The sequence below is a fragment of the Adiantum capillus-veneris genome, chromosome 12 (genome assembly GCF_014529385.1).
Source record: "Adiantum capillus-veneris isolate H3 chromosome 12, ASM1452938v2, whole genome shotgun sequence".
Classification (NCBI taxonomy): Eukaryota; Viridiplantae; Streptophyta; class Polypodiopsida; order Polypodiales; family Pteridaceae; genus Adiantum; species Adiantum capillus-veneris.
Genome location: NC_140942.1, coordinates 43,449,363 through 43,593,541, shown reverse-complemented (window position 1 = coordinate 43,593,541; position 144,179 = coordinate 43,449,363). Strand labels below are relative to the sequence as shown.

The 144,179-nt window shown below is 41.3% G+C and overlaps 2 protein-coding genes across 6 annotated transcripts; one reads left to right on the top strand and one right to left on the bottom strand.

Annotated features, from left to right (window-relative positions):
* The first annotated feature begins 53,151 nt into the window (after nt 1–53,151).
* LOC147445658 (mediator of RNA polymerase II transcription subunit 7b-like) lies at nt 53,152–56,748 on the top strand. Its single transcript, XM_086525113.1, has 5 exons — nt 53,152–53,375; nt 53,933–54,002; nt 55,974–56,140; nt 56,293–56,366; nt 56,455–56,748. The coding sequence occupies exons 1-5, from the start codon at nt 53,238–53,240 to the stop codon at nt 56,522–56,524; spliced, it is 519 nt and encodes a 172-aa protein (XP_086381239.1). The 5' UTR covers nt 53,152–53,237; the 3' UTR covers nt 56,525–56,748.
* A 5,904-nt stretch (nt 56,749–62,652) lies between these two features.
* MIA40 (Cox19-like CHCH family protein) lies at nt 62,653–111,242 on the bottom strand. Of its 5 annotated transcripts, XM_086525108.1 has the most exons (5): nt 111,058–111,225; nt 99,501–99,535; nt 65,295–65,420; nt 64,220–64,437; nt 63,763–64,132 (listed from the first exon to the last, which is right to left on the bottom strand). In XM_086525108.1, exons 1-4 carry the CDS (start codon nt 111,104–111,106, stop codon nt 64,285–64,287), a joined length of 363 nt encoding a protein of 120 aa, XP_086381234.1. In that variant the 5' UTR covers nt 111,107–111,225; the 3' UTR covers nt 63,763–64,132; nt 64,220–64,284. The 5 variants fall into 5 exon arrangements, with proteins under 5 accessions (XP_086381237.1, XP_086381234.1, XP_086381235.1 ...); XM_086525111.1 differs by lacking the exons at nt 63,763–64,132; nt 64,220–64,437 and adding an exon at nt 62,653–63,017 and having other exon boundaries at nt 111,058–111,242; XM_086525109.1 differs by lacking the exons at nt 63,763–64,132; nt 64,220–64,437 and adding an exon at nt 64,501–64,990 and having other exon boundaries at nt 111,058–111,242.
* Nucleotides 111,243–144,179: the final 32,937 nt, after the last annotated feature.

Below are 144,179 nucleotides of genomic sequence, written 5' to 3'. Positions count from 1 at the left end.
GAAGTTGAGAGTGCGGTGTGGCACTACCGACTTGGGCATATGAGTGCTAAAGGAATGCAAATCCTTCAAACAAAGAAGCTTCTACCAGGTTTGAAAGAAGTGGACTTAGAGTTCTGTGAAGATTGTGTTTATGGTAAACAAAAGAGGGTAAAATTTCAAAAATCAGGAAATGAAAGAAAAAATAAAAAACTTGAGTTGGTTCATTCTGATGTTTGGGGTCCTGCAAGTACACCATCACTTGGTGGCTCATTGTACTATGTAACATTCATAGACGATGCGACTAGAAAAACATGGGTTTATATCATGAAGAATAAATCCGATGTATTTTCCATATTTCAAAGGTGGAAAGCCTTTGTGGAGAATGAAACAGGTACTAAGGTTAAATGCCTCAGATCCGACAATGGATACGAATATTGCAGCCAAGCTTTTGAAAGCTTTTGTGCTAGCAATGGCATTTGGAGGCAAAGGAAAACCCGAAGGACACCTCAACAAAATGGGATTTCAGAAAGGATGAACAGGACAATCATGGAACGAGCACGAAGCATGCGGCTACATGCAAGCCTACCGCTTGAGCTTTGGTCGGAAGCTGTAAGTACGTCTGTGTACTTAATCAATCGGTCACCCTCAACGGCATTGGATGGGGGAGTTCCAGAAGAGGCATGGATAGGTAAACCGGTGAATTATGCATTTCTCAAAGTGTTTGGGTGTGAGGCTTTCATGCACATAGATAGAAGCCTAAGATCAAAGTTAGATGCAAAGTCCAAAAAGTGTTTCTTCATTGGCTATGGAGAAGGAGACTTTGGGTATCGCTTATGGAATCCTGAAGATGGTAAAATCTTAAGGAGTAGGGATGTAATTTTTAACGAACAAAATATGTACAAAGATTACTTGGAAAGAAAACAAACAAAAGAAACAGGTGATGAGTACATGGAGCTTGAGGACGGTGAAGACTCAAGGACTGCAAACGGTGACAATGTGCAACAACGTCAACCAAATGAGGAGCCTCAACCTATTCCCCGAAGATCTACAAGAGCAAGTAGACCTCCAGAAAGGTTTGTTCCTTCCTTCAACCATCTCTTGATCTCAGATTCTGGAGAGCTGGAATCATATGAAGAAGCTATGCAACATGAATCCAAAGAAGAATGGACGAAGAGCATGCAAGTGGAGATGGACTCAGCACATCGCAACCAAACATGGGAGTTGGTTGAGTTGCCTAAAGGTAAGCGGGCACTTCAAAACAAATGGGTGTACAAGCTAAAGGAAGAAGAAGGTGGGAAGAAAAGGTACAAGTCTAGGCTTGTGGTAAAAGGGTTTTCTCAAAAGAAAGGTATTGACTTCAATGAAATATTTTCTCCTGTTGTAAAAATGAACTCAATTAGGCTTGTCTTAAGCCTTGTGGCTGCTCATGATCTAAATCTCGAGCAAATGGATGTAAATACGGCATTCCCTCACGGTGACTTAGAGGAGGAAATCTACATGCTTCAACCAAAGGGGTATGCAGTAAAAGGTAAGGAGAAAATGGTTTGCAGATTAAAGAAGAGCTTGTATGGTTTAAAGCAAGCATCAAGACAATGGTACTTGAAGTTTGATCGATGGATGTTGGATCATGGATTCACAAGATGCAACTCGGATCACTGCGTCTACACGGAGAATTTGGGAGATGGGAAATTCATCATCCTAATGTTGTATGTTGATGACATGTTGATTGCAAGTGCTAACATGCAGGACATCAAAGACCTAAAAGAGGAGCTGTCCAAATCTTTTTCAATGAAAGATTTAGGTGCTGCAAAGAGGATACTTGGTATGAAAATATCAAGGGACAGGACGAAGAAGACAATAAAGCTATCTCAAGAAGATTACATCAAGAAGGTACTAGAAAGGTTTGCAATGCAAAATGCAAAACCAGTTTCTACACCTTTGGCTGGTCATTTTAAACTAACGAAGGATATGTGCCCAAAGACAAGCACTACTGGCTATGTGTTCACGGTTGGAGGCACAGCAGTAAGCTGGGCTTCAAAGCTGCACAAAGTGGTTTCACTTTCTACCACGGAAGCAGAGTATGTAGCAATGACGGAGGCAAGCAAAGAAATTCTGTGGCTTCACAGATTCTTAGAAGAGCTTGGATTCAATACAAGACAATTGTGTCTTGTACAGTGATAGCCAAAGCGCTATCCATCTTGCGAAGAACTCAGTCTTTCATTCAAGGACAAAGCACCATTGAGGTGAGATATCATTTCATACGCACTCTTTTGGAAGAGGGACAAACTAAAGCTAGGAAAGGTGCATACAAGTGAAAATCCTGCAGACATGTTTACAAAGGTGGTCAACAAGGAGAAGTTGAGCTTTTGCTCATCTTCAATCGGCATTCAAGGATATAGAAGCCAGAATGGAAAGCAGTCAACAGGTTTGGTTTGGAGATCAGTCTCCAAGTGGGAGATTGTTAAGTATGGAGCCTGATTTACCCTTTAAATTTTCTGTGGTAAAAGCGCACATTTGTAAGGCCCCCATTATGAGGAGAAGCTATCGTGCGTGAAGGAAAATCACTCACCGAAAACCAAAATTTTCTCACGGACAGAATCAGGGGCAACTTTAGAGGCCTTGGGGGGCGGAGGCCCCCGAGACTTTTTTTCACCGGAATAATATTCTTTTTCGCCGGAAATATTATGGCGGCACGGCGGCCAGAAAGTGGTCGGTCGAAAAACAACGATCGGTTGGCCGCGTGGCGGTAGTCAATGGCAGGTCGATGGCCGGTGGTCGGAAGTCAATGGCCGGTGGCCGGTGGCCGAATTCAAAAGCGGACTTGTCTTTTCAAGGGCATCCACACATGGGCGGATTATTGGAGGGTCCGATTTGGACTTATTCGCACAAGGGCGGCTACACATGGCTTCTCTCATAAGAGAGGGAAGCCCTTTTGGCTATAAAAGGAGGCCATTTCTACACATATTTCATAGTGTGAAGTTGATGCAACATGGTGAGAGTGAGGTAGGTGAGAGTGAAGCTTAAGCAGGCGGGAGCTCCATTAAGGGTATAATCCCTTTGTAAAACTACTTCTTGTTTTTGAAGTACTAAAGCCATTGAGTGGCTGCTTTCCGTGGGACGTTAGCCCACATTGGGTGAACCACATATATCGTGTGTACTCTCTCTCTCTCTCTACTCTATAATCTCGTGTATATAAATATGTTTCTCTCCATTAAGTAATCTACTCAATTATCTATTTAGCTATGTCTTATTTCCTAACAATAGAGGAGGATTTTTTTAAAAAAAAATAACATGATATTGTAATAATTCCTGTTTTTGAAACATCCTGTGATTGATTGTGGGACTTGATTAATGATATGGGTATAAAGATGGTGGAGTTGCATCACTTGTTGGTATATACTATGTGGAGTTTGAATTCATAGCCAGGATAACTCTCTCTCTCTCTCTCTCTCTCTCTCTCTCTCTCTGTCTCTCTCTCTCTCTCTCTCTCTCTCACACACACACACACACACACACACACACACGGTAACTCACATTAGCCTTGCATCTACAAAGTGGATGATGGAAGTTGACCTCAATCCCTTCACCTTTTTCAATCACAGATGTATTTGAGGCTATTGGGTAGAAAATAAGCACATGAAACAAAGAAAGGAGCATAATCCTACTATGAAAGGGAATCACAAGAAAAAGTTCAAGGAACAACATATGCAAAGCCATGGCTCAGTATTGGCACAAGAAAACCCAAAGATTTTCAGCAAGCAAGCAACAAGAAATAGTGGAGTAGCTCATGCATCATCAACCATTTGCCTAGTTGAGAAATTCAGATGTTGAATCAAGTCTTATGTCTCTCGGTGTTCGTAGTCCTTGTGGCCTTAAGGCCATACATAGAGAGAGAGGGACTTGCCACTTGGTTGTCAATGCACATGTAGGAGAAGTAGGATTCATCTAACTATTATAATGAAGAGTTGATTTTGGAGAAAGTGCCATGCCATACCACATGTATATGGAGGGTGACGGGATTTGAGCAAACACAATGTTCAAATCCCGTCACCCTCCGTGACGTGATCTACGCTCTCTTTATTAGCTGCTAGCAAGACCATTGACAAGCAATTAGGTGGATTTGCTTCCCTCGACCTGCGACTAAATTTCAAGCACTAGTGTCTATGTGGCACTAGCGAAAGCCCTTGATTTCAAAAATCTTGGACTTTTCAATGGCAATGGTTGCTGCCACATAGGCAGCAATGCTCAAAATATATCATCACCACTTCCTCTATCTTCCTCTTGCGTACAAGATGAATGCAGAACCCTGCCTGCGATCGCCAATACGAGGAGAGAGAGAGAGAGAGAGAGAGAGAGAGAGAGAGAGAGAGAGAGAGAGAGAGAGAGAGAGAGAAGAAGAAGAAGAAGAAGAAGAAGAAGAAGAAGAAGCATCCTTTGTGATCAGTCCACTAAAAAATAGAGAAAACAAAAGTACCATCTTTAGCTCTCTCTATCCTACTCTACAACCAAGCACATTGCCATTCCTGTGGTATTATCCACTGTGATACGCAGGAGACTCTGGTATCCCTCCAGACACTGCCCTAAACGATTAAACAATGAAAGAAATGCATGCATCACACACCTTTCTTGCTAGTGAGATGACACTTTTCTATGAACTTTCTTGTTGTTTATGAGGGTTAATTGGGCATGCCGAGTTGAGAATATAAGCAAAAGCAAGTAGCAAGTAAACCTCAAGTTTCGGGCAAGTGGGTGGACAATAGCCAAGATTAGTACCATAGTTTATAGCAGAAAGCAACAACGTGAAAAATCTTTGGCTTGCCACCCTTTCTTTTCATCCCCATCATCATGCCACCCATTATTTTTACTAGTAAAACGGCGCTGCCTTGGGCAGTGGCATGGCCATTCTTACCCTCAAACCCATCGCTCTTGATAAATTCATAAAAGCAGATCAAGAAAAGTTCTCTCTCTCTCTCTCTCTCTCTCTCTCTCTCTCTCTCTCTCTCTCTCTCTCTCTCTCTCTCTCTCTCTCTCTCTCTCTCTCTCTCTCTCGTGTCCCCTCTTGCCATAGGCATAGAGTAACTTTCAATTCACCTTTCTTATAAAGTTGAAGGTGAAAAGGCATACATACATAGTGATACATACATTTATCTCTCTTTTGACTCTATTTTCATCTCTACTATAGTCCAAGAAACCACATTCTAGGTTGGAAGTCTTGAATGCAATCTTCTCTTCATGCCCCCATCTCCCTTAATGCGATGCAAATAGTCACTCTTTTCCAAAGACAACACGCAAACAGTACCTCCAAGGACTCTCATCGCACATTCAAGCACAATAAACCAATACAGTATTGTATGAAGAGATTTATTGGACATGATAGCAAGGGCTAAGGAGGAGAGATGAATTGAATCTTGCAAAATTGTAACTTAGGGAGCATCTTATAGAAAAACCTTTTGGTTTGACAGCAGAGGTGCAGGATAAGAGATTTACATCCATATGAACAACACATGTCTTGAGAGGTGAGCCTTATCTTCGCCTTATCTTTGAGTGATCGCCTTATCCACATGATTGAGATATGGCAAAGCAACCGGTTACAGGACCTTGCAGAGGAAACTATGGCATGGAGCTATAGGATTTGAGGTTATTGGAGAGGGTGAGTTCAAAGGTAGGCATTCAGCTATGGGGGGCAGAACTACAAAGTGCAAGAGGTGCTTATATAGCATGGGGATAGGGCGAGGATAACCTTTGGTGGCCTCTGTGTGTGTGTGTGTGTGTGTGTGTGTGTGTGTGTGTGTGTGTGTGTGTGTGTGTGTGTGTGTGTGTAAACAATCACTATGTCATTGGGGTTGCCGTGAGAACCTTCAGAGGAAGCTCCATCTACAACATGGTTGGAATAAGGACTGAAATTTCTCCTCGTTTTCTAATAGTATAGCTTAGGATTTGCATAGAACACAATTATTTTTTTTGAAATTATATCAACTTAAAAAATATACAATTGCCCTCAAGCACGATTACTTGAAAGTAAAACTTAAAGTGAAGTATTTCAAGCAACTCATGGGCCAAGGCACGTTCAAACTTCACATTTTTCATGAATGCTTCATCTATATGAACTCTTGCAAATTCAAATGGGTACAACATGTACGTAAACTTTGGATTGATGCTCATAATAGATCATGTGACATGATCCCATTGGCTCCTTCAAAGCAGCATCAAGTTTATTGGTAAAATAATAGCCATTTTTAATTTACTATCAATATAATACAATGAAGCGTTTCACATTTTTCATGAATGCTTCATCTATACGAACTCATGCAAATTCAAATGGGTACAACATGTACGTAAACTTTGGATTGATGCTCATAATAGATCATGTGACATATCCCATTGGCTCCTTCAAAGCGGCATCAAGTTTATTGGTAAAATAATAGCCATTTTTAATTTACTATCAATATAATGCTCAGAGAGAAAAACTTAGAGAAATTGTGAGAGAGAGAGAGCTGAGAGAAGAGAGAGAGAGAGAGAGAGCCGGGGGGGGGGGGGGGGGGGGAGCCGCCCTGTTCAATTGAAAGTGAGAAGGCTACATCATTCTCATCAAGCTCTTGCAGGCCTGCTCTTAAATTGGTATTAAACACCCAAAAAAAGGAAAAACCCACCTGCAGGCTGAAACACTTCAGCATCGCGCATAGTAAGTGCTCTCTCTCTCTCTCTCTCTCTCTCTCTCTCTCTCTCTCTCTCTCTCTCTCTCTCTCTCTCTCTCTCTCTCAATGGTACCGTCTCTCTCTCGGGAGGTTTCCTACGACGTTAAAATTCACTTCTTCTTCTTCTCGATTTGCGAGTGGCTCAGCCTCAAGCTCCTGGAAGGGCTCTCTCTCTCTCTCTCTCTCTCTCTCTCTCTCTCTCTCTCTCTCTCTCTCTCTCTTCTCTCTCTCTCTCTCTGTGTGTGTGTGTGTGTGTGTGTGTGTGTGTGTGTGTGTGTGTGTGTGTGTGTGTGTGTGTGTGTGCGTGTGTGTGCGTACATGCGTATGTGTGTGTGTGCATGCGTATGTGTGTGTGTGTGTGTGTGTGCGTGTGCGTGTGCGTGCGTACATGCGTATGTGTGTGTGTGCATGCGTATGTGTGTGTGTGTGTGTGTGTGTGCATTGGTCAAGGGTGAGGAAAGACAATGCCCTTGTAGCACGTTTGTGATAGCTCGGGGGTTGAAGAACGGGAGCACGTCGCAAGAAACAGGTTGAGCAGAGATAGTGCATCATCAACCTATGCAGGGTGCTACAACACACAGAGGCAACAGGGCCCAACATGGGTAGAGGCAAGAGTTGCACTGCCTACTCCTGTATGCAGCTGTGCTCGACGATGGAGATCTATAGCATAGAGCCATTGAGTCTAAGGCAGTGCTGGGATAGAAAATGTCTTACAGAGCCATATGTGTGGGTGAGCCCCTCTCTCTCTCTCTACTCTCTCACATCGATTTTAATGCACAGTTGATGACAAGGGGGAAAAACTAGCCCGCTCCTGCAACGTGATGCTAGCGCTCTTAACTCTGCTCTTGCTTGTTGACCAGAAAAGTTCCAATTTGCAAGCTCGCTGACCATCCACGCACGCGTGGACAACCAGCGAGCTTTGATTGTATTTTTTGTTGGTAAGGAAAAGCCTCATTTTTAAAGCTATTTTGTCACAATTATAAGCAAAAGTTTAAATATTTTATGAAGACTATCATGCACACACTTTGAAAATCAATTTAGAAGCATGCTGACCGTTCGTGCGCCGGCGATAGTAAAGAGCTCTCATTGCGGTTTGGTTTGTAATGAAAAACCTCACTTTTAAGCTAGTTTTGTCAAATTATAAGCCAAAAAAATGAGGACTTTATGAAGTTTATCATGCACACGACTTTGAAAATTGAGGTCAGGAGCTCATAGCCCGTCTACGCATACGCGGACGGTCAGCGAGCTCCTAATCTCTTTCTTTGAACTAAAAATTTAGAGTTAGTTGATGATCTACTTGTGCAAGGACAATTAGCAAGCTCCTAATCCTTTGCTCAAACTCAACATTCAAGAGTTCACTAATTATTTGCACGCACATCACTATTACCAAGCTCCCAATCTCCTTGTTTGGTCTCAATATTCAAGAGTTTGCTGATCATCTATGTGTACGGAATTGTTTTCATACTCCTAATATTTTTGTTTGTACTAAAAATTCAAAAGCTCACTGACCATCTGTGTGCGCGTGGATGATTAGTGAGCTCTTGACTCACTTTTTCCTTGAAGCCGCTAAAAACTTTTTTATAAAAATAAAAAATATTCTATGGTCCTTTGTTGAGCTCCTTACCCCTTTTTTGTTATAAGAAAATGATATTCATGCGTTCCAGGTTCTTGTTGATCTCTTCTTACAAGAACCTTTACTAAGAGCTTGCCTGATACTATTTGGAGTTCAAGGATGTTGGCTTCTCTTAGTGCTTGGTATACTCATAAAGGGAACAATGTGGAAGATGACTCAAGTCCAAGAGCCCCTTCATCATCCCCATATGCATAAATTTTTGGGGACTCTTGAGTCTTATAAGATTTCCTGAGGTTATAGGAGGAATCTCTAAAGGCCAATCCAACAAGCGTGGAATGAGTAATGAGAATGTAACTATAGAGTTCGCTTCAACATGTCCATCCAAATGGAGAACAATGGAAGAAATGCTTTCTGAGTTATAGCAAGTATGTAAGTACACATAAATAGAAAGACTAACTAAGAACCCATGGCTAACTACTAAATTAGGGGAAGATAGCTACCACACATCTTATTTGCGACCAATTTCTGTATAAATGCCTCCAATCAAGGATCGTGTGTTGATGGCAATGACCACTAACATAAAAATTCTTCTCTTCCATGAATCATGAGACTGTCTTACTATAAACTAAGAAATTTAACTACATGCATTTATAGAAAACTATATTGTTGTCACGATGCAAAGTCAAGTTTAAACACACACAAATGGAGATAGGAAGATTTGAAATTCTTACCCTTAGAGACCCTTTGATCAAGCCAGTGTTATCAATGTAGAAACCTTATTATTACAATTGAGGAAAACTTGAATCTCACTTTGAAATATTTTGAAAGCACCCTTCTAGCTCCTCCTCATTCTTATATTAGTTTCCTACTTAAATAATTGGCAACTGCATGGCATTTCCAGTCAACTTCAAATAGTAGATTTAAATATTTTGAAAGCAACCCTCTAGCTCCTCCTCATTCTTATATTAGTTTTTTACTAAAATAATTGGTAGTGTTATCAATGTAGAAACCTTATTATTACAATTGAGGAAAACTTGAATCTCACTTTGAAATATTTTGAAAGCACCCTTCTAGCTCCTCCTCATTCTTATATTAGTTTCCTACTTAAATAATTGGCAACTGCATGGCATTTCCAATCAACTTCAAATAGTAGATTTAAATATTTTGAAAGCAACCCTCTAGCTCCTCCTCATTCTTATATTAGTTTTTTACTAAAATAATTGGCAGTGCATGGCATTCCCATTCAAAGATGCACCAAGAACTCTACTACTATTGGGTTTTTTGTTATTGCATATGTCCCTATAGATTGTAACCCTTCTCTTGTAACAAGTATGTAATCACATAACAACATGCCTTAACCATATTTTTTAAGTAAGCTCTTAGAAATCGTACATATAGACAATTATATCTAGAAGAGCCATTAACTATGCCACATTTCTAGAACACATGCAACATGCCTTAACCGTATTTTTTAAGTAAGCTCTTAGAAATCGTACATATAGACAATTATATCTAGAAGAGCCATTAACTATGACACATTTCTAGAACACATGCAACACAAAGGTTCTTTGTTATTGCATATGTCCCTATAGCTTGTAACCCCTCTCTCATGACAAGGATGTATCTAGAAGAGCCATTAACTATGCCACATTTCTAGAACACATGCAACAAAAAGGTTCTTTGTTATTTCATATGTCCCTATAGCTTGTAACCCCTCTCTCATGACAAGGACGTAATCACTAATAACATGCCTTAACCATATTTTTAATCTAAGATCTTAGAAATCATACATGCACACAATTATGAAGAGCTACTAATTATGGCACATTTCCAAAACACATGCAACACCAATTATAGCACCAAAAGTGATCCATCAGAGTGCTTTAGCTATAGCTATTCTAAGCTTGTACCTTAATCCTAGGAACTTTTTTCCATTGCTTTATCAAGGTTGACTTTAGTTGTTCTTACTATCTAGGCTTGGTTGGATAATGCAATCAAGGTGGAAGCTAGTGGTAATGGGTTTAAATCTCTAGAGTCTCAAACAACAACCATTGGCACACTAGCACCTTGGCCTAGTCATGAGGAAAATTGTCACGGTGTCTAATTGTTGCCCGAATCTTTGCTATCAATGAACTTCCACATATCAGTTCCTAATATCCAAGTCTATGATTGAGGACTTTGGAATGTTGTAGATAGAATATCTTGAATGATCTGCAGAGACATAGAGGAGGGCTATTAACCTCTCCTCTTGATAAATCTATAAAACCCTAGTACCTTGAGTTCCCTAGCTTTTTGAAGAATATGATCTTCTTTGAGGCATGGAGTCTTGAACTCAACACACCCAAAAGCTCATTTAATCTTTCTCTTATTTCTCCATTTGGTCACCCAACAAGAATCAATTATCTTTGGAAATTATATACTTACTTCACCCATTTAGTCCTCCGATCCATTGTCCCAACAAATATATTCCCTTTGATGCTAGATCTATTGCCCAAATGCTCACCGTCACTTTACCACCCACCATAAAAATTATCTTTCTTCACTAAGTTGTACAGCTTGGCTACAAGTCGATTACTTGCAAGGTTGTATCCTCTAAAATAGATATACTAAGGATTCCCCTAGCTAAACTCTACACTAGCTACCCATCTAAAGAGTCACCTTGCCACCTCTATTCAGCCATTGTTTGTTTGTGTTTGTGTGTGTGTGTGTGTGTGTGTGTGTGTGTGTGTGTGTGTGTGTGTGTGTGTGTGTGTGTGTGTGTGTGTGTGTGTGTGTGTGTGTGTGTGTGTGTCTGTGTCTTTGTTCTCATACAAAATGTGACCTTACAAGGTAAGCTATGGCTAGATAACTTCCACAACTAAATCATTCTTCTATGATACATCCACAACCCTTTCTAATGTTTTCCACATGTTCAAATGACGACCGAAGGATATTCTTTTAGGATTTTGTGATTGAATATTTCTACAAAATGACCATTGTTCTCAATAGTGGATATGAATGTGAGGTACATTATTAACATGCATACTTTTATTTAGAAATTTAAGATTCTATAATAAAGTAGACTTTGCTCTAAATGACACCAAATTATATCTCTAAAAAGTAATGAGAATTTGAGAGCCACATCCAACCAAAAGGATCTTGAATTTAAAAATAAAATCTAAGTATATTCCCATTGTTTAATGTAAAACACACCTTTTATACTTAGTGTACGTTTTTGCACCCTTCCCCTCCCCTTTGGTCTTTTGGATACCTCTTCATGCTTGGATAGCTAGTAGTCTTTTACGTATGCTAACCAAAATATTGATTTACCATAAGCATGATAATTTGAAGTCATGTAGACCCTAGCCTTCTTGCTACCATTAAAATATTTTTCAAAAATAGATTACATTAAATTTATTTATTGAGATTTACTAGATTGGCCATCTATAAGTAGGCGCTAGAGATTTCCAAACACACCAAAATAGAAGTGTGAAACTTCAATGGAAATTATTTTCACAATGATGCATGTTTTCATGTAGCTATATCGAACTAAAAATACTAAAATGTCTACATATGAAGCTTAAAACCAAGAAAGACATAAATTTTTGCAAAAAGCTCTAAACAAAAAAAAGGCACTCTTTTAGAGCGTATTTTTCCAAAATATTGTATCTAGGTAACCTATATACCATCTACATCAAGTTGAGTCGACATCATTGTAGTATGGTTGTGGCTAACAAAACTTGTAAAGTGGTTCAAGATTTTGACTTCTTTGAGTCCTTCCATTCACAGCAAAGCAACAGGGTATGTCAAAGCATTCCTTCATTATATCTCATAATTATTGCATTCACAATTGACGAACCAAAAGAGGCTCTCATTGACATGACTTCAAACTCTATCCCATTACTTCAAGCCCAGTTCAAGAAGCTTCATATGCCACCATAACAAGATTTTTGACAACTTCCTCTCCATCTCTCTGCATTAGCTCTTCTAATTTCTGTCACTTGAGCAACATTTGACATTGCTTTGTGCAGCCTCGTAATGATTTTTCTCGCTTGTAATCCCTCATTCTCAAAACTGACAATGGTTACCTGCACCATCGTATTTCTCTTTTGCCTCATATCCCAAAAGCGCAACCTACTCCCTTCACATGTTGATGTCCTGCTCGGTCTTTCCTTCGCAGCCTCAATTATCTTTCTTCCCATTGCCTCTCCTTCGTAGCCTTGTATTTATGGATGTCCATACCAAGGACAAATCATCGATCGTTTCTCACCCTCGTTGTCTAGCATTAGAGAGATCCAATGTAGCAGTTAGAGCACACAGACCGTCTCCCCGCATGGGGATGTTTTGCAAGCTCGTACATAATGGCACAAAATTGCCCTTATTTCAATATAGAAAGGTTGAAGTTGTTTGATGACGATACAAAATAGGATTTGTGTTTATTCTTTAATTATTCATGAGCATGTTGACCGTCCGCATGCGCACAGACGGTCTGCGTGCTTGAAACCACTCTGATTTTGTGCCTACAAATGTAGGGAGAGGGAGAGAGAAACCGTTAAGGCCACTAGCAGGGATGTCACGTTATTCTCATCCTACAGGCTTTTCATGATGCCAATATTTCCGCTGGCAAGGTTGATTTTAAAATGCACGATACTCCGGCTCCCATAGTGGTTTTCTTTGTTTAAAAAATGCGGAACCTTTGAAGATGAAACATATGCATAATTGCATGTGGGAGAGAAGAGTGAATTGTTTGGACTCTCAAGAACTATTACCCTTTGAATCTTTCCCAACACAAGCAACAACACCTATCCATTCAACGTTTTCAAAGTCAAGATTCGAATAACTGTATCGTCGGTGAAAACTCCAAAGTTTTCCAAATTCGTAGGACTTTCTGTAAGAGCTTGCAATCCGTCCGCACGCATACGGACGGAATGTGAGCTCTCCAAGTCATTGAAGTAGGCAATTGCAGCATGGCCCTCCTTGCCATCTAAGCAAGAAATCGTAGTGAACAGTGTCATTGCACCAACTGTGATGAGCAAGCTCTCATGGAATCCTTATGTGATGTGTGATGCTATCATGTATAGTGGCACTCGTTGTTGCAGGATCATGTGAGCAGCTCCTACTCTGAGCTTCCTTCATCTTCTTTGCAGAAAATTGTTAATTAGTAACAACTGGATCTCTGTGTCCAATATGGCACAACGAGGGGGATCTCTTTGGTATGTTGGACTCCTAATTCTCTTGCTATTCATCGTGAAAGGGTATGGAATTTTTGAAGAAGCTGGCATGGGCTTTATAAGAACTCAAATTGCGCTTGTTAGCTAGGAGGCAGTTGGAGAGAGAAAACCTTTCATCGCCATGTTTGCTTATAGACCTTGGGGCCGTTTTCAGCCAATGCGAAGCAAGGAATTAATTCTTGCTCGGGAGTTAGAGAGCATGTTGGATGTGGGCATGTATGATGATACAACCAACAGGATGAGGACTAGGTACGTCTACAGTGCCGGTTCACATCACCCTCTTACAAATTTTACCCCTCTAGTGTTGCAACCTGTAACCCAGCCCCTTCAAGAAATGGCTCCTGCCTTTAAGCTATTTGGCAACTACCTGCTCCTTGCCTTCCTTAATCACCCCCCCTCTCGTCAATTCACCCGCATTGCTTGTAGTTGACCTGCTTCTCCCCCATGCTCCCTTTCTCCCTTCTATCTGCTCTCCCGAAAACTCCTATCTCCAACAAAGGTCACTATATGGCACGGCTCTGGCTCAGAGGAGATCGAGGGCCAAAATTTTGGGGGGGCGAGGTGGATTTAATGTCAACCATCGGATCATGTAGTGAACTTGGGGTGAACTAGGAGTGGGTGAACTGGGGGTGAACTAGGGGTGGGTGAACTAGGGGTGAGCTAAGGGTGAACTAGGGGCGGGTAAACTAGGGTGAGATCATGTGCCATGCCAACATGGGCAACGACGCACTCTAGCATGGTGGTAGGGCATTCGTGCGGCAACCGAGACGTCCCGGGTTTGACCCACACCCCGCGAGGTGGGTGAACTAGGGGGGTGAACTAGGAGTGAACTCGGGCGTCATTTTTGCCCCGAGTTCACCCTTAGTTCACCCCTAGTTTATCGGGAGTTTACCAAGTCAACAAACGGCTGAGATTGCATTGTGATTTTTGCTTCCCTTTCCCACCATAGATCCCGCCTGGTTGGAGCCGTGCCATATAGTGATGAGGCTCTCCAACATGGCATCCCATGTGCAGCCCATGCTTCAACAATGACAGCAACCTGCGGCCCTCAGCCAATTGTCAGAATCATCTTAGTTTTTTTTGAAACAAAGGTGGATTCCCACCTAGAAAAATCTCCAAGATCGAAGCTTTGAAAGCCCACTTTTACGACTCCAGCTATGCATGAGGAATGTTACTTGGTGCATGATCTCTCCTGCAACTTGCCATTCATCACCTTGCTAGACAACAAATTCTCTCCATATTAGCTTGATGATGTTCAAAAATCATCCGCCTGACAACCATCTACATTCAAAGATCGGACCCAAGGGAGCTTACACATATAGGCATCTTGCATCTACTGTAGTTCCAGCATAGATATACCATAAGTGCTTGATGTTAGAGTCATCTGTCTTCGTAATGCATTGGTTGAGAAACATCCGGAACCCATCAACGTCCTCTTGTGAGCTGGACAATAGGAGCAATTCGACCATTTACAACCTTTAACAGCAATGCATGGGTCACACACACACATATTAACCGTCCGCGGTCAAATGAGCTCATAAATAGGATCATCTATGTCCAAAATTTTTTGACGGTTTCATCTTGAGAGCCCACAATACCATATTCTCAACCCTAAATTTTATAGAGTCTAGTCTTTTTTACAGTAGATAGTTATCTTGCAGTGCATTAGACAAAATTAGCTCTATCATCTTCTATCAAAGAAGAACCAGTCTTCCTATAAAGGGTTGTCAAAAAAATAAATATCTTTGGAGATGTTTGCAAGATTAAAGATGAATATTTTGATTATTTTCAAAAAATTCAAATTGCATTATGGGCATTTTTTGTCAAATATATGGGGCATATTATGATTTTTGGAAATTTGAGGATCATTCTTGGAATTTCAAAATATTTTTGAGTTACTTTGGTAGATTTTCCTTAATTTAATGTAACAAACTTATCAAGCTCCAAACAGGAGAGCCAAAGCACATAAAATAGGTTGTTCATATAAATATTTAAAGACTACCAATTAACCTCAGAAACTATTGCAAATTGATCACAAGCAAGCGAGGTAAAATTTGAAAGTCTAAAACTTGGCAGTTAATTTTTTTGATGTTTTTATTTTAATGAAAGATCTTTGAGATCCAATTAGCTTATCATAATATGTTGATCTTGCAAGTTACAAAAAGCATATTTCAAACATCAATGTCTCTTACACGTTTGCGACTAGCCTTAGTAGTTTACAAAGATGTTTTCAACGATTCTTATTGTATTATTCATGAAAAAAGAGGCACGAATTCTATCAAAATGCATTTTATAACCAATAGAGTTCTCTCTATGTTGCTAGAAGGCTAGTAATGAGAATGCCTCTTTTGAAATGCATATCATAAAAGACAAGTAAATTAGAGATATTATTTTCTTAACTGAGCCGACGTCAGTTAATAGGAGCTGCTGAAGATCAAAGCCTTATGAATGCACATCGAAGATGAATATGCAGAAGCAGTGAAGATTGGAGTTACACGCTTTTCACATTTTTCCAAAATGGCCATGTATTGTATTTTCCCGATTCATTTAGCCATTGTGATAATTGTAACATGTTACGGGCTCAATAAGAGTTCCAAGATGTAGAGCATAGGTCACTTAGTGTACATGGGTTGCAGATACAATAAGTATGGAGCCTCAAAGGTCTTGGGCACCAAACATTACACATTTTAAACCTTGGCTAAAGTGTAAGAGCCAACTTTGTAAAGTTTTGGATAATGAAATACACAGCGTGAGCTAACGGCGCTCACTCCTCTCCTTTTCGCGCTTCCTACTCCCTCCCCGTTGTCACATTGTAGTCATGTTTGTTGCATTGCAACCGCAGGTAAGAGCTCTATGCATTGACGTAAGCAGTTCACAGTATTTCGTAGTGTTTGGCATCGCCTACCCGCGGCCTAACTTCATCATAACTAGGAATTTACAATTTCAAATAAAAAACTAAGCATATGCGGGGTATTGGGACATCATTGCTAAGCATTTAGATGCATTCTGGGTCGAAAACGACTAGGTTAAAAATCCACTGCTGTTAATAATCACGATTTTGGAACTTGACCTAAAGTGGGGTTTGAGACCATAAGCATGTGTGCTTAGGTCTTATAAACATGTCCTAGAAGTTTCGTTACGTTTGGATGTCATTTGATGCTGTAACGGATGTGATTTGTTTGTCGATGAGTGATTGGCTTTTGGTGATTTCAGTCACTTGAGTGTAGCTTGAGTTAGATGTGAGTTGTTAGTTGTTTTTTGAGAGATTGACAACCTCTTGTAGCCTCTATGCACTAGTTGAGTCAGCTTCGTCCCATGGATTGACAATTTAATCATGGTTCTTGCTAATACTGCAATAAGATAGGATGGTAAGGTTAGACATGCGTCCCACATTTGGTGCCGTTCCGGGGACGAATAGACCTAAACAAGGAAAAACATGAGCGTCTTGTGTAGTTGTTCATTAACTTCCTCTAGGTTCACCTAGAGTAAAACTTTCTTTTTAGAAACCGCATGGCTTAAGATTGTCCTCTTTTGCTGTGTAGAGGTAGCTTGGAAGTAATCGTACTTGTCGAGTGCCTTTAGAATTGTAGGATTGTAGAGATAGATTAGGATTTTGAGAATGATTGATAGACGAGACAAGTCTTAAATTCAATGCTCAAGAAACCATAAAAAACAAGAAAACTAGTGTTTGTGGACACTTTCCACAACTCCATTGCATGAGAATCTAGGAGTAGGGTAAGTACGATTCGAGGTGGATTTCAAAACATTGCTCTCTCTAAAAGAATCATTGTGAGTTGTTATTGGAAGTTACAGAATTTCAAGTATACGGCTAGAAATAGCACGAAAAGACTCCAAACCACTCAATCCGACTAGAGAATAAGCTTAAAAGTTGTCTGAACCAATTGGTAAGCTCAAGGACACTTCGAGGTAAAAATTTCAAGAGTTGGCCAAAACTCAGATTATTTACTTTTTCTTGACATTTTAGGCCAAATTAAGTTTTGACTTGATTCATAGGCTTAAAATAGCTCACAAAAAGACTGTCCTCTGAAAAGTTGAAAAAAGTGTTCGTTTTGGGCCAAAAATAAATAATCACGATTATTTACTTTCAGCTCAAATTTGGCGAAGGTTCATACAGTGACTCATTACATGTGTACAAACAACTTTTGTAAAGGCACAAAAGATTTGGATCACCAAACTGGCAAAAAACTGGGTAAAAACTAAAGTTTATACTGACTTTTTGAAACTTAAGTGTAAATTCGTGAAAAATTTATCCAAACTTGGTGAAATTTGATTCATAAGCTTATATTGATGTGATAAACATGTGTACATGATCACTTGACCAAAACGATGCAAAAAGTTGCCAGTTGTACATAATCGCGATTATTTACGTCTGCCCATTTTGCAACTTTTTTGACTAAGTTAGCATACCACTAATTTTACCATGTTGTAATAAGCCAACATACCAAATTTGGTAAGATTTGGATCATTGGATTGAAAATTGTGACCAAATTTGCAAAGTCAGTCTACGGACAAAAAACTGATGACCATTTGACCAAAAATAGTCCAAACTTGATGAAACTTGTCTAGAGACCTTAAGTTGAGGTGCTTAACAGATTTGTGTCAAGATTGGGACAAAAACTTGCAAAAAAATAGCCAGAGTAAATAATCGCGATTATTTACATATGCTCCAAAAATTGACAATCTTGCATATTTGGGCATACCACAAGGTCAAGCATAGCAAGTAGACCTCACAAATCAAATTTGGTGAGATTTGGATCACAAAAGTGAAACTTAAGCCAGATTCGTGAAAACTGAGTCTGCGGATAAAAAACTGTTGATAACTTGAACAAATCTTGTTCAAATTAAGTTTTAACTTGACTCAGAGGCTCAAAATAGATCATAAAAAGACTGTCCACTGAAAAAGTTGAAAATTTTGTCCATTTTAGGTCAAAAGTAAATAATCGTGATTATTTACTTTTGGCTCAAAACTGATCAAGGTTGATACCAGAGACTCTATGCATGATTACAAACATCTTTTGTGAAGGCTCATAGAGTTTGGATCACAAAACATGCCAAAAACTTGACAAAAACTGAAATCTGTACTGATTATCGAGAAATTGTGTCTGATTTGATGAATCTTGTTCAAATTAAGTTTTAACTTGACTCAGAGGCTCAAAATAGATCATAAAAAGACTATCCAATGAAAAATTTGAAAAAATATCCATTTTAGGTCAAAAATAAATAATCGTGATTATTTACTTTTTGCTCAAAACTGATCAAGGTTGATACCAGAGACTCTATGCATGATTACAAACATCTTTTGTGAAGGCTCATAGAGTTTGGATCATAAAACACGCCAAAAACTTGACAAAAACTAAAATTTGTATTGATTGTCGAGAAATTGAGTGTGACTTGGTAAATCTTGTTCAAGATTCAGTGGAACTTGACTCATAGGCTTATATTGATGTGTTAAACAAGTGTACATGCTCAATTGACCAAAATTATGCAAAAATTTACCAAAAGTAAATAATCGTGATTATTTATTTTTGAGGAAAAAAATACAAAAAACCATGTAGTAAATAATCGCAATTATTTACATTTGCTCCAGAATTGGGAAATTTTACACAATTGAGTATACCACAGGGTCAAGCACATCAAGTAGACTCCACAAATCAAATTTGGTGAAATTTGGATCACAAAATTGAGACTTAAGCCAGATTCTAATTCGAATCAAAGTCTGCGGACACTAAACAGTTGATAACTTGGACAAATCTTGATCAAACTCAACCAAACTTGTCCAGAGACCACAAAAAGGTAATTACTTGCCAGAACAAGCTTAAAAAGTGCAGAAATTGAGAAAAATAAATAATCGATATTATTTACTTTTGAGCCCCAGAAACAAGATTTTGGACTTTCGAGCTTGTATAGTGTTAGAACAACATAATACAAGGCCACTGGCCAAGTTTGGGTTCCATCGGATCAAAATTAATACATGATAACTCAGTTTTCAAGTTGCACATTAGTCCTTTAGCTCCTTGCAAGGATAGAATTTGGAAATCTCAATTGCTGAGTCAGTTAGCTCAGATTAAAGAACCAGGTTGCATGCAAGAATTGGGAACAACTGAATTCAAGTTAAGTGGAAAAAACAATCTAATATGCAGATTAAGTTATTCAAGGCCTAGATTTTCATCATTTCAAAGGCTGCAATCAATTCTGACACGTTTGAGCTAGAGTTAATCAACTCTTGTGAGTCTAAGAGAAATCAACTGCCAAAAGTACTTTGGCAAAAGCAGTCTTATCAAACCCGAGCAAAAAAAAATTTGCTAATCAATACCAAAATCTGCTAGGAGACAGTTTTTATAGAACCAGTCGACATGAACTCATCTCGAGCTGAGAGTTCAAGTAGAGTAGAGCAAGCCAGTAGCAGTGGTAACACAGGTACAAGTGCAACAGAGAATATTTTACAACTATATGGCTACAATGGAGATAAAGTCTTATATGCGATTCAGAAGGCCATAGATATCTAATGAGCAGCAAAAGCAGCACAGGAGCCAAGATCTTGTTGATCAGAGTAAAGCCAGGTTTAGAGAGCTCCCAGATGTTAACAGACTTCAGTGGAGCCAAGTATTGCAAGCTCAAAGATGAAGTGCAGATAGAAGTTCAGATAGTCAACCCAAGTGTTTATCCAAAAATCTGCACAAGCCAGCAAAACATACAGTCGGTGCATATGCAATCAGGGTCATTGTACATGGACTACAGTGGTCAGATCTATAATCAAGAACCAGAAATGAAAGATCCAATAGATCAACCAATTGAAGCCAGTCTAATTGGAGAATCGAACCAAAGACGGTACAAAGGTCAAGATGGAGCATTCTACAACTTGATGCATAGTGTTTTAAAAGAAGATGGCGACAACGTGGTCAACATAGAAGCAGAAACTTCTCAACTAGAGCTTGACATGACAGAACCAAATGAAATACCACCATTCATGGCATATTGCCCAGATTGTGGACAAAAAGGTGGACATTTTTCTGAAGATTGTCCAAGAAACCCAGACAACAAGGACACATCAACCACCAAGCAAGGTACAGAGCAAATTGGAAATGCGAATCTCAATGTAAGTGCATTTAACTCGTCACTTTTGATGCAATTAGATGATTCTGCATTACCATTAGAAGCACCAATAAAAGCACTACAAGTTCAAAATCATCATACAGATGCATAAGCACCTGGAAAGCTTATAATTGATTCTTTGAACAACAAATTCCTGCATGAACTTTAGTAAAGGTGTCGAGATATTACCAAAGGTTGAAAAGACTGTTAAATTTGCAAATGATTTTGCATCCACTGCCACAAGTCTGCAATCATTCATGAGTCTAAAGGACACATCAAACAGAATGATGTTAGCTTTGCATGGCACACATCATTCATATGCACATATGTAGACCAAATAGGAAAACTGTACAAAAAGGATCAACCAGTGTTTAAACGACCTACATACCAGCTCATAGAAGTGCATCCAGTGATAGATCAAAAAGAACGGTTCATTTCAGAGGAAAGAATCTATTATAGCCCATCCTCTCTAGATCTGAAGGATATTACCCGAGTGAATCCAAAAATCTGTTCAGAGCCAAACTCTCCTCCATTGGAAATCAAGCTTCAATGTTGTGACCAAACGAGCATATACTTTGATCAAAACAATCGTAGATATAGACGAGAGTCTAGCATCTATGATGCCTTGGGTCTTGAAACCACAAAAGCTCATATCATAGGAGACCCATGGGATAGACAATATCAGGGCAAAGATAATGCTATCTACAGCTTGACTTGGGGAAATAATTTGTCATGTTTCACGGAGATACATAGGAAACTATGCAGAAGGTTTACAGATGCCAAACATCAACGGTGCTACCCAAAGTGTACCTTCACAATCCCAAAAGGTGAGACTCAACCAGAGCCAAACAGTTTTGAGCTCTCACAATGAAGGAGGCTATAATGATCACCCTAGGAAGGGGGGAGCTACAAATTCATCAAGCTAAACTCTAGTACCAGAAAATGCTACACTAGTTAGAAGCCCATGAACTTCTAGCCAGCAGACCCCTTCAAAGCAAAAACCATTAGATCATATGGTTGTGGAAGTTTTGCACTGACCCAGAAACCATCAAAATCTACACAAAAAATTTTCTATGAAGATCATCAAGGACAAAAGTTTCAATTGATCCCCACGAGTCAAAGTCAAAAGCCAAAAAAATTCATATATATATATATATATATATAGTTGCATGAGACCAAGTTCGCATATGCATATAAAGATGCACATGGTAACAAAGATCAGCAAGATCATGACCTTGTACAAACCCATAAGGATGGCCCGACTGAAGTCAAGGACTATCTGAAGATGATGCAAAGCCTCAAGCGACTAGAACAGGTGATAGAAAAGTCAAAATCAATGAGAGATAAAGTCCAAAAGGCTACAGAAAGGTCACCACCAAAATCTCCTCCGAAGAGACAGATTTTGCCAGAAAGTACAGTGGATCTTCTAAGATAAAAAGTTACTCAAATGCTGGCACACAATGCTCAACAATTGCAAGGAAAAGGTGCGATATTACAACAAAACGAGCCAACATCAACGGAAGCAAGTGATCAAGGCAAAGTCAATGTAGAAAAAGTTCAACCCACGGACATCGCCACCACAAAAGCACTCAATACAGAAAGAAATCCTGAGAAGATCAAGTGCAACATCACCAGTGAGAACGAAGAAACACTATCAAGCAAAGTAAAGCTAGATTTTCAGCTAAACAAGAACCTCATGTCCTTTCGCACTTGGAAAAAATGTGGCCAACCACAATTGGAAGATGCTCCTGAATTTGTGAGCATATCTAGAGACAAACGACTTTGTGAGCATATCTGGAGACAAACGACCAGAATGCTGGGGAATCATTTCCACCACCATTGAAGTAAGTTCACATATCATCATAGCTCAATTTCATGTGATCACAGCAAAGGATATGCCAGACGACATTATAATAGGAATACCAATGGCTCAGAAGATGTTAGAGATACAAAATGCAAACATGACGGAGTCATCACAGAAAACAAAGAATAAAGACCAAGACTGGTCACCCACGGACGACAGCACAAAGTCCTCAAGCACATTTCAAATGGAGAACGATGCCAAAGCAAAGCTCATTGAAGATGATTCATTTCCATCGAACAAAACATCAAAAGATCTTAAAGCAAATCAGGCAATAGCAAGTTCAAATCAAACAGAGCAAAGAACAGCCACGGAAGCTATTGAGTAGAGAATACCATCAAAGCCAGAAGTTAAGAAGAATGAGGTTGCAAACAACCAAGAAGCAATTAAAAGTACAAAGATCAATCAGATGTTGCCAACTAAATCAGCTGAAGAAAGTTAGATTGGAAAGCAGAGTCTCAAGCCACCCTCCATAGAGACACAGCAAGATCAAGATGAGACCATGACAAAAGCAGGACAAAAATCTTCAATAGAACCAACAATGAAAATAGTTGTAGTCCTCAACAATACAAAAGGAGCAAGTGTCGGATGCAATGCTCTACTAGATAAAGAAGCAAAGTGAAATATGGTTGCAGAAAACATCCAGAGCATTCTAAAGATTACTCAAGGCAAGCCAAACAACAAAGAAATCATGTGTAAGGCTAGAATTCAAAAAGAAATGGTTGCTACCCTTACCATCCAGAATCATGAAGAGCAGGTAAAGTTTCAGGTGAAGCCTTCAAAGGAAATGCTTGCAGATGTCATCATTGGACATCAATGGTTAGACCAACACAAGGCCTAACGGTTACAGGTACCATTAATGCTAGATTCAAAGTTGCAAAAGTCACAAGAATCAAAGACAAATCTTGCAGACAAAGGTAAAGCTAAAGTGGACTCTCCACCGATTAGCAAAGAAGATGTGCATATGCCTCTACATTAAAAAACCCTCATGGATCAGTTTCTTCAAGCAAGTCAAGCTTTCAAAACTTCAAATCAATTGCTGACCAAACTAAAACCTCTAAGGAGACACCCAAAAAAGCAAAGATATACCAACCAAAGTACTCAAGAAAGCAAAGGAAAGTCAAGCAAGTGTTTGTTCTGAGCAGTTTAGTTAAAGTCAATGATCCGGTTTGGATTGAAGACGGGAAATCGACACAAAAAGACAAACACATGGGATGGATAGCATCACAATGGAGCTTAAAAGAACAAGAGTACTGTAGAGGTAACAAACAGATATGGGTACCGAAACCACAGGTTAGAGCATATGAAGTAACATCAAGTCCCTCCCAAGAAAGAAGGCCCACAAGGTATCAACCTTGCCAATATCCTAGGATACCTAAGAAGCAGGTATACAACAAAAGAGCATCGCGAGATGCTAAATTCTATCACAACTCTCAAGAGGATACAGAACAAAGATGGATCTCAAAGAATGTTCCTCTTGGACAAGGATTCTACATAGGGTATACAAAGATTTGGCTACCAGTCAACCACAAGCGAAATACAACTACACCAGACCTGCATAGAGATCTCACGAGCTCAACAATACCTAGAGCAAAGCAAAGTCAACAATGGAGCTACAAAGGTCATCAAGAGGTTTGGATTCCTAAGTCTTCCAATGCTCCTAGTCAAAAGCCAGAAGCCGAAAATGAGCAGAGGCCTACAACAACATCAAAGACTCCTATCAACATGCCCAATTGGATAATCAAATGGATAATGGAGTCTTCACAGTCAAAGAAGGACAACCCAACCAACATGAATGCAGATTCAAAGATGATGAAACATGTATGGCAAAAGAAACCTTCAATGCCAACTTGGTACTTCACTAATCCTCTTTTTGAGGATTCAAGCTTACTTTTACCTGAAGACATGTTTGTAGTAAGCACAAGAATGTAAAAATTCAAGTCGCCAAGATGCAAAAAACACTCTTTGGCATAGTCAGCGTCGGGCTGCTGAGCCATGAAATGAGCAAAGCATTAGTCCGAAAGCTTCAAGTCATATTTATTTTATGCTAAGAGTCATAGTTATTAGCCTTACGCTCAAGCTGGAAGAGTTGAGCATATCTAAAGTCATGTTGCTCATGATGGATGAGATGAGCATAAGAGTTGAAGTCTAATTGGTGGAGTGTCGTAGAGTCCAACACTCACGCACAATGCACAGTTAGATGAGAGCACATATCCTCGTCAACGAAAACCATTCTTAAAGGGGTGCCAGCTTGCAAAGCCATGTCATATGCTTTTATAGCTACACCATCTTTGTGAGGAACCCCTCAAAATCTTTCTTGCATAGCATATTAATTCCCATGCATTTCTGTGTATGCATAAATAGGATGTTCCATTATTGGACATATGCACTAGACACTCTTTCTTGCTTCCACCTATGCACCTTAAGTGGACTACAATAGGCAACAAATGCTCCATCATGCTACCCTTTCATATTTGTTCTCTTTATTTCCATATCTATTAGCAAATAATCCTTTGAGTACCTAATTAATATTTCCTATGCTAATAAGTACCCCAATAATGCGCGTATCCCAAAGGTACTTTTTTCCCAATGGGTTTTTTCCCTTTGGTCATCCAGGTATTATACCCTAATTTAGAACCTCATCATTCTATTTCCCTTGTACATACTTTTCATAAATAAATAGAAGCCTCCTCATTATGCTATTACAACAGACAAATGCAACATCATCTCTCACATCAGACATATTCGAACCAATGAATATGTTGCAGCAAATTGAACCTCATCAACAAATTCAAAGACAAATGCAGACGATCAGCCCATCAACAACCAATCCAAACCTTCCACAGTCTCCACGGGCACTTTTCAACAGTGCTTGAGGACGGGCACTAAAATCGGAAGGGGGGAATGTTATTGAGCTAACATCATTTAACAGGAGATGCTAAAGATCAAAGCCTTATGAATGCACATCGAAGATGAATATGAAGAAGCGGTGAAGATTGGAGTTACACACTTTTCACATTTTTCCAAAATGGCCATGTATTGTAATTTCTCGATTTATTTAGCCATTGTGATAATTGTAACATGTTACGGGCTCAATAAGAGTTCCAAGATGTAGAGCATAGGTCACTTAGCGTACCTAGGTTGCAAATATAATAAGTGTGGAGCCTTAAAGGTCTTGGGCGCCGGACATTACACATTTTAGACCTTGGCTAAAGTATAGAAGCCAACTTTGTAAAGTTTTAATCAAGTTTTGGATAATGAAATACACAGCGTGAGCTAACGGCGCTCACTCTTCTCCTTTTCGTTCCTACTCCCTCCCCGGTTGTCACATTGCAATCGCGTTTGTTGCATTGCAACCGCAGATAAGAGCTCTACGCATTGACGTAAGCAGTTCACAGTATTTCGTAGTGTTTGGCGTTGCCGACCCGCGGCCTAATTTCATCATAACTAGGAATTTACACTTTCAAATCAAAAACTGAGCATAGGCGGGGTATTGGGGCATCATTGCTAAGCATTTAAATGCATTCTGGGTAAAAAAACAACTAGGGTAAAAATCCACTACTGTTAATAATTGCGATTTTGGAACTTAACCTAAAGTTGGGTTTGAGACCATAAGCATGTGTGCTTAGGTCTTATAAACATGTCCTAGAAGTTTCATTACGTTTGGATGTCATTTGATGCTGTAAAGGATGTGATTTGTTTGCCGATGAGCGATTGTCTTTTGGTGATTTCAGTCACTTAAGTGTAGCTTGAGTTAGATGCGAGTTGTTAGTTGCTTTCCGAGAGATTGAAAACCTCTTGTAGCCTCTGTGTACTAGTTGAGTCAGCTTCGTTCCATAGATTGACAATTTAATCGTGGTTATCGCTAATACTGCAATAAAATAGGATGGTGAGGTTAGACATGCGTCCCACATATTTTCACTTAAAGAGGAAGGCTTGATCCCATCTTCCATACTCACAAGTGGCAACATTTGTACTTCTTCCAAGTAAAATCTTTTTTTTCTTACTTCTAATGCAATAATTACATTTTTAGTATTTATTTTCTTCCCTCTATGTTGAGTATGTCTCCACTTTTTTTAGATATTGCTATGTTATAAAGTACCAAATTTGGTGCTCCATAGTACCAATCTGCATACATACAACTTGCATGCCAATCTCCACAACACCCACCGCATATATACAACTTGTATACTGATCTCCACAGTTCCAATTGCATAGACACAACTTGCGTACGTACAAGAAACAACACCAAGTTCTAAAAACAATAGTCCTACGTTAGACCAATACTACCAAATATTAGTACCAAAGCTGGTACTTCATAGTACCAATGTTTACTACTATTAAAGCAGTATTGGAAATTGTATACAAACACAAAGTTAAAAGTGCACAGAGACCAATGTACACCAAAAGTAGTATTCCATCATATGTGTATGGCAATGTTACAAAAATACATGAGGGTAGAGGGGTTCTGGTTACAAAGTTTACTACATGCCAGGGGGTCAAACCTATAGGGATACCCCTCCATTGAAATCAGTTACAAGAGCATATCAGCCTCAATGTAAAAAGGGTGTGTCCTTTGAGATTACACAATGGGGAAGTTCTCTTGTATCACCCACATAGCCACAAAAAAAATTACATCCATAAGGTAGAGTGGGTTCTTCTCATCGTAGTACTTGGGCTCGTATGATGGGATAGGAATACACCACTCAAAGTTGTTCTTCAATTATTTTTTGCACGAGTCATCCACCATAATGATATTTGCTTCATTGAATTGTTGATGCTTCTACCGTACTTTCTTCAGGAGCTTTAGAAATACAGGTTTGTTACCATACCCTCTTTGATATATGGAACATCAAGGAGGCTTTTGGCCCAAACTTTGCAATCATGCTGGTCAAAAATATATGTAAATGCAAAGTAAGAGGTTAGTATATAGTAATACAATAAATTGGTATGAACTACAAATGTTCAATACCATTTGTACATTCTCATTTGGTACAAACTGTTTGAAACCCTGCTACAAGAAAATACAAAAGTTTGTACAAACTAGTACAAAAGTTTGGTTTGTATCAAAACAGTACTAAACTTGCTTTTAAGCATTGTAACCTATATACCCGAAGTTAAGGAAACCGATGCCTAAAAACAATTTCTTCATCCTCATCAACCGAGGAAAGCAGGTATACATGATCTTCATCAGATTTTTCCTTTTGGTGCATGACCATAGAATCACATTGCGTTTTTTTGTGAGGTTGAGGATGAAGTCCTCCACATCAGGTCTAACCACATAGTAGGTCTAGCTAGACACATGCACACCTAGGGGTTGGATGCCCTCCAGGAATGGCAACTCCCATACATCCTTTGGTTCTTTATGATACCCCGTCAACAACATTCCGCTCTTGTTGAGTATTACAAGGTGGCTATCAATAGTCATGACATCTTTGGGCAATGATGTGTCCATCTATGCACCAGGGCTGCCTTGTTTCAATACCTAAACCAAATGAGTATGAGAAGATACATAATTAAGAACCAATACGATGAGGAGCAAAGAACACTACAACTAAATTATAGAAATGACATGATACCAAAGTTGGGACCCTACTCATCACCAAAATGATACAAGACATTAAAAGTATGAATTCTAACTTCAATTGCAAAACATTAATGAACAAACATACACAAGGCAATGACATAACCAAAAGAACATACTAATGATTCATACTAAGCATTATAGCTATCGTTATAGCTAATTCTTGCAGGTACTCGACTTCAAACCACAACCTAAAGGGTGCTTTCTAGGTTTCATTAGGAAGAGCTAGGAGAGAGTGGTTGAATTAAGGAAATAACCCAAATCCATGCCCGTCGCATTGTTGTCTTCCCTGTTGGGGTTGAGGCTATGGGGGATGCCGCTTGAGGCAACAAGCCATGGCTATGAGCGAGATGCAGCAGAAACGAGATCGAGAGAGGAGAGAGAGCTCGATACACAGAGAAGCAACAAAAGAACACGCTTCTTCTTAATTGATAGATTGCTTGTAAAATTAACCCTACATATAAAGGCAAAAAATTGCCATGCATGACTTAACTTGCAACTGGACTTGTAACTGCATGGCTATAAAAGCCGTTTCCCATGGGTGTCAACAATATGGGCTTGAAACCCAACAATCCCCCCCTCAAGCCCAAACTAGACACACCACTCTCATGATACCTTGAGTTTTTGGTGTACTCATCAACCGTGAGTTTTAGGTTCTCTCACAACCAAGGGTTTTGGTTTCCTCATAACCTGGTGCTACTGTTAGGCTACCAACAAATGGAGTTTTTGGTTCACTTACAAACCTTGGGTTTTGGTTTACCCAATAACCTCATGAGAAGTGGGACAATAGGCTGAGAACATATGTTTTGGGAGGTCTTACCACTTATGTGTGGCAGTGTCTATATCACGTACAGATTTTTGACATGACAATAACCAACAACGGATAAGCTGAAAGAAGGCTTTGATTGAAAAAGGTAATTTTGTTGACAATAGACAAGCCATAAGTCTATGACACTGAACAAAGAAAAAATAGCTTTTTGAACTATGCATGTATTGATTGGCCATCTCGTTGTCACAAACGTTTGTTCTCGATGTTGTTCAACCATCAGATCACCTTTTGAGAGATCAACTTGTACCATCGAATCAATCTCTGTTGTTATCACCTCTTGGCAAACCTTTTTGAAGCCATTAAGCACAAGAAAATTTGCCATCATATGGAAGTTGCAAAATTGGAAGTTTATTTGTGCCAAATTTTGACATGCTCTCATAGGCATAGATGACTCCATTAGGCAAGAAGACCTTTGATGCTTGATGTGAGTACATCTTGATGCCTCTTCTAACAACTCTTCCACCATGTGCAATTCCTTTGGTGATAGCATTTTGAAATGCTTTGGAATTGCCTCCACCGTTGCTATGTTGCTATTGGATACTAACACCGTAGACGACGTTTTGTAATATGTAGTATGTAGGAAGGCTTCGAGAAACTTGATGAAGTTTTGCAACTCAAGAGCTGCTCAAATACTGTCTTAAATCTTTTGAGCTTCGACCTTATGTGCCAACAGATGAAGCCCTCTACTACTGCAAAAAATTGGAATTGATAGCTTTTGAGCTTGCAAATAAGTCGTCAAAACTATTGAGCACCAAGGGTGTGAATACCCACTTGGATAAGGACCAAATTCGGTGGTCACGGGCAGGCAGTGTGAATATTCAACAAAAAAAAGCACACACTCTGTGTGCGCAGACGACAACGTCGACGACGTCTTGGATGAAAACTGCTCGTAGCAAGCTGAGGAGGCCGAACCAGGAAACCTTGTAGGGTCGGAATAGCGTCAGCATGCCAGGGCGAAGCTTCTGCTTCTGGTTATGATCGAAACCATGCAGGTCAATAGCCTTCTCTCTCCTCTACTGGCAGCCGCTCCCGCGCGTTGATTCGAGGCTAAGCACCGAATCTCTGATACCATATGTTGGGGTCGAGGCTATGGGGGATGCCGCCTGAGGCAAGCCATGGCTATGAGCAAGATGCAGCAAAAATGAGAGCGAGAGAGGAGAGAGAGCTCGATACACAGAGAAGCAACAAAAGAACACGCTTCTTCTTAATTGATAGATTGCTTGTAAAATTAATCCTACATATAAAGACAAAAAATTGTCATGCATGACTTAACTTGCAACTGGACTTGTAACTGCATGTCTATAAAAGTCGTTTCCCATGGGTGTCAACAATCTGGGCTTGAAACCCAACATTCCCTACACTTCAAAATGATTAGGGTTAAGGTGGCATGATTAGTGTAGCATTGATAATGATGACAAATTAGAGAGAGCAATTGGACAATGCAAAAAGTAGAAAACTAGTCACACTACTTGATTATGAAATAATTTAAGAACAATGCTAGTGAGTGTGGCTACTTATAGAAGTAGCAGATGATTAGGTACAATTGGACAATGCACAAAGTATAAAAATAATAACAATACTGGATTATGAAATGATCTAGCAACAATTCTAGTGTTGTTAGAAGTAGCAAATGATTATGAAATGATCTAACAACAATGATAGTGTGTACCAAGTGTGGCTACTTATAGAAGTAACAGATGGCCAGGTGCACCTCTCAAGGGCCAATAGGCATCTCCCAAAGGGCAAGAGTGAATCTTCCCAAATGGAAAGGGTAAACATACCAATGTAGACTCCGAAGGCCACTCTTTTGTCTCCTTTTTTTGCTTCCTTGTTTAACTCAACTAAGCCCACATGCTACCACATGGTTTCTTGTTGATTGGATTTTGATTAGACTAGAGATGGTACACACCAACATGTTGCAGCATAGGCACAAGGCCACATACCCAATAGCCCTCCCCTTGGACTTTAAACTAATTGCCAATTGCAATGAGGCTACACTGCCATGAAAGCTAATTGATCCATGCAGACTACGTTGTATCTCAAAGGACTATGGTGCCACAGACGCTAAAGACTCCTCCCCTCAAAAAAAGAATCTCCTAAAGCCAAGTTGTCCCCAAAGATGACTTCAATGATGAGGCCAAGGTTCACCCATATTGTTTACAAGCTTTCATTGTCAGTGCTAAGTTATTATCTTCTGTCTTTGTCCGTCACTCATATTGTGATGCTTCCTCGATGCTACTATCTCCTTGGCATTTTGGAAGAGGAATGCTTCTTTCCATAATGTTTCCAACAATCATTGGCTATGTGCATTGGTTTTCTACACTCATAGCACTTCCTAATGCCTTTATGCTTGTTTTTTCTGCTACTACTATGATTTTCACGCTTGTAACACTTATTTGATCTAGATGATGGTGATGATGCTACAAAGCATGATCCTCCATTTGATTACTCATTGGAATTTTCCAATTCCCTTATCCCCCATAATAAAAATAGAGGGGTCTTAGCTATTAGTGGTATGTCAATGCCAGTATCTGCCTCTTCACGGTAACGCTAGTATGAGATTATCTCCATAGGTGAGAAATAATTACACGCATTACAATGTTGTGTCTTTGAATGCAAATATTTTGTTAATTTTTAGCTCTTAGGGAGAGTGAAAATATTAAGAGAGAGGTATTTTTTCTCCTTTACTTGAAGAGTCCAACAAAAGCTTGAATCCCTTTTGAACTCTCCATGAAGTCAAAAGTCCTCAAAGAAGCTTTTAAATGCTTGAACCTCTTGAAGCCTAAGCTTGAAGTTTTGTTTTAGTGGGAATGGGCTCCTGAGGGCTTCCTTTTTTTTCCTTTTGGAATGAGACTCTTCTTGGGAATTTGGCTCTTTGGGGCTTGAATTTGTGCTTGCAAGAAGTAGTGCTTAGGTCAAAAAAAGGGTCTTGTGGCCTTGGAAAGTAAGAAACCACGTGTGAAGGTCTCCTATGCAACCAAAAACTTGCCAAAAAGGGGATTTACTGGTGCTATTTTCTATCTGAGTGCAAGAAAATGTGTATTGGCATGTGAACGGAGCCCTACGGACCCACCAATGGCTTAACAACAATTTGGCACCATGTTAGAAGGCACTTCCTCCACACACAAGTATTGCAAGCAATGGGTTTACAAGGTGTAAACAATCGGAGGATCAAAGTATGCAAAATCACCAAAACAGGCATACTAAAATACATGGAGTTTGATTCAATTGATTGGAGATGGAATGAGAGAATTCTTCCAATCAATCTAGCTTGGGAGAATTGTTAATGCAAACATTTAAATACACATGACACCTACAATATCCTTAATCAATCTTAATTGATCTATGGAGGGTAGTGGCTCATTAGACTTCACCAAGAACATGCCCACACATAGAAGATTAGGGTGTTGATTAGGGATTAATTAAACTAAATGATTTAGGTGTGATTAGAAAATGCCAACCACTATGTGTCTCTGATACTAGTTGAAAGGTTTAGGGTTAAAGTGGCAAAATTAGTGTAGCATTCATAATGACAAGTTAGAGAGAGCAATCGGAAAACGCACAAAGTAGAAAACTAGTAACAATACTTGATTATGAAATGAACTTGCAACAATACTCATACAGTACTTGAGTTTTTATCAATACATTTTGTGTCCACTCAAGGCTCTTATTTTAAGTTTATGAGCATTATCAGGTGATTAGAATGTGTCCAAAACAATCGGTTTAAAATTGAACATTTTATGACGATAATTAATTTAATTCTATGTTTTAAATATTAGGGGAAAAGGAAGGTCCTAGAAGCCCCTACTTTTAGGAACATGTGTGTTGAGTATATTGTGGTCCTTGGATAACTAGGAGAAAAGGACTCCAAAAAGAGAGGCCAATGTGAACACATAAACTAGAAGCGGAGGACGGTCATAGTTGACTATGTGAAAAGAATGACATGAGGATGTATAGCCAAAAATAATGATACACGAGGGAAGGAGCCAAAAAGCATACACCCAAAATGATGCACCCATATAAAGGAGCAAAGACTGAGCAAAATTCACACACAGAGTAAGAGAACCCTACAGAAAAACCTTTGTGCAATGGTGAGAGCACACCATCCCCTTCACCTCCCCCTCCTTGGTTCCCTCAAAGGCAACCGACCAAGGTGGAAACCAAGGCATAGTCCCTGGCATACTTGGCAATGAGGCTATGAAGGCTTGGTTGGCTACATGCAAAGTTACTTGGGCTCAAAAAAAATTGGGAGGTCACCCATCCCAGTACTATTTCAATGAAGAGCGCTTAACTACAAGGTAATTGATCATTGATTTAAACCTCCTTGTTGTCTATATTCTCAAAATAATATGGTATTAAGCTTGAAATTTTTGTCTAACTAAGCTAAACCATGTGAAAAATAAGCATATGAAGGAATATCTAGGCGTGGTTAAGTATGCATCTATGTGGGAGTACCCTACATGTTGTTATTATAAATCCTTCCTAGATACCCTTTTTTCGATCACTTGAAAATGGAATATGAAGTATGGTTTCCTTCCTACGTATGGTTATGCAGTAGATGGGTTCCTAGGTAGATAGATGCATAAACCTTGCACTAGAGTCATATCCTTGTGTAGTTTATGAATGGTTTATGGAGGAATATGTATGGTTTCCTTCCTACATATGGTTATGTGGTAGATGGGTTCCTAGGTAAGATGCATAAACCTCGCACTTGAGTCATATTCTTATGTATTTTACGATTGGTTTATAAGTATATCTCCTTGTTGCAACTAACATCCATATGGTTTTGATTGATTCTAATAGTACACCTTTTAAATTTTGTGTGTATTGCATGAGAGATGGATCCACCAAGCAAGAGAACACAAAGCTCCAATGCCATGCCTAAACCTCCAGCACACCCAAACCTGTGGTACCAAAGAATGAATTTGTTGATGATTATCCTCAATTGCACATTGTTGTCGCACCCGCTTGTATTTTTGTAAGTCAATTTCAATTTTTGCATTGTTCATACATAAATTAATCTTAGTACGGGAAGCTTGGGATGTTTCAAAATGATAGAGAATGTGAATATCATCACGAGAGACAAGCATGTGTTTTTTGAAATTAAGTTGAAAGAATCATTTGGCATAAGAATTCGTTGTTCTAAGATAAAAAAATTTTATGACTATTGAAAGTTTTGATGAAACTTGTGGTTAGTGAGAAAATATTGCGGTTATTAGCAAGCATTAAGCTATGGAGGCTAGCAACACTTGCATCTCGCTATGAGCGAGTATCCCTAGAGGTTAGGAATATGAAAAGTTTTACTTACTGGCTTTGAGGTTAGAGAAGAGTTTGTGGGTAGTGGCAAACTCAAAATATTGGATGAGTTTTTTTGTTAAAATATAGGACTATCTTCATTAGACCTTGTTTGAGAAAGAATTGTTTGAGTGCTATTTAAAAATCTATATGAAAGACACCATGCTCAAAATTAATGAAGGAACCCTGATGTACATGTAATACAATGTGGTAGTAACTAAAAAACAAGAGGAACGGTTGAGTGCGATGTGGAAAGTAAGAGACTAGTATCCAAATGGAACTATGCCTATGGATGGGTGGACCCAATTTTTTCACAAGTCTAGTTGTTAGCTAAGGATAAGTCTGATACCATCTATGATTTATGGATGGCAATCATGCGGCCTCTTAAACATGGGAAAAAAGGCCTTGTTTATAGATCCTAAGTATGTTAAGTTTTTAGTCCAATGGAAATAGAATCTAGCTCTCATCAGAACCTTTGGGCTATCAACCTGGCATGTGGTATAGGACCCTTACATCCACGACATGCCTTCCTCACTTCTATTTATTGTATCCTTCCTTCTTTGGATTGGAGGAAGGCATCATCAATGAAACTTGAGAATAAAGAAAGACCAACTATCAAGTCTCTCCAATCTCTAGGTTGTGGACCTCACAATGCTAGTGTTTGTACAAAGTGTGACTACCTATAGGAGTAGCAGATGGCTAGTTGTACCTCTCAAGGGTCAAGAGTCAATCTTTTCAAAGGTCCATGGTTAACCTCCCAACATAGACTCCAAAGGTCACTATTTTGGCTCCTTGTGTGACTCGCCTAAGCCCACATGCTATAACATGGTCTTGCTAACTAGATTGGAGATGATATTGCACTTGTACCTTCCTTGTCCCTCCAATATCATGAGTGTCAAGGATAGAAACTTTCCCCTTACTGGCATCCCTCTTGCTCTAGGCCTTTTTGTACATATGTGATTTTCTTCCTTAATATTCTCTCTGTCATCCCCCTTCTCATCTTTAGCATCTCCTTCATAAGCACTGGCTATTGCCTCCACCGCCTTGGGACTAGCGTCTATTGCCTCTTAAAAACAAACACTCAAGATCTCTTCATCAAGGTCTACTTTTTGTTTAATCATGTCCTAAATATAAACATTTCCTTCTCCTTATCCATTTAGCATGTCCTCTAGATTAGTATCCATTAGTGAATCCACCATATTCTCATAGTTTTTACCATGGGTTCAGTACCATTCCCTTCCACAACACTGGCACCCAAGTGTAGCGGGATATACTAAAAATCCTTGTATGGATTTTCCTACCAAAACTAGTTACAACTGGCTTGTTATGAGAGAAGAATTTCTTCATGCATTGTTGGATAGTCTCAATAGCACTTTCTCTAGCTTCACATGCCCAAAAACAAAACTTGAGATTAGATCAACAACAACACAACCAAGTTAAAAAATCAATGTCCAACAAAACATTGCCCACAGACTCTTCAAAGTCGAGTGCCTAGATATCCATTGTCTCCATACGGATTACATTATTGCAAATAAACTTGACATAGGTTAGTCTGGTTTGCAAAAGTATAGTAAAGCATAGTGGATGGTATTGCAAATAAACTTGACATGCGTTAGTTTGGTTACATTATTGCAAATAAGACATAGGTTAGTCTCGCTTGCAAAAGTATAGTAAAGCATAGTGGATGGTATTGATGCCTGTAGGATAGCATGAAGCTATCGGCAACACAGGATGCCTCCAAAGCCTCCCCACAAGCAACACCGACGCAAAAAGATGAATTGTATTTTGAGTATCTCCAACATGAAACCTTGGCAAGAAGGAGAACATTGTCCCCTTATTCTCATCAACAATGAGATTTCTCATCAAAAATTGAAACTGAAATTGGCCTTCCAAGCATGTTCTTATAAGCTTGTTATACCCTATCTACAAAAACACATCAAAGAATAAGGCATGTAAACCTTAACATCAAAAGTTCCACACATCCCAATTAGACAATACCACAAGAAGTAGCAACACAAAAAACATAAATCAAAATGGTACCATAACAAGCGAAGTCAAATAGGTGAAAGAAGCAGTAGAAGTACTATAAACAATACCAAGAAGCACTCAATAGTACCTCAAGGATTCCAAAAGAAAGTAACAATTAGAACCAAATGTTTTACCACAAAACAAATATACAAGTGGGGTACCAAAAGGTATCCAACAATAGAGGTTTAGTACCCAAATATAACCAAACAAGTAAGCCTTAGTACCAAGATTATCACAAAATCAACAATCAATACAAAAATATCAAATAGAGTACCAAAAGTAGCAAAGCACATCAAAGAGAACCAAATATTACCAAAAACATTCAAAAGGACCAGCTAGAACCAAATAAGTACCATAAACCAAATGGATAGGTGACCTGTACCAAAAAATACCAAATAGTATAAGCTTGGTGTCCAAAGTACCCAAATAGAACCAAACATGTAGGCTTTAGAATAAAAAATGTTGGGGTAAAGGCAGCATGTGGACATCCAGCGACTTACTGGCCACTAACCTTCTTGTTTCTACATAAAAGAATAAGGGGTCTCACTCATCAGTAGCTCATCCACTATGTGCTCTCTCTCTCTCTCTCTCTCTCTCTCTCTCTCTCTCTCTCTCTCTCTCTCTCTCTCTCTCTCTCTCTCTCTCTCTCTCTCTCTCTCTCGCCAAGTGAGTTTATGCTTGCGGTTTCTCGAATCTATGATAAGGTGATTTGTCAATTGCGCATGGGAAGAGAAATTTCAAAAAAAATTGTAAGCACTATTGAGGTTAAACAAGGATGTCCGTTGTCACCAACTCTCTTTGGTCTATGCATCGATTAATTGGAACAAATGGTACTTGATTTTATGCAAGAAGAAGGCATTGAAGAGGTCACTATTTGCAATGCGGTAATCATGCTTTTGTTGTATGCGGATGATGTAGTGCTTCTAGCACACACTTTAGAAGATTCACGAAAGCTTATGGTTGTCCTTGAGAACTTTCGCTTGCCTAGTGTGCTGATTGTGAATGAATCCAAAGTAAAGGTTATGCTTGTGAAAACCAACCATAAGGAGAAGCCATGCATTGTGTACAACAATGAGACACTTGAAGTTGTTGAGAGCTTTAAGTACCTTGGCCTTGAGGTTCCGCCCGATCGCAAGTGGCATGAATGTGCTATGTGTCGTTTGGAAGCAGGAAAGAGAGCATATTATGCATTTGAGAACATGTGTAATGCAGGAAACATCAAGTGTTGGGTTCTCAAGAAGTATCTTTTTTGTCTTAGCTCCCATTTCCTTCGATGCGAGACAGGGCGTTGGGGCAATGGAGAAGTGTCAAATTGAATGTGCACATTATGCTCACTGCAAGTTCGAGAGTCTAAGTACCACACTCTACTAAAATGCTCAGCTTTTGGTCACATCCGAACTTGCTTCTCTCACATTTTCAGCCATGATGTAGACCTACACACTTTCCTCTCCCAGCCAAAGTGTGGGCTCTCCATTGCAACTCTCATCACCACAATTTTGAAGCATCGAGAGTCACTCATCAGCCATACACATACTACATCACATGTAGCTTTGGTCCCATAGGTCATATTTGACCTCCAAGGATGATAATACAATCTCTCTCTCTCTCTCTCTCTCTCTCTCTCTCTCTCTCTCTCTCTCTCTCTCTCTCTCTCTCTCTCTCTCTCTCTCTCTCTCTCTCTCCGCACAAGCAATGCATTCGTGCACCCTTCAACAAGTATCAAAGCGCACTGCGATGGCAGGGAGCATGGTGGCATTGAGAGCTCCAAGAAAATAGCTTGCTCTCTCTTGGTAGTTGAGAGATCAAGAAATCTTGAAAGCTTTGTGAGAATGCAGTGGGAGATTGTGAGCTCAATTGAGAGTGATTTATGAAAGCTTAGAAGAGAGTGTGGAAGATAGTGTGTAGGTGAAGGTGTCCTAAAAACTGTGTGTATGCAACAACAATGTTTTCTATATTGATTTTCTCCTTGTAGATTGTAGATCTGAAAATCATATCCATTGATCCACTCCATTTTGACATGGTCTACAACTTTTCAAAAGAAACTTTTTGCAAATTCCTCATTGTTTTTTTTATATTCAGGTCAAATTGAATGTATACTAGAAACTTCAAGTATTTTGTTTCACGCAGTGTGCAAGTTGGATGGACTTTTGACAGCACAACAATGGTTCAAAGTTGGGTGCATAAATTTTGAGATTGAATATGGAATTTAAACTTGTGATTCAATTTACAAAAAGGCAACAACCCAGCCTTTGGAGTATTGCAAAGCTACGTGAAGACGTGCCATAAAGAGTTTACTCCAACCTTGGGAATGATCAACTTGAATATCTATGTGCATGGATTTCCCTATCCACATACGTTTATCTACATTCCAGATGAGTACATGAATGAAGATATGGTACTAGGAATTCCATGGATGTGAACAAACAAATTTGTCCAAGATTGGGATGCAAAAGTTCTAGAACTGACACTCAAGGAAAACAATTAAAACTGCCATTTTCTTATAGCAAAGAAGAGTGGAAGGCAGACCTACAAGCTTCGAAGTCTGCAAAACAAAGTCCAAGCATTGCACCTATGTCAGCGAGCTCAACACAAGATCTATCCTCGTAGATCAGGCATGCAAGGAACCACGCAATATTAGGTACCAAAGACTCAACTGTAAGCCAATCCCAATAATAGTACATGCAAAATCACCACAACCAGCTCCACCACCCAAAAGCAGAAAGAAAGTGCAACCACCAAAGACCATGTGGATGTGGATGCCAAAGAAGAGGTACCCAAATTGGTTTACAAGTGGATACTAAAGGCCAAGCTAGAGTCAAAAAAAATTGAGCAAAACAGTCTACAAATGGGTGCCAAAGCTTCAACAGCCACCAAAGCAACAACCAATCTCTTCACATACCGATTTAGCAACAAAAGATGGTTGTTCACCACAATGAATATCAAAGAGCGTGCTCAATTACTCCAAGATCTTCTTTTCAAGAGAATTAACCAGTAGAAAGCCTCGACATTGAAAACCGTTGAGCAAACCACTCAAGAATCTCCTCTTGCACAACATAATGTTTTGGAATGCGTTGACCTCACCAAAATGGTAGAGCCAATTAGGACTATGCATAGACATGAATTATCAACTCATGCACTGCACTACCCGAGCTACACATTGTCATATCTGAAAGGACTCAAACTAGGAGGGGGGAGGCATTCTGAATGCGGATGCAAACAGATAAAATTGCGTAGGGAAAGGGCAATATTTGAAGTGGTTGTATGTTAATGTGTGATTTTTTTTGCAAAATCTAGTCAAAATTCTCTTATAAGTGAAGAGAATGGAAAACATGTAATATGATAGCCCCCCAAGGTGTGTATAAATAATGTAAATATCAACTAGAAAGCCAAAAATAATGTACTTTTTACTCTTTTTGCGTGTTTTTTGCCCAAAAATGTGATCAAAATGGAAAAATCTACAAAAATATGGCCAAGTATAGTATAATTGTGTGTTTTGGTGTTTTTTGGATTGGATTTGTATTTTTAAAATTGATTTTATAATTTTCTTTTGAATTTTCTAATAAAAAGGTCAAAACTAATAAATAAAGGGTAAACAAGCGCAGATGGAAAAAAGAAAGGTACCCTAATGATCAAGAAGAAGAGACGCACAAGCATGTCAATTCTTGTTCAATTCTCACAATGACGACGAGAGGCCTAAATTAGGCTCACAAGAATTGATTCTACAAAATCTTTGGAAACGGGGCAATCGGAGTCCAAACAAGAAAATTTTGAAAGGGAAGTATACCTAATGATCTATTAGGACTAACTTGGGGATTCAATAGAAAGTGAGTAGGGAAGCCCAGGTATGTATAGTTCTAGTAGGCCAAAACTAGCCTCATTTCCACTTGTCATCTTTGGCGAGAGCTCTTAGAGGCTTCTTTGTACGTGCATTCAGCAACTCCTAGCGGATTCTATGGTGCATGAGGGGTAAGTTCCTAACCTACTAATGAGCTTGTTTAGATGCACATACGAGGTCGAGGTAGCTAAAAAAACCCCTAGGTTAGCAAAACCTACAATTACAAAAAATGATTGTAGCGATCGGCCAAGTACACAAAACTTGATCAAACTAAGAGGGGTCCATAGCATAGGCATATAGAACAATCCCACAAGCTTAGATTACGATTCCAACGTGGTCTGGGGTCTATAAATAATAAGTCCAAATTTTTCCTGGTGTCAGAATCAAGTTCTGACTTCACAGGAGACTTCCCCATAGGTTTTATAAATAATGTACCTAGGTGGGAATAAAAGAAAATACCATTTGGGGGGCTATGGCATTAAAAATCAGCTCAGAGGGCTACAAAATGTCATTTTGGACCAAAGGTAACAAATCAACTCAAAACTGACCCACCGTCAACATGGGAGTTCTATTCGACATACGGAACAAGCCCAAATGCTTCAAGGTGGCAAAAAATCATATCGACTAGAGTTAGGGGCAAAACCATGAATGTCAAAGAGCAAAGTGGAGAAGACAACTTCAAGACAATTATTTCTCCCGTTTCATGCTCAAAATGGCTAAAGTTTGTGTACTAGGCCTAGTGAGCATGCATGCGATAAAAAAAATTCAGTTTTGCTGAGAATTTGCAGGGGGAGATAAAGCATGATAATTATTTAGCAGCCCAAAATGACCCAATTTTGCCAAATTTTCTTTGCACCTTGCTTCCACGTGTCATAATGAGCCCATTTATGCTCTAAAACTAGAAAACCTTTACACTAGACTTTCTCATTTCCAAAATTGGGCCTAAGTGGCACTTAGAGAAACCAAAATTCACCAAAACCACATTCAGATCTTCATCCCATTAAGGACAACAAGTGTGTATAGCCAAAATGTTAAAAAGTTAGAAAAATAGGAGGTAGATAATACGCTTATTATCTTCTTGCTCAGAATTAGCCCAACTTAACAAATTCTTGATACAACTTGTTAAAACATGTGATCACAAGACCACCCACCAAGTTTGAGTGACTTTGAACATATAGTGTGTTTCCCTCCACAGTTAGCCAGTTTCAAAAGCATTTTGTTCCAAAAATCACCCTATCTCTCACTTCAATGATCCAAGTTCTTCTAAAAGCTAAAGAATGCCTATTTATGATGCCCTTAATCCATACATGCAATCAAAGTCAAAAAATCATGCAAAAATCGAGTTCTAGATAATAATCGTGCTTATTATCTTGCTTGAAAATTTTTGTCCGAATTGGCATTTTTTGAGTTGCATCATGTTTACGTAGCTAAGTAACAGACTTTAAGCATCAGAATAGAAATTGGAAATTTCAAACTTCAATTAAAGGGTTGCATAGATATTTCCACTAATGAAGAGTACCTAACATGCATAACTGTGTTTCCAACGTACAGGTTCAATGCACACATCCCCAGGGCTAGCCCAAAAGAAGAAGACTTTGAATCAAAGGCTACTAGAGCTACCAATCTTGGAAGAAAGATCGGTCACAGTGGCAAAGAAGTCTAAATCGAAGAGCACCATGTCTCTATCTTCCATGGAAGATTCAAGAATGTTGAAAACAAGTCAATAGAGCTCCAACTCCTACGAAGGAGATATATGATATGGCCAAAGATCCAGGCACAAGGGAAGCCAATTGACAATTAGGATTGTTGTCATTCTATGAAATGGGGCCATGTGGTGTAGATCTAAAAAGATCTTATGAGCTCTTGAACTCCATTCAAGAGGATGGGACAACCTGCATCACAGATCCATTAGGGCAAGCTATAGAAGTAAACATCACTAAAAAGACATTGTTGTTGAGGAATGTGAATGAGATCCAAGGAAAATAAATGCATAGGAGTCTTCACCAAGAATTCAATTGCTGCAATATTTGCTGATATGATACATAAACAAGTTGAAGACCCTACCAAATTATATCATCAACACTTCCATTTCACGACAAAGAGATCCCCAAGATACACTACACCCAACCATGCGGTGACATCTGCTTTTGCAATAGTGTTAAAGTCAAAGCAGCCCATGCCAATGGATCATGCCCAGTATGTGCTCAACACTTTGAAGAGCACAAAGAAGAAGATCATGAATCTGATGGAATTGACCAAGATAAGAAGGAAGAAGAACAAATCCCTTCAAAGACAAAAGAAGAGAAGGAAAGAGTTGCAAAGGGTAAGCGAAAAATGGATGAGAGGAAAAGCTACCGGGCAAGAGTGTCACCCGTGTGCGAATTGAGAAACCCTCTCAAAGGGCAGCTCAACTCGAAAGAGAAAGAGAAGCTTTTGAGTTGGAAAGAGGATTACAAAAGTGGCTCACTAAAGAGATTAGACATCGATCTCTCGATAGTGGTGGTCATGGAGATGCATGTGGTTATGGTTTGAGAATTTGGTTATGGTTATGGTTTTGCAATATGCTTAAGGTTATGGTTATGGTTTGAGAAAAATGGCAAGTGGTCATAATCGCCATAGGCAAAGAGGTGGACATAGTCGTAGCCGCAGTCGTTCACAGGATCGTAAGGATCGCCAAAATTGTAGCAAGTTGAGGTCGTGATTTGAGAAATGTAGAATGCTATCACTACGGTAAGAAAGGCCGTTTAAAGAAAGATCTCCGTGTTTTGCAACATGAAAAGGGCAAAGATATTGTGAAGTCTGACACTCCAAAGAGCATTGTAAGGATAGAGGAGATCAATGTTGTGGAGATTCTCCACCTCTAGAGGTTGTTTTTGACATGCAACAACCATCAAATGTTCTTGTTTTCACTTCCGATTTGAGTTCAGATACGTTATTGGTTCTTGATGAGTGTTATGCACATAATTGGATCATTGATTCAGGTGCCAGTGTCCATGTTACTCCCCATAGGGAATGGTTCTCCACATATATGTATATGCATGGTTCAGTCAAGCTTGGATATTCCTATCAGCTTGATATATGCGGTTTGGGAGATGTCAAGTTGTGCATGATGAATGGCACTAAATTTATGCTTCGGGGAGTCATATATGTTTCTAAACTAACTAAGAGTTTGGTGTCTGCTGGTCAGCTTGATGCTCTAGGCTATACTACTATTGTTGGCAATGGTTCTTGGATGGTGCGCAAGGAAAATTTGGTTGTCAAAAAAGGTCACAAATTTGGTTCATTGTACTCTTTATATGTCTCTTCAATCAAAGAGAGTTCTATTTATGTAGCCAAGCAGCCTTCTACTAAGCTGTAGCGTAGCCCGCTAAGCCATATGAGCCAGAAAGGAATGAAAATCCTTCAATGTTTGGGCTACTTACCTGTGTTAAACTATTTTGATTTCAATTTATGTGAGCATTATATCTATAGCAAAAAAACTAAGCAAACTTCCTCGCCATTACATTGAGATTTGGGAAACCCTCTAGATCTGGTTCATAGCGATTTTATGTGGGCTTATTCCACACAAATCTCTAGGGGGAGCATTGTATTTCCTCACATTCATAGACGACTCTATCAAAAGTTGTGGATCTACCTCTTGAAGGGGAAAGACGAAGTGTTTACTACATTCCAAAAATTCTTAGGCATGGTTGAGAACCACTCTGGTAGAAAGCTAAAAGCTTTACGAACTGACAATGGTGGAGAGTATGTCTCCAAAGAGTTCAAGAATTTCTTTAGTAAACGAGGGAATTGGCAATAATTTACTATGTCGTACACATCTACTCAGAATGGCATTGTTGAGCATATTAATTGCACGATTCAAGAAAGAGTCATAGCCATGCTATCTATAGCAAGTTTACCTCCTGAGTTTTGGGGAGAGGCTGTTATGACAGTTGTACACATCATAAATAGATCGCCCAGTACTATGTTGAATTTCAAGATTCTTCAGGAGATGTGGACTAGCAAGAAGCCAACTTATGATAGATTATGTGTGCTTGGGTGTGAAGCATTCTCACACATTCCCAAAGAATTTTGCAAGAAGCTAGATCCCAAGTCACACAAGTGCATCTTCATTGGTTATGGTGCAGATGGAGAGATGGGATATCATCTCTGGCACCCGGAATCTAGAAAGGTAATTTGCAGCTCCCAAGTGATATTCAATTAGTCTAAAATGCATAGACAAGTTGTTAAAGAGGCCAAATATTGGAAAGTTCGTTTTGAGGATGTAGCCTCCACAAATTTGGGAAAACCAACTCAATCTCCTAACGATGTTCCTACCACTGGTAGTGCTCCAGAGAGTTGAATCTAGCAAGTAGGCAGTGAGGAGATCTACACACGTGTAACTCATGCACCTTTTGAGCCAGGATTGGACTATGTGTTAGTCATTGATTGCGAGCGCTGAGCCCACTTGTTACAAAGAAGCTATTCAAATGGAAGATAGCACAAAGTGGGAGCAAGCTATGAAATTTGAGTACAACTCAATTTTAGCCAATGAAACTTGGGAATGGACAGAGTTACCAAAGGGTAAAGAAGAATTGCCTTAAAAATGGGTGTTGACTCAAACATTGTCCTCCCGCTTGCACAATTGGACGACACCCGTACACGATTATCAGGTTGGTAGTGCAGTTTAATTTTTATAGTCTGTTTGATGCTTTTTGTTTTAGTTTGTCAATGCTTTCTTAAGTTTAGTTTAGCTACATGTTTTCGTCAGTAGTACATGCTCAATCTCGATCATCATATCTATATATCAAATAGACCGTATGTACTTCTTTTCTCATAGCTGGACAATTCAATTTATGTACTGCAATACTCGATGCACACTATATATGTTTACTTTTTTCCTAGGTTGTTGAGGTCAATCTACATATGTCCTTGTTTGGCAATGCATCTTATATATTGTAAGCGCATAACCGTTCAGTAGCATGAAAACAATTCTTTATTCCAGTGTTTTCATCCTTATATATGTTTTGCACCAGGTTCTGTGATCAACGCCACCAAGACCCTCCAACTATGACAACACGTAACTCTCTCTCTCTCTCTCTCTCTCTCTCTCTCTCTCTCTCTCTCTCTCTCTCTCTCTCTCTCTCTCTCTCTCTCTCTCTCTCTCTCTCTCTCTCTCTCTCTCTACGAGAAATAAGAGAAAGTTGACTATGCTTGATTCAGAGTAAGACTATGGGTGCCTCAAAAATGGGTCTCCGATCTAGAGACTAAACAACCCACGATATTTCCAGGCTGAATGGCAATCTACAAATAAACTACCAAAGTAGCTTAAGGAGTAAAGTTTAAGCATAATGATTACGTTTCCCTCTGTCGTATAGTGAGCCCTATGGGACACAACTTGCTTCTTCCCAATGGTCATCAAGTCCCAATCTAAGCCATTTTTGTTGCCTATCAATTGCTTCTTGTTCCACAACAAAAGCCGAGGAGACAACAATAATAACCAACCAAGTAGTCAATTGTGCTCCAAAACCTATCGAAACATGTACTCCAAAGAGCCATTGCCTTGGTCTCACTACTCAAACAATTGCAGAGAAAGCCGTGAAATTGGATTGCATTCTTTACTTCGTTAGCGTAGTGTCCAGTTTCGGCTCCTTGGCCCCTCAACAGCCCACGTGGCTCTGGGCCCTCAAAAGCTAAAAACGTGGTTTATTTTAGAGCTTTACAGCGCCGTCAAAAGCCCCGAAGCTCTAAAAAAAATAGCGTCGTCAAAAGCCCCGAAGCAGAATAAAAGTAAAAACAGTTCCGTCAAACGCAGAAACGCAGCAACAAGCAGAATTCGCCGCGCTGCCTCTTGTTGAACTACACCGCCAAAGCCCTGTGCCCAACACAATTCGCCTATTGCATTCTCCTCTCCCAACTCACGGAAACTCAGAGAGCAACGGCAACACTGAGAGCAGGACGAAGAACAGTGAGCATCAGGTTCTCTCTCTCTCTCTCTCTCTCTCTCTCTCTCTCTCTCTCTCTCTCTCTCTCTCTCTCTCTCTCTCTCTCTCTCTCTCTCTCTCTCTCCACCGACCTTGGCTTGATTAAATAATTTATATATACAGCTTAGACCTGGTTTGACCCATGCAAGTAGAAATTTGAACTTGTTAAATGCCTCATCTTTAAGCCGGCCCTTCTATGCGACTTCTTGGTCCCAAAAAAACTGCTTGTGAGACACACACACACAAGCACCTCATGGCACAACTCATCTACACCAGTGTTTGGGAAAATTCATTTTCACAAACATACAAAAATCCCTCCAAGACAAATCTGAACTGGAAATTTTACAATACTAGCGAGTATTTTCACAACATTAAACTATTTTCCATGTATTTCCTTGGTCCGAGCCTGCAACTCGACAGAGAGCGGTGCTCTCGTGGGATGCAAAAGCGATGTGGTTGCATTCAAGGCTTTCCAATCAATTGTTCACAAATATTTTCCAATCAGCTCTTCTGCAATTTGCTCTCCCACTTTGCACTATACATCTATCGAAAATTCATTGCTCCAAGGTTTGTGGCGATGATGCAAGGTAGGAGTAGTTGGAGGACCTCGAGGGCCATGGAGTACACAGATGGCATTAGCATACCAAGGCTAGTCATTGCGCACAACACTACTAGCAATTCCCTCTTATCAGCTCTAATTGTTTGCTTGGTGATTACTTGTTTCTGTAGATCTTCATTGCTTGCTAGTGCATCTTGCTTGGATAACTTATTTGATGTTTTGAGACAATGTCACTGTTTGTCTTGTCGCCATATTCGAATTGACCTTCATATGCAATAAAGCCTCTGCACCTTCCCGGCGTAGCAATCATAGCAGCTTTGTGTGTATGTCCACCTTCAACTACCTTACTCAGCTCGTTCCTGCAGGCACAACTACTTATGGCCTAACTGTACTGTGTTTCACTGCAGACAGATCAAGAGAAACTTGGACACATCTCCTCTACATTTGCAACAGCGACATATTCCAACGTGCGGTGAGTAAGAAGTGCCACATTTTAATCTTGAACGCTGAGGACACAATAAAAAGGAACACACTGAAAATTGTATGCTGCTGTGGGAATGGCACGTTCCCTCGTATTATAAAAATTGGGGAGGACTATGCAAACTCCCCCATGCAGGGACACCAACACGTTTTCTTTTTTTTTTTTCTATAACATAAGAGGTGAAGAACACATACAAATAATGAGATTACTCTTAGAACCTTCAACATTCTGGTATCATTTTTCTAACTCTTCGTACTTATTCTTTGCAAGGTACATTCAGGAAATCAGCTATCGCTTGCCTCTTCTCATTTCAAAATCCCACAACATCACAATCCAGCACCAGGTACATGGTTGTTTCAAACGCGAACTGTTCGTTGCTTAGACGTGACTAGTAAGTAAATATCACAAGGTTCTCATCGCATTGAACCATTAAGATTGAGTCCGACTTAAGCCTTCAATGGACCATCACCGAAATCATAGGATACACCTCAACAGAGCGAAAGCGAGACATCGCACTTCAATCAAGAAGAAGGCTAGATTTCTACCATGCTCACAATCATGGATTGATATTGTCAATCTAGTACACCGATGGAGTTCAGACGTAGCAGCGACATTCAGACCTTTAAGCATATGCTTTGTTTGTGGTGTAGTTTTCATCCAAAGAAGTGCCTCTTTTTATTGTACTCGAGCTCCATACAAGACATCGATTGCAATGTTTGCTAGCAGTCTATTGGTATCCAGCTTAGAGGCTACACAAATAGAAACGCAATGGGTGCAGTGCTCCACTTGTGAGAACTCAAGCGCACGTCGCAGATATTGTGTGCCCTTACTTCCAGACTACACCAGAAGAATATTGAACGGAAATCAGCTTCACATACATCTACTGAGCGTCATCGACATATCTGTCAATGCCATCTCAACAGTGACAACAATTGCACGAGGTACACTAGAAAGATGATCAATATTAGATAACCCTCTGCTATCATGGAGTAAAGAGCATAGAATAACCTTCACATAGCAAGATCTAGCTACATCACAAGTGGCAGACATACTTGCATTCAATCTTGAGAACAACTTCGTACTACAGAAGTACATGTCGATGGCTGAACGACCGAATAAGAAGCTTGGCCTTGTTAGGAAATAAGACGTAGCTAAATAGATAATTGAGTAGATTACTTAATGGAGAGAGACAGATTTATATACACGAGATTATAGAGTAGAGAGAGAGAGAGTACACACGATATACGTGGTTCACCCAATGTGGGCTACGTCCATGGGAAAGCAGCCACTCAATGGCTTTAGTACTTCAAAACAAGAAGTAGTTTACAAAGGGATTATACCCTTAATGGAGCTCCCGCCTTGCTTCACTCTCACCACCTCACACTCACCTTGTTGCATCAACTTCACACTATGAAATGTGTGTAGAAATGGCCTCCTTTTATAGGCCAAAAGGGCTGCCCTCTCTTATGAGAGACAGCCATGTGGTAGCCGCCCTTGTGCGAATAAGTCCAAATCGGACCCTCCAATCCGCCCATGTGTGGCCGCCCTTGAGAAGACAAGTCCGCTTTTGAATTTGGCCACCGGCCATTGAATTCGGCCACCGGCCACCGGCCATTGACTTCCGACCACCGGCCATTGGCCATTGACTACCGGCCACAGGCCAACCGACCGGTTGTTTTCCGACCACTTTCCGGCCGCCGTCCGGCCATAATATTCCGGCGAAAAAGAATATTCCGGCGAAAAAAAGTCTCAAGGGTCTCCGCCCCCGAGGCCTTTAAAGTTGCCCCTGATTCTTGTCCGTGAAAATTTTGGTTTCCGGTGAGTGATTTTCCTTCATGCACGATGGCTTCTTCTCATAATGGGGGCCTTACAAATGTGCGCTTTTACCACAGAAAATTACAAGGGTAAATCAGGCTCCATACTTAACAGGCCTATGTATACTAAGTCAAGATAGTGTGAGCAAGATCATTCAACAACAACAAGACAACGCACCGTTTGCACTGATGGCGCAACTGGACACAAGTTTGATGTTTGGTATCATTGAAAACATCATTGAACTAGCCAGGAGAAGAGCATTCACCGCTAGCGATACTTACAAATTTGCTTCTCTGCAACTCCGTGGCCGTCAACAATTGCTAGAGAGAACAGTTACTTTCAAGCCCAACGGCATGCCTGCCGCATCAAGCTCCGTGAACGACATCACAATAGAGACAACAGTGTTTCCATTCCTGTTCCCTTTTGGGAAAGGCCAGTATGATGGTAAAATCAACTTCAGTATATATGTAAAGATACGTGCATCGACTCTGTTCTCCGTTTACACCCTGTACAAGCCATACCTCCTCATAATGTACCAACTAAGCAGGCACTTATGTTGGCTAACAATACACACACGAGCTTGTTGCAAAGGGACATTGACAGGTACAAGAGGGCCAATCGTACAGCAACTAACGAAGATACTGTGAGACATGTGGTTCGGTACAACACCCCTTCTAGCATGCCAGGTTCCTGCTCGTGGCACCGCAAGAACCTAAAGGACTTGATAGCAATGGTGGACGAATGGGGAATGCTTGCTTTCTTCTTGACTTTCACTGCCGATGAGGTCACAGACACAAGATGGCCTGAGATTGACACGATCGAGCTAATTGCACGTCAGTTGAACGCCTCCTTCACTTGGACAGACTGCCCAGTCAAATGCGCCCTCACCTTCCACACTAAGTTCCAAGTGCTTATGTCCAAATATATACTTGCGAAAGGTGTGTTGGGCCGTGTGAAACACCACTTGGTTAGATATGAGGTCCAAAATAGAGGATCACTGCATGCTCATGTCATACTATGGATGCATGAAGAAGACAGAGAGCAACTATCTGCTGAGATAACTGCATACATCCCACCAAAAACTAGCTCTGTGGTTTTGCCAGAAGTAAGCCGCCTCCGAGAACTCATACTCAAGAAACAACTTCACAAGTGCCGTACAAGTTGTTACCACGGTCAAAGAGATGGAGTATGTAAACACGGGTTTCCATTTCATGCGTAGCCAAATCCAACCCCAGTCTTCAACGAACAAAATCACAGATGACAATACTTCAGGCCCCGACATGAAGACATAAGTGTCGTACCATACCACCCTACACTGCTTCTGCTATGGGGTGCACATATGAATATACAGCGGGTCACCAATTCATCGTTGTCCTACTACCTCTTGAAGTATGCACTCAAAACTGAACCAATGGGCCATCTCAACATCCGCTCAGAAGATGCAGAACGCTTAGGCCTAGGTGGCCTTGACACTGTAAAATTGAAGCTGATCTCAACCTCTTTACTGTCGAAACCTATCTCCGCAACAGAAGTGGCATTAAATTGTTTACAAATCCCAATCATTTCAAAGAGTGATACCGTCCAATATGTCGACTCATCACCCTCGGCACTACGACAACGAATCATTTCTCACAACAATGATGTCGTGTTGCACCCTATCGATCTGTACTGCGCACGACCACAAACTCTGGAGAACCTTACGTTCTACGACTTCCACAAGAATTACACAGTGACGAAGGGAAAAGAAAGGAAAAAAAGTATTTCAAAGGCGAATACCTACGGCCAATCACTGCAACAGCAACACGGACTGGTCCGTTTCACACACTTCCACCCAGGGCATCATCCGGAGGCTTTCTTTTACAACGTGCTGCTAAAGAGCATCACCTTTAGAAATGAATCCCAGCTGCTCTCATCGGAGAACACGTCCAGGTCATACTATCTTGAGTGCAAACTTAGAAATTTGATACTGACAGATGAGGACCTTGAGATGTACATCATAGAGTACACACAACGAAATATGCTCACAACAGATCAAACACACCAATTTCACAACATGATACTACAGAAGACATCCTCAACAAAGGCTGCCTCATTTCAATCTCCAGATGTGCAAACAGACTACGAGCAATAGGACAAGTCTTCTCGTATCTCTGCCCTTCTAAACAAGCTTCAAAACGTCCAAAACACGTCACTGACATCTGAACAAGCCGAGATCTACAAGAAGCTCACAGCAGCAAAGGGTGGACTGCATGTGATCACAGGCACTCCTGGGAGTGACAAAAGCTTCCTCATAAATATATCACAAGCCAACTCATAATGCAAGGGAAAACTGTCACACTCGCTGCTTCGACTGGTGCAGCAACCACCAGGTTAAGCAGCATCGCAACAGCTGTCCATTACCAATTCAAGATACCAGTGCGCACACAACAATATCCCCTGTCAATCTCCGAAACTGATGACAGATACGTCAGCATCAAAGAAGTAGACACGATTATCATAGACGAGATTTCTATGTTGACAAAGCAAACTTTTGATCTCATAGTACAACAAATTGTGAATGTCACAAACGGCACACTGCTAGACCCATTCAAAGATAAAAAGGTCTTCTTGTTTGGTGATTTGGCACAGTTGCCGCCGGTATGCAGGCATCAAAGTGATCAGTATTACTCATGCCACATCACAAGCTCCACTTATTGGTCCACTGCTACTACGTACATTATGTCTTGCTTAGTGCGCCATGCAAAAGATATCTCTTTCATAGAGTTCCTCAATACAATAAGAGTCAAGCTCCCCACAAAGAAAGAGATCCACGATGCGCTCTGTGACCGAATCATAAAGCAGAATCAAATAGAGCAACACATGGATAGGAATATGGCAATCATTTGCACACACAAGAGTGACGTTCGATATTATAATAACCTTCTTCCATCAGCATAGTCACATCATCCAAATCGGCCTCAAGACAAATGCACACAACGTCCCTGAGCTCCAAGCATGGCTTGAAGATCCCGACTTCCATGTAATTGACAGAATAGCAGAAGGAGCAAAGGCACTGATAACAGAGAACATAGACTTAACAATTGGAGCAGCTAATGGATCACTATGTCGTGTAGAAGAAATCCTCCAAGATGAAGAAGGAGGCGTCAAAGCAATCAAAGTCACACTCGACACATCCAAACAGGAACTTACACTTCGACGGTTAAAGCATAGCAGGCGGACATTCAATGGGCACTAGTACCATAAATCCACATTCCCAATAGCTCTTGCCTACGCTATGATTGGACACAAGTCCCAAGGCGCAACAATCAACACCAACGTCTTGCTCATTGTAAAAGAAGTTTTCACCCCTGGTCTTCTATATGTGATGCTATCACGCGTCACTGAGCGAACCCGACTACATTTACTACAGCTCCCTATGTCAGAGATGTTCACACCATCTAGATTTTTGACCTTCTAACCGTGAATGTTTCCTACGCCCTCTTCAGTCTCAATTCCTCTTTCTATTAAACTGATGAAATCGCCTTGTAACTGCCTTGTATATAAAGCAGGAATTTCTGTTCAACTACTTATCTTCTCTTCTGCGGACTTGTCATGTTCAATATGTTGCATTGCTGAGACATCTTCCCTATCACCCTCCTCACTCTGATCCACCTTTTGTAAATTTACTGCTCTTCCCTTTTTCACTTCATTCATTTGAGTTTGAACATTTGTTGGATCTTATGCTTCAGAAATACTGTAAGAGATCATCAAAATAATTATTTTTACGTGGAGAAAACTGAATCGAACAATGGATCACAACACGGTACATTTTGCACGCTTGTCTAATCTTGCATCTGCCTATGTATATATATGCGAATCAATCACTCACGTTACTATGCAGCTCTTCAAGCAATACACGAACAATGCAAAGGAAACGCAACCAGCGATACAACCTAAGAGATTTCACCTCATGACTAAGCAGATGAGACTGGCTAACTCAGCAGGAGAGAAACCCCATGCGTATATTGAGGGGTTCCATACTTTTCAAGAGCGTCGCAACTTCATGAATAAGTGTGACGCAAGATATAAAGCTCTAAACCAAACGATGGCCACACCAAACACAGACAGGATGACAACAGATACTGTTAGAAAAGAAAAATATAATGCCCTCTGTCTGTCACACTAACCAGCTTGCTCCTACATCCTGCAGATCTCATGAAGCAAACACTTGAAGAGGTTGATATCGTACTAGTAGGAGGATGTCCGTCTCTTAGCTTTCACTTCTATGTTCTTTTTACTAATATATACTCTTTTTCAATGCCTCGATGCTTCTACCACTTCCGATTATGCGGGCTGACGAAGCACTCTAGTTTATTATGTGCACTTTTGGTATTTCTCAACCCATATAGAGCTCTGTCTCCTCCTTTGTCTTGGCGCGATGGCAACGTCGTCCGCGTATCCTCCTCCGCCTCCCTACTACAGGCTTTACAAGGATTTTCTAGACGATCCAGACTCCGCGCCGTCTCCTCCACCTCCAATCGATGGCACGTACACCATGTTCGGAGCCACTTACACAGTAAGACAGCTACTCTATTTCACATGTTTCAGCATGTTCAAAACCCCAGTTTATCTTGATTGTGCATAGCGGAGCGTTTGCTCAACAACAGACGAGTAATTGCATTTCTTAAACAGCAGCCGAGTGCCTCGAATGTGGAAATGCCCAGCATGGCCTGAGACTTACTATGTTCGTGTTATGTATGCCCTTTTGTTGTATAATTTTTTCGCTTTTTTTAGTGCATTATGGTAAAGTCTGCCAGTGCCTCGCCATCTCTATACCCTTGACAGAGACTCAGACGCCGATCTTCATATTAAGTTATGCTCATTGTTATGTTCTGGAGCATGTTCAGTACCTAGTTATGGTATATATGCTCTTGTGGCTGATCACTACCGGGAGTCTCTAACTTGCACTTTCTTTACGAAGTAAATCTGGGTTCATCTAGGTTTAGTAGCACACAATTTTACTTTATATCGGTAATTAAAACACCATCAGATTATTGTTTTGTTTGCTATGCTCTTCCTTTCTCATTCAGCTCATTTTCTGACCTCTCATGAAAATAAATTTTTTACTTGCAGACAAATGATATGCTTCCAGACTTGGAAGAGCAAGGCCTACGCCAGTTGTACTCTAAAGGACCTAACGTAGGTGTGCCTTTGCATTTATGTTTTCTGCATGTGGTCAAAATAGTCTGGCATTTATATGTGAAGGATGGGTGATCAATGAAATGATTTCGGCAATGTTTGCAGTTCTTCTTATGCTTTCCAGTGATGGATGACCAGATGTGTAAATAACCTTTTCAGTCTTAGTGGACTTAACTGGTCCATGTTTTGTGCATCGGTAATATCAAACTCATCTGTGCAATAAATTTATTTGGTGTAATATACATTATGGAGACATTCATTTGAAAATGAGCCCATGGGCCTTATCAGTAACCCAGCAGGCTAGGTTGTTGGGGAGGACCGGAGCTGGCCGTGTGGATACTTATATGAAGTAAATGGGTCGCTTCAAGATGGTGTGCATCGATGGTCGCCATCTCAAGCAACCAAATCTCATTGGAAGGCTGCTGCGTTTGTCAACAATTCGATGATATAAATCACTCCTGTTTGTCTGGATGGCCTAAAATCTAGACAAAAAACGTAATATTCAACTAGTTTTGCGTAATGCCTCGACCAATCGCATGCCTACTGCTTTGTGAATACTGCATGTGCAGAGGGTGTTGATTTACTGCATTTTAGGGCTGAAATTGCCGATGTATGGTGGGCTGTCTAGTCTACTTAAGGGCTGTTTTTAGGGTGCCGATTGGAAGTGAGCATGGAAGAGGGCGAAGAAATGTTGTAGGAGGCTGAAGATAGCGTTATATTTTTGCAACTTAAGAGTGTTGGCTCTCTCCTTTGGTTAGCTTTTCATAAGTTTCAAGATCTTTAGTATGGGCTGCAGTTGTCAGAAGGACATCACATTTTCCTAGAGCTCCCATGATCAGATTCAGCATGCGAGGTTTACATGAGGATATCTTTTGGATGAGGGAGGCTTTCTGTGATGTTATATAGGAGCAAGCAATGGTCGAGGCTAGCTATTACATGGATATTAGACAATTTGCAGATTTGTTTGAGAGACAGTTTAGTCACACCTTGGGGAAGCTGGTGTGGTCAGAGAGATGTGCATCTTGGTACCTTCCGGTACCTTCTCTTGGCTTTAGTGAGAGAGAGCTCCCATGATCAGATTCGGCATGCGGGGTTCACATGAGAATATCTTTTGGACAAGAAATGCTTCTATGATATTATATAGGAGCAGACAATGGTCGAGGCTAACTATTACATGGATATCAGATGGTTTGCAGATTTGTTTGAGAGACAGTTTAGTCACACCTTGGGGAAGCTGGTGTGGTCAGAGAGATGTGCATCTTGGTAGCTTCCAGTGGCGGGCGACAAATGGATCCTTTTTGCCTCTTACAATATCGTTGTGCTGTAGATCTGCTTCCTTTTTCAGGGATACAACATCCAGACATGCTAGAGTGGATTCAAATGATTTTGGAGGCACAGCCTAGGGATTTAATCCCTTGCTCCTATGAGCTGCTACAGGAGATTTGTTACAACGGATACTCTATGTCAGTCATGTAGCTAGCACTCATGTCGCTAGCACTAGACATTGCGGTTTCACTGCATCGCCTGAGGCCGACAAAGCTTTTGGCAGATTTTTTTAAGGTTTCTTACACCCAGAGAGCTTCGTTACCACTTCCTGAAAAGAGTATCTAATTTCTTGATGTATCCTCTGGTTTTGTATTTTCTCAGACAGAAAAATTCACAATTAGGCGTTTTTGTGTAGCTCACTGTGCCATAAAAGATCGTTTGTAATGATGGAGAACCAATTTTCTTACATAGCATTGCAAAACATAAGATGTTTGCTAGATTCCCAAAGGGTATTTTGGGAATGTTTACAAAGTTTGTGAAATGTGAGGGTTATTTTAGGGATTTTGGAAATTTGAGGGGTATTTTGGGAGTTCCAAAAATTCTAGGGGCATTTTGGTAATTTTCCCAATTTAGTATAAGCAAGCAGTTTCTGAATTTCTGTAATTGAAAATTATGTATTGAGGTCTGAGTTGTTATTTCTCGCTTGCAGACTATAAGAAGGAGCTTAAAACTTTGAACAGAGAGTTAATGTTTCAGATGCTGGAGCTAGCAGATGTGCTGGTGGAGAGGCCATCACAATATGCTCGGAGAGTGGAGGATATCTCTCTAGTTCTACGGAATATGCACCACCTTTTGAATTCAATAAGGCCTCATCAGGTGATGTTGACAGTGCAGGGTCTGGTTCCCTTTATTATGGTACTCAAGCTGGTAGTCTTGAGATATACATACATGTATATACATATGTAATGTATAGATGTGTGGGCTCAATGCGTACGAACCGGTAACCTGAGCATTGATCTGTGTTTCAGGCTAGAGCAACTCTAATTCATATTCTGCAGATGCAAATTGAGAGAAGAAAGCAAGCTATTATCGACATAAGAAGGTGCTTGTTCTTGCTATTATTGACATATAAGAAGGTGCTTGTAGAGCATGTTGGGTTTCTGTGCTAATGTATGTTTCTCGGTATTCAGGAGGAGGGAAGAAGCTCAGGTTTTGTTAAAAGACTCTCAGAATTATCTTCAAACTCATCAGCCCATGTAAAATGTATAGGAGCGGAGGGACCTTACCTCTCTTACGACCTGAAACTTTTGTATCTTAGAGTTCTTGAGGCTTGTGGGGTCTAATTTGCATCTTGACGAAGTATGATATGAAACCTAGAAAAGTTTACTCCAGTTGATGAGCATTGGGATGTGCTCTGATTCAATCAGAAAAACTAACTAATGTTTTCTATATAATTAAGGTCTTTAGTGGTGCATATGCCATAATGACGACTCTTTTTCTGTGTTAAATTTTTCTTTTCATCAATGCTTTGTTTAGTGCAAGGCTCCTTTAGCGATTAATCGCCATGGCAGAGACTCATCACTCAAACCTAGTCTTACTGTATGCTCATGTGTGTGTGTGTGTGTGTGTGTGTGTGTGTGTGTGTGTGTTTGTTTTGAGGTCTTCTAGGACTGTTTCTAGCCTTCTTGCTTGGCTTTATCCATTATGGGCGGCTATATGTTTATACATTATTGTAACTAATGGAAATTTTGTTCCCACCAAAAAAGAGCGCGCTTGCATTAGTATTTTGTTAATGCCATGCATGACGGAGCCCTTGATATATTGCCGTATGGATATAGCATGCACTTACCTTTATTTGCGAACTCGGGGAATTTTTTTGGATACATGTTGGTAAATACTGTCCACACTTTTGTGCTGTTGTTCGTTGATAATTATCTGACCAAATTTATTGTTTTATTTTCTTTATGAATGCATGAATGATTGCTAACCTTAGCTTCGTGTAACTAGTCATGCCTCCATACACACACGAGAGAGAGAGAGAGAGAGAGAACATTACCCTCCGTGCTGCTGTTGCGGGCTATTATCACCAGCGGATCGTAACATAGGTAAGTCTCATCAAAGCACTATAAGAATTGTGCATGGTGAGTTTCAGTCTTAGAAACACACCATGCAAGGAAAAAAGGTTAATTTCAGACATCCGAAATTCGAAATTGCGCTCGCCCAGTTGAAGGCGCTCCATCCGGTCTTTGTGCTTCATATTGCCACCTTGGGTGCAAGTTGAGTCTTGCCATTTAGTCACTCTTCCTGTGCTTCTGCAGTCCACGACATGGCTCCTCCTTATCTCCCTCTTTGTCCTTTCTAGTTTGTTTTGGGGTTTGGTGTTGTTTGTTATTTTCAGTTCTCCTTTTTCGATTTTTCTCTTTCATTCATGCCGTTTTCTTTGTCTTTGTGTGAGCAAAGTTGTTCTCGTGTGTTGGTGGGAAGGTGTGTGAGTTGTTTGGGTTACTAGACCATGTTTGCTTTGTTTCTTTTCTTCGTTCTTTTATCTATGCTTTTGAAACTCGTCTTCGGGTGTGTGGTTGGGGGTGCGTGCAGGTGAGCGAAGCCTCTCGTTAGCATAGATGGTCTTTTTTTTTCTGTTTTTTTTTTTGGGTTTAAACAGCACACCAAAGGGCCCACATGGGAAGGTGCTTATTCCTTCCAAATATTAGCCATGAAACATGGTCGGGTGAGGGCGTACCATAGGGCAAGAGCCATGTGTAGGCATCACCATGGCCACCTAATTGATGCACCATTGTACTGGGAACAACTGAGAACTCCTAGCAACAAGCTAGAACTTTCTCGGCTATTCTTTCCGTTTTTTTGCTAAAACATATGGGAGGCATGTATTAATGTTTGTTATGTGAATGGTCTTACTATCAATGATAATAGTATCAAAAACATCATTCATATATAAAATGCTTTAGGCATAAATTCTGAGATAATGGATCTTAAGATTTATGGAATATTGTTTGGGAATGAAAATTGCAAAAGTTAGATCAATTTTTAACTTGCAGCATGCTATCAAAGTTTTCAAAGCATTTGGTATGTCCATATATAAAGGAATGAGCACTCCTTGTAAGGTACAAGCTGGGAGACCTTTCCACTGATCCGACAGACTAATGTAGAAGACATGGTAAAAGTCATCCTGACATTTGTGCATGTTGAGGATGTTTCTTACAATTCTTTTGAAAATCCATTCAAAATAGATCAGTGTGGCCCGAGGAAGGCCTTGGAGTATGGCATCAACTACAAGAGGGGTGTTGAAAGTATGTTCAAGTGGATTTTGTGACTTGAGTTGGGCATGAATGAAAGAGAGAGAGAGAGAGAGAGAGAGAGAGAGAGAGAGAGAGAGAGCTATCGTTTTCAATTTAGACCAGAGTTATCTCCTAGATGGGCAAGATCTCTCTATTTTCTACAAGATTTTACAAAGTTGCATGCACACCATATGTTCGCCCTTAAGGGAGAGAGGTGTTTATGATCCCTTACTTATCTTGAGTTGTTAGATAAAGTGTTTGCCAAGAATTTAATGACCTCATGGCTCTTGGTTGTAGAGGTCCTCTGAACAATGTAAGGAGGTGCCTCAATGAAGGATGAGCAATGTGTGTGTGTGTGTGTGTGTGTGTGTGTGTGTGAGAGAGAGAGAGAGAGAGAGAGAGAGAGAGAGAGAGAGATCCATCTTATGCTCCATTACATAATAAACCAGTTCAAAAGACAGCTAGCTTAAGACAAAGGACAAAGATTAACACAAAAATGACTTAGTTTTAAATTCATTTTTGTACATAATAATGAGAATGAAGTATCATTCTAATGTTTTTGTATAAGAGATAGTCAAACTACAATGGTCCTACAGTAGCGGAAGCAAGGTTCTTATGTGACGGACAACAGTTAAGCCAAAAAATTTGTAAGTAAAGATAGAATTCTCATTTGCATCCATATAAACAAAACAACATATTCGTTAGCTTTGAATACATATTGCAGGTGTGTCAATGAACCTATCAATTGTTATCCATGTCTTACTTAAAAACTTTTCAACTTAAACCTATTATTATTTAAATAATTTTAGAGTATCAAATAGTGCAAAGTATTTAGGAGACCAATATCTTTTCAAAAGTAAAAGATATATATTTTCAAATGTTTTTATTGTGATCAGAAGGCCATCACCCCTCTGATCCAAAAATCAATTGAAATGAATTTAATATCCCTTTAATATATATATATATATATATATATATATAGTGAAGTGTGAGGTATCCAAAACATGAAGTATCTTTTTAAATTATAAACTGACCATAAGGGCATCAAAAGGCCATTACCCCTTTTGGTGCAAGTGTCTTGACAAATATTCAATCAAAGTAGTCAATTTAAGTTTTGTACATTCAACCCTATTAATTGAGCCATTACCAGGCCCGAGAGTGGTTGGCATCGTGTTTTTGAAGTAGAATTCCAAATAAGGTTTTTAGCAATGCTCAAGAATTTGAAAGATGACCTATAAGTTTCAAAATCAATCCATTTTATCGACAAGAATATCAAGCTTAAAACAGTTAAGAGTCATCCCCAATGACCATACCATTTTTTAGAAAAAGGAAAGCATTATATCAGACTCAAAACACCCAAATTTTATAGTAATTTCAATAATTTCGTGGACGATCAAAGCGTATATATATATATATATATATATATATATATATATATATATATATATATATATATATATATATATATATATATATATATATATATATATATATATATATATATATATATATATATATATATATATATATATATATATATATATATATATATATATATATATATATATATATATATATATATAAAATACCCATTACAGATTCAGTCAAAGAAGCATTTGGTTACCCACCACTAACTAACTTACAGTAATGAGAGGCAGGTAAGCAGGTTGAATGGATTAGAACCACTATCCACGAGTTTGGTCATACAGCTTTGTCATAAGAGAACAATATCCAACAATTATTACATCTTTCAAGCAAAAAAAGCCGGTGTAGCAAGGATCCATCAATTAGTATCTCCGTGTATTTTTTAACCCTTCTGTTGTTTCAATATTTTCCATAATGCTATATTCAAGACAACAAACAACGCCACGACCCCCACTCTCTATTGCATTGGTAACACAGTAAGTCAAGGTTAAGTGAGGGAAAAAACTCACTTGTTTAAATAGGCGCAAAGTGAGCTAGTAATCCACCAATATCCTTGAAGTTTGCACATCATTCAACACAACCATTGAAAGGATCTCAATGCAATCCAAGGCTACAAGGGGCTAGAGCTTTAGATGATCTGCAGAGCTGCAACAAAGGCCAATACCCAAGAAGGTATAGGGGAGAGAAAAGGAGAGAAGAAATATGTGTGTGCGCGAATGCCGCAAGGGGGGGGGGGGGGATTAAATTAAGAGGACTACAGATTTGCAAAATTGGTCAACAAGCAAAAGGGAGCAACAGTCGAAGCCACAGTCGCCAAAAATTAGCGAATGAAAAAGGGCAAGAGTTAATGCAACACCATAGAGTATCACACCAGATAGGGCAACTTTATCATTAATGGGTTTAGGCCCTGGGGTAAATCACACTAAGCCCAAATTAATTCCAGAGAATTGGTGTAATGTAAGTGCTAGTATATGGAATTTTCTATAACAGAACAAAAAATCCAAGTAGCAAGCAGAGAGTTTCAGAAGATTAATCCTGCCAACAATCCTTAAGGAGAGAGAAGAGGGGGCAGAAGGGGGGGGGGGGTTTGTAGATCCATTAGAGAATAAGCCATCAAGAGAATAGGGCCATATAATCACAAAACTTCTCCTGCAATTGTGACACGGACAAGGACATCTTTGAGATATTGTCTCCAATATGTATTTCTAATGGATTAGCAACGAGGAGCAACATCTACATGTCATTTTGACTATGAGGAAGGCTTCAAAGGAAACTACAACTATAAACGAGTGTGTTTGACCTAGATCTCACATAACACGTCTAAAAGGAAGACGATGGCCTTGCCTATTATTTAAAATGTATTTGCAATTGCAACGAAACCTATTGTGCCAAGAACATTGAAATGCATTGGAAATAGGTCATGATAAGGCTTTCAACTATTTGTAGCTTGGTCTACTTAAAAGTTGCATGAGAAAACTTAGGAGCTGCTTTTAAACGCTCTACCTTGTAAAAAGCCAAAAGCATTGTTCTTTTGTTCCTTGAATATGGCTGATCTTCTTCACAAACTACTCCATTCATTGATTCAAGCACACTTGGCGTGTTAACTCTTTGTTCACATCACTTACAAGAAAATTTGTGAGTGTGCATATAACGTTAATGTATGTACAACTTGCTAGGGTCTTTCCTCCCATTCTTACAAAAGACAACAGTTGTGTCATCACATAATACTACAACTACTTCAAACATAGACTAGAAAAGGAACATCATAAGTGTTTAGAACTATACATATGGGGAGCCTAAGAGATGGGTCCATGACTATATTTCGACTCTTATGATATAGATCTCCCCCGCTTTTATGGCAAACGGCATTAAGGGGATAAACTCACAATTCCCTTTGTCAAACACACACATTATTCTCTGTGAAAAGCTGATGCACTACATGTCATTGGTTGAATGCAAAAAGATCGATTGGTTCAATTCAAATATTGAAAGGGTCACCTTGAACCCTAGAAACTTAAACATGAAATGGCTAGGTGCTATGAACCAAGGGTGCATGCAAGAGCTTGCAAATGAAATTGGGCTCTTACGTCTTACCTACTTAAACTCCTACTGTGGGCTTGCTTGAAAAGAAATAATACATTAACTAGATGCCCATGCTAGCGGATGAAAGTCATTGAAATCCCTTAAAGACTTTAAACTGTTCATTGCCCATACAATTTCTTAAAGATGAGATAAGCAAAGTGGCCTTTTACTTTTCAAATCCTTTGCACCTTGCTACATTCAACCTTCACTTTTCATCTTAGAAGTCTTTTCTCTTGATAAAATGAACTTGGAGCCCTAATATGAGGGCCTACAAAGAACAAATTTGTGGCCTAGATAGATGGGTCAAGAACAAAAGGCGAGGAGAAGATATCTCGATAGGCTTTCCTAACGATTACTTGCCAAAGGATCTTCATTCAACCACAAAATTTCAATCTAGCAACATATTTCCTAAGGTGATTGCATGCACACATGGAGAGGTTGTGTGCTTGGATTAAAGGAGAAAAGGAGTAGCTGTTCTATGTGATCAAAGAAGAATATCATACCAATTCTATCACATGTAGTGTGCATTTTTCAAAAAGATCTCTTGAGAATGAAAATAGATATTCAAATTGAAAATCTAACATGAAGACAAAAAGAAAATACAATTATTGAAATGGTCATACAGGCAACCTTGCCAACTAAAGAGACATCCTTGCACCTGTCAATCACATCAATTTCTAGAATTTCAGCAATTATCCCACACAATTAGTGTCACTCTCTTGTTTATAGCTTAGTAATGATACCATACATACTGAACAATGTTGTAATTACATGTGGTAAAGAATGGATGAATAGAACAAAGCTTGAATGCCAATGACTATCAGCACCTAGAATTCTTAGTGTTGTCTCACCTCCATTGTAACTTAAAGGCAAGCCAACAGGTCCACAAAACTCATCCGTGACGCAAATTTTCCAATGAGCAAGGCATTTGCTTCACTGATCCTTCTTATCTATACATGTGCTCACCATTTAAAAATGTCATCTCTCTACCACCAATGTAACACATCCACCTATAAATTCGAACAAACATTGGAAGTACTTGCTTGCATAAAAATTACAAAACATCGAACATATCATTTTTCCAAAGGAACTTGGATTGCAAGAGATATGGTGAACAGTTTTATAACTCTTCTAGCATAAGCATCACAATTATTTCTAAAAACATTTCCTAAGATACTTTGATGTTTCCTTGCACCTTTGCTTGATCTACCTATTGACCCATTACTTTCCTTTGCTCAATACCTTACTCTACCTTAAAGGCTCCTCGCACAAGCACACATGTTGATACCTAGCTTTTTTCTAGAAAAACCATTCACTCACTCACTCACTTGGGTCCCATCAAGCCAGGTAAGGCGGTGAAAATTTGCATCACACTATTAATTGGATAAGCCCATAATCACTTAAAAACATTTGTATGCTATCAAGGAAACAAGGGCATGCTTTGAACATCACACTGCATGATAGCCTTACCCTGAGGACGGGTAGCCAGAAAACTTCTTTAGGAAATGCAAGACCTCCACTTTCCTATCAAAGGCACCTTCTGGTCGCAAAACCAAAACTGCAGGAGCTTAAACACTTGGCTCATCATTGGGCAATAGCTCAGTAAATAAGGTGCTTGAATAGTATTCTCAAGGTTGAGGGGTTCAAGCACCACTAAATCTATCCCTATGGTTGCCACTCTTGTAAATACCAGTGTTACTCGAAATAATGTGTTGATTCAGAAAACATCAACTGGCTGTATATGTAACAATGTGTCAATTATATGTCACAATGGCCTACATAAGATGATGCCTAATTAATGCCCCTCTTACAAGGAAAAAAAAGAGTGTGCCATTATTTACTTGCCATGCGGCACTAATCGGCAAGCTTTATCCAATGGTTCACAATTGCTCCCAAGAGTTCCATGCTTTACTAACGCCCAACGTAAGCCAAAAGGCAATGGTACACTTACATCTAGGTGAACCACCAAGTGCATTACCCAGAACCCCATTCTTTAACAGGCCAGGGGTAAGCATACAGATGTCATTTGCTCTGCTCATTTGTTTCGTTGAAAGCGAATGCATACCTATTTACCACATCCCAAAAAAGCAGGAGCTCTAATGAGTATCAACTCTCTGCAATTAATGTTGAGTTAGTGACATCTAACAGTTACCTTCTAGCTCCGCTCAAACAAGAAAGTAAATTCGCTTGTGCAAGGTGTTGCAGACCAAGAAACAATTACTGGCACGACGAGGCTAGCTTTTCAGGTGAATCAATATCTTCCGTTTGCTCTTCTTCTGGTATATCCCCACTCTTGTGCCTGGAAAATGCATCCGGATAATCCAGCATGCATGATTGCATGTTCAGGAAAGACTCCACACAATCAGAGCCCTGTGAAGTTCAAAAGAGAGAGCTGATTCCCACAACAGTAGCTGTTCTTACGAGGGCATGAACTGAAGAGGAAATTGAGGGACTTAAAATTATTTGAAGTAAAATTCACGCACTCTTCAAATAATATCTACTTGATATTAGCTGCAATGTGTAGGGAATGGTCTGCTTGGGAACATTCCTGCCCATCACAGTCGGGGGGACGGGGGGGGGGGGGGGGGGGGAGGACCTGCAGATACGTCAGCTTCTCACACATTAGCACGCGGAAAGTCTGGCTGCTGAGCTGGCCTGCTCTCATTGCAGCAGGGTGCAGGAAATTCCAGTTTCTGATGTGGCGATACTTTACTGGCTGGATGGAAAAATTCCACCCGTTGACTTGTGACGATGCCGTTGGAGGAGGTTCGGTCCCATTACGACTGCTGATGTGTCCGACATCTGTCGGCTGCATCCGTTAATTCCGCTGTGGGAAGTTGGACGGCCCAGAGCCTGCCCCCTGACTGTGACGGCTATGGTCGAAAACAAGTAGACGCAAAACCATGGGCAGAAAATGCATTACCTTCAGAGATCAGATTTTATCAGAAACGACTACTTCAAATATAGGTACTGAGAAACCTTCTATAAAAAGAACTACTAAATCATTGTCTGGCAGTATTAGTGGCTTGATATAGATTAATTCTAGGTCAAATAGCTGCATGACTGATCCATTCCCCTACTTGCTATGAGCTCAGTGCAGTGAATAGTAGACTAAGCAACACCTTTCAGCAGATTTCCCCTCGTTTCCTATTTGTAAAATGAGTGAGGATCACTGCCTATATCATGAAACTCCAAAGCAAAATACATTGGGCATGCCCCATTCTCACCTTGGGTTCAGCAGTACTTTTGATAAAGCATACAAATGCCTCCGAAAATTCTTTCCCACATGGGCCCTCTCGTAAGCCAGCCACGCAAGGACAAGCCAATGCCCTCTCCGCTTTAAGTTGCAAGTCCTAAAAACCATGTATTTAATAAGCTTGTGAGTAGTTTCTAGCATAACTGCAGCTGCTGCCTTCTATTACAGTTCTGTTTAAGCTAAACATAGACACTACATTCCTTGAAGCTTTACCATGATGCATTTCAGTCTAGAAAAAGAATGAACCACAGTTCTTAACAGATTAAAAATACCCATGGAGTCGGAGGTTTCATAGCACAGCTATAAAAGCGGGTCGATCATGACAATGCTAAATTACCAATAACAATGAGCAATACCTTTCGTGGGGAGTCATCATTTGTTATCTACATGAAGCATCTGTACAAAAGTAGCTAAACAGACGACAATAGAAAGCATTCACCAACGAGATAGTCACAAAACGATGGCATGGCTGTCATAGCTTTACCTCCTGGCCAGCGCTGGCTTGGGTATCTCCAAGGAGCGGATTAGAGAGTGAGGGCTGTTTTGTTGCTGTGCCCGGTCGTATGTGAGGTAGATGTATCTGCACGAGGCCCATGAGCCAGGTATGACCCCCCCCCCCCCCCCCCCCCCCAAAAAAAAAAAAAAAATAAAGAAAAAATAAAATCCCCCTCTCCAGTAGGCTGGCTAGAAGCAAGATCTCTTTTCCCCTCTTCTGAATTTCCAGTCTAGCTAGAGGATTTCTATGTGTCTGTGCCGAGCCTTTGTGAGGCTATGCTAGAGTCTAGGTGACATAGCAGTTCTCCAGTTTTGGTCTGGTGTGGCCATTGGTAAGCCATTTATTAGAGGGGCGTCCTTTTCTAGCAATTATCTCTTCGTTATCTAGAATGGGAACGGGGAATGGCAATGGGCATGGAATGCCATTCCCTCTTATAGAGACTCGTGTCTGAAACACAAAACGGGGATTTGGAACGGGAAGTTGGAATGGGAATTGGGAACAGAGACTTGAAAATGACCATTCCCTGTAACTATGCTTCACATCCCCCATTTTATGGGTCATGGGGTGTTAGTGGGGAGTTGCACAGCTTGGGTTCATCCCTACATAAAGAAGAGGGGCACCCCTTTCTCTGGAAAAATGGTGATAGCCTTGTATCTATCTCTTGTTCAAAGTTTTCCCCAAAGGGCTTGTTCCATTTCTCTCTCTCTTCTCTCTCGCCCTCTCTCTCTCTCTCTCTCTCTCTCTCTCTCTCTCTCTCTCTCTCTCTCTCTTCCCCCGATGATGGATCTCCTATGATTTAGCTCTTTTGAGGATTGTAGATCCTGCTCATCTTGTATCAGCCTTTGTATCAACTCTCACCCATTATATGTTGTATTAGCCCCCAGTCACTACTTTCACCCCCCCTACTCATATCCTACACAATTCCAGCTAGCTACTTAGTTCACATCTAGCAGCTAAGATTTTAGTTTTTCACTTTACTTCATTTTCTTTTTGTACCCAGACATTGTATTAGATCCACCAAGATTGTATCAGTTTGGTCTCATAGGTCATTTTGGCCTTTTGAAGACGTTTAATATAACATTTCATTCTCTCTCTCTCTCTCTCTCTCTCTCTCTCTCTCTCTCTCTCTCTCTCTCTCTCTCTCTCTCTCTCTCTCTCTCTCTCTCTCTCTCTCTCAGCTAGATCTTTAAGGTCTCTTGGGATAGTTCCTACGACGTTAAAACTCTCTTCTTCTTCTTCTTCTCTCTCTCTCTCCCATGTTACCACATCTGCCACTACACTCTGACACTATGGGGTCTCAGTCTGCACACTTTTTATGCCATGTGCTTGTCAAGAGTATAGAGAGAACATAACAATATTCATGAAAGTCAAAAGAACTTCTATGAATATCACTTAAAAATTTCAGCTTACTTAATAGGAGGGCACCATGTGCCAACTGAAAGAACAGACTTTTAGCACTTCAATACAACTAAACTGAAAGAGAGGGAGAGAATCCACACAACACAGAGTGGTGGAGTTCCACTCCCAGACGGCACTAGCCCCAAACCCTGGCACCCCTTTCAACATTTTTTTATGTTGTTTCAACAAGGTACAACTTTGTGGCTCTGCTTTGCTTCTCATCTAATCTACTACTACCGAAGGGGGTAAAATAAAATGTTTAGATACTCTAAAGATCCCCCTCCCTTATTTGCCTTTGCCTTCGATTCCCTCCTACTTCCTACCTTAACAACTCTCGACGTGCCCCTCCCTCCTGCAACTCCTCCTTCCTTGCGAGCCTGCACCTCAGCTCCCCCTACCACTCACGGAGCTACACCTACAAAGTAGCCCTCGAGCGTCATCTCCAATACGCACGTCTTGAGTTAGGACGAGAGAGAGAGAGAGAGAGAGAGAGAGAGAGAGAGAGATTTTCTATTTGCCTGTGCCCACTTCTCTCTAACGTGCACGAGAGAGAGAGAGAGAGAGAGAGAGAGAGAGAGAGAGAGAGAGAGAGAGAGAGAGCTTTATTAACGTCTTCTAGAGGCCTATGAGACAAAACCATGTCCATGTGTGTATCCTCTATATATCCAAAAAAGGATAGAAGTGCTTGAAAAAGTGCCGAAAAAGAACTGAACTAAAGTGATATAAGACTAGAGGTGATGAGGGGATGGAGCTCTATCTCTAGTATAGAGAGAGAGAGAGAGAGAGAGAGAGAGAGAGAGATCAAATTGGGAAGGGAGTAGCATGGCCTCCACGTGGCCTGCCTCCCCCTTCTCACTCTAAACCTCCTTAAGAATCTTCTTATGATTCTCACTATTAAAGCATTAACAATCAGCTGGTACCCCCTACCTAAAAACAAAACAAACTTAAATTTATTCTCGGGCAGTCAAGCTCGAAAGACAATTGGCTTTCCATCTTGCACCCAACTTAGGGTGAGGTTCCCTTCATAAAGTTGTAGCCAACCGCAGCGGTTTGGATAGATAGTATTCCCATAGCAGTGATGGCAATCCAATGATATAGTGGTCACACTGGGCCTCCAAGGTTATCAGCTTGAAGAGAGATGCCCCACTCTTCCAGAAGCTGCACTTCAACAAGGATGTTGTGTCGGGCAAAATTTTTCTTGAAAGCTTGCCAAGTCCTTGGAGTGTGCCACTTGATAGTTATAGACATCCACCAATGGAAGGCACTATCTCTGATAACGGTGGCTCCAAAGATCTTTGATTCTTTTGTGTAGTTCCCCATGGCATCGATGTAAAACTGCTATAGGAACTGTAAAGCTTTCCTTGTATCTCTCTCCCAAAAAAGGAAGAAAAATTTTCGTGAAATCTAGAAGCACCATCTTGCTCTGTCTGCCCTTGGAAGGACCCTTTCAGAAAAGCACACGACTGAAGCTCTGATACCACTGTAACGGGACGGCACCAAATGCCAACTGAAAGAACAAACTTTTAGCACTACAATTCAACTAAACTGAGAGAGAGAGAGAGAGAGAGAGAGAGAGAGAGAGAGAGAGAGAGAGAGAGAGAGAGAGAGAGAAATGAAATGAAATGATATATTAACGTCTACAAAAGGCCAAAATGACCTATGAGACCAACTGATTACAATGATGAGTCTAGTACCAAGTCTGGATACAAACAAAGAAAACTACAAACAAAGAACTGAGATAGGAGTGCTACCGACTCCTATGGGTGTCTGGTAGGCTGAGCAATGGTATCATGCCACAAAGGTACAAAGTGGGGATAAGTGTCACCATGATATAATATAGTAGTAGCATGAGGCCTATCCTGATCGACTCTTTGGGTGTCGTGCTAGAATCCTGTGGATCCTCTGCTCCGTCGGTGCTGCGTGGCTCCCCTCCTCGGTCTATGTGAGGCCGAAGTCGGTCTATGAGACAAATCAAGTATACATGTGTCTGGTTTTCCCAAGATTCACTGTGAGTCCCCTGTGTGTACAAAACTCATCCAAAGCTCTGGGGCCATGGGGGTACCCACTTCCACATCTCTCATCTCACAAAGATCATATGATTGTATTGGGTCTTCTGCTCATGGTAGTCATGGGGGGACTGATTGCCCCCTCTTCACCATATCCAGCGTTTGTGTCTACTCACTCTCTCTCTCTCTCTCTCTCTCTCTCTCTCTCTCTCTCTCTCTCTCTCTCTCTTCCGCACACGCGCGCACTCACATGGTATCATTCGCCAAGGCAATGGTATCAATAGCTTAAGGCTATGCCGTGTTCCAAGGCGCATTTCAACATGAGGTTCCTCTTCCCAAGCGATCACAACAGCCAGCGTTTTCTGCAAAACAGCCAACGATCTCTGCAAGAGGGGGTGGCGCCATCATATGATATCGTTTCTCACGAAGGAATGCCCTGCTACTTGCGTTTTTGCAAGACCTCTTCACCATGGTTTGCGTTTTTGCTGCTGGCTGCCAGCGCTGGCCTTCATAGCCACTTTCGGACATTTTTGTCGCAAAGAGTTCCCCCAACCCCATCTGCGTTTTTCGGCCCAGTCAGGAGCTTGCGTTTTTTTGGTGGTCCTGCCTGCGTTTTTCAGCTAGGCATGGGGGGAGCGCGTGACACCTCACCTCCTTGGTCTTGCATCTACCCTCCGGCCTTGCATCCGGTGCATCGCCGGCACAATCCTCATCATTTAGATCAGATTTCAGTTTTGTGTTGCTTGCTGTTTTCTCTGTTTTCAGCCCATCTGGGGCAGCTACTTTCATTGCCCACCCTCCCTACAGCCTCTGCACCGCTCTGGACCCTGCCGGGAGCGTACGAGCACGCTGAAATTCACTGGACAGCAGTGTTTTCATCACCTTGCAGTTGCGTTTTTGGGTGGACAGCAGACACTTGGCTTGCGTTTTTCACAGAGGATGGAGTTGCCTCCTGTCCGGACACGGTGGTGGTCCTTGCGGTCTATCAGTGACTGCTGCAGCACACGGTAGCTTTGACATAAGCTTGATCATACACGGGCGTCAGATCCTTGGGAGATCCATTCATTCCGGTCTCTCATCGGTGGTTGCGCACTCCAGAGGGGGTGGTGACTTGTGGTTTGCTATGGACACACCTATGCACTCATTAGAGGAGTTCACACGAGATATGACCATGCTCATGGCATATGGGATTCCGACATTCCCAGAGAAGACACCACCATCTTGGGTGGACAGACACTTGCCACTTGAGCTCGACACGTCAGATCACTTGCTTACACAGGAGCATCTACATGGACTCAAGGAGAGGATCTTGGATCTCTTCTAGGACAGGTTCATTGCTTGGATCTACAAACTGGGGTGGGACTTCAGAGATAAGGCATCCCGCGACTACATCGGGAGTCACCCGGAGCTTGGCTTGGATGGTAGTGTAGTTGCTCTTCTACACTCCTGATCATTTGGATTGCTACCTTCAGAGTTGCTTACACTCACCCTCAGTAACCTTACAACAGACTTATCCCCCGACGTGGGCAGCATGCCACTCCCAACTCATTCACATTGAGAGCCACACCGAGTTGCGGTTTGGTGGCGTTGTTGGCACGGATTCTGTTTTGGTTGACACTAGAGGATTGGAGGCAGGAGATACAGGCAAGACGGTGCAGACATATTGGTCTAGTCTTTCCTCTTCTCAGAGGATCTTCATAGCGCAGACTGCTCAGTCTGGCTTCCCTTCTTCATACAGGATGATCACGATGCAGACACCTTGGTCTGACCACACCTCTTCTCAGAGGTCCTTCACAGCGCAGACTATTGAGTCTCGCTTTCCCTTCATCTTGGATTACCCTACCTGCTGACATGACACCATCCGATGGTGGTCGTCCGTGCAGTCTATTGGTGATTGCTGCAGCTTACAGTAGCTTCTATAGTCCAGATTGTTTAGTCTGGCTTTCCTTGATTCGGAGGGAGTTTATGGCGCAGATTGCCACATCTGGTCTTCCTGGAGTTTTACACAGCTTAGCCACCTGGCCACGTTGGGTTATAGGTTCATGCATTGACAAGCTTTCGGTCATTCTCATGACGGTTCCTGGGCTTCTCTATTTTCTCCAAACGGTTTGACTACAGATACCACAGATCCTATTGGGCAGGACATTTGCAAGTCTATTGGCACTTCTTTTACGACAAGGAGTTGTTTTCACACTCAGTTTGGGACCTTCATGCTATACTGCTCGTGACGACATCTTTCCACGGAGATTTCTTGGCGGTCGGGACACCCCAGACTGCTGCTACACTAATGGAGTATTGTCCTTCAGTGGACATTGCAACACACATCTTCATCATTTGCCTCACATCTTCGGCTTCATGCGGTTCGTTCAACATCCGGTGTTGAGAGGGGTGTTAGACTTACACCACTCTGTTGCTTCACAGGTAGTATCTCTCCGGCCATAGTCTAGGTTGTACGGCTAGTACGTCTCCGGGCTGGCCACCCATAGTCTAGGTGGTACTACTAGTATGTCTTTGGGATGGCCACCCATACTCTAGGTTGTACCTGGTCCGGCCGCCCGAGTTTGGGACCGGCCATCCACTTTTGTCCGCATATATTTCCATATATCATTTTTCTGTTGGGTCGTGGGGATTTTTATCAAGCCTTGCGCTACCTCCCCTTGGGCACCTATTTATGGGGGTAGGGAGGTACCCACTTCCACATCTCTCATCTCACAGAGATCATATGATTGTATTGGGTCTTCTGCTCATGGTAGTCACGGGGGGACTGATCGCCCCCTCTTCACCATATCCAGCATTTGTGTCTACTCTCTCTCTCTCTCTCTCTCTCTCTCTCTCTCTCTCTCTCTCTCTCTCTCTCTCTCTCTCACGCTTCCGCACACGCGAACTCTCACATCAATTAGTGGTCTCTCCAAGAGTCCGTTGTGCACCCAGCTGGCAATAGAGGTCTCTGCACTCATCATCGATACCAGTGGTCCTGTGGCATGGTCCCCGGGGGGGAGTGTGGCCTGTATGGGTGGTGTGCGGGAAAGAATTGATCGCTGATTTCTGAAGAACAAATGTGATGTGGGAGGCAAGCATAGGTAGTTGTGTAGAGGGGGGTAGCAAGAGTCGTCCCTTCTCGACCTCTATCAAGTATAGGGGGGCTGGCTCACGTGTGAAATGGACCGTGGTGTGTGGGGTGCGTGTCATGGGTGTGTGAGGTGTGGCGTCGCCAGTGGAGGAGAGTGGAAGATAGGTGTGGTCGGCTCCAATCGGTATGGGTGGGATGGTGAAGGAGCTAAGTAGGTGGGTGGCCTCTCTCGGTCCCATGATGTAATCCACAGTACTCCCCCTCCTGAAGTAGGCCATTCTACCATCCCGTTATAAATAACGAGGCGGTGCTGAGAGCCTAATCTAAGCAAATGATGGCCGTACTCTGTGGTGCGAGCTATGTCCGTTGACAGTCTCATGGTGGTCTCCTCCTGTATGGCGAATAGTGACACCGGGTCCTCTGTGTCGTATGTCTCACATTGATTCCTGCCTATCCTGGCCTTCAAGTCTCCCATAAGGAAGACTTCCCCTAGTGTGGAGTACTCCAGAATCTCATTTGACAGGCATGTGTATGGAGATGATCTCTCCTCCCTCTTATTTGTTGTCTCTGTGGTAGCAAATTTGGAGCCTAAGAGGGCAATGTAGATAGTCCTGGCCTACGATAGCTCAAAACGGATCTAGAGGTAACCGGCCTGTGGGTCTCGTGCAACAATTCGTATCCTGCTTCGGAGTCACTATCTGAAGAGCATAGCCACCCCTCTTGACCCTCATGTGGTGTGTTGGCAGGTGATCTCTCGATGTGAGGACTTGTAACAAACTACTAACGTGTCAAAGCCTAAAGAATGGAGCCAACTTATAGATGTGGCAGAGGGGCCTAAATTGTCACAAAGTGATGACGTGGCTGCCCCAGAGCAAAACCCCTAACCCTAATTCTGGAAACCCTAACCCTAAAACCTGCAAACCCTAATTCTGGAACCCCTAACCCTAAGGGCAGCATGGAGATTTCCGAAAATTGCGCTGGCTGATGACGTGGCAAGCTGTACGGATTTCCGTGCTTTACGCTGGCAGATTTTCGGCTTTGCTTTTGGACCAGATGCTTTTAAGTTTGAAGGCTTTTCACTGTAATTGCTTTTTAGGCCAAGGGCATTTAAATATGAGGTTAGGGCTCATTCTCTGGCATGCCTCCTGGAGAAGGTGCAGAGTCTCGAGTACCGGCTTGTACTTGCTGATACAATATAAAGAAATACCGAAAGGGGCGCCAAGGTTTGGGGCCAATACTCTCTGGGGTGGAATTCCACCACTCCGTGTCGCGTGTCGTCTCTCTCTCAATTCAGTTGTTATTGAAGTGCTAAAAGTCTGTTTAAGTCTGTTCTTTTCTATTGGCACGTGGTGCCTGTCTTGTGACAGGACTCCCACTGAAAGCCATGAATCTTTGGTAGACTCCGCTCTGGACTGTCATGTGTCTCTGTCAGAAGAATGATGTCCCGTCCTCTCATCACCTCCTCAAGCCTTTCTGGGTGTGTACATAGATCCTCGTTGCAGTTCCAGACCGCGAGGTGAATCTCTTCATGTGTCCCATAGGCCGCGAGTCCCTAGGTGATGGTCTTGACCTTACCATCTCGGTATACTACTTTCTTCCCTTCTTTAAGAGCTTTCTTGACTCTAGGCATGCATGCTTGGTGGTGGTCTTGTTGCATCTTTGTGAGGTCATCGTCAAGGTAAATAGGGGGGCCCTTGAGCCCTCTCAAGATAACCCTCTTTCGGATGAAGGATGTTCGAGACTCCTCGGAGGTGAATTGGAGGATGAGGGCTCTTTTTTGTGGGTCTTTGCCGGCTCTCAAGCTTTGGAGAAGGGTGGCTCATCGTCTTCTTTGTACCCAAGCTTCATGCATAGGCCTTTCCCATCATTATCGGGTGTGGACCCTCCTCTTCTTTGATGCCGATCACTCGTACGTTGAGGCAGCGGGATTGTCGCATCTTCTCTTCCTCAATGGTTGTGTGTGTGATGAGCGCTTCATCTATTTGAGCTTCCGCTTTTGCCTCCTTTTTTATGTTCTTCTTGACTACTTCAACCCATCCTTCATTGGCAGCCTCCAATTTGTCATCGATGCTTGCCGTGAGAGCTTTGGTGATCTCCTCTTTGAGGGCTTCCTTGGCTTCCGCTTTGATCTCCTTCTTCGGGGGTGAGGGATGCGATAAAAGCACGAAGGAGGTTGATTTGCTCCTTAAGCTCTTCCTTTTCTTTCTTCCATTCTTCTTTCTCCTTCTCTCTCTTCTCTTCCCACTTCTCCTTCTCCTTCTTCCATGCTTCCTTCTCCTTGGTCAACCCTTCGACCTCTTTCTCAAGCTTGTGTAGCCGATTGGTGAAGACATCGAGGGTATCCGCGATGTATGACGTCATCTTATCATCCAGCTTGGTCATCTCTGGCGGCTTGGTCCCCTCCTCCTTAGAGGTGTTCTTTGGCATGTCGACACTTTTGGGGGGGGGGGGGGGGGGGGATGCAGCCTGCAGGATGGCAGGAAGTGCACAGTAAGGGTTTAGGGCAGGCAAGCTCAGTTGCTCGCGCATGTGAGACAACTCGGCAGCGCGCAAGCAAGACTCAGGTGAGGAAGCTCATAGGTGGACATACAGCCAGCACACAGGTGGACAAAACAGTGGCACAGGTGAGGCACAGAGAGAGAGAGAGAGAGAGAGAGAGAGAGAGAGAGAGAGAGAGAGAGAGAGAGAGAGTTCCACTCCTAGATGGCACTGGCCCCAAACCCTGGCACCCCTTTCGGTATTGCTTTAACAAGGTACAACTTTGTGGCTTTGCTTTGCTTCTCCCGCGGATAGAATGCTAGAGAGAGAGCCCAACACACTTATTTAAATCCCTAGGCCTTACCAAAAGCAATTACATGAAAAGCGTTATTTCCACAAAACACAGGCTACTACCACGTCATCATCCTCCATGCATGTGTGTGTGTGTGTGTGTGTGTGTGTGTGATCTTGCTTTATTCATGGTTTAGCCCTCGACCAAGGTTCTGCTTTGTCTTTTAGGCCTCTCAACCTTCTTTGATAACTTGGTAAGGTCTTCTGCTTCTTTTGCTAGGGTTTAGGCCCCTTGACCGAGATCTGCAGGTTGGCTACGGTTAGGATCAAAGAGTCCTAAGTCCCTTCGTCTTCAGTGGTCCACACGTCAGCAGTTTGTGATGGCTTAATTTGTAGAGAGCATGATCTTGAAACCAAGAAGACTTTAGGTACCATTAATTGAGCCAAAACATAGCCACAGCCCACACTATGTTGTTATCAAATCCATAAATTAAAGGTTGTATATAATCATGATAGGAAAAACCAGTTTCATTTCAGAGTGCCAGCTACCATGATTTGCCTGATAAACTGTTCCATCAAGAACACCCATACTCTACAGTACCCCGACAACTCAAGAGTTATATAAGTCCCTGCATAAATCAGTAGAGGCTGTAAGCCCTGGCTTGAATAAGTCTAGCACAATCCAAGGCAAAAACCAGAGGGAGCAGGATCAGAAAAGCCATGGCTTAGACAAACCAAAAAAGGTAATGGTAGCCAGCATAAGGTGTTGACCACTTTTACCTGCTAAGCAAGTATCATCAGGACCAAGATATAGAGCCAGAATTTTAGCCTCAAAACCAAATCCACCTTGGTCAAGCATTCGAACCAATGATAGTGCCAACTCATGTAACAATGTCAGACTTTGTAAATAATTAATTTATTTACAAATAATTTATGTACAATGTCAGACTTTGTAAATAATTAATTTATTTACAAGAAAATAGTTATCTAATTAGTTGTGTGCACATCAAAATAGAACTAGTAGTTCTAGGGCCTCAGGTGCACCCAAACTTGGGCTAGAGCACCTCAGGGAGACTCTAGCAGAAAATACCCTGAAGCCCTTGTCACAAGGCGGGCACCGCGTGCCAATAGAAAAGAACAGACTGAACAGACTTTTAGCACTTCAGTAACAACTGAACTGAAAGCGAGAGTGACGACACACAACACAGAGTGGCGGAATTCCACCCCAAAGAGTATTGGCCCCAAACCTTGGCGCCCCTTTCGGTATTTCTTTATATTGCATCAATACAGTACAAGCCGGTACTCCAGACTCTCTGCTCCTTCTCCAGGAAGCATGCCAAACAATGAGCCCTTAGCACATATTTAAAGGCCCTTGACTATAAAAAGCAATTTACATGAAAAGCCTTCAAACTCAAAAGCTCCTGGTCCAAAAGCAATGCCAAAAAGCTGTCAGCGTAATTTACGAAAATCTGTACAGCTGCCACATCAACAGTCAACGCAAAACACGGAAATCTGTACAGCCTACCACGTCCTCAGCCAGCATAAATTCCGAAACTTCCGTACAGCTGCCACATCATCAGCTTTGAATTGTGAGTAGGATGGAAACACACTGAACGCCTCTATACTAACCCAACACACACTCTTGGAATGATATACACACACACACTATGGGGCACCACTCGGCTTACACAATCCACCTGGCCGAGACAAGGAACACACCAATAGAGTGAGAAAAGAGAGACTACCCATTTACCCACTCCACACAGAGAGAGACACACACACACCCCCAAAAAAATCAGCTCAAAAGAGAAGAATTTCTGATGATTAGATACAATAGAGCTTGGGCCAACACCAATGGGGCAAATAGCTCACACAATATGGGTAAAATAAGCCAGATACAATCACAAATTGGAGCAAAAGTTTCGCTCATAGGAGAAACTCACAACCAAAACAACAGAAAAACAGTGAGGAATTTAGCAAAATGGACAGCGCCATCGCGTCCGGAACGGCCCAAAACCCCAGTCTACAATGTCAAAGTGCTCAAATCCGACCTCGGATGAGCAGTTTACGACCAAAACAGACTCCAAAATGAGCAAAAACACAGTTGCGGCTACTCCTCCTCTTCTCTCCACTCTTTTTCTGGTCTTCTCTCTGTTTTTTCAGTTCCCACGCTTAGCTTTATTAGTTGGGCACCCTTGGCCTTTTAGTCGACCTCAAACGGACCCCGAACAAGCCAAAAACTGACCTCGCAGTGCATAGTTGTCACCTTTTTTTGCATCATCCGCACACCTAGCACTCCACTTTTTCCAATAATGCATCCCCCAACCACATGAAGTGGCCCCAAAAGATGGTCCTCATGATGACCTTTCTGCATAATTATCACAAGAAAACACCCACGTTGCGTCTGTACTTATCCACGTGCAAGTATTGACCTCATTCGACCTCCTGACGCCACTAGATGCCATCTGACGCAACTGCTTACCTCATGTCGTCGGCCCGCGGATAGCTTCCTCGAGAAGTTTTACGCGCTACCAACTCCTCGTTATTGTAGAAAAAACACACTGGTACTGGTAATAGTGAAAATCGATGCACTATGTACACCCTGTCCTACCTGTACACATGTGGGCCCCACATAACCACCTGGCTCTGGAAAATGGGCAATCCTTTATTCGATGCACCATGCATGTATATCTACATATGCACAATCCCTTGCTCCAAAAAACTCCTGACATAATTTGCCCATCACCTAGCCTGCTAGATCATTCATGATCAGCAGCAGCAAAAAGAGATATGAGACTCGCAGCGTCACAAGTCTCCTCATCCTTCACCAACACTGCTTGATCCACAGACAGCTCATCTTGCTCCACCATCATTAACCTGGCATGATATAATTTAAGACGCAATCCATTTATCCTTGACTTATGTAGAATCCCATCCAGGTTAGCCAACTGATATGTACCATTTGGAAAACAATCCACTACCTTGAAAGGGCCTTCCCACAACTTCTTTTGGAAGGTATTGTCCAGCTTACTATTGTAGCGCAAAACCAAGTCATGCTTCTTGATACCCTTACTTTTGATCTTTTCATTTATCTTTGCCAAAGGCCTATCCTGCATCTGCCCATAATGCTCTAATGCGCTCATCCTATCCAACTGAACCTCTTGTAACTGCAAGAGCCTCTCTTTGAATGCATCACTAGGCGGCCCGAGCAACTTCTCTAACATCTTGACAGCAGGCAACTCTACTTCCACAGGCAATAGTACTTCCTTTCCATACACCAAATGAAATGGAGTAAATCTTGTACCTGTCTTCACCGAAGTACGGTAAGCCCATAATGCACTAGACAATTCCAAATCCCAATTCTTTCCTTGGTGCTCTGTCACTTTTGAAAGAATTTGCACCAACTCACCATTGAATCTTTCATTCAAGCCATTTTACTGTGGGTAATAAGGAGGGGTATGCTGGTGCCTAATCTTCATCTTCGCGCATAAAAAATCTAGCAGTTTAGCTCTAAATCCTGGCCCCTTATCTAAAAGTAGATCTAGTGACACCCCAAACTTGCAACATATTTCATCATACACAAATTTTGCCACATCCTTTGCAGTGATCTGTTTTACTGCTATAGCCTCTGCCCATCTAGAGAGATAGTCCACTGCAGTCAAAATATAGCTTTTGCCCCTGCTTGTGATAGGTAATGGGCCTATTGCATAAATCCCCCACTTTTCAAACACATCAAATGCCATAATGGTTTTTCGTAGCTCTAGCTTCAACACTCTCTTCCCAAATGCTTGACACCTATTGCAAGACCTACACCAATGGTGAACATCCTTGTGCAAACTAGGCCATACATACCCCTCTTGCAAGATCTTATGCAAGGTGATCTTTAGAGCAAAATGTCTGCCACATGCACCTTCCAACACTCTATAAAGCTCTTCCCGCCAAGGTACACGTCTCAACACGAGATCAACCCCTTTCATGTACAAGACATCACCAATCAATTTGTACCAGTATGCTCTACGCACAAAGCCATACTTCTTAGACTTCTGAGTGTCCTTTGGAATGATTCCTGTTAGCAAAAACTCCTCTTCTTGAGCCAAACTTTCCCGGCCATGATAAAGAGATAAATTGGTCCTCAACACAAATAGCTCCCCAATCATGCTTTGAGCTGCTTCATGTGCCTCTCCATTTAGAGAACGTTCATGTGTCTGATGCTCCATGCTTCAAACTTTTTTAATAGGCCTTTAATTCTGAAACACATTTCCTTCAATGAGGTGTTCTTGCTCTTCCACACACCCAACACTTGCTTCACAACTAACAAGGCATCACCTTTTATGCTCAATCTTCTAATCCCATGCTTCAAACAAATCTGTAATCCAGCTTCCAACGTAGCATATTCAGCCTCATTGTTACTATGCGCATCCAATTTGAAACCTCTCTTGCATACTAGCTTCCCCTCTGGATCATAAAGTGCTATACCCCCTGAAGCCGCATCATGGCTCTTTCTGTATGAACCATCAAAGAACAACACATGTGCATTGCTGATCTGTGGCACTTCTTCAACTACCTTTCTCACCACCTCTTCCTTAACATTCTCCTTGTAAGTCAACAAATCAGCTAGTGTAGCTCTTGTACTGTCTTCCACTAGAAAAGAGAACTCAAACTCTTGCAGCTCAATTACCCACTTCTTCACCACATTTGACATGTTAGTGTCATTAATTAACTATGGCAAAAAGGCATAACTCGTCAAGAAAACAAAGGGTCGTGGTAGCAAGTAATGACGAAATCGTCGACAAGCAAATATTACACTGGCCATCACTAGCTCTACTTCCGAGAACTTTCTCTCCGCTACCAACTTTACTCGGCTTGCACAATACACTGGCCTCATATAATGGCTGCCCTTCTCCTTTTGCAATAGCATGGCTCCAATGGCATCATCCGCTACTGATGGATTTACATAAAATACTTTCTCCCAATCAGGAGCTTGCATGACTGACAACCCCCCTAACACCTCTTGAAACACTTCTTCACACTTGTCATCCCATTGCAATGGATCATGCTTTGCCACTTGCTGTAATGGATAAAGAAGCTGAGAAGACAATGGAATAAACCACGCCATGTACTTCACTTTGTGTATAAAAGTTGCCAATTGCTTCGTACTCGTAGGTGATGGAAGAAGAATAATAGACTTAACCTTATCTGGATCAGCCTCAATGCCATTTTCTGACACTGTATGGCCCAATAACTTCACCCTTGGCTGTGCTAGATGACATTTCTTGGGATTTAGTTGTCCTCCACATTCATCATATCGAGCCAATACCATCTGCAGCTTCTCATGGTGTTCAGCCCTACTTCTGTAGACACAGAAGTCGTCCATAAAAGCTTTAACACAACTACCAATGAATGGTGCCAATACCCAATTTGCTCTCTCTTGATAAAAGAATGGTCCATTTGTCAACCCAAATGGCAATACCGTGTAACAATAGCAACCCCATTGCGTAATAAAAGCTGTCTTTGTGCGGTCTTTAAGAGCAATCTTCAATTGAAAATAGCCTGAAAAACCATCACACACACTGTACCTCTCATAACCTGCCACTGAATCCAAGATCTGATCGACAAATGGAAGAGGATATGGGTTCTTCTTAGTGGCTACATTTAAGGGCTTAAAACCTACACAAATCCTCCACTTTCCATCCTTCTTTGGACTGACTACTACCGGACTCACCCATTCCGTGGTCTCCAGAGGGACTATGAACCCTGCCTTCAATAACTTGTCCACCTCTTCTCGCAAAGCTTCCATTTGCTCTTGACCCATCCTTCTTAGCCTTTGCCGCACTGGCTTAGCACCTTCTTTCAGCTCTATGTGCATCTCTTCGCCCTTGAACCCTCTGATCTCTTCATATGAAGTAATGAACAAATCAGGAAAACTAGCCAGCATATGCAAATATATCTTCTTCTCCATAGTTGAGAGGTCTCCACTAATCATTTGTGTCATCAATTCCTACTTCTTTGACAGCTCAACCTTGGTTTGCATCAGCCCTTCAATCACTTCATAAGGCCCTTCACTTTCATCTTCAACCTCATTTGCAAATGCAACTAAACCAGACTCCTCGATTCCTTTGTCCATCAAAAGAAATGCAACATGAGCATCCTCATCACTGCTGGTAGTGGTATCACTGTCCTCATCAGACACTGTGGAATAGCCTTCATCACTAGACTCATCCTCATCTTCATAAAGCTCCTCCAATCGTTTCCTTGTGTCCATATTATAAAGCTTCTTGGAACCCGTCTTTCCATAGAGGCTAATCGTACCACGTCTCCAATCTTGAACAGTTCCCACTGCAAATAACCATGGTCTACCCAGTATAATAGGATATGCTCCCAACCTTGCTGCAATCATATAAAAATCAACCACTGCCTTTGCATCATATGCCTCCACTTCTAAGCTCTTTACAACACCCAAACATTTTACTTTCTAATGGTTTGCCAATCTGATCCGGAAGCCTGACACCCCAGTGACTGTGAGACCCATCTTCTCAACGCATGAGTGTGTTATGACGCATATTTGGGCTCCACCATCCACATAACCTTGTCCCAAATTTTTTCTTTTGTGCCACACATCTACTATTGGGCAAATGTCTGGTAGCTCGTCCATCGCCAACACCTTCCCTGAGCCTCTCTCTGGCTCTTTCTCCATTGGGTTAACCATCCTCTTCCACTGTCGCTTTAGCTTAGGAACCATCTCTATGAGCTGCCCAAAAGAAACATCTGCCTTCCTGCTTGTCAGATCCTCCTTCAAGTCATAGCTTAATTGCCCATCTCCTAGTGGAAAATCTGAAACATGAAACTTGCCACACATCTACTATTGGGCAAATGTCTGGTAGCTCGTCCATCGCCAACACCTTCCCTGAGCCTCTCTCTGGCTCTTTCTCCATTGGGTTAACCATCCTCTTCCACTGTCGCTTTAGCTTAGGAACCATCTCTATGAGCTGCCCAAAAGAAACATCTGCCTTCCTGCTTGTCAGATCCTCCTTCAAGTCATAGCTTAACTGCCCATCTCCTAGTGGAAAATCTGAAACATGAAACTTGCGACAAGCTCTCCTTTTCCTCTTGGCCTTGACATCCTCGCCTTCATGGCTCTTTCCCTTCTTCTTACTAGGACCTGGTGCACTTCTTCCTTCCTTTTCCTCTGTGATCCTCTTTCCAATAGGCATCACTAATGTATCCTCTAGCTTTGATGCCTTCTCCAAGGTGACTACACTTATCACTTTTGTCTTTCCCTTTTCCTCCTGGGTTAATCCACTGGTTCCTTCTTCTCCCTTAATTTCGATGCCATAATCATTAGACCTAGTTAGCACCTGTCTTGGCAATGGATACATGTCTTTCCCCCATCCTTGGTGGTTTATCACATTACGGGCTGATATGTCCCAACTCTCCACAATTATAACATGTGGGCGTCTGCCTCCAGAACCTACCATTACTTTGTCCAACACCATTCCTGGTCCTTTCTTCACCTCCTGGCTGATTTGCAAACCTCTCTCGACCTCGATTATTTCCCACTTGCCCTAGCATGTTTAGGCTGAGATTCTTCATTAAATCTACCACTTGCCTCATGTCTTGCCTTAATCCATCATCTTGCACTGTTGTAGTGACCATTGATGGCATAACCTAAGGAGTAACAGGAACCACTGGTTCATGACGAAACCCTGCCATGCGACCTTGCAAAGAATGTATAGGCTGAAATTCAGACCTCATGGGCAAAGACTCTATTCCCAGCTGGCTCATTTTCCTCAGCTTCCACTCTTTATTCCTTGCTACCTCCAATGTATCTTCATATGTCCTAGGCTTCTTTAGCTCCACTCTCCAACGTATATTCTCACAAAGACCAACCAAGAACCTGTCCTTCTTCATCATGTCATGCGGGGGTACTTGTGGTGCTAAGGCCTTTCACATTCACTCCCATGCCAATGAGAACTTACGTATGTACGCATCTACTGGCTCACCTTCCTTCTGCACCAAACCCTGTACTTCTTGCCACACCTTGTCAAGATCTTCTATCTTCACAAACTCCACTTCCAATCCATGCCTTAGATTGTCCCAACTCAATCTTACAGGTGGATCAGCCACACCCAACTCCTCTTCAAATGCTTTGGACCAAACTCGTGCATCACTCTTCAAACAAATTTGGAGAAGACGTAACATCTGCGCCGGGTCATGAATCTGATTGCTAATGCAGGCAACCTCCATCTTTTCCAAAAAGTCTTCCACATCTTCATCACTTCTTCCATGAAACTCCGGATAAGAGAAAGCCATGGCTACACAAGTTACGATGCTTTGAGAATTCCTTCGAACACACGTGCAAGAACCCAAAACTTTTGACTGACTCAATTCCCAAAAACTTCAATGGAGCTCAACTTTAGATAAGGACAAACACATGCACATCAAATGAGTTTTCATAGTTAATCATCGGAATTACAACAGGCAAAAGACATTCCAGGATCTCTCTTAATCTTCTTGGCCCGAACATAAAGACTATGCGTTGCTGGAAAAAAATCTTCCTGGACACATGAACATTTATCTGGATTCTCTGAGTTAAATGAAAACGAGTGAATTGAGGGCCATTTTGATCATCCATTAAAGTCAACCATGCAGCTCCCAAGAAAGCACACATGTCTTATCCTCTGATTTTGCCAAAATTTCAATAGCATAACAGCATAAATGGCTCAAAAGACCAAAAACTCAGCCATCATAACTTGAAAAAATTTTGGTAGAGTTTCCCCAAAAGTAGAGCAATAAGAACCCAAAATATAGACTGTATATGTCTGCATAAATTGCCAACAATAGAACCCGAGCATCAAGTAGGAATCACTAGTACATAGCCTATGGGCGAGGTCACGAAAAGGGTGCTCCAGCTACTTGTATCACCAAAAGGATCTCCAAATTTGAGAATCCCCCAACTCAATAAAACCTCACGCTATCGACCCTCACACGAAGGCTAATGCAAATCGAGTATAGTCAAGTCTCAAAAATGACTATCTTCCAGACCAAGTCTCAGAAATGGCTGGGACTGCTAAAATAAAACCAAGTATGGCTCCTCAAAGGCGTACAATGGCAGTTTCCACAAGTAACGTATAATACCAACAGACAATGCGCTCAAATAGGCGCCAAATGATGCATACCCACAACAACTACAAGTGACACCACTGCTAGTATATCACTGTACTCCAGCTACCTGTACCTGTGTGAATCACCTATACCTGTACCTGTCCCTGTAACCTGTAACCTGTAATCTGCAATCTGTAATCCCGAATCTCGAAGCTTGAAGCTCGAAGCAGAAGGTACTCCAAGAAGATCCTCCGTGGGGGCGCCAAATGAATGTGAGCGGGATGGAAACACACACAACGCCTCTATATTGACCCGACACACACTCTTGGAATGATATACACACACACTATGGGACATCACTCGGCTTACACAATCCACCTGGCCGAGACAGCGAACACACCAATGGAGTGAGAGAAGAGAGACTACCCATTTACCCACTCCACACAGAGAGACACACACACACCCCCAAAAAACTCAGCTCAAAAGAGAAGAATTTCTGATGATTAGATACAACAGAGCTTGGGTCAACACCAATGGGACAAATAGCTCACACAATATGGGTAAAATAAGCCAGATACAATCACAAATTGGAGCAGAAGTTTCGCTCATAGGAGAAACTCACAACCAAAACAGCAAAAAAACAGTGAGGAATTTAACAAAATGGACAGCGCTATCGCGTCCGGAACGGCCCAAAACCCCAATCTACAATGTCAAAGTGCTCAAATCCGACTTCAGATGAGCAGTTTACGGCCAAAACAGGCTCCAAAATGAGCAAAAACACAATTGCGGTTGTTCCTCCTCTTCTCTCCACTCTTTTTCTGGTCTTCTCTCTGTTTTTTCAGTTTCCACACTTAGCTTTATTAGTTGGGCACCCTTGGCCTTTTATTTGACCTCAAACGGACCCCGAACAGGCCAAAAACTGACCTCGCAGTGCACAGTTGTCACCTTTTTGCATCATCCGCACACCTGACACTCCACTTTTTCCAATAATGCATCCCCCAACCACGTGAAGTGGCCCCAAAAGATGGTCCTCATGATGACCTTTCTGCATAATTATCACAAGAAAACACCCACGTTGCGTCTGTACTTATCCACGTGCAAGTATTGACCTCATTCGACCTCCTGGCGCCACTAGATGTCATCTGACGCACCTGCTTACCTCATGTCGTCGGCCCGCAGATAGCTTCCTTGAGAAGTTTTACGCGCTACAAACTCCTCGTTATTGTAGAAAAAACACACTAGTACTGGTAATAGTGAAAATCGATGCACTATGTACACCCTGTCCTACATGTACACATGTGGGGCCCACGTAACCACCTGGCTCTGGAAAATGGGCAATCCTTTATTCGATGCACCATGCATGTATATGTACATATGCACAATCCCTTGCTCCAAAAAACTCTTGACAGCGTGAGTGTGTGTGTGAGTCTTGCTTTATTTTAATCCCATTATGTCATTGGGGCCCTATCGAACGGGATCCCCATAAGTTGGTAGGACTTCTTCTTCTTAGGGTTTAGGCCCCTCGGCAAGTTGGCTCCATTCTTCAAGGCTTTGACACGTCAGCAGTTTGTTACATCTCCCCTTCTTGAAAGAGAGTAATCGTCCGCGATTACAGCATATCTGCAAAACAACTCAAGTTAGCTCAAAAATTTCTGAGGGACATTCCGAGGGACAATCAGTTTGCTCTTTTTGTTAAGGAGTTAGCTTCTCCTTTCGGCTCTTTTGATCAAGGAGTTAGCTTCTCCTTTCGTCTAGATCGGAACTCTTTATATTCCGGCATAGTAAAATTAGCCATCACACCCAGACCGTACTGATCTTCCACGTGTGTCTTGACGCACTAAAATTACATACCCAAGCAATCTCATCAATTAGGAATATTCAATAGTTGACACATCACAATGCAACACAAATGCTTACATATGCATGTTACAAGACACAACAAACTACACCGCTGAGCACTCTCCCGAGACAAACGGTCTGCGGTATGAAACTACTCAACGACTACCTCGTCACTCTCCCCGCAAATAACCTAAAAACGTTCGGGCCATGAGTTCACAGGACTGTACAACCAAACACTCCCCAAACCGCAGTCTGCGTCGCTTGGAGGTTCAAGCATACAACCAAGCGCTCCCCCAGGCTTGCGTCGTTCAAAGGTTTTCTAGCATACAATGAAACGCTCCCAAGGCATCGGCCTACGTCGTTCGGAGGTTTTCTAGCATACAACGAAACGCTCCCCAAGCATCGGCCTGCGTCGTTCCAAGGTTCAAACGATACCAAAACAGTAATTCTCACTTCTCTACCCGGGAGTAAAATCACCAATCATTGAAACCAGTATTTAAAACTAGAGTCAAACAATTCAAATCGAGACCAAGACAAGTTCAAAACAGATACCATCTATTTCAAACAAATTCCAAACAGGATCACCAAACAAGTTCTCAAACAGAAGTCAAAAAGCAATCTCGACATCAGTCGAGCTCGAAAAGTCGACTGACTTTCCATCTTGAAACCTGCACCAAAAAAATTACGGTTACGTTCATTCCATAGGGTCGTAGCCGAGCATAGCATGGTTCATCAACTCTTTGACAAACAGTGTTTCTTTGGCAACGATGGTAGTCCCAAGATAACAATCGCATTGGACCTCCAAGGTCATCTGCTCGTGAAGAGACATCTACTAAGAGATGTCGAGAAATTTCAAGATATAATCTGCTAGGGTTTCCATCGCAAGCATTTCAAGATTCCCCACTCTGGCACAAGTTGCACTCCAAGGGAAGATGTCAGAAACCATATAACTTCGGGCAAAAGTTTTCTTGAGAGCTTGCCAAGTCCTTGGAAGTGTGCGGCTTGGTAGCTATAGACATCAACATCTGCATGGCACTGCCTCTGAGAAAAACAGTGACTCGAAACAAATCTTGGATCCTTCTTTGCAAGGGATCTTTTTGGCTTATGCCCTGTAAGACATGAGCGGTGAAGACAGAAGCGCGCCAGATGCGCGACGAAGTAAGGGTGGGAGTGGCTAATAAGTCCGGGGTCGGAGCACGAACCTAAAATTTCCACTGAACTTTTGAAAGTAAAATCTTGCTCTGTCTGCTCCTTGGTAAGACCGGTATGGTTTCAAAAAAGCACGCGCTGGATGCTTTGATACCACTGTCACAAGACGGGCACCACGTGCCAATAGAAAAGAACAGACTAAACAGATTTTTAGCACTTCAATAACAACAACTGAACTGAAAGAGAGAGAGAGAAATACGACACGCGACAAGGAGTGGCGGAATTCCACCCCAAAGAGTATTGGCCCCAAACCGTGGCGCCCCTTTCGGTATATTTCTTTATATTGCATCAACACAGTACAAGCCGGTACTCCAGACTCTACACCTTCTCCACGAAGCATGCCAAAGAATGAGCCCTTAACACATATTTAAAGGCCCTTGGCCTATGAAAAGCAGTGTACATGAAAAGCCTTCAAACTCAAAAGCTCCTTGTCCAAAAGCAATGCCAAAAAGCTGCCACGTCAGCAGTTAGCGCAAAATGCGGAAATCCGTATAGCCTGCCACGTCATCAGTCAGTGTAATTTCCGGAACTTCCGTACAGCAGCCACGTCATCAGCTTTGCGTGAGTGTGTGTATGTGTGTGAGTCTTGTTTTATTTTAATCCCATTATGTCACTAGGACCCCATCGAACAGGGTCCCCATAAGTTGGTATGACTTCTTCTATTACTTGTTCTTCTTAGGGTTTAGGCCCCTCGGCCGGCATCTGCAAGTTGGCTCCATTCTTCAGGGCTTTGACACATCAGCAGTTTGTTACAGCCCTAGTGATTGGGAAATCGGGTCTTCAATAAGGGGTAGATAGTAGCCTCAGATTTCAGGCTCAGAAAATTAAGCGTGTCAATGCAAGCATATGAATGAAATGGGATCCTTAGAACAGTAATCCTAAGGCCTGGATTATTTTTAAGGCCTTAGGATAAGTCAGTTAAGCTAATTTAAATTGTTTGTGCCAGACCAAATGACCGGACAAGTGTGAACAGGTAATGCTAGAGCAGTGCCGGTACGGCATTATGGTGGGAGTAGCTAACGTTTCATTAATAGCATCCATGTGTGCAGTTGTGAGTTAATTTGCACATTTCATTAATAGCCTAGGAAGTTTTAAATGTGAAAGTTGAATGGTTTTTAAGTTATTAAGTGTGAATGCAAAGTGACTCTCTCACTCTCACTCTCACTCTCACCCTCCCTCATCCTCTAGCATCCCCTCTTCTGGCTGGCTATATAGCAGCACCCCCTCCCCCTCTTCTCAGGTTGGCAGTGCACCTACCCCCCCAAAGTGAGCGTGCTCTACACACCAGAGCTCTCCATTGAAGCTTGAGAATCAGCCCTTGTGGTGTATGTGGAGTCTTGGAGCTCCCATCACCTAGAACAAGGTTTCTCTTGATCATAGGTTGTTGTGGGGAAAGATTCATCGCGAAAAGAAGAAGAAAACTCTCTTTCTCTCACGCCTAGCTATTGCAAATTCTCTATTTTCAGCCCCTAATCACCTCTGCTAGGGTGAATTTCAGCAAAGTACTCATTAAATCTAGTTCTTCTCTACCTACACTACGCGTACACAAAGTTTAGTGCGATTCCATCACGAAAAAGGTCTCTATTTCGGCATTGGAACGTGCTCAAGTAACATTTTCAGGTTATGTGCAGAAAATTACAGCAAGCATGTGTGCATGTATTTTGCATGTTTCTCCCTTGTTTTTATTGCAGGAAACAAGGGAGAAACACGCAAAATACACGCACACATGCTTGCTGTAATTTTCTGCACATAACCTAAAAATGTTACATGAGCACGTTTCAATGCCGAAAAAGAGACCTTTTTCGTGATGGAATCAAACAAAACTGTGTACGCGTAGTGTAGGTAGAGAAGAACTAGATTCCATGAGTACTTTGTTGAAATTCACCCCAATAGAGGTGATTAGGATCTGAAAACAGAGAATTTGCACCAGCTAGGCGTGAGAGAAAGAGAGATTTCTTCTACTTTTCGTGATGAATCTTCCCCCACAGCAACCTATGATCAAGAGAAACCTTGTTCTAGGTGATGGGTCCAAGACTCCACATGCACCACAAGGGCTGATTTTCAACCTTCAATGAAGAGCTCTGTTGCACAGAGCACGCTCACTTTAGGGGAGGTAGGTGCATTGCCAACCTGAGAAGAGGGGGAGGGGGTGCTCCTATATAGCCAGCCAAAAGAGGGGATGCTAGAGGATGAGGGAGGGTGAGAGTGAGTGAGAGAGTCACTTTGCATTGATAAGTTTGCCAAGACCATTCAACTTTCACATTTAAAAGTTCCTAGGCTTTTAATGGAATGTGCAAATTAACTCACAATTGCACACATGGATGCCACTAATGAAAACGTCAGCTGCTCTCCAGCACAATGCCGTACCGGCACTCCTTTGGCATTAACTGTTGGCACTTGTCCGGCCATTTGGTCCGGCACAAACAATTTAAATTAGTTTAACTGACTTATCCTAAGGCCTTCAAAATAATCCAGGCCTTAGGATTACTATTCTAAGAACCCCATCTCGTTCATGTGCTTGCACTGACGCACATAATTTTCTGAGCCTGAAATCTGAGGCTACTATCTACCCCTTATTGAAGACCCGATTTCCCAATCACTAGGGCTTCAGGGTATTTTCTGCTAGGGTCTCCTTGAGGTGCTCTGGCCCAAGTTTGAATGCACCTCAGGCCCTAGAACTGCTAGTTCTATTCTGATGTGCACACAACTAATTAGATAGCTATTTTCTCGTAAATAAATTAAATATTTACAAAGTCTCACATACTCCGCAGGTGATGGGCATACTCAGTTTCTATCACCCTCCGGAGGTGATGGGCATACTCAACCCTGATAAAGGCTAGCATTTGTCAAGTAAGAGCTAAAAACTAAAAGCACTAAAGATCTAAACAACAAAATAGTGTGTTACTAAATCGAGCAATAACTTCTCCCATTGAGTCTTCTGATCCGAGATATAAGACTTCAATAAATCTAAAACCACTGAATTGGCAATCTCAGATGGCCCGTCAGTCTGCGGGTGGAACGATGACTAGAACTGCAACCGCACGCCAATGTTCTCCCAAATTGCCTTCCAAAACAAACTCGTAAATCTAGGGACTCTGTCGGAGACAATCGTCTTAGGCATGCCATGTAATCTGAAAATCTAGGCCACAAACAGTCTAGCTAAGTGATCCGGCTTGACTGTTTTCTTCACTGGAATGAAATGAGTCTGTTTGCTAAATCTGTCAATAACAGTCCAGATACCATCATGACGACTCTGTGTTCTCGGGAGATCAAAAATGAAATCCATTCCAATACTTTCTTAGGGGCGGGTGGGTATGGGCAAAGGCTGTAACAATCCCTGTGCTTTATGCCTGTCAAACTTGACCTTCTGGCATACCAAGCAACTGCGCACAGACTCTTCCACATCCTTCTTGAGTCTCGGCCAAAAGAAGTATCTCTCTACCCCTTTCATGGTGGTAGCGATGCCGCGGTGACTTGTAAAAGGTGGACAGTGGCATTCAGTCATAACCTTTCCCTCAACGACTGTGTAATACACAACATATTTTTTCTCATCAAGTAGCCATCCCAAATGGAATATCCCGCTACTGTTTCCCCATCCCGTATCCGTGTGAAAACATGTGCAAAATCTGTATCTGTGGCATACTCGTCGACCATATCCTCGAAGCTCCTATGATGTATCGAGGAAATAGCCAGAACCAACGGCTTCCGAGACAAAGCATCTGCCACCACATTCTTCAGTCCCTAAACATGGACGATCTGGAAGTGAAACTGTGACAAGATGTTCGCCCACCGCATCTGCTTTTTCGATAGCTGCTTCTGTGACAAGAAGTAGCACAAACTCTGATGGTCTGTAAAGACAGTAAAATCCACTCCGAGTAGGTAATGCCGCCATTGAGTAAGAGCATGGATAACCGCCAAAAGCTCTTTCTCATAAATTTGTGCTGTCATTTCCGGCCTTGAGAACAATCGGCTCTCGTAAGCAATGACATGGCCTTCTTGCATTAAGACCGCACCCAGACTACGACCACAAGCATCACAATATACTTCAAAAGACTTCTACAAGTCCGACAGAGTCAAAATTGGTCCCGTAGTCAGTTTCTCTTTCAATGTCTGAAAGGCAGTCACCTCTGTGGGTCCCCACGAGAAAGGGACTCCTTTCTATGTCAAGATATGCAAAGGGGAAGCAACCTCTGCAAACTTTCGAATGAACCGCCTGAAGTACAAACATAGTCCCAAGAAGCTTCTAACTTCATGGACATTCTTCAAATCGGGCCAATCACAGATAGTCTCTATCTTGGCCAGATCCATTTGCACTCCTGCTGCTGACACAATGTGTCCCAAAAAGTGTATCTCTGGTAGGAAAAATTCACTTTTCTTTGCATTAATCACTAACTTGTGATCTCGTAATGCCTAAAAGACCTGAAGCAGTTGATCTCTCTGTTCTGCCTCATTCTTGGAGAAAACAATGATATCGTCAAAGAAAGTGCCAACAAATAGCCTGTACTCTCGAAAAATCCTGTCCATCATCTGGTTAAATGTCGCAGGAGCATTGGTTAAGCCAAAAGGCATCACCAAAAACTCAAATAACCCAAAAGTCGTCCGAAAAGCTGTCTTGTAGACGTCTCTTGGCGCGATTCTGATCTGATGATATCCACTCTTCATGTAACAGACTTGGACACTCCAAGTCAAGAATCTACTCCGACAACACCAAATAACCACTTCAAAACAGTTCACAGTTCATGATAGATTTACACTGGCCAGACGGAGTTCCGTGCCTAGAGATATTGGCCCCAAAGACTGGCGCCCCTTTCGGTATTTCTTTATGTATTAATCTGAGTTCAAAGTACAAGAGTAGTTGGGTCTCACTCTGGAACTCTGCGTCCAGATGCTCTGCAGAGTGGGAGCCCGCGACTCACATATTTAATTTACAAGGGATGCCAAAAGCAGAGCCCCAAAAGCTTCAGATAAAAAGCCTAAAAATAAAAGCAAAGGCTTTCTTTTTTCTCACAAACTCTCTCTTGAGTTTCAAGAATAAAGCAAAAGATTTTCTCTCACTCTTTCTCTGAGATTGCGTAGCATAAAAAGATAGCCACGCAAATTTCCAGAAATCTCTCTTTTTTGGCGTCGCAAAAAGCGGAATCCTGCCACGTCATCATGTCTATGCTTTTTCTGGGAGTTCAACCTTGCTGCCCTTTTAGGGTTAGGGTTAGGGTTAGGGTTAGGGCTGTTTTAGGGTTTCTGGCAGATTTTAGGGTTTGCAGGTTTTAGGGTTAGGGTTTTCAAATTTAGGGTTTAGCAACAGTCAGGGTTAGGGTTTCCTCTCGGGCAGAAACGTCATCACTTTGTGACATACCCCCCTCTTGAAAGTACTGTAATCGCCTCGATTACGCCTGCAAAACAGACAGAGGCCATAAACCGTCTTAGCAGACACTGACTGTTAGTACTTACGTACTAGGAACACACATCTAGCACATATACCAATCGACAGTCACATCACAGGACATCACAAGACATCAGTAGACATCACAGGACATCACATGACATTCAACATTCATTCGGATCTTAGACCATGATTTATCGGCAATGTAGCTAGCAATCACATCTAGATCCAATCGGGACCTCATCGATGTCGGATTGACTAACCCCTATCGCAACCATGTCTATTCAAGATCAATCAGACCAAAATGTTGCAGTCATTTCGTCTATGAGTTCCTGCACTTCAAAGAAATCAAGAACAAATCAGTATCATAATCAAGAATACCATTTCATAAAGTCATACAGCAGAATACTGTCAGCTGTCAGTATCCCTGAAGCTCAAAGAGACATCAGTGACTCTAGTATCAAAATCGAGGCATCTGTTGACAAAGGAGCGGAGTGACTGCCCTCTTGTGCATCCCATTGCACCTGATCTCCGGCCAAGCTGAATTCTGGATTCCATTTGGAGTAGACTATGCTAAACCAAAAGCCTCGAGGTAAAGTTTCACAATCTGAGGAGTATCTGCTAGGTCATCCACTTCGCATCCAATGCAGGATAGTTCTTGAACTTAACCAAGAACCGCCTTCGAACTTTACCTTTATTCCTTGTATCCTTATGTGCCAAAATCTGTTCAGGAACAAGGATCTCCTCGTTTTCTTCCACATCGGGTTGCTCATCAGGCTCCCCATCATCACGCACATCACCTTTGAAAGGTTTCAAGAGATTCACATGAAATGCATTGTGAATCCTCCAAGTGTCAGGCAGTTTCATTCGGAAGGAGACATCATTTATCTTTTCAGAGATCTGGAAAGGTCCGTAGTATTGCATACTAAGCTTTGGAAAAAGCTTCTCCTTTACCTTTTTCTTTCTCAAGCATGCCTTCTCAAAACGTAACAGCACCCAATCATCCTCCTTCAATTTCAAGTTGCGACGATGGCGATCCGCTGCATTTTTCTGTCGTTCTTAAGATTTCTACAAAGTCTCGCGAACCTTGGCAAAACCCGTATCTAAGTCTCAAGTATATTCATTCGCTTCAAAAATCTTATCTTTCGTGCTCAGGAAGGGTGGAACCTTCGCAGCACCTTCAACAATCTCAAATGGCGCCTTCCCCGTCGAAGAGCGTATCGTGTTATTGTAGGCAAATTCCACCAAAGGTAGGTACTTTTCCCATTGAGTCTTCTGATCCAAGATATGAGACTTCATAAAATCTAAAACCACTGAGTTGGCAATCTCAGATTGCCCGTCAGTCTGCGGGTGGAACGATGACGAGAACTGCAACCGCGTGCCAATGTTCTCCCAAATTGCCTTCCAAAACAAACTTGTAAATCTAGGTCCCTGTCGGAGACAATCGTCTCAGGCATGCCATGTAATCTGAAAATCTGGGCCACAAAAAGTCTCGCTAAGTGATCCGGCTTGACTGTTTTCTTCACTGGAACGAAAATTGAGCCTGTTTGCTAAATCTGTCATTAACAGTCTAGATACCATCGTGACCACTCTATGTTCTCGGGAGATCAAAAATGAAATCCATTGCAATACTTTCCCAGGGGCGGGTGGGTATGGGTAAAGGCTGTAACAATCCATGTGCTTTATGCCTGGCAAACTTGACCTTCTGGCATACTAAGCAACTGCGCACAAACTCTCTCACGTCCTTCTTGGGTCTCGGCCAAAAGAAGTATGTCTCTACCCCTTTCATGGTGGTAGCAATGCCGAGGTGACCCGTAAAAGGTGGACAATGGCATTCAGTTATAACCTTTTCCCTCAACGGCTGTGTAACGCACAACATGGTTTTTCTCATCAAGTAGCCATCCCGAATGGAATATCCCACTACTGTCTCCCCATCCCGTATCCGTATGAAAACGTCTGCAAAATCTGTATCTATGGCATACTGGTCAACCATATCCTCGAAGCTCCTATGATGTATCGCGGAAATAGCCAGAACCAACGGCTTCCGAAACAAAGCATCTGCCACCACATTCTTCTATCCCTGCACATGGACAATCTGGAAGTGAAACTGTGACAAGATGTTCGCCCACCACGTCTGCTTTTCCGAAAGCTGCTTCTGTGACAAGAAGTAGCGCAAACTCTGATGGTCTGTACAGACAGTAAATCCGCTTCGAGTAGGTAATGCCGCCACTGAGTAAGAGCATGGATAACCGCCGAAAGCTCTTTCTCATAAATCTGTGCTGTCATCTCCGGCCTTGAGAACAATCGGCTCTCGTAAGCAATGACATGGCCTTCTTACATTAAGACCGCACCCAGTCTACGACCACAAGCATCACAATATACTTCAAATGACTTCTGCAAGTCCGGTAAAGTCAAAACTAGTCCCGTAGTCAATTTCTCTTTCCATATCTGAAAGGCAGTCACCTATGTGGGTCCCCACAAGAAAGGGACTCCTTTTTGTGTCAAGATATGCAAAGGGGAAGCAACCTCTGCAAACTTTATAATGAACTGCCTGTAGTACGAACACAGTCCCAAGAAGCTTCTAAATTCATGGATATTCTTCAAATCGGGCCAATCACAAATAGTCTCTATCTTGGCCCGATCCATTTGCACTCCTACTGCTGACACAATGTGTCCCAAAAAGTGTGTCTCTGGTAGGAAAAATTTACTTTTCTTTGCATTAATCACCAACTTGTGATCTCGTAATGCCTGAAAGACCTGAAGCAGATGATCTTTGTGTTCTGCCTCATTCTTGGAGAAAACAATGATATCGTCAAAGAAAATGCCAACAAATAGCTTGTACTCTCGAAAAATCTTGTCCATCATCCGATTAAATGTCGCAGGAGCATTGGTTAAGCCAAAAGGCATCACCAAAAACTCAAATGACCCAAAAGCCGTCCGCAAAGCTGTCTTGTAGATGTCTCTCGGCGCGATTCTGATCCGATGATATCCACTCTTCAAATCAATCCTGCTAAAGCACGAGGATCCCTAAAGTCGGTCAAGTATATCATCGATTCTAGGAATCGGAAATCTGTTCTTGATGGTGATTTTGTTGAGAGCTCTATAATCGATGCACATTGTCCAAGATCCGTCTTTCTTCAAAACCAACAACATTGGAGAGCAACACGGTGAAGTACTAGTCTGGACAAGACCCTTTTCCAAGAGGTCTTTCACTTGGTTCATAATCTCTTCGTTCAGGGCTCTACTCACACAATAAGGTGGCCAGTTCGGTGGTGTGCTTCCCTGTATCAGATCAATGGTATTATCTTTAAGACGAGCGGATGGTAACTCGCTTGGCAGGCCCTCTGAAAAGCAATCGGCATGAGTGTGGAGAAAATCTTGGCGTTCTTTTGTTCAGGTCAAAACATATTCGACCTTCATTCATCGTTCAGTTCTCTCCCAAAAAAAAAGTGAGTAAAGAAACTGAAGTTCATTAAGTACAATCTCTGAGCCCTTCATTTGTCAAAGTCGCATTCTCGGCCCGATAGTCAACCACGGTATTGTTCTTGTGGTACAAGGAATTTTGAGTAGAACGTCATAACCTTCCAAGGCAATTGCGTAAAACATGGGGTTGAGTTGTTGATTGGGAACAGCTAAGTATAACATTGCGAATCTCGTGCTTGAGGACCCCTCGGCAGGATTGGGGGTAGTCATACTACTGTACATGGGACTAAGTTGGCTGATTGGGAACAACTATGTATGAAATTCGGGGGGATTTAAGCATACTTGAGGACCCCTCGGACACGATTGGGGGCAGTCATGCTACTGTACACGGGGCTGAGTTGTCTGATTGGGAACAGCTATGTATGACATTGTGGATCTCGGATGTATGGCAGCATGCTAGCTTCGCAGGATCATCAGACAGCCTCTCTTTTTCCCGATCTGACTGCAGAGTAGGTGGAGTGAATCTATCCAGTCAGAGCATCCAGCTGCGCGGCGTGAGGGGGGTAAAGAGCATGTGCCAGGACATCGTCGAGGCTATACCAACAGAGTGGCACACGCCTCTGGAGCCGACGAAAAGAGAGTCACCAATAGTTATATATAAATTATCCAAAAGAAAATATGATGTCAATGCCATCTACAATCCTTGTGAATCTCATTCTCCCTTTGTCTACGTTCGGATTCTTACTTTTCAACCATAGAAAGTCAAAGTTCAAGGCTGACTTTTCTACAAGTAATATCCTTCTCAAACTTGTATGCAAAAACTTTTGAGATAAGAGACTTGACTCTGAATTTAAGGTCCTCCAAATTCACAGCGTTGTAAAGTCAAAAGTTCGGAGACATAAAGGAGAAGATTTCTTATTAATGCGTCTTGAAGAGTTCAAAAACTTTATGACAAGGATTATACCTACTAAATCATTTAAAATACAACTAGAGTCAAAAGATACGTCTACTTCCTTTAGAAGATTTTTCCAAAGCTCATTTACACTAGGTAAAATGGCTATGAAACAATAAAAAGCCATTCGGAAACCTTTGTTAGAGAGGTGTTACAAGATGGAGCTACAAAATCTAGGTTTGATAGGATTTCTGTGGAACTTCCAAACGGATACAAAAATGGTAATTTAGGATGGCACTTGAAACCAAAAGATGTTTCGAGATAACCTCTTGCATCAAAAGATCACAACCATTGTAAGTTTGGGAGTTTACTTCACCTAACAAGCATTCTAAACAAAACTTTTTGCACGTAACAACAAAATTATTAGAGCACTTCTCTATGTAAGAGATTACAAAATCACGATAAAATTTCCTAAAGAGCATGACAATCACAAGAAGATGAGCTATTCCTTCCTGAAGAAACGTTCCTAGAGCAAGATGCTAATTTCAAAGAAGCTGACTTGAGGACTACAAACTTGCAATGCATAAAAACACCTTGATCTCCTAAAGACTCCTCAAACTTTACTACAAAACTAGAAATACTTTTCTCTATGGCTTTGAGAAGATAAGAGTCATCCAAGGAAGGGAGCTTATATTTAGTACCTCTAGGAAAGAGGTCTTTCAAGGAATCAGAAGGAGAGAACAATCAATACCCCAGGTTGCTAACCTCTCTTGCTCTTTAAGATTACATCTGATGTCACTGTAGTAAAAAGTTTTTTACTACGGTGACATCAGTTTTTACTACCGTAGTAAAAACTTTTTACTACGGTAAAAAGTTTTTGTCCTAAAGTTTTCACATATTTGAAAGCTACGATGGGATATTTCCATAGCTTTCTCACACAAGGAGATGTCTCAAAATAGAGCTTAATCCAAATTTATCCAAGTCAGGGAGGTAAAGATAGTTATCAACGAAAATTTCTTTTTAAGTAAATTGTCTTGTTTTTACATAAAAAGACTTTCCTTCCCAGTTAGTACCTTCAAGGAAAAAGGTATGCAAAGTTCTCATCCAAAACAGCTTTAAAGGCCACACTGATGTAGAAAACTCTTTAAAGTTTCTAAAATTACCCTCTATGTGCTCAATTGGAAAACAACAGAAAGACTCAAAGCCATTTTTGTTTCACACTTTCGCGAAGGTGCTTCTACTTTGAACTTTTCTCACTTCTCTTACATGTTCTTGGAAACGAACGAAAGCTATTCAAAAGGTCATAGAATAAATCGCATAAATAACTTGAGAGGTATCAGCCGGACTTCAAGGAAGATCTACCATAAGATGTTTTTTCCTTAAACGTTCATACGATTGAGAGCTTTTATGGAAGAGCTTATGTAATGAGTACTAAATAAGACATTCTTGAAAGAAACCCAACGAATAGGACCATCACCAAAATCATGCAAATTCATAAAATTAGACTTAGCTAAAAACTTAAATCTTTCTAGAAAAGACATACCATAACCATTGACTAACTTAATATAACCAAGAGTCAGCTACATCAACAGTAAATGATCTTTGTTAATAACATAGACAAATGATCGGTCATGAAAACAACCAGGTACAGAAACCGCAAGGTTCCCAACCGACGATAGTTTTTTATTGTAGCCATGTCAACCCCTGCCCCTAGATAGAAGCCTCAGCACTCAGCCTTGTATCTTCAAGGCCAGCACAACAAATAGATATGCCATCGCAAAAGACAAAGTAGACATTTTTTAATCAAGAACTTGAAAGCCCATTCCTACCTTTATGTTGAACTACAAGGTGGTTATTATACAGGTTTTCGAGGCTAGATATATACTATAGGCCAAACCAGAGTCACCTTATCCAAGTACGAGTAGTAGAAAAAAATAGACATTTTTTAATCAAGAAACTGAAAGTCCATTCCTACCTTGGTGGTTACTATACAGGTTTTCGAGGCTAGATATATATTGTAGTCCAAACCAGAATCACCTTATTCAAGTACGAGTCATAGAAAAAATATAAAAAAGGTAGAAAGGTCAAAAATCATTAATATAAGGATCTAGTTTGAATCATAGATGTATACATTCAAACATTTGACAGCAGAAATGTATAACTCCAGTTCTCAACCCTGTGAAGTAAAAATCTCAGTAGAAGATAAGGCCTAGGCAAATAAACCGAGTTACCAGAAAAACATTTGAGTGCCTAGAAGAAGGATCCCAACTTTTGCTTACTAATTGGATTTTAGAATCATATACTTGGTTAATCTTCCCTCCTGCTACTAAAGAACAAGAACTTCATAAACAGTGCTATACAAAATTTATGAGGCTAACTCTATAAGGAATTTAGGGATAGGTAACAATGACCAAAGTGCAACTTGAAACAAGCTACTAAATCGAATGCATTCATATTTTCTAGCAATTGCCTTCACAAGATACGAGAAAGAAAAGAAAATCACTGATACAAAATACTGTCTTCTAGTAGATCAGATCAACCTCAGTTCAAAGGCAATAAAGAAGCGGTCAATCAATAATTACTGGTAACTAACCTCGTTGGTACCGGCTGCAGTGTCACCCAGTGTCTCTGTTCACAAAAACCAAAAATCAAAGTCAATAAAGAGACTACTTATTTCCAACAAAACTTTAAAACTATGAAATACTGCATGTGAGCCCTGATCCCTCACTGCCCATTAAATTGCCCATTCTAAGACATGCAGGCTGTAATGTGCTGATTATTGTGTACACAAGAAGTTAAAGACACCTACTTCAGACTAAGTATAAAAGGTGCAAGAAAAGTCGACTAACAAACTTAGAAGAAGACTGCAATTTGCCAATGATCCAATAAAATATGACCTCTCTGGTATGCACACTATTTTTGTGAGTTGTCATTAAGCTCAGTTCTCTCAAAGCCTGCTGTGTGCAGCTAGCCTTTCACACATGTAACTAACAAGTTAACAACCCTTTAAAGTTTGCAGTTGAGAAATTGGAGCTAGCAAAAAAACAACAAAACAGAAAGAAAAATTTGTTTCATTACAAACTTTAAGATCAACCATCCATTAAAGCACACCCAGAGAGGTGGTACAAACTGCGGAAAATTAACTTGCTACAATTGCCTGTCCCGATGAGGCGTCCACGAAAGTAGACCCCTAGAAAGTAAAAAATAAGCTTGTATGTCGAAACAAGCATACTCATATAAATAAGCATGGCTAAACTATCCAACACATATCTTCTATTTTACTAACAATCACATAGACCTCTTGATTGCTTCAGGGGACATGGTGCTCCATACAAGGATAGATACTGTCACAAGAGGGCACCACGTGCCAATAGAAAAGAACAGACTTTTAGCGCTTTAATAACAACTGAACTCAAAGAGAGAGAGAGAGAGAGAGACGACACGCAACACGGAGTGGCGGAATTCTACCCCAGAGAGTATTGGCCCCAAACCCCGGCGCCCCTTTCGGTATTTCTTTATATTGCGTCAATATAGTACAAGCCGGTACTCCACGCTCTGCACCTTCTCCAAGAAGCATGCCAGAGAATGAGCCCTTAGCACATGTTTAAAGGCCCTAGGCCCCAAAAGCAGTTTACAGTGAAAAGCCTTCAAACTCAAAAGCATATGGTCCAAAAGTAATGCCAAAAAGCTGCCAGCGTAAATCACGGAATTCCGTACAATTGCCACGTCAACATGTCAGCGCAAAACGCGGAAATCCGTACAGCCTGCATTGTCAGTGTAATTTTCGAAAATCTGCACGTCATCAGTTTGCGCCAGTCTTTTGTGTGTGTGTGTGTGAGAGTCCAGCTTTATTTGAATCCTTTATGTCACTTGAGGCCCCATCGGACGGGTTCCCCATAAGTTGGTAGGACTTCTTCTTCTGTTACTTGTTCTTCTTAGGGTTTAGGCCCCTCGGCCGGCATCTGTAAGTTGGCCCCATTCTTCAGGGCTTTGACACGTTAGCAGGTTGTGACATCTCCCGACATCTCCCCTTCTTGAAAGAGAGTAATCGTCCGCAATTACAGCATATCTGCAAAACAACTCAAGTTAGCTCAAAAATTTCCAAGGGACATTCCGAGGGACAATCAGTTTGCTCTTTTTGTTAAGGAGTTAGCTTCTCCTTTCAGCTCTTTTGATCAAGGAGTTGGCTTCTCCTTTCGACTCTTTTGATCTAGGAGTTGGCTTCTCCTTTCGTCCAAATCGGAACTCTTGATATTCTAGCGTAGTAAAATTAGCCATCACACCCAGACCGCACTAATCTTCCACGGGTGTCTTGATATACTAAAATTACATACCCAAGTAATCTCATCCAATTAGGAATATTCAGTGGTTGGCACATCACAATGCAACACAAATGCTCACATATGCATGTTACAAGACATAGAAACATAAAGTCGCCGATGAACACTCCTCCCGCATAATCTAACAAGGTCCGGGCTGGGATATATTCAACGATTCCCTCATCACTCCTCCCGCATAACCTAAAAAGGTCCGGGCCGGGAGATATAGAGGCCTTTTACAACCAAACGCCCCCCAGACCGCAACCTGCATTGTTTGGAGGTGCTAAGAGTAACCATTGCTCAGACTTCTTAATACTCCTCCCGCATAACCATCCAGGTCAGGGCCGGGAGTCACAACAACAATTATTTTACAAGCATACAACCAAACGCTCCCCAGACATCGGCCTGCATCGTTCGGAGGTTTTCAAACATACAACGAAACGCTCCCCAGGCATTGGTCTGCGTCGTTCCGAGGTCCAAACAATACCAAAACAGTATTTCTCACTTCTCCACCCAAGAGTAAAATCACCAATCATTGAAACCAGTATTTGAAACCAGAGTCAAACAGTTCAAATCGGCACCAAAACAAGTTCAAAACAGATACCATCTATTTCAAACAATACTTTCTAGCTATAAAGAAAAACAAGTAGAGAGAGTTCATTTGAGGTTTTGTTCGGACAACCAAACTTTGAGGACGACTGGCTTGTCCTTCTGCATCACGGTGATGGTTCGGTTCCGAACCTGGAGAGTCGTATCATTCTTGTCGTGCCAAGGCATGCCCAAGAGAACGTCGCAATTGCCCAACTTCATGATGTGGAAATTAGCTTTTCCATGATAATCTTGAATAGTCACTGGAAGAGCACCAATGAGCGGTACCACTTTCTGAGTTTGTCCCGTGGCTAGCTCAGCTTCAATTTCTCCACCCTCTGCATCATAATCAAAGTGCATCTGCTTTAAAAATTCTGGATGGATGAAGTTCTCTGTAGCTCCGGGGTCAAAGAAAATAAGGGCTTTGAAGCCATTGACTTTGCCATTCGCTCAACACAATTCAGTTGTACTCTCAAGGTGTATGCCATAAATATCAAGAACTAGTCCAATAACGGGTCTAGCTCTCTTAGCATAAGGTGGCATTGGGGTTTGGTTGACCGTTGGTGCGGGCGTCGGCTCCTCTGGTCTATCAGTGCGTTTGGGACAATTAGAATGATTATGCCCTGTTTGAAAGCATCCAAAGCATCAGCCTTCTTGTAGTAAGGTGTCTCGTTGTCGAGGCGTCAAACGAAGCCTTTGCGGTTGATTTTCACAAGACTCTTGAGAATTTGTTCGTTGTTGCCGAGAGTTGTGGTTAGTGGCCGGAGATTCTTATGTGGTAAACTCTAGCTTTCCCTTCATCAGTTTGTAGCCGACCGCGGCATGGTCCATAAGTTCTTGCATGGTAGAGACTTGCTTCGATAGACAATATTCCTGCAATGGTGATGGTAGTTCAATGGTGTATCACTCGCATCGGGCCTCCAAGGGAACAGATCTAAAGAAGGACACCAGAAGGTACACGTCGAGAAACCTTTGGTTATATTCGTCCATGGTTTCGGTGGCAAGCATTTTCAAGTTGCCCCACTCTGCCAAAATCCTGACTTCAAACATAGTAGTCATGTAACTATGTGCAAAAACTGTCTTGAAAGCTTGCCAGGTCCTTGGAGCTTGCGGTTGTGTCGCAATTAAACTCCACCATTGCATAGCATTATCTTTAAGAAATCCCGCTGCTCGAGAAATCTTGGATTCTTTTGTATAGTTCCCTAAAGCATAGATGTTGTCGAATTGTTGTAGGAACTGCAATGCTTTCTTGCGGTCTTTCACCCCGGAAAAAGTGAAAAATTTGACTGTCGTACCGCCATCTTTGAAATCTTTAGGTTGGTTAGGCGCATATCCCGGGTATGGATAATAAGGGTATCCATATGGGCTCCAACCATTGTAGCCTGGTGGCAGTGGTGGTGGTGGAGGAGGTGGGGGCAAAGGCGGTTGCACTGGATCAAGGTCAGATGGCTACTCTTCTATTAAACAAGACCACTAGTTAAATGGCTGAAATTCAGGAGGCTTTTTATTTCTTCTTGGCTGATCGAGAGTATGAACGCGATATCCGAACTGCTTGGAACCATCTTTGGATGACCAAGAAGGATACAGTAGACGATTATTGCGAGAGATTCTGGAGCTCTTTTCTACCCGCCTCTTCATTTAAGAAGATCTCGTTCAAGGAACAGATTGAGCGGTTTACCTTGGGTCTTCCTACAGAGATCCGAGATCACTGCTTGGAACAAAAGTCAGCTTCCATTCAGGAGTTGATGAATCATGCGAAACAGGGTTTTGCCATTCACTCTAGCAGTCTGACCTACCCCACATATGAGATCATGACGCAAAGAGCCGAACAGAGTTCGAAAAATAAAAGTAGAAAGAGAAAGAGCAACCCAGAACAGAAAGACAAGGATGCACGACCCAAGCTTACTCCTCAAGAGAGGGCTCGCTACATAAAGGAGGGGAAGTGCTTTGGATGCAGGGAAACTTGGCATATCTCCGCAAAGTGCCCTAAAAAGGCACAGAAAGAACAAAACGACAAGGACGATGAAAGGCCTGAGAGTTCGAGAGCAGCTGAGGACCGTGGAAGAAAAGGCAAGACAAAAACAGGATTGGTTCCAGATTGCGTGGGTACCGATCCCAGCACGATGGACGAGAGTACAGAAGTTTGCCGAGCTTAGGGCTAAGTGAAAGACCAAGAAGCCCTGATCTTCTTCGATGGAGGAGCCAAGGCCAACTTCATTTCACCGGAATTGGCGGCACGGCTTGAGATCACTTCCGATCGGATGAGACCACTTGCAAAGGCAGTTCTATCGGCACCCAGCAAGGACGTAGCCATTACACCTGTCATTGGCAAACTTCTGTTGCATTGTCAGGGGTATTTGGGGCATGAGGACTTTAACATAATGCCTTTGGAAGGTTGTGATGTCCTCTTGGGAATTCCCTGGTACCACAAGAACAACGCCGTGGTCGACTATAGGGCGAGGAAAGCGACATTGACCACAAAGAAGGGCAGAACCATTGTACTCGATATAAAGCTTAAGGGCGATCTGTCCCTATTGTATCGGCTTCGGCCATTTCTAAATTAATGAAATCCAATCTGTTTGTTTACTCGATCTTTTTGAAAGAGTTGAGTGATGAGGATAGGACAAGTATGTCTGAACTTGATAAAGAACGCCAAGATTTTCTCCACGCTCATGCCAATTGGTTCTCAGAGGGCCTGCCAGGCGAGTTACCACCTGCTCATCCTGAAGATCATACCATTGATCTGATACCTGGGAGTACACCACCGAACCGGCCACCTTACCGTGTGAGTCGAGCCCAGAACGAAGAAATTATGAACCAAGTGAAAGACCTCTTTGAAAAGGGTCTTGTCCAACCTAGTACTTCAACGTATTGCTCTCCAGTGTTGTTGGTTTTGAAGAAAGACGGATCTTGGAGAATGTGCATCGATTATAGAGCTCAATAAAATCACCATCAAGAACAAATTTTCGATTCCTAGGATCGATGATATAAGCGACAGATTACAGGGATCCTTGTGTTTTAGCAGAATTGATTTGAAGAGTGGATATCATCAAATCCGAATTGCGTCGAGAGACGTCTACAAGACAGCCTTTCGGACGACTTTTGGGTTATTTGAGTTTTTGGTGATGCTGTTTGGCCTAACCAATGCTCCTGCGACATTTAACCGGATGATGGACAGGATTTTTAAAGAGTACAGGCTATTCGTTGGCACTTTCTTTGGCGACATCATTGTTTTCTCCAAGGATGAGGCAAAACATAGAGAACATCTGCTTCAAGTCTTTCAGGCATTACGAGATCACAAGTTGGTGATTAATGCAAAGAAAAGTGAATTTTTCCTACCAGAGATAACACTTTTTGGGACACATTGTGTCAACAGCAGGAGTGCAGATGGATCCGGCCAAGATAGAGACTATCCGTGATTGGCCCGATTTGAAGTGTCCATGAAGTTGGAAGCTTCTTGAGATTGCGTTCGTACTACAGACGGTTCATTAGAAAGTTTGCAGAGGTTGCTTCCCCTTTGCATGTTTTGACACAGAAAGGAGTCCCTTTCTCGTGGGGACCCACAAAGGTTACTGCCTTTTAGACATTGAAAGAAAAATTGACTACAGGACCAGTTTTGACTTTGCCCGGACTTGCAGAGATCATTTGAAGTGTATTGTGATGTTTGTGGTCGTAGTCTAGGTCTGGTCTTAATGCAAGAAGGCCATGTCATTGCTTACGAGAGCTGATTGTTCTCAAGGCCGGAATTGACAGCACAGATTTATGAGAAAGAGCTTTTGGCAGTTATACATGCTCTTACTCAGTGGCGGCACTACCTACTCGGAGCGGACTTTACTGTCTTCACAGACCATCAGAGTTTACGCTACTTCTTGTCACAGAAGCAGCTATCGCAAAAGCAGATGCGGTGGACGAACACATCGTCACAATTTCACTTCCAGATTCTCCATGTGCAGGGACAGAAGAATTTGGTGGCAGATGCTTTGTCTTGGAAGCCGTTGGTTCTGGCTATTACCGCGATACACCATAGGAGCTTCAAGGATATAATCGACCAGTATGCCACGGATACGGGATGGGGAGACAGTAGCGGGATATTCCATCCGGGATGGCTACTTGATGGGGAAAACTATGTTGTGTGTACACAGCCGTTGAGGGAAAAGGTTATGACATAATGCCACTCTCCACCTTTTACGGGTCACCGCGGCATTGCTACCACCTTGAAAGGGGTAGAGAGATACTTCTTTTGGCCGAGACTCAAGAAGGATGTGGACGAGTTTGTGCGTAGTTGCTTGGTATGCCAGAAGGTCAAGTTTGACAGGCATAAAACCACATGGATTGTTACAGCCTTTGCCCATACCCACCCGCCCATGGGAAAGTATTGCAATGGATTTCATTTTTTATCCCCCGAGAACACAGAGTGGTCACGATGGTATTTGGACTGTTATTGACAGATTTAGCAAGCACGCTCATTTCATTCCAGTGAAGAAAACAGTCAACCGGATCACTTAGCGAGACTGTTTGTGGCCCAGATTTTCATATTACATGGCATGCCCGAGACGATTGTCTCCGACAAGGACCCCAGATTCACGAGTTTGTTTTGGAAGGCGATTTGGGAGAACATTGACGAGCAACATTGGCACGCGGTTGCAGTTCTCATCATCTTTCCACCCGCAGACTGACGGGCAATCTAAGATTGCCAATTCAATGGTTTTAGATTTATTGAAGTCTTATATCTCGGATCAGAAGACTCAATGGGAAAAGTATCTACCTTTGGTGGAATTTGCCTACAATAACACGATACACTCTTCGACGGGGAAGGCGCCATTTGAGATTATTGAAGGTGTTGTGAAGGTTCCACCCTTCCTAAGCACGAAAGATAAGATTTTCGAAGCTGATGAGGACACACGCCACTTAGACACGGCTTTTGCCAATGTCCGCGAGGCTTTGCAGAAATCTCAGGAAAAACAGAAAAAGGCAAGAGATCGCCATCGTCGCGATTTGAAATTGAAGGAGGATTGTTGGGTGCTCTTACATTTTGAGAAGGAACGCCTGAGAAAGAAAAAGGGAAAGGAGAGGCTTTTTCCAAAGCTTAGTATGAGATACTACGGACCTTTCCAAATCTTCGAAAAGATCAATGATGTCTCCTTCCGACAGAAACTGCCTGACGCTTGGAGGATTCATAATGCATTTCATGTGAGGCTCTTGAAACCTTATAAAGGTGATGTGCCCAAAGATGGGGAGCCTGATGAGCAATTCGAAGAAGACAACGAGGAGATCCTTGTTCCTGAACAGATATTTACACATAAGGACAGAAAGAATAAGGATAAAGTGAGAAGGCGGTTCTTGGTTAAATTCAAGAACTATCCTGCATTGGATGCGAAGTGGATGGAGGAGGAGGACCTAGCAGATACTCCTCAGATTGTAAAACTTTACCTTGAAGCTTTTGCTTTAGCATAGTCTACTCCAAATGAAACCCCGAATTCAACTTGGCCGGAGATCTAGTGCAGTGGGTTGAGGGGAGTTACTCCGCTCCTTTGTCACATGCCTTGATTTTAGAATACTAGAGTCACTGATGTCTCTTTGAGCTTCAGGGATACTGAGAGCTGACAGTATTCTGTTGTATGACTTTATGAAATGGAATTCCAGATAATATGAAACTGATTTGTTCTTGACTTGTTAAAGTGCAGAATTGATAGACAAAATGCCTGCAACATTTTGGTATGAATGATCTCGAATAGACATGGTTGCAATAGGAGTTAGTCAATCGGGTATCTATTAGGTCCTGAGTGGATCTAGATGCGATTGCTAACCGCATTGCCGATAAGTCATGGTCTAATATCCGAATGAATGTGAATGTGATTTGTCATGTGATGTCCTTTGATGTCCTGTGATGTGACTGTCGATTGGTACATGTGCTAGATGTGTGTTCCTAGTGCGTCGGTACTAACTGTCAGTGTTTGCTAAGGCAGTTTATGGCTTCTTTGTTTTGCAGGCGTAATCGAGGGCGATTACAATGCTTTCAATAGGGGGGTATGTCAGAAACTGGGGACATGGCTGCCCAATACACACACACACACACACACCCCGGGCTAGGACCCCTTTGGCGGGCTGAAATGGTGATGTGGCTGCTGACCGGGCTGGCTACGGCGTAAATTGCAGAAAAAGCTTCCATGTGGCACTGCGTACGGACGTCCGCGTTTTACAGAAAGCTGGGGGCAGCTTTTGCGTGGAAAATCTACGCCAGCTTTTGGACATTGCTTTTGCTGCTTTATTGGCTAACTAGGAGAAGCTCTTGCTTTATTTTATTAAAGCCTAAGAGAGAGCAAGAGCCTTTGCTTTATTTTTATGAAGACTTTTAGAAACCCAAGCTTTTGACTTTTCCCAGCTTTTGGGGCTTGCTTTTAGCATCCCTTGTAATCTTTAAATATGTAGGCACGGCCTCACAACTCAGAGCATCTGGACGCAAAGTCTAAGTGTGAGCGCCTGCCCGCACTCTTGTACTTTGAACACAGATTAATACAAAAAGAAATACCGAAAGGGGCACCAGTCTTTGGGGCCAATATCTCTAGGCACGGAACTCCGCCGGGCCAGTGTCGAATCAATTGTGAACTATGAACTGTATGAAGTGATTATTTGTGGTGTCGTGGTAGATTCTCGACTTGGAGTGTCCAAGTCTGTTACACCTTGACGCCCCTTTCATTATTTCATTATATTGCTTGAGCTCAGTACAACGCCATTACTCCATCCTTTGCACCTCTACGCCAGTGTTAGACTTACACCACTCTACTGCTTCACAGGTCTAGGGCATACATGTACAGCTAGTATGTCTCCGGGCTAGCCACCCATAGTCTAGGTTGTACTAGGGCCGGCCGCCCGAGTTTGGGGCCGCCCGTCCACTTTGTCCGAGTGCCCTCATATATTTCCATATATCATTTTTCTATTGGGTCGTGGAGATTTTTATCAAGCCTTGCCCTACCTCTCCTTGGGCACCTATTTATAGGGCCAAGGGGGTACCCACTTCCATCACATATTGATTGTACTGAGAGTCTTCTGCTCATGGTAGTCATGGGGGGCTGATCACCCCCTCTTCCTACACATAGCATTTTGGTGCCTTCTCTCTCTCTCTCTCTCCCTCTCTCTCTCTCTCTCTCTCTCTCTCTCTCTCTCACGCGCACTCTCACATGGTATCAGCAGTTTCAGGCTCTCCATGGGACCAATGTTTCACCATCGGCATGAGGTTTTCCTCCCAAGGGATTAGATCAGCCACCAATCTAGCTTTTGAGGCCTAGCGCTGGCCTGTTGGCAACTTTCCGTCGCGGGAAACTCCTTCTACGGGCCTAGCGTTTTTCAGCCTTCTAGCGTTTTTGGATCTGGCTGCCATTTTGCTACTTCAAGACATGATCAACATCTCCCCTTGCAGGCGCCACCCCCCTTGCAGCAAAAACGCCCCAGATCAGCACCAGATCTTCCTATCGTTTTTAGGCCAGATCTGCGGTTTTGGGACAGCTTGCATTTTTTGGACCTTGCTGCGTTTACAACAGAGGAGGGGAGCGTTGGGCCTTGCCCTCTATATATCTTGGCTTGGCAGCCGGTGCCTTGCCGGCCCGTATCCTCTCCATTTCCACCAGATTTCAGCCATATACCACTGCTATTTTCTCTGTTTCCAGCGCACTTGGGGTTGTGCTAGGGATTCACCATCCTCCTCGTACCGTCTGCACCGCTCCGGACCATGCTGGGAGCATACGAGCACGCTGAAAATCGTTGGACGGCAACGTTTTCATCACCTCACAATTGTGTTTTTGAGTGGGCAACCTCTTCGCTTGTTTTTTTCATAGAGGATGAAGTCACCTCCTGCCAGACACCATCGGTGGTGGTCCGTGCAGTCTCTCAACGATTGTTGCAGTACACGGTATCTTCAACATCGACTTGATCATCTACAGACGTACGATCCTTGGGAGATCCATTCATTCCAGCCATCATTTGGCGGTTGCACACTCCAGAGGGGGTGGTGACTTGTGGTTTGCTACGGACACAATTATGCACTCATCAGAGGAGTTCACACAAGATATGGCCATGCTCAATGCATATGGGATTCAGACATTCCCAGAGAAGACACCACCATCTTGGGTGGACAGTCACATGCCACTTGACCTCAACACGTTAGATCACTTGCTTACACAGGAACATCTACATGGACTTAGGGAGAGGATCTTGGATCTCTTCTTGGACAGGCTCATTGCTTGGATCTTTAAACTGGAGTGGGACTTCAGTCTTTGGACTCTCTTGGAGAGTTTACCCACGAGATGCGGGAGATCAAGCATCCCGCGACTACATCCGGAGTCACCCGGAGCTTGGCTTGGACGGTAGTGCAGTTGCTCTTCTACATTCCTATATCCGCAGTCACCCGGAGCTTGGCTTGGATGGTAGTGCAGTTGCTCTTCTACACTCCTGATCACCCGAGATCGGCACCTGCAAGTCCTCATGGAACTTGATCTGTCCAAGGATCTTCTGAAGAAGATTCTCATTCAACTCGATGATGCATCCAATTTTCTCCAACCGGTGTGCTACAAGCACAAACCTGATTCTTGCTTTCATTGTGGGCTCGAAGATCGCGTAATCAAGGATTGTCCCAGCAAGAAAGGCATGAAGGCAACCACTGAGTCTCAACTCCCCCCCCAAGATCGTCAAGATGGTAAGCCTCCAACAAACACTCGAAACCCACTCAACTGACAAGGTGCCCGGGCCCGTCCTCCCAAGAGCTCCTCTTCCAAAAAACATAAGGAGGAGGTTAACTCTTTTTCCCTTCTTGCCTCATTGAATAAAGAAGATAATGGCATCAAGAATTGGAGGTGCAAGTCAATGCATTGGACAAAGTGGACAAACCTTTTGAATATCCCTCCAATCGCCCTTAGAGCCCATGGTGGAGTAGCTATACCTATAGAAGCTTCTAGACATAACACCAAGTCTACCAAATAGGATTTTCTCATTGTATCCAAGGCTTTCACGCCTTTCATATGGATGTTCTTTTTCTTTGATACAGTTTCGCCCGGGGGGGGGGGGGGGGGTTTCAGCCAATCCTTTTGCCACGTTACAGATTCATGGGTGCGTAATAAAATACAGCGTATATTTGCAGAGCTTTGGCAAAATTTGTTTCCCTGGTTTACCCTGTACTCAGTCATGGTTGCGCGCGCTCAAAGGATCTCTCTCTCTCTCTCTCTCTCTCTCTCTCTCTCTCTCTCTCTCTACCTTGAGCCGAGCTGTGGACGGTCGGAGACACCGGATCCGCTCGTTCCATGACCTTCGCGCGCTTTTCAGGCAGGAAGTGGATCGGTGAATCTGTGTGAGTGGTTTCTATTATGTTGAGTTCTTAGATTTGGAACTCGACCTCAGGCGGGGGAAATTGAACAAAGCGTGAGCGACGTGAGAAAAGCGAGACACCAAAATCGAAACCGTCATGTGTCCGAGTTTACTTTTCAACATTTTGGTTTAGTTTCTATGTTTTTCTATTCCCCCTTTAGACAACCAAATGCTTGCATGCATTGGATAGTGTAAGCCTCTCACTATACCTGTTTGGGTTCAAATCCCACTTGCATCCCCTCGGGATTGAGCCAAATGCCATCTTCCTTGTGAACGTAGCCCTGTGCAAGCCTAATCAGCCATTTTTGGCATAGTTGTCTTTGAAGGGTAGCATTTAGAGAGAGAAGACAAGGGATAATTTGGACAAGGGTAGTTATCTTAACAACTTCAAGAAGCGTGCGAAAGCGCTCGTAACAAAAGTGGAGTGATTGTGTACCTTTTGCATCACAATAGTGTGCAACATCTCTTCTTGAAGTTTTTCCCAAACCCCTTAAGCAATGTGTTAGTGTATCTTTCCTTTATTGGCTTTATCTCCTTTTAAAGTGGCTTCAAAAGTCGTATGAGCCTTGCAAAAGCACAATAGTTTTATATTAGGTGTTGTTCATTATTGTGCATGGGATGCATCAAAAAAATAAAAATCCATACCGCATATGATGTGGAGTTCGCATGGCTTCCTCCACTTTTAAGGAATCACGTAGTAGAGAACGTGTCCCCCCCCCCCCCCCCCCCCCCTTTTATCGTGCCTAGTGTTGGAGCCAAACTTATGCTTCTCCTCCATTCTTGGAGGAATTCTTTTAAAAAGGACGACTACAATTGCACAAGGAGGATTTGATTACCTCAAAGTGTGCAAAGCCTCCTAATGGTTCTCATTTGTCACGGATGACATGCCGTAGGAAAGCTATTGGATGTACTTCAAAACGTTATCCACAAGTTTACCCAGCATAATATCTTGTTCAAGCAACCCATGTCTCAAAATCTCATCATGGATTTTCTTTCAGTTGTTGAAGGTTCCAATAATAGCAGAGACTTTGAGGATGCACATTAGGTTAGAGGGCTTCAAGTGCGGGTGAACAGGGTTCGGCTTTTTGCTCCAAATCTCCCAACCACTTAGATAAATGATCCCTAAAGATCTCCTTCTATCGACACTCCAAGTCATCCCTTGCAAATTATTGGTAATCCAACACTCAATTGTTGATACATGCATGTATATTGTTGCATATGCCGACAATGTCCACATGTGTGTGGGTTAAGGTCCTTGCTTTGCATCATAGGGATGGCCATATATTCAAGACAAGAGGAAGGACACCTCTTTGTGAGGAAAACAAGTGTGTCACTAATTTTAAGTGTATTTACACACATCACTACCATAATATGATAATAAATCCCCCCTAGGAGTAATGTGGTGAACATGAGCTAACATTCACGTATAGGGAACTACCAGATCCTATACGATCAATCCACAAAGCAGAGTGAGCCCAAAGCTTTGCGAAAGTCTTCAAACTTCTAATGAGGTGGATCCTTTGCAAAAAGATCAGCAAGGTTGTCGTGCATAAGCACATAAGCCAAGTTGACCTTTCTTATAGAGAGTCTCTCCCTGACATTCTCTTATATACCTTGATGTGCTTTATGTAAGCATGGAGTAGCAGGTTCCTTACAACTATCAAAGCACTCAAACTGTCAGTGAAGATCGTGGTGGTAGAGTGATGACCACCACCCAAGTTAGTAAATGGCATTTGAGTCAAACGTAATGAACAATAGCTGTGGAAGGTGTATGTACTCAATGAGTTGGTCCTGCAACTAGACGTGACCATTGTAGGTTGCTTCTTGCTCAGCAAAGGTATGCATGAGCTACCGAGCATGAAACAAAAACCACTAGTAGACACTAGTGTCTAATAGCGACTAGCCCAGCTCGAGTTTAAAAAAGCATGTAGATTTGGCAGCAATGATCCCCCTTTCAAGATAAAACAACCCAAGATATATAATTCCACTCAAGTAGCAAAAGGTCCACTTCACTACCTTCAAATGCGTAGACCCCTTGGGCTATGTATAAAGATAATCACTTGTAAGACTACATGTTAATATATCTGACTTTGTATCATAAGTCAGGCAACTAACAACGTGTTGATAAAGAATGACCTCAGAATAGTCTCAAGCGTCATCAAGATTAAGCTCCAAACCTATCTCCAGGAGTAGGCTTCCAATTTTCAAGGCCAAATATCAATGTAATTTGTTTGCTACAAAGAAATACCTCCATCAACATTTATGCAATGTGCCTCAATTGAACGATTTAAAAACCACGTGCAGCCAAGGAAGCATGAATATGCGCATACCAAGTATTTGAAGCTTGCTTCCTACCATACAAAGTCTTCTTAAGCCAGCACGCCTTGTTTTTGTTCTCTTTTTGAATAAAACCACGAGGTCACACTATATATGCATCCTCATGCAAATAACCATTCAAATATGGAGTCTTTATGTCCAAGTAGTATACATTCCAACCATTATGAGTTGCCAATGTACAAATGTTATGAATGGTTGTCATGCCAAGGGTAGGACTATAGGAGGGCACAACCCAGCTGATACACATGCAATACAGGGGCTATATATAGCTAAGAGCCAGAGGACCAAGGGCCTATATATAGGTATGGTTGGGTGGTTATTGGCATGTCTATCTTCCCTCTGGCCTTTCACTGGTATCAAAGCTCAGGGATGGAGGGGGGAAGGAGAAGGCTTGCATGTTTTTGCATGGCAAGTGCATGATCTCTCTCTCTCTCTCTCTCTCTCTCTCTCTCTCTCTCTCTCTCTCTCTCTCTCTCTCTCTCTCATTCAAGCTTGGCTGCCATGGCGTGGGCAAGGTCCTGGAAGGAGGAAGAGGATAGGGCTGCAGGAGCAGTCCCTTCCATGGCAGACTCAAGCTTGCATGATCGAGCACATGGGCAAGGTTCCTTAGGTGGAAGACAAAGGCAAGCTCTGAGCGTGGGTAAGCACCCTTACACACAAGGGATGGTCGAAATCGACCTCTGCGAGACTGCGAGCTCTTAAGCTCGGCCATATCATGGCGGCCTGCTGAGAAAAATCCGTCAAAGGCTCGATGAGCAGTAAGGACCGTCGCGTGGATTTTGTGCCCTGCGCAGTCGTCTGCAGATTACCGCCATCGCTGGTGTGTTTTTTCCGTTCATTTCTTTTCACATTGGGCACCCTAAGGGTGCCCCAAGGCCACCCTTGGGGATCGCTCCCACAGAATCGGCCACACACGTCCGCAGCCAGCAGTCCGGGTCGCATGCATGGCCAGTGCAAGTCGTACATATGCAGAGCTAAGCAAGTTATGGTATGACCAAGCTTTGGACGGCGTAGTAAACTTGTACAAGGCGTCATACATGGGCATGTCAGGCAAACCTTGGCAATTTTTGAAGATCGATGTACTTGGCACGATAGCACGGCTATATTGGCCAATCTACAGGTGATTAGAGGACCGCGAGAAGGCGGCATGCACAACATGCACTCAACTGTGGCCATGAAAAGACCTGCACATCCAGATTAGCTTAAACACGAAGTGCAAGGCATTTAACAAAGGCGTCCAAGATGTCCAAGATGTGCTCAACTTGAACCAAACCAGTACAGCACGGCTGTTGATCTATTGGCTTCAACCTAACAATGGATTTAAGGGAAGCAAGGCTTCCGGTTATCCGCCATCGCCAACGAGGTGAAGCTATGACTTTCAAGACAATCGCTTCATGTCTGACAGAATTTTTCAATATAGACGTCTTTGATGGCCAGTAAGTACCATGAATTGGAGATTAATGTTAATCATTCATTAAGGGGAGCTTGTTCCAAGGGATATTTGTTAAGGATAACTATCATGGTTTTCAAGCAAGGAATGTGGCATATTAGTCCAGGAAAGGCCCGTGGCATGTAAGGCAAAGCTATTTGGCAAGGCCAACCCTTAACTATAATTGCATGCCGCTTTCAAGAAAGTTTTCTCGGGCATGGCTCCTATGCAAGTTGTTTGCTATTGATGCGGTCAGGCAAGGACAACACCTCGTGTTACCTAGCAAAGAGGGGAAGCAAGGCTTTCAGGAGCACGGATCTAAGCATTGGATATATAATCACTTCAACGGTGTTGTAGCTTGCTAGGGAGCAGGCAACATAAGTATACAAAGCAATGGTAAACACATTGACATCCACAGTTATGAGTTGAATCCAATGCAATCACCAAACATATAGCATAGCAGTTTTTGATGTTCAAAATATGCTATCAGCATACAAACTTGGGAGTCTTTGCAATGTTTGCATGTTTTCTCACTTGAGATCGGATTAAACCAAGCCAAGAAGGCATGTGCAGGACATCCGACAGCTCTACAGTCCTTCGCATATATGGCTATGAGCCGGATTCAAGCGCATTATCAGAAAGTGGGCGACAAAGTTATCCCATTTCATTTTTTGTTTATGTTTACTTTTCATTTTGGACAAGATCTCTCTGCTGTGCAAAGCAAAGTTTGGGCAGACTCCATACGAAGCCACTGTACAAAGCAAAGTGCTTTGCATGTCTTCATGTGAAGCACAGCTTCTCTTATGTGCCCATGTATTATCGATTGACTATAGATCAATGATCATGGCACACATCTTTAGCACTCCATGGATATAAGCTCACAGGTAACGTTGCACAATGATCCATTCCTATTGGAATTAGGATTGCAGAGAAACGCACACAGCTTGGAGAAGGCAAAGGAAGCTCAAGGCACAGAATTGAGAGTATGTTACTTAGTGTGCAATGAAAAATAGATAGCCCTAGAGTGATGGGCGTATATACAATGCACGAGGGAAAAAACCTCCTAAAGAGGGAAAAAATGCCCCAGCGGTCCTAGTGTGTTCACACACATCACTACCACATGTATATGGTAACAAATCCCCCCTGGAGTGATGTGGTGAACGAGAGCTGGCACATGAGTAAAGGGAAGTGCCATGCTCTGAGGACACGATTAGTCCACAAAGGGGAGTAAGCCCAAATCTTTGTGGAAAGCTTTGAGCTTCTCACGAGACAATACCTTTGTGAAAAGTCTGCAAGGTTGTCCTGTGTTGGCACATAAGCCAAGCTGATCGCTCCTGCTGAGAGCCTCTCCCTGAATGCACCTCAATGTGCTTTGTGCGAGCATCAAAAACTGGGTTCCTTGCAACTGCCAATGCGCTCTGAATGTCAGTGTAGATAGTGTTGGCAGTGTCCTATCCAACACCCAAATCAGCCATAAGGCGTATGAGCCATACACACTCAACCGTAGCTGTGAAGATTGCCCTGTACTCAACCTCACAACTAGAAGTGGCCACAGTAGGTTGCTTCTTGCTCAACCATGATATACATGAACTGCCAAGCATGAAACAAAAACCACTTGTGGACACTCGCGTGTTGAAACAACTAGCCCAATCTGAGTCCGAAAAAGCATGTAAGTCTGGCAGCAATGATCCCCCCTTGGGAGAAAACAAGCCAAGCTGTAAAGTGTGCCACTAAGGTAGTGGAAAATCCTCTTGACAACCTGCCAATGCTTAGACCCTGGGCTATGCATAAATTTGTTGACCTGTGAGATTGCAAACTGAATATCCGATCTCGTGTTGCATACGTAAATGAGGCATCCAACAGCAATTTGGTAAAGAGTGACATCTGCAGGATCACCAGCATCATGAATACTCAATTTTAAACCTATTTCCATGGGAGTGGCAATAGGTTTGCAATCCTCAAGTCCAAACTTACATAGAAATGTCTCTATGTAACTTTTCTGACACAAGTCAATACCACCATCACACTGCTTAAATTGTATGCCCAAGTAATGATGCAACAGCCCCAAATCTTTCATCTTGAAAGTAGCATTCAAATCAGCCTTAAATTCAGCAATATGTCTTTCATTTGGTCCAGTGATCAGCAAATCATCTACATAAAGAACCACAATGAAAAGTACATCACCCTCACGCTTTACATACAATGTGCTTTCTGTTAGACTGTTACGAAGGGGTTTGGACAAATGAGTGTCAGCTTTCTCATACCAAGCACGAGGAGATTGCTTCAACCCATACAAAGCCTTCTTACATCTGCACACTTTTTCCTCTTGTCCTTTCTTGACAAAACCGCGAGGCTGCGTTACATAAACTTCCTCAAATATGTCACCATTCAAAAAAGCAGTAAGAATGTCTGATTGATGTACATCCCAACCAAAATGAGATGCCAATGCACATAGAAAACACACAGCAGTCATACGATAAGTGGGAGCAAAAGTCTCTTCATAATCTATGCCTTTTTGATGTGCATAACCCTTTGCAACAAGTCGAGTTTTATTGCGTTTCAACTTGTAAACCCACTTCATACCAATGGCCTTTTTGCCAGGAGGTCACATAAAGTCCATGTGTCATTTTCTATAAGTGCATCATATTTTGATTGCATGGCAGCCATCCAGTTTTCTGAATTCTATGCTTCATCAAAAGACAGAGGTTCCTCAACATCATGTAAGCTAGACACAGCCAAAGCATAACAATTTGATGCATAAGATGCATGGCCAGAGCCTGAACGAGTATGACTAGACAAAGGTGCATCCAATTTACTGTCACGCAATGTATGCACCAACCATTTTGGCATACCTCTAGCCTGCTCATTTTCAGCCCTTCCTCATCAAGTACATCATGTACATTTGTAATATTTTTGGAAACCCCCATAGGATGTATATTTGCCTCATTGGAATTTACATTCGAACTTCCACCCACTGAAAAGAGGCAACAAAGTGTCATAAATGTCTTGTGAGCTTACATTATTGTCTCTAGCACATGATAGCAAGGGCTGAACAGAATCTTCCACAAACACTACATCTCGTGAAACCAAAATACGCTTTGTTTGCGGATGATACAACCGGTGACCTTTTCTTTCAGCACTATAACCAACAAAAATACATTTGACAGCCTTATCATCCAATTTTCTGTGTTGTGTTTGTGGCACCAAAGCATATGACAAACAACCAAAAACATGCATGTGCTCAATAGAAGGCTTTCTATCATGCCATGCTTCATATGGAGTAATAGACTACAAAGATTTCGTAGGACACCTGTTAACTACATAGGTGGCACACATGATGGCCTCAAGCCAAAAAGAATGCGGCAAAGCTTGACTTTTGACCATACATCGTGCCATTTCCGTAAGTGACCCGTTTTTCCTCTTAGCTACACCATAGCCAGAAATTGTTTGAAGCACATAAAAACTTCGGACTTCGCTTTAAGCGGACATACCCATGCATGCCTGGAGTAATCATCAATGAAAGTCACAAAGTACAGGTACTTGCCCGAGGACGGAGTTTGCATGGGCCCACAAACATCATTATGCACAAGCTGCAACCTGCATGTGACCCTAACTGAACCATCCTTTGGAAACTTAAAATGCTACATTTTACCCAAAATACAGCCTTCACAAACATGTTTGACAAGTGCTTCAAGAGACGGCAAAGAAGAAACCATATCAGATTTCTGCAAACGCAGCAAAATGGCAAAATTCAGATGCCCAAAACGTGCATGCCACAATTTTGCATCTAAAACAACCCTTGAATCTGCAATTGCATTTGCAAAATTTTGTCCACACTTGTCATACAAAATGAGCTTATATAGCCTACGACACAAAAGGCCAGATGCAACAATTTCATCACGAAAACTGAGATCGTGAATTGTACATCTATCATCCACAAATTTGACTACAAGTCCAAGTCTAGCAAGTGTAGATACAGACAAAAGATTCTTCTTGATCCCAGGTACACAAAGTGCATCAACAAGTGTGAAAGAACTGCCATTTGCAGCAATAAGCACAATCTTTCCAACGCCTTGAACAAGATAAGAGGTATTGTTGGCACAAGTGATTGAATTCCCATGAGGGACAGAGTCAAGAGAGGTGAACAATTTACGATGTGAGTTAATGTGCTTTGTAGCACCACTGTCGAAATACCACACATGTGAATCTGCAGCAAGCAACATGCATGCATCATGGAGAACAAGATTGTAAGTGCACTCTGCACTAATAGCCCATTCTGCATCAATATCAGCATCACAGTCTGCTTTCATAGAAGACTCAACAATGGCTGCATTTGTAGTGGAACCAGCATTTGCAGTGAAACCACCCTCTTTCTTCTTAGCCTCTCTAGCCTTCAACTTAGGACACTGCTTGATCAAGTGATCATTAGCTTTACGATAATGGCAATGCATCTCCCTTTTGCTCTTATCACCAGAATTTCCAGACGAAATGCTGCCAACAGAAGCATTAGGAACAAAATTTTTGCCACTTGCAGCAGAACCATAAGAAGTGGCTGCATTGTTGTTACCACCCTTTCTTTGAGAAGCAATAAAAGCCTGTTCAACTGCACGCTTTCTAGTCTTGTTTTTTCTGGAAAGTGACTCTTGCAACAGCAATGTGCACAATGCATCAAACTTGACAACTTTAGGATTTCCTTGGGTCATAAGTCTCCAAGTACTAACAAAAGTCTGGTAAGAATCTGGTAAGGCATCAAGAACAATCTGCACAAGGGAACTATCTGAAATGACTTCACCTGCAAAAATAAGTCGCGCATTGATATCCTTGACACCAGCAAGGAAAGTGTCCATATCATCTTCCTCATGCATAATCTTTGATTCCAGCTCTTTACGCAGTAAAGCGATTTTAGCCTCATTGCGGCTTGCATAGACCTGCTAGAATATCCGAAGCCTATTTTGTAGATTTTGATGAATGAATGTGAGGAGTAATGGTGCGCTTCTTAAACAACACAATCAACGCATGAGGCTGTGCATCCTTTACATCCCAACGAGCTTGTTCTACCGTAGGCAAAACAACTCTCATAGCAACAATCCTTGCACCAAGACCTTAAACATCCTCGACATCGCCTACATCCTCAGAAGCATGACATACATCAATGCCCAACACAATATTCCATACGCCCTTTGACACAAAAACATGTTGCATCATGTAAGCCCACATAGGGTAATTGTCCCCATCCAACCTGTCCTCAGTAGCAAACATCTTGAACACATCTGTGTTGTTGTCAGCCATGGAAAATGTCTGCACCTGATGTGAAAACTGCCCAAAATGAGGAGAAACTGAGTGAGACTAGCACCTGCTATATAGCACAACCCACAGTAGACTGTATAGGACCTGTTATGCAAAAAATGGCTCTTACAAAAATTTTGCACAAAATGACAAAATTGCCTGTGCAGACCTGCTTGTAGTGGAAACGGAGGCCGAAATGAGCTCGAATCAGAAATCTGAGAAGATTGAACTCTACGAGCTCTCCCAAAAATTTTGTCAACCTGCAAACACTCGCCAAAGCTCACAGAAATAGAGAAAAGTGAGCAGGCGTGTGCTAGAGCTGCTAGCGACTAAGCTCGGGAGGATGCAACCTGCTCTGATAACAATTGTTGGAATTAGGATTGCAGAGAAACACACACAGCTTGGAGAAGACAAAGGAAGCTCAAGGCACACAACTGAGAGTGTGTTACTTAGTGTGAAATGAAAAGATAGATATCCTTAGAGTGATGGGCGTATATACAATGCACGAGGGAAAAAACCTCCTAAAGAGGGAAAAAATGCCCTTGTGGTCCTAGTGTGTTCACACACATCACTACCACATGTATATGGTAACAATTCCAATGTAATTGTGCACAGCATGCATACCAACGAGTCACATGGTTGAGTCTATCATGGATGCCAAGGGCTTATTATTCTATTTTTTGCTTTGTATGCATGGCATACTAGTACGATTGCCATACAACAACCATCATTGCATACGCTTCCGCTATAACATTAAATACTCTGTCAAGAACAAAGTACGTCACTGATATCTTAAAACATTTTTTATGTTATTCACACGCAAAGTGCCGTATTTACAGTTACCCTAATACATTCACAATCACATACAAGGTCAATGGGACAGGATGTGACTTATGGTACCTCTCCCTACAAGGGTGTGGTACAAGTACACAATTGTACGCTTATAGGATAAGCTCAACCTCTCTCTACAAGGGCGTGTGGTTGTACGCTTCTAAACTTAGCTCAGACACAGACATGGTCTGCATGGGATCATATGCAAGGGGCATACATCCCATTCAAATAAGGGGTTTTCCTCAGCCCAGCCTTCTCTCTCTCTCTCTCTCTCTCTCTCTCTCTCTCTCTCTCTCTCTCTCTCTCTCTCTCTCTCTCACCAACTTCTATCCGGGAAAAGTGAAACTGGGCATGATTTTCTTGAAATCTTTCTTTGTCAATACAGTAACAGGAAGGGCTAAGAGCCATCTATTGCCACCTATTTTGGAAAGGCTAAGAGCCATCTGTTTGTAATCCATAAGTGATTGCTTACACGATTGAACAATTCTATCCAGTTGAGTACCCATCAATTTTAATGGACAAGCAAGCGTCTTGCCATTCCTGATTTTTTGGGCATTACATTAACACTACCTATGGTACGTGTGGCGATCAAGTTGAGTTTTTGAACGTGTTAAACTCGTAAGGGCTTATCTCTACTATGGTGTATAGGTGAAGCCATCGTTTCCACCAGCATGGATGTTCACAAGCAACCCAAGATTATGGATTTCTGGTTATAGAGAGGATTTTTGGTTACAGAGAAGATCCAGTTGTGAATACAATTCAAACTTGAGTGGATCTCCTCTTTCTATAGCACTAAGAGTGCCTATATGAGTATAGTTTTGGGGTAAACCCCAGCTTATGATTACTAGATCACTTTGTAAGGGTTGATGGTCAATTCTTGGAACCTTCACACTTGCATTTTCAAAGAAATGAATCCACCGACTTCCACCGGGTAGTGGAAAAGATTCCACTTCCAAAGGAATGTCAAGCCATGGGTAAGCCCAAAAGGGGTCACGGACATAGGCCAAGGGCCGGTTGCTAGTTGAGAAGTTTTTCTGCAAAGTTTAACCAAGGGGTTTGACAATGTTGATTTTAACCAAGGGGTTTGGATTGCAAAGGCAACACCTAAGGTTACATGTGCAATACTACTTGCATTTCACTACTTTTAAATTAATGTTCCTAGGCCTTTGCAGGCGAGAAATTTCGGCAGGTACTTTTTCCTTACGGATTAGTGAACACTATGTTCAACCTTCAGGTACGCATTCGATTTCGTTTTGTTTCTTTTTATTTGCTTTTTCCACATAGGAGGCACACACTATGTTATCCTCCATTTTTGCTCTTAAGAGAAATGACAAGGTCATGTAGGAACCAAGAAATTTGGGTTGTAGTCTCCAACATAAGTTTTTGCATTATGTAGTGCTAGATCCACTTATAGGGTTTATTTGGTACATGTTGTCACATGGGATGCAACATGGTCTAGGAACTCAAGGAGTTCAGCTTAGCGAGTGTGGAGCAAGGCTAATGAGGGTCCCTCTCACTCTCGTCGTAGAGTGTTTACAGTTACCTCCACACACAAGTATATCTTGTACTTCAAGGATGTTCTTTTTTTTAGACATCCTTACATGAGACATATTCCACATGTGGAGAATATGAGTCTGGGACTGACACTGGCGCCCACTATTTCAAGTATGTGTCACAACAAAGTCCCTAGGTGCTGGTCAAATCTGTTTTCTAGACCATTTTTAGCACGACGTATAAGGAGCAATTTTGGTGGCCAGACATTGTCAGATACTTAGAATGACTTGTTAAGATACAAGTGCAGCTAAACAAGATTACAAATGGTTGCTTATGCATATAGCATGGCTATGAGTTATTAATGAAAAGGTTTCATTGTTTGTACATAGAAGTGATTACTATTTCCCCTTCTATTATGGTTCAAACGTTTCACCACGGCTTGCAAATGATAGCAACTGAAAGTATTTAGTTTCTTTTCAGAACTATTTACATTCCTCTTTAATGTGTGCTAGGAGCATCACATTTCCCATCAGTATTGGCAAGGATGATCATGGATATACATGTTTGGATTTGTTTTTTGCTAAATGCATGCACACTAGGTGTTATGGGCCCTAGTGTTTAGCAAAGTCTAATTTGGAGCGGCATGCATATTCATCACATTACTTGCTTATGAAGCATTTTGGACTCTGCGTGCAGCATCTCTATGAGATTTCTTTTGGGGTATACCAATCACCAATAGAGGTCATGGCTCGGTTTGGGTGCTTGCGGATCTTTCAAGTTAACCATGATGGTTATTCGGGACATTGTTGATTCCTCAGCAATGTTGTTCGATATTGTGATCCCCGTTTACCAGTCATCTGGGAAGACTGTATGTAAACCGTGGGGGAAACACGCCTCAGTACTGTCAGTTATCCAAGGGGATAGGCATATTACAAAGTGTAATCTTGTGCTAAAGGATATGCAAAGTGCGTACGTTAGCACCAAGCAATCCAATTCAGAAGAATTTATTGCTCTACTTGGAGTTTTCTTACCATCGGTTAAATCATGTTTGCGACTAGTTTTAGTCTCTTCATGTATAAGTCAGGTTCTCAACCTTGAACGCTAGTTATGGTGGGTTGTTTATTGATGAAATTTGAGAACGTCAAGGACTTACACTTGGCTGATGAGTGATGTCAGCAAAGTTACTCTCATGGAAAGTGAAAAGAGGTTCTCTTTCAGGTACATCTTTGTTGTGATAACTCGTTTCGCATGCTCATGTGCGTTCTCAATGGAGTCTACACACTATGATTGGATTGGAATCGGTGACACAAGATGGTTGCAAATGGACAAAAATGTGCAAAATCAAGATGTTATTCTTGATTTCATTGGACCTTCTACTGAACCATGTTTCGGTCAAACAAAAAACTGGATCCATGAGGGGCACCATTGTGGAAAACATTAGTGTTCTTATGAAGATCGTACCACTTTTGTTTTTGCGGAGGAAAACGTTTCTCCAAGGGGGGAGTAGTGTCATGCCAAGGGTAGGACTATAGGAGGATACGGCCCTGGCCAAGGGCCGCGGCTGATACACATACGGTACAGGGGCTATATATAGCTAAGAGCCAAAGGGCCAAGGGCTTATATATAGGTATGGTTGGGTGGTTATTGGCATGTCTATCTTCCCTCTGGCCTTTCAATGGTAGTCATGCAATGAGTGGGAGCAAAATTCTAATAAAAATCAAAGCCCTTCTCTTGAGCATACCCTTTTTCCACAAGTCTAGCCTTGCAGTGATCAACTACCACGCTTACATTTCAACTTGAAAACCCACTTAGTACCAATGGATTTTTTGCCAGGAGGTAAGTCACACAAATATCATGCGCTCTTATTCATAATAGCATCATTCTTAGATTGCATTGCAATGAACCAATTTTCTAAACGTTGTGCTTCATCAAATGACAAAGTTTTTCCTCATCATACATACTAGACACGGCCAAAACATTAGAATCTATGCATAAGAAGCATGATGACCTGAATGAGTAGAACAAGACAAAAGTGCCACCAATTTACCATCATGCAAGATTTGCACATCCATTTTGGTATACCACTAGCCTGCTTATTGTCAACCATATCTCATCAATTAGATCTTATAAATTTGCATTAAAAAATTGGATGATACATAACGTTATTTGAAACCTCCATAGGCTACACATGTTCTCAATAGGACTTACATTTGGACTCCCACCATTAAATAGAAACAACAATGCACCATATAACTTTTTACAAGCTCATATCTATCTCCTTGGTACATTCTAACAAGGGATGAACTACATATTTTGTTACCATATACATGTGGTAGTGATGTGTGTGAATACACTTAGGACCACCATGGCATTTTTTCCCTCACTAAGAGGTCCCCCCCCCCCCGGTGCATTGTATATACACCCATAACTCTAGGGCTAACTTATATTTCCATTGCACACTAAGTAATACTACTCTTTGTTGTGTGCCTTGAGCTTCTTCATCTTCTCCAAGCTGTGTGTGTTTCCCTGCAACCCTATTTCCAACAATTGGTATCATAGTAGGTTGCATCCTCTCGGGCTTAGTCGTCAGCACACACCTGCTTACTTTCTTCGATTTGGGTGAGGTTTGGTAGCGTGAGCAGGTCGACAAATACTCCAGGTAAGCTCATAGAGTGTTGTCTGCTCAAATTTTCCATTCGGGCTCATTTAGATCTCCCTTTCCACTACAGGCAGTATTGTGCATACAATTTGTCCTTTTGTGTAGAATTTTTATTGTAGCTATTTTTTGCATAACATGTCTTACAACCTTCTTTGGGTTGTGCTATACAGCACATGTTAGTCCCGCTTCATTTCTCCTCTTTTTGGGAAATTTTCACATTAGGTGCAAGCACTCTTTATGGCCGACAACAACACAAATGTGTTCAAGATGTTTGCTACTGAGGATAAATTGGACAGGGAAAATTACCCAACGTGGGCTTACATGATGCAACATGTTCTTGTGTCAAAGGGTGTTTGGAATGTTATGCAGGGCATTGATGTACATCTAGGCTCTGTGGATACATGCGATGTTGAGAATGTTGCAAGCTTTGGTGGCAGGATTACTTCTACTAGAGCTATTTTTCCTATAGCTGAGCAGATTCATTAGGATGTTAGATATGCGGAGGCTCATGCATCAATTGAATTATTTGTGAAGCGCAATATTACTCTTCACATTTGCTCTACTAAATCAACAAAACAGGCTTGGGATATTCTGGCTTGTCTTTATGCAAGTTGCAATGAGGCTAAAATTGCTTTGCTGCGTAAAGAGCTGGAATTGAAGATAATGCATGAAAAAGATGACATGGACAATTTTATTGCTGGTATTGAGGATATTGTTGAGCAACTCATTTATGTAGGCAAAGTCATTTCAAACAGTTCACTTATGCAGACTGTCCTTGATGCATTGCTAGATTCCTATCAAACTTTTGCTAGTACTTGGAGACTTATAACTCAAGGAAATCTTGATGTTGTCAAGTTTGATGCATTATGCACATTGATGTTGCAGGATTCACTTTTAAGAAAAAACAGGGCAAAAAAGGGTGCAGTTGAATAGGCTTTTATTGCTGCTCAAAGAAAAGGTGGAAACCACTTCTCATGGTTCTTCAGCGAGTGGCAAATCACCTCTTCTTAACGCTTCTGCTGACAACACCTCATATAGGAATTCTGGTGAAAAGGGAAAAAAGAAGATGCATTGCCATTATTACAAAGCTAATAATCACTTGATCAAGCAATGTCCTAAATTGAAGGCAAAAGTTGCCAAGAAGAAACAGGCATGTTCTACTACAGGTGTAGCTATTGTAGAATCTTCTAAGAAAGGAGATTGTGATGCTGATGTAGATACAGAATGGGAATCTAGTGCAGAGTGTACTTATGATCCATCTATCCATGATGCATGTATGCCAGTTGCTCCAGATTCACATGCGTGGTATAACATTGGTGCTACAAAGAACATTACGTCACATCGTGACTTGTTTACCTCTCTTAAGGTTGTCTTCATGTGGGAATACAGTATCTTGTGCCAAGAATGCCTCTTATCCGGTGCAGGGAGTTGGAAAGATTGTGCTTGCTGCTGGGAATGGCAGTTCTTTTACACTTGTTGATGCACTTTATGTATCAAGAAAATTCTTTTGTCTGTATATGCACATGATAGACTTGGTCTTGTTGTGAAGTTTGTGGATGACAAATGCACAGATCATGATCTCAATTTTGGTGATGAAATCGTTGCATTTGGCATTTTGTGGCATGAACTGCATAAGCTCACTTTAAATGACAAGTGTGGGTAGAATTTTTCAAATGCAATTGTGAATTCAAAAGTTGTTTCAGATGCAAAACTCAGGCATGCAAGTTTTGGGCATCTGAATTTCGTCAGTTTATTGCCTTTGTTGAAATATGATATGGTTGCTTCTTTGCCGCCCCTTGAAGCACCTGTGAAGCATGTTTGTGAAGGTTGTAATTTGGGTAAGATGTAGCGTTCAAAGTTTCCAAACGATGGTTCAGTTAGGGCTACACGTAGATTGCAGCTTGTGCATAGTGATGTTTGAGGGCCCATGCAAACTCCGTCCTTGGGCAATTACCTTTACTTTGTGACTTTCATTGATGATTACTCCAAGCAAGCTTAAATCTAAGTCCGAAGTGTTTATGTGATTCAAAAATTTCTTGTTGTGCGTGAAAATATCTCTAAATGTACTGTGGACACCCTCCGTTCAGATCGGGGGGGGGGAGTATATGTCTTATGAGTTTAATGCATTTCTAGGTAGTTGTGGGATAAAATGGTGTTTCTAAAAGAAAAAATGGGTCACTTACAAAGATGGCACAATGTATGGTCAAGAGTCAAGCTTTACCACATTTTGTTTGTCTTGAGTCCATCATGTGTGCTACTTAAGTAATTAATAGGCACCCAACGAAAGCTTTGCAGTCTATGACTCCATATGAAGCATTGCATGATAAAAAGCCTTCTATTGATCACATGCACATTTTTGGTTGTGTAGCTTATGCTTTGGTGCCACAAACGTAGCGCAGAAGATTGAATGATAGACTGTTAAATACTTTTTTATTGGTTATAGTATTGAAAGCAAAGGTTATAGGTTGTACCATCCGCAAACAAGCGTATCTTGGTTTTAAGCTCACAAGACATTTATGACAGTTTGTTGCCTCTTTCTAGTGGTGAAAATTTGACTGTAAATTTGAATGAGGTAAATGTATAGCCTATGGGGGTTCAAAAAATGCTATGGATCAACCTATTACTAATGAAAATGTACATGATGTACTTAATGTGGAAAGGATTGAGAATGAGGAGGCTAGAGGTATGCCAAAATGGTTGGTGCATACTTTACGTGACAGTGAATTGGATGCACCTTTGTCTAGTCGTACTCGTTCTGGTTCTCGCCATGCATCTTATACATCAAATTATTACGCTTTCGTGCTGTGACACGTACATAGTGGGAATGCATGCTACAAGATCTATCTTGTAACTTTTTATATACATAATTATCTTTCCTATAATGTACATATGCATATTTAAGTATAATAACAAGCCTTCTATCTCATCCTATTATTTTTCTCAAGGGTAACCTATCCTTACTTTACCATCAGAAAATACTATGGGAAAAGCTCAATATCTCCGCCTCTTTAACTTGGGGCAAAAAGCATTGATTCTTTATTTCTACTATGTCATTATCATCTCACACCCTAGCTAGATCCTATATCTAGGGTAAAGTCTAATATATATATATTCTATATATTTTTAATACTTTTCTTATATTTTTTTTTAAATAGCTACTAGGAGGGAATCAAATCCTAGTGGGACACTAGGTGGCATGATTTCAAAGATACACTTATTTTAATGCATTATTGCAAGCATGATTACAAAACTTTGTCAACAAGCAATGTCATGCTTTCATATGGCATGAGGTGTCCTTTGGAATTAAATGAAAGTCTAGGCTAAGGGGACCACGGGAAGACTTTTGCTGCCAGAAATGGACCTTATTTTGATAATTTTTTTACACAAGGTTCCAATTCGAATTGGAAAATGATTTTAAAATGAAAATCGTAGCTAACAAGCTGAAGTTTTTGCCCATATTTTTACTTTTTTATTTGGAGCTACGGTTGAGGAGATATGATCAAAATACTGGACCCCAGTCTGCCCACATCATGCAGGGACAGCTCATTTCCAACTTTTCCAATTCCTATTCACACTGGCTCCTCTCTTCTTGTGTAAACCCTTGGGGGTTCCCTTCCCCTATAAAAGGGGACCTCTTCTTCCTTGAAAAAGAAGAAGAACTCAAGCATTCAAGCCATTGAGAAGAGGAATTCTTGAGGGAGTGAGTAGTAATGCCTAATTGTACTTAGCCATTAACATAAGCCCAAGCCTACACTTTCTCCTAGAGGGAGACTAGCCATTCTTGCAACAAGCTAACCTTGGAAGATCAACTCTAATCAAAGAAGGTCTTGCACTTGGTGTATCAATCAAAGTGGAATTATCCACTCTTCTTCTCTCTCCATCAATAATGGTGCCGAAGGGTTTGTCAAGTGAGACGTGTTTTACATTGATGTTTTCTTGATTTCTTGTTGTTTTCTTTTTCATCTCTAATCCAATATATATATATATATATATATGTATCTAATCTCATCTCCTTAAGCAAACCTATCTCTCTCATTCTTAGTAATTCATCCTCTCTGCAAATTCTAGGGTCTCTTTTCTACAGGTACATCTCTCCCCGCAGTATCCTTATTGCCTACGGGCAAGAATAGGGCTTGGGAGGGAAACTTCTCATCTCTTCACTTCTCTCATATCTCCATTTCCCACATACTATCCTAGATGAATAACCCACATGATGATCATTTCTATCGCTTTCACTCTGTACGATCTATTAGAATTAACGTATGGATTAGCCGAAAAATACACTTTCAACAACGTATAGTGTTTCTCTTTGGCCCAGAAAGGCTTAATGAAATACTTCTATCACCGGATCCCATCATACTACTTCTCATGGACTATAACTTTTCTTTTGACGTAAGCGTAGTTATCTTGCTATGAACCAAGAGGATTTGTACACACAATTAATCCCAATCACTAGACAATATATATATATTATGGTAAGCACAAAACTACAATTCCAAAGAACAATTCGTAGCCTATTTGGTCAGCCAAGATTGAATGCCATTAACTCATCTATTAACCCTTTCATATTACCCATGATACGATATGACCATAGCCTTGATGTTTTCATTTTCGTATTGTTTTGACATTCTCTTTTGTGTTCTTTCTTTGTGTGTGTGAGTGCAAGAGAGAAAGAGTGAGTCTTCTTTGATTGCACTTCTTTCCAAACCCTAGTCTTCATGGCATCTATGGTTTAACTCCTTCATATAGTTTTTGTTGAGTTCTCTCACAAACTCTCACAGCCATAAGCCCGGTGCTTTCTTGGCAAGACCGCAAATTTCTTGACAACGCTTTGGCTATTTCTAGCTTATATGATGTAGAGGAACCTTTGTCTTTTGATGAAGCACATAATTCAAAAAATTGGATGGCTACCTTGCAATCAGAATATGATGCACTTATAGAAAATGACACATGGACTTTATGTGATTTGCCTCTTGGCAAAAAGGCCATTGGTACGAAGTGGGTTCACAAGTTGAAACATAAGCAGGATGGTGATATTGATCGTTATAAGGTTTGACTTGTTGCAAAAGGTTGTGCATAATAGAAAGACATAGATTATGAAGAGGCTTTTGGTCCCACTTGTCGTATGACTATTGTGCATTTTCTATGTGTATTGGTAGCTCAATTTGGATGGGATGTACATCAATCAGATATTGCTACTGTTGTTTTGAATGGTGATATATTAGAGGAAGTTTATGTAACGTTGCCTTGTGGTTTTGTCATTAACGAGCAAGAAGATAAAGGATGCAAATGTAAGAAAGCTTTGTATAATAGTAAGCACTTTGTATGTAAAGCATGAGGGTGAAGTACTTCTCATTGTCGTTCTTTATGTTGATGATTTGTTGATCAATGGATCCAATGAGACACATATTAGTGAATTTAAAGCTGATTTGAATGCTACTTTCAAGATGAAAGATTTGGGGCTATTGCATTATTACTTGGGCATACACTTTGACCATTGCGATGGTGATATTGCCTTGTGTCAAACAAGTTACATATAGACTTTGCTATGTAAGTTTGGACTTGAGGAGTGCAAAGGTATTACTACTCCCATGGAAACAGGTTTGAAGTTGAGTCTTCATGATGATAGTGATCCTACTGATGTCACTCTTTACCAAATTGTGGATGCCTTATTTATGTATGCAATACAAGGCTAGATATTCAGTTTGTAGTCTCACAGGTCAGCAGATTTATGCATAGCCCAGGGTCTAAGAATTGGCACACTGTCAAGAGGATTTTTTGCTACTTGAGTGGCACTTTGCATCTTGGCTTTTTTTTTCCCAAGTGGGCCACCAGATTTACATGCTTTTTCGGACTCAGATTGAGCTGGTTGTTTTGGCACGCGAGTGTTCATAATTGGTTTTTGTTCATGCTTGGTAGTTTATGCATATAATGGTTGAGCAAGAAGCAACTTACCATGGCCACTTCCAGTTGTGAGGCTGTGTACAGGGTAGTCTTCACAACTACGATTGAGTGTGTATGGCTCAGAAGCCTTATGGCTGATTTGGGTGTTGGATATGACACTACCATCATCATCTCCACTTACAGTCAGAGCGCATTGGTAGTTGCAAGGAACCTAATTTTTTATGCTCGCACAAAGCACATTGAGGTGCATTATCACCATGTTAGGGAGAGACTCTCAGCAGGAGAGATCATCTTGGCTTATGTGCCAACAGAGGACAACCTTGTAGATTTCTTCACAAAGGCATTGCTTTGTGAGAAGTTTAAAGTTTTACGCAAAGCTTTTGGCTTACTCTCCTTTGTGGATTGATCATGCACTCAGGGCATGGCACTTCCCTATACATTATGTGCCAACTCTTGTTCACCGCATCACTCCTAGGGGGGATTTGCTACCATATACATGTGATAGTGATATGTGTGAACACACTTATGACCGTCGGGGTATTTTTTCCCTCACTAGGAGGGTTTTTCTCTCGTGCATTGTATATACGTCCATCACTGTGGGGCTAACTTATCTTTCCATTGCACACTAAGTAATAGTACTCTCTATTGTGTGCTTGAGCTTCTTCATGTTCTCTAAGTTGTGTGTGTTTCCTTGCAACCCTATTGTTGGTTTCCAACATCTTCCACAAAAACAACATCTTGACTAATCAAGCTACAATTTGTTTACATATGATACAACTTGTAACCTTTGTTGTCTAGACTATAGCCAACAATAATACATTTCACAACATCATTATTGAATTTTGTGTGTTGTTGCTCACCGCATGAAAGCATGAGACAAACAACAAAACACATGCCAATGACCAATAGATGGCTTCTTGACATGCCTTGCTAAGGCTCATATGACCATAAACATCTCTATGGACAAGCTGCAATTTGCAAGTAGTCCACGCAAAACCATCCTTAAGAAACTTAGAATACTATATCTTGCCCAAATTACATCCTTCACTTACATGTTTTAATGGTCCCTCAAGAAGAGGCAATGAAGAATCATGTCATATTTCTTTTAGAATACAAAAGTATGCATGTTAAATCTTCACATATCTTGCAAGCTTTGAGTACAACCCACGAAACAAAGTTGCAGATACCACAATAGTATCACCAAAATTGAGATCATGCATAGTACATCTGTCATCCACAAACTTGACTACAATACCAAGTTTTACAAGTGCAAATACAAACAAAAGGCTTCTTGATTCTAGGTACATACAAAGCATCGAAAAATTTGAAATAACTACCCTTTGCAGTGTTAAGGACTATCTTTCCCTAGATAAGAGGAGTTTTTGGTGCAGGTGACAATATTCATATTAGGGACAAAGAGTAATGTGCTTAGTTGCACCATTGTTGAAGTACCACACATGATCCATAGGTTTTGCATCACATAAATCATGAACACATGGGTCATAATGACACTACACACTCTAACCCATTCTATGTCCTACACAACTTTTGCCAAATCTCATGTGACAGACCTGAACAAAAAGGATGAAATTGCTTGCATAGTACTGTCAATAGTGGAAACAGAGGCCAAAATGAGCCCAAATCAAAGTTCTAACAATATTGAGCTCCTTAAGCTCGCCCAAAGTTATGTCATCCTATAAACGCTCACTAAAAATCACCTGGATTTGAAAACGTGAGCCAAATTGGTACTGACAATGTTGTTGGGGATTCCAAAGCCTCCTCTAATATCAATTGTTGAAAGATGAGTGCAAGAATGCAGGCAAAGATGAAAAAGATGAAGGAGAAGCTCAAGAGCACACATCACATATTGTTGAGTGTGCTAATACACAAATAAGGCTTGTCCTAGAGTGAGGGGCAAAACCTTCGAGCTAGGGAGAAAAGTACCTTGGCACTCCTAAGTGTGTTCACACATCACCATCAGAATATGGTAATTTGAGGATCTAACCTCCTTTTATACTCTCCCTCGCCTCCCTCCTTAGCTGCTTGGCTTCCTCCTTCTCTCCAAAGAACCATTTATTGGCATACAATAATAAAACTATCCACCTAACCTTTTGACCTACCTTGGGATTTTATCATGGCCAGCTTACCTTGCCCTTTCAAACTCCCCTTGAAGATCTTGTCCCTAGCTAGGCCTTGGGCTTGGCGCCCATCACTTGGCTTGTCTGATCCTCTTGGGAAGTTATTAGCCAACTCTGTCGACTCTATTTGCATGTGTGGCCTCCATAGTCTAACACTTTCTCTCAATTTCTCTTTTGGACCTATGCCTTGTCCAAAGACCCTAGCCAATTCCTTTTGACTACTTGTCAACTAGTAAATACACTACAATCTTCTTGGAATCGAATAGGTAACATAAATAATGCACATGCAAAGCTTTGAGAAGATGAAGAAGTAGCTCAAGGGCACACAACATAGATGTAGCATTACTATGGCAATAAAAATATCATGCTTACACCATGGATATGGGCATATAGACAAGCCAAAGGAAATAAGGCCTCCAAGTGAGCGAAAAATGTGCAATGACGGTCCTAAGTGTTTTCACACACTTAGGATCGTCATAGCAAATACGTAGCATTACTATGGAAATAAAAATATTATGTTTACCCTATGGGTATTGGCATATAGACAAGCCGAAAAAAATAAGGCTTCCAAGTGAGGAAAAAAATTGCTATGACGGTCCTAAACGTGTTCACCACCATAAAATCATGGTAGCTACTTCCGTAGGGAGTGGTGCAATGAACATTAGTTAGCCCTCATGGGAAAGTGGCACGCCCTAACGTGATCAATCCACAAAGGAGAGTAAGCCTTTGAAAGCTTGCAAAAAGCTTCAAGCTTCTTGCAAGGCTTTTTTTTTTGAAAAGAACTATACTATTATTAGTCTTGAGTAGCTTTGTTATTATATTGCACAGAATCTTTTGTGGATCCTCTAAGATTCATTTGATTCTCCTCATATGAAGAAAAGCTTTTCTCACCATGAGGAGAACTCGGGCGGCAACGTCTTAAACTAATCATTTCTCTGACCATCCCAACAGGAGCTGCTCGGTGTGTCACAACTGAAGTTTTATATATATTAAACAAGTATCTGCACCTCTCCTGTCCCTTCACGCTTGGAGCTCTTCATGCTCTACCCCACCTTTGTCTTATCATCACCCTATGCTCGCCCGTAGCTGGCGCCTCCTGCTTGTGCCCCTTGCCCAACGCCACACAGCCCCTTTATCCTCGCATCTTCAGAGATTCTATATAATTCATGATTTTTTTGAAATCGTGCATACATATTGTTGTCCTCCATAGGTGTGAAAACCAAGAATATCTCTTGTAAAGAGTGTATCCTTCACAATGTGCCTTGTACATGCATGAAATATCAGGTTCTTTGAAACTGTCAATGGGATTCGAGTGGTGACAAAGATGGTGGTGGCAACTATGGTCTAACATACCCTATTAGCCATAAGTTGTTTGAGCCGAACACCCTCGACCATAGCTATCAAAGTCTCCCTCTTGTTTTAGCTTCACAAAACTACCAAAGTAGGCCATTGTTCAACCACAACAATGCATGAAGAACAAACAATGAAGTAAAAATCGCTTGTGTGCCCACATGTGACATAACAAATAGCCAAATATGAGTCCAAACAAGCATGTAAGTTTGGCAACAACTATCTCTTTTGGATGCCACAACCCAATATGTATCCTACCACTCTATTTTGCAACCTTTCAATGCTTAGAATGTGGGGTGATGCAAAATTTTCTCATCTATGAGACTTCCATACTAAATATGTTGTAATGCATGCATAAACATGACAATCAATAGCCAATTGATAAAGAGTGACATTAAAGTAATCAAAAGCCTCATGAAGACTAAGCTTTAAACTTGTCTCCATATGAGTACCAATAGGCTTGCAATCCTCAAGGCCTAATCTACACAACATTGTCTCATTGTACTTTGTCCACCAAAAAGCAATATCTCCAAGGCCCTCCTTAAATTGTATGCCATACTAATGATTGAAGAGCCCCCAACCAGACATCTCAAAAGAAGCATTCATTGTATGTAGCCTTGAAATTGACAATGTGCTCCTCATTTGGTCCAATGAGGAGCATGTAATCATCATAGGCAAGGATGATCAAAAGTACACCATGTGCACGCTTGACATAGAAAGTGCTCTCAATTGGACTATTTTGAAAACCATGTGGAGTCAAATAAGTATGTATTTTCCTATTAGCCAAAGAAATGTAAAATTATTTAAATATAACGACCCCTCATTTTGAAAAGAGGGTGCCCTCGACAATATCACCAGATACATTTTCAACCATGAACAAAAGATTCTTGAAGCATGTCAACACTTTAGATTGTACCATAAGCTAATATTCCAATGCAATCCTTGAGTCATCATCTATGAAAGTCATGAAGTACAAATGGTTCCCAAATGATGGACTATGCATAGGACCGCAAATGCTACAATTTGCAAGTATATCACATAGAATCCTCCTTAGCAACTGGTTTGGCAAATATATACATATATACATACATATGTGTGTGTGTGTGTGTGTGTGTGTGTGTGTATGTATATACATCAAGTATCAAAATATGCAAGCCAAAATTTGGCATCAACAATAGCCTTTGAGTTTGATATTGCTCATGTTCAATCTTGCACGCATTTGTCATATTAGTCTTTTGCAACCCACAAAACAAAGTACAAAATTCCACAATCATATCACCCAATTTGTCATCATGAATAATACACTCATCAAGTGCAAAGATAGACAATAAAATCTTCTTGATCCTAGTTACATACAATGCATTAGCCATAGTGAAAGAGCTACCACATGCAATGGCAAAAAACACAAATTTACCACGTCCCTTAGCTTGGTAAGAAGCATAATGTGCATGTGGTAGTAAATTAGAGACAAGCCCAAGAGAAGTGAACATATTACAATGAGATGTAATGTGTTTTGTAGCACCATTGTCTACCTATCATACATGTAAATATGTAGTCAAGTATTACATATATCATAAACAAAAGAGCCATATCTACAATGTAAACTAAATCCATATTTGCATCTTCCACGACATCATGAAAAAAGCATTTGCATTAGAAATTTTACACACATCTCTATATCATGGTAACAAACATGTTGCTATGTACTCATCAAATTCAACAGCTCAAATGGTAGGACCTTTGGTTTATGTATATTCTATGATGCCTACTAAGATCACATATGTATCAACCAAAACCATATTATTTTTCAACATCAAGCTTATGTGACTATATTTTTCACGATATCATCATGTGATCGAAACAATACAAGAGACAATTCACAACTCTTTCTAAATGATTACAAAAGTACACTAGATTAACTTTTCTGCTAACATTTCTTTCAAAGTTTTATTTTTATGGGTTTAGAAAACTTGCAGGTGATAAAAGAGTGGCATCTACCTAGGAGGCTACATAAGTTTTATCAATAAGTGGTCCTATTTTAGGTAAAGTCCACTTATGCATGCATTGATGGGAGAATGAATCATTCCTAGTGGTCAAACAGATGCTCATGTGATAGTGTGTATTGGTTGTGTGTCAAAGTCTTTTGAGTCTTTGGTGATTGCTTGGCAACATTACTTTTCAAAAGGAGAACGAGTTAGTGGTTACCTGCATGTGAAGGCATGAATTCTTTGAATCCATGGAAAGGGGGTCCTTGTTGTTATGCATGCTTTAGATTCTTGAAACCACTATTTGTTTTATACTCTAGTCATCATAAATACTAATCACCAAAATATCAAAGTATTTTATGATTCAAACAAAACTATGTAACAAGAAAATGAGTTGACAATTTGCATATGCTAACAATCCTTATGTTAAAATGATGTCATGCCGACATAATAGGAAGACTAAAGATCCATTCACATTGAAACCTGAATTTCTTTTAACTCATTCAAGGCAATGTGTCACTCAACACCACATATATTTTTCCAAACAGTATTTTTCCATGCCTCTTTGTGGTTATACAACCACGTGGGCTCTAGACACAACTATTTTAGGGGTTATTTCATTCAGTACATCCACTTCACAATCCCATATTGTAATGCATTCACAATTTCTTTAAACCATGCAACTGCATATACCCTTGTTATGATGTCTAGCAACAATTATATGATGCAAATAAAGAAGGTGACATGCATTAAATGGTCAATTGAAATTTTGGAAACCCCTTTAAGACTAGTAAACCATTCCATTCACTATGTTTTGCACCTTGATTTATACCCATAATTGCATGTGGTGACAGTAACAACAAATAGCTTGAAGCTTTATTCATGGAGGTAGTCCAATACTTTGAGGCATATTTGGCTAATGCTAGGATGCATGGTAGCTTCTACTGTGACCATGTCATCAGCTATATTGAGATTCTTAGGGTGCATTTAACTATACAAAAAATGTCAATATCCAATTATTACACAAGTTCTCTAATAAATTCAGATTATATCTTTTGCCCAAGGTAGGTAAAATTGGTAGAGAACCCTACGGTGTCCTTCCAACCAAAGTCATTGATGCAAACTCAAACTTGAATTTACAAAATCCTCACTGACACTCTTCTATCCAAATTTATGATCATCCATGTGATCATGTGTTATAGCATCCCCAAATCTTGCATCGTACATTTTTAAGACACGATAACCAAAAGAACAAATTTAAACCAATATCCAACATATATATGTAATGTTCTTCATGTGATAGCTCTCTAAAGAGTGGACATCTCGATAGATCTCACCAATGATCAAATCTGGCAATGGTGAGCCAGATCACTAGTGAGGCGGCCACATGTTGTCGATTCCCCAGAAGGCGCATACTACACTCAATACCTGGAAGGCTTTTGCGCATGCCAGGAGTGATGCTGTTTCCCCCCCTCTATTCAAGGAGGTGAGGGTGCTTTCTTTCCCTCACTTAGCTTTGGGTGTATGTTTTTTTAGAAGAGAGGACTGTGTGTTGGTTTTCATTATTTAGTGCTGCACCAACATGAAGCTTGTAGCTCAACCAACTCAGGTTTGTCACTATCTACTAAACGCGATTTTCTTTCTTGTTTAGATTTCATAAACATAACCATGCTAGGGGTTTTTGATCACCTGCACGGGATGCCTGATATAGCCCACCAAATGGGGTTGCTTTACATTACAAGTGCATCGAGTTGAATGGTTTTGTTACTCTGACCCCTCAACTGGGTTTTGTTTTTTTTTCAGTTAAAGCCACATATGGTTTGAATAATGGTAATCCTTAATAATTTGAGGTTTTGGCTTATAAATTATGGTCGTTGTACACAATAAAAATTCTGATGCTATGCGTTAACTGGTTCACTGGTTTTTTAGGAGATTTATTTGTCTCAAATTGCTTGCTTTGGCTTAATCTGGTGGTAAGTAAACTGGCAGCACTGATAGCGTCGTTTTCTACGCACACATGTGCGGGAGTATAGTATGATGGTAACTGCCGCTTGGCTTGACATTGAAATAGTTAAGTAACTTGGAGCTTTGGGATGGAGGGTATACACCTGATGATTATTGGTTCTTACACATGGTACTGGTGTTGTGACTTGACATCATCATGCCTATTGCTTACAAGTTCTGGTAAAATGTACTGTGTGGGTTGGAAGGACGAGATTCCATATTAACAAAAACTTTATCAAACAAAAACAAGTTTTGATCTCATTAAATGGTATTTAGGTTCTTTAGACAAAGCCTCAGTAATTTGGCAGATAAAAACTCAAAAGTATTTGGTTTTTTTTTTTAATAAAGGGGGAAGAATACCACTTGGAGAAGAAGGGGTTATGGCCGTGTGGTAAGTATAAAGTACTAAATAAACTTTGGGATGATAAAAATTTTTAAATACTTTCATCCAAGCTTGTAAGTTTAAAAAAAGTTAGGAGATGGACATGGATAACAACTAGTATAGTCCATTGATACCTATAAAACACATCCAAGGCTAACATATATGTTTCTTGTTTGGATGGATACAGGTAAGGACACTATCTTATCTTGGAGGTTTTTTTGGCTTAAAAGCAGTTGTCCACACATTATTACACATACACCTACTACAGAGGAAGTACTTCTGATAACTGTACATTCTTATAAGCATTGTACAAAAATAATTCTAAGACCAAGTTGTTTTTGTACTTATCATTTCCCTTTCTTTAGAGCCAGCTGTCTTTTGAATGTAAAGTTCAATTATGTGTTATTATTCATGTTAAAAGAGCTACACACAAAGAAATGTGTTATTTTTATGGGTTTAGAGAAGTTGCAGGTGATAAAAGAGTGGCATCTACCTAGGAGGCTACATAAGTTTTATCAATAAATGGTCCTGTATTGGTTGTGTGTCAAAGTCTTTTGAATCTTTGGTGATTGCTTGGGAACATTCCTTTTCAAAAGGAGAATGTGTAAGTGGTTACCTGCATGTGAAGGCATGGATTCTCCGAATCCATGGAAAGGGGGTGCTTGTTGTTATGCATGCTCCAGATTCTTGAAACCGCTATTTGTTTTATACTCTAGTCATCATAAATACTAATCACCAAAATATCAAAGTATTTTATGATTCAAACAAAAACTATGAAACAAGAAAATGAGGTGACAAATTTTCTCTCTCAAGAAAATGCTCTCTTTTCATGGCCAAGGGTTGATGTTATTGAAATAGTATACGACAAGGATCGTCCATATACATATGCTAACAATCCTTATGTTAACGATGTCATGCCGACATAAAGGGAAGACTAAAGATCCATTTACATTGAAACTTGAATTTCTTTTAACTCATTCAAGTCAATGTGTCACTCAACCAAACCACATTTATTTTTCCAAACAATATTTTCCATTCCTCTTTGTGGTTATACAACCATGTGGGCTCTAGACACAAGTATTTTAGGGGTTATTTCATTTAGTACATCCACTTCACAATCCCATATTGCAACACATTGAGATACACAATTTCTTTAAACCATGCAACTACCTATACCCTTGTTATAATGTCTAGCAACAGTTATATGATGCAAATAAAGAAGGTGACATACATTAAATGGTCAATTGAAATGTTGGAAATCCCTCTACGTCTAGTAGACCATTTCATTCACTATGCTTTGGGTAAAAACATCAACATTTTGGACGTGCTTTTGGGTTGTTGATAATTCTATGGCCACACAAATAGAGTTCATCTCAAATTTGCAACATTTATTCAATGTATCTTCTTCAAGCTACGAAGTAGATCAAAGTGTGGTGCCACTCAACCAAGTGTAAAGACCTTTATCACATGAAGCTACCAAATTTTCATGGTGGAAAAAGAGGAGCACTTTTTAACTCCACAATAGATCACCTTTCAAGTGTTGAAGAGCCTCGAGGGAATCTTTGCAACCACATGTTGGATACGTTCGGTACAAGATGAAAGATGCCTTCATAGTGGTTGAGTGTGTAGAACATATATATTTTGTGTTTAATAGATATATGAATAAACAAAAGTATATCCACAACAAGAAAATCCATCTGATTATTCTACTATGTCTCTTTGGTCACTAGCATAGGCACGGATGAAAAAACTGTTGAGCAAATTATACTCACCACCACATCTATAATTACAAGCTTGAAACTCACAAAAAAAAGTAGAGATACATGGACTCGCTACATCTATAATCACTACATGATAACCCGAATTGGCACATATTTGCCACAGGCTCCTCTAGAAGAACTTTACACAACAGAATTTACACCAGTTTTGGGGCAGCCACAAAGCTGTGAAAGCTCGCCGACTTTGTACATGCACCAAGCACCTTCAAAATAATCTAAAAAATATCATCCTCCACATTACTCCTTCCATCTATTCTCTCTTTCCAAAAACGAGCCCATAGCCATCGCACTACCATGAACCCAGCCAAAGCATAGAACTGGAATTAGTACATCCACTTCACAATCCCATAATGCAACACATTCAGATACACAATTTCTTTAAGCCATGCAACTACCTATACCCTTGTTATAATGTCTAGCAACAATTATATCATGCAAATAAAGTAGGTGACATGCATTAAATGGTCAATTGAAATTTTGGAAATCCCTCTACGACTAGTAAACCATTTCATTCACTATGCTTTGGGTAAAAACATCAACGTTGTAGACGTGCTCTTGGTTGTGGATAATTCTACGGCCACACAAATAAAGTCATCTTAAATATGCATCAATTATACAATGTATCTTCCTCAAGATGAAGTAGATCAAAGTGTGTTGCCACTCAACCAGCGGTAATGACCTTTATCACATGAAGCTACCAAACTTTCACGCTGGAAAAAGAGGAGCACTTTATAGCTCCACAATAGATCACCTTTCAAGTGGTGAAGAGCCTTGAAGCAATCTTTGCAGCCACATGTTGGATACATTCGGTACAAGATGAAAGATGCCTTCATAGTGGTCAAGTGTGTAGAACATATACATTATTTGTTTAATGGAAAGTGAAAAAATGGGTTGCACCTTGATTTATGCCCATAATTGCATGTGGTGACAGTAACAACAAATAGCTTGAAGCTTCATTCATGGAGGTTGTCCAATACTTCAAGCCATTTTTGGCTAATGCTAGGATTCATAGTAGCTTCTACTGTGACCATGCCATCATCTATATTGAGATGATTAGGGTGCATTTAATTATACAAATAATGTCAATATCCAATTATGACACGAGTTCTCTGATAAATTCAGATTATATCTTTTGTGCAAGGTAGGTAAAATTGGTAGAGAACCCTCCGGTGTCCTTCCAACCAAAGTCATTGATGCAAACTCAAGCTTGACTTTACAAAATCCTCACTCACACTGTGCTATCCAAATTTATGATCATCCATGTGATCATGTGTTATAGCATCCACAAATCTTGCATCGTACATTTTTAAGACATGACAACCAAAAGAAAAAATTTAAACCAATATCCATCATCCATATGTAATGTTCTTCGTGTGATAGCTCTCTAAAGAGTGGACATCTCGATAGATCTCACCAATGCTCCAATCATCTCACTTACAAGTTGCACATGCAATCTTCAGTGTCACATCCTAGCCATTTATCTTCCTTGTAAACCTTATTGAAGATAGCATAACCCATTGTGCGAAAAGATTTCTAGAATGATATGGATAATAATTAGGTAGAGCTTGAAACTTGTTGTCATCAATGCCATCAACAATGAGCACACCTGTATATTCTTGAGGTAAACATAGTGCCTTAACCTTTCTGAGCCTTCTTAGCGCCCTACTACATCAAAGCCACATCGTACCCTTTGCATACTAGAATAACCTTTTCATCACCCAAGTGTACTTTATAGATTGATTATCCCAATTCTCTCTTGAATAAGAAGTATTCGGTTGATGATTTACCAAATAGATCTACAAGGCCTCTCGGAATTGTCGCTATGACATTAAAAACTTCTTCTTGCTATGTGTGCATGACTATGTGCATTGGAAACATGACAACCCAGAAGAGATGGAATAACCTACAAGCTTGGTTTATTACTCAAAACAAGGACCTCCTCAACAAGCAAAACCTCCAATATTTTCAATTTTCTTTGTAAGAATAGGCATATATGGAAAAATACCTTGAGCAAAAATTGCACTCAACAAGTCCATATAATCACAAGCTAAGAACCTTGCAAAAATAGTTGAGCAAATTGCACTCTCCACATCTATACTCACAACTAGATTTGCGTTACATGGTTGGGCTTGAGAGCCAGCTTGTTGAGCTTCCCAATAAGCCACCATGGCTAAGAACCTCAATAGAAGCACATCTGACACAAGCTTCTCTCGTAGAAATTCTTACAAGGTTATATCTCTACAAATTGAGGAAGCCACAAAGTTGTAAAAGCTCTCATACTTCCACAAAGTTGTAGAAGCTCCCGTACTTGTACACACACAACCAAAAAAGACCTTGACAAGTCTATAAGCCTGATTTATGGCTCAAAACAAGCATCTCGGCAACAAGCAAATACATCTCATTATTTTGTTATCTCTCTTTGCTCGCCAGCATAGGTACGGATGAAAAAACAGTTAAGAAAATTACAGTTACCACCACATCTACAATTGCAAGCTTGAACCTCACTAAAACAGTAGAGATACTTAGACTCACTACATCTATAATCACTACCTAATAACCCAAATTGACACATATTTTCCACAGGCTCCTCTAGTAGAACTTTACACAATAGAATTTACACCAGTATTGGGGAAGCCACAAAGATGTGAAAGCTTGCCCACTTTGCACATGCAGCAAGAACCTTCAAAATAATCTAAAACGTATCATCCTTCGCATCACTCCTTGCATATGTTCTCTCTTTTCAACGAGCCCATAGCCATTGCACTACCATGAACCCAACCAATGCATAGTACTAGAATTCGCAACATAAACGTGTGTTACTCACCCCCATGTCACATTAAGCAAAGCCACAACACACACACTCACACACAAAAACAATCAAACGTGTTATTTTTATGGGTTTAGAGAAGTTGCAAGTGATAAAAGAGTGGCATCTACCTAGGAGGCTACATAAGTTTTATCAATCAGTGGTCCTATTTTAGGTAAAGGCCACTAATGCATGCATTGTTGGGAGAATGAATCATTCATGATGGTCAAATAGACGCTCATGTGATAGTGTGTATTGGTTGTGTATCAAAGTCTTTTGAGTCTTTAGTAATTGCTTGGGAACATTCCTTTTCAAAAGGAGAACATGTAAGTGGTTACCTGCATGTGAAGGCATGGATTCTTCGAATCCATGGAAAGGGGGTCCTTGTTGTTATGCATGCTCGAGATTCTTGAAACCACTACTTGTTTTATACTCTAGTCATCAAAAATACTAATCACCAGAATATCAAAGTATTTTATGATTCAAACAGAACTATTTAACAAGAAAATGAGGTGACAACTTGCATATACTAACAATCCTTATGTTAAACGATGTTATGCCGACATAATGGGAAGACTAAAGATCCATTCACATTGAAACCGGAATTTCTTTTAACTCATTCAAGGCA

Excerpts from the sequence above, each read along its gene's own strand:
- LOC147445658 (XM_086525113.1), top strand. The coding sequence starts at position 53,238 with ATGGCAACGTCGTCCGCGTATCCTCCTCCGCCTCCCTACTACAGGCTT. Across the intron at positions 54,003-55,973 it reads CTCTAAAGGACCTAACGTAG|ACTATAAGAAGGAGCTTAAA; the intron begins GTGTGCCTTTGC and ends TCTCGCTTGCAG. Across the intron at positions 56,141-56,292 it reads ATTCAATAAGGCCTCATCAG|GCTAGAGCAACTCTAATTCA; the intron begins GTGATGTTGACA and ends TCTGTGTTTCAG.
- MIA40 (XM_086525108.1), bottom strand. The coding sequence starts at position 111,106 with ATGGAACGAGCGGATCCGGTGTCTCCGACCGTCCACAGCTCGGCTCAA. Across the intron at positions 65,421-99,500 it reads CTGCAGCCGGTACCAACGAG|GACTTGCAACTTAAAGCGGA; the intron begins GTTAGTTACCAG and ends CATGGTTTTTAG. Across the intron at positions 64,438-65,294 it reads AAAGTACTGCTGAACCCAAG|GGCTCTGATTGTGTGGAGTC; the intron begins GTGAGAATGGGG and ends TGAACTTCACAG.